This window comes from Mytilus galloprovincialis, chromosome 9 (assembly GCF_965363235.1).
Source record: "Mytilus galloprovincialis chromosome 9, xbMytGall1.hap1.1, whole genome shotgun sequence".
In the NCBI taxonomy this organism is placed as follows: Eukaryota; Metazoa; Mollusca; class Bivalvia; order Mytilida; family Mytilidae; genus Mytilus; species Mytilus galloprovincialis.
The window spans coordinates 12651388-12795566 of NC_134846.1; the positions used below are offsets into that span (position 1 = coordinate 12651388).

At 31.3% G+C, this 144179-nt stretch overlaps 6 protein-coding genes and 1 long non-coding RNA gene across 10 annotated transcripts; 5 read left to right on the forward strand and 2 right to left on the reverse strand.

Annotated features, from left to right (window-relative positions):
* Positions 1–1680: 1680 nt before the first annotated feature.
* LOC143044429 (RUN and FYVE domain-containing protein 2-like) lies at positions 1681–91593 on the reverse strand. Of its 4 annotated transcripts, none has more exons than XM_076216443.1 (17): positions 91387–91593; positions 56258–56428; positions 55428–55545; positions 54347–54451; positions 52236–52359; positions 50388–50458; positions 48553–48624; positions 45400–45571; positions 44475–44498; positions 43589–43705; positions 41856–42023; positions 25889–25986; positions 17334–17420; positions 7035–7164; positions 4717–4811; positions 2465–2591; positions 1681–1854 (listed from the first exon to the last, which is right to left on the reverse strand). In XM_076216443.1, exons 1-17 carry the CDS (start codon positions 91559–91561, stop codon positions 1711–1713), a joined length of 1998 nt encoding a protein of 665 aa, XP_076072558.1. In that variant the 5' UTR covers positions 91562–91593; the 3' UTR covers positions 1681–1710. The 4 variants fall into 4 exon arrangements, with proteins under 4 accessions (XP_076072558.1, XP_076072560.1, XP_076072559.1 ...); XM_076216445.1 differs by lacking the exon at positions 91387–91593 and adding an exon at positions 57732–57889; XM_076216444.1 differs by lacking the exon at positions 44475–44498.
* On the forward strand, positions 32070–36547 carry LOC143044434 (prepro-gonadotropin-releasing hormone-like protein). The gene is made up of 4 exons (XM_076216450.1): positions 32070–32166; positions 34662–34830; positions 35342–35410; positions 36391–36547. Exons 2-4 carry the CDS (start codon positions 34675–34677, stop codon positions 36418–36420), a joined length of 255 nt encoding a protein of 84 aa, XP_076072565.1. The 5' UTR covers positions 32070–32166; positions 34662–34674; the 3' UTR covers positions 36421–36547.
* On the forward strand, positions 61569–66845 carry LOC143044432 (uncharacterized). The gene is made up of 3 exons (XM_076216448.1): positions 61569–63876; positions 64578–64661; positions 65168–66845. Exons 1-3 carry the CDS (start codon positions 62467–62469, stop codon positions 65462–65464), a joined length of 1791 nt encoding a protein of 596 aa, XP_076072563.1. The 5' UTR covers positions 61569–62466; the 3' UTR covers positions 65465–66845.
* LOC143044430 (uncharacterized) lies at positions 71943–78402 on the forward strand. Its single transcript, XM_076216447.1, has 3 exons — positions 71943–74970; positions 75891–75974; positions 76806–78402. Exons 1-3 carry the CDS (start codon positions 73510–73512, stop codon positions 77097–77099), a joined length of 1839 nt encoding a protein of 612 aa, XP_076072562.1. The 5' UTR covers positions 71943–73509; the 3' UTR covers positions 77100–78402.
* Positions 84372–90270, forward strand: LOC143044433 (uncharacterized). Its single transcript, XM_076216449.1, has 3 exons — positions 84372–87199; positions 87803–87886; positions 89011–90270. Exons 1-3 carry the CDS (start codon positions 85838–85840, stop codon positions 89305–89307), a joined length of 1743 nt encoding a protein of 580 aa, XP_076072564.1. The 5' UTR covers positions 84372–85837; the 3' UTR covers positions 89308–90270.
* A 10829-nt stretch (positions 91594–102422) lies between the features above and the next one.
* Positions 102423–113203, forward strand: LOC143044428 (bifunctional methylenetetrahydrofolate dehydrogenase/cyclohydrolase, mitochondrial-like). Its single transcript, XM_076216442.1, has 7 exons — positions 102423–102561; positions 104343–104530; positions 105222–105497; positions 106176–106283; positions 107044–107262; positions 109034–109182; positions 109993–113203. The coding sequence occupies exons 1-6, from the start codon at positions 102461–102463 to the stop codon at positions 109150–109152; spliced, it is 1011 nt and encodes a 336-aa protein (XP_076072557.1). The 5' UTR covers positions 102423–102460; the 3' UTR covers positions 109153–109182; positions 109993–113203.
* Positions 113204–131445: 18242 nt separating this feature from the next.
* Positions 131446–136280, reverse strand: LOC143046635 (uncharacterized). The gene is made up of 3 exons (XR_012969198.1): positions 136079–136280; positions 134321–134556; positions 131446–131652 (listed from the first exon to the last, which is right to left on the reverse strand). It is a non-coding gene; the product is annotated as an uncharacterized LOC143046635 (long non-coding RNA).
* Between the last annotated feature and the right edge of the window lie 7899 nt (positions 136281–144179).

A 144179-nucleotide genomic window follows, 5' to 3' on the forward strand; every position in this document is an offset into this window, starting at 1 on the left:
CTATTGATATTTTGTTTTAATTTTTTCCTAGAAATATTAGGCTGAAAATGAGTTGTTGTTTTAAATGATTTCCAGGTACCTTTAGTAATCAGTACTTTTAAATTCATAATTCATCTTAAATGTACTGTACTATCTATCTTTTGTTTTAATTTTTTAAAGGAAATTTTAGGCTAATAATGTATTGGTATACATTTAGTTAATATTTTCTGATACCTTTAGTGATCAATACTTAATTATTAATTCATCTTAAATGTACTGTACTATCTATATTTTGTTTAAATTTTTTAAAAAGAAATATCAGGCCTATCAATAAGTTGTTATACATTTAATTTACATTTTTGTCTACCTTTAGTGATGAGTAACTAATTTTTACTACATGATTTTTAAAATAAACTTTTTGATTTTTTTGTCCACAATAGAGAGATTTCTGGAGGGATATTTTGTTTGTTTGATGGGAAGTATTACATTCAGTCAATTTTCTCAATACACAACAATACACTTAAAGTAGTCCGAGACAAGCTGGCAAAACAGCTGTTGGACGTCAAAGTAATCTCGGACTACACTTAAAGCTGGTAAAAAAAGTCAGAAGGAATTAAATTAATTGCTTAATCTTTTTCCAAGTTCACATCAAATTGAATGGAAATGCTTAAACTGTGACGTACTAATGTGTGATAAATGCAAGGACAAAATTCATGCTAATTTGAAAATTGCAAAGGACAAAAACACTTGTCTGCCATACAAAGTTATAAGCCTGGTATCTTTGATGAGTTTTTTTCTTAACTTTTGTTTCCAAAATTCATAGGGCCCTTAATATTCAAGTGACTGTCTGGCAGGTCTGAGAACCATTTACATACTGTAATTCATCCTATTGACCTAATCAGTTCTAGATTAAATATTGAAGAATTTTGTAATACAGGTGCTAGGTAAAAATGCCATGCTCAATGGATATATCTAAAATTTGTGTACACTTAAACATATCAGCATTACAAATTTTAAGACCAAATATCAAGTCATTCTATTTAACAGAAGTGTATTAATATGATACTATAATTGTGGAAGGATGGTCAGATGAATGTATTAGACCACCCAATCTATGAGTGGTGGTATACTACAGAACATTCATGCTTATCTGGATTTTGGAGTTACAATAAAACATGTGATATATGGAAACTATTTGAATTTCAGCACATTTAAAGCTTTTTACAAGCCTTGGAATTGAAAGTTTGAGCCATTTTACTTTATATTCATATAAATTGTAATATATTCTTTATAGTCTTAAACCATAAACATAGCAGAGAAGTTTTGATTTGAAAAGAATAATATTTCTATAATGTCATTTGAAGGTTACTGATTTATATAGAATTAATTTCAAAGCGTCTAGATTTCAACTGATATTGCACTTCAAGAGGACATAAGTCTGACTGCAGTTGTTCATAAAAAAAAAAAATGGAAAAAAAGTGTTGCACAATTGCCCCTTGCAACAAGATATCTTAAAGCTGAAGTAAATTCTATATGAAATAACAGTGTGGAATCATTTAACATATTTTTAAAACAACGAAATTAAAATTAATTGGTAATTAATTTCTGGCTTTGTTTGTCATGTTCTTTTTAAACCTCTTTCAACTGTGTCTCAGCTTTATATATAATGAAATACACAGCCAATTGAAGCAGTGTTTGTGAACATCATGATGACCTCTAATTTTCCAAAGGTCACTGAGCGGCAGCAGAATATCTCTGTAACAGAAATGTTTGACAGTCATCACAAACTCGTACTGGCTTGGCTGAAGAGGGAAGTGGCATTTTATTGTCTGAGCACTCATTACAGAAAATATTTCCACAATTCCGACAGTGGTGCTGAAAAAAGAAAAAAGAAAACAAAATGTAATAGCTTTTTCAAAATCAATCAATATCCAAACACATAATATAAATATATAGAGTTCACAACACCAGCATCCCATTAAAAATTCTATTTTTACAGGTAGATTCACAAAACTTCAAATTCTAACTATTGTGGATTCATTATTATTCATTGGATAACTATTTTCATAATTTTCATGGGTACAACAGGTGAACCAAGAACTTAAAGATTCAACAAATTACAAATTTTCTACCAGGTTGAATGCAAACTTTGGTAAAATCACGAAATCACATATCTATGAAAAGACAAGTTTCCACAATCAACAAAAATTGGTACCAACGGAAAAAAATGAATCCATAGTTTCAAGAGTTGATATACATTGTAGGCAGAGTGTTAAAATCTGTTTCTCTAATGATTTTATTGAAAAAACTGAGTGGGCCACATTTTTAATGTGTATGTCCCAAATCAGAAGTCTGTAGTTCAGTGTTTGTCTTTGGTTCATGTCTGTCATATTTCTTTTTGTTGGTAAATTACTTTGTTATAAAATTAGGGCTTAAATTTTCTCTATTGAACTGCTGGATATTTGACAGTTTGTAGTGTACAAACCTTCCTCCTAGATATGGAGAATTCTTTCTCACAAGTGCTACAATGTGAAGCATCCTTATCTCCTTTCCATTGTAGATCCTTTGTGGCCATCTGTGCTTCTTTCATGTCTTCTACCCGTAATTTGGATCTTTTGGAAAATACAAAATAATAGAGTACAATAAAAATAACAAACTCCAAAGTAAGTTCAAAAGGGGGGGGGGTGCATAAAACCAGACAAAATCAAACACTCAACTATAAAATAAACAACAGAACAAACAGAAATATTCCTGAATTGGTACAGGAATTTTCCATCAAATAGCAGATATAACATTAAAAATGTTACAGTGCAATTAATTATCAACAAATATAATTCAATCAATTTAAATTTTATCAATAAATCAAGCAGTCTGATTGAGATACAGATTCTTTGCCTATTCTATGCTTAGATTGGTTTATCAATTGCTTTTCTAATTTAACTGTAAAACCAATCTGTTTTCTCAAATGCATTATTTTGAGTTAAGTGCTTTCTAGTCCACTTGGCTGCGATTTAATTTTGCTATTTTCAAATTCACTTGATTTAATTAGATAAGAAAAAATCAAACTTTTATATTTTTGCAATGATTTATATTCGTGTTATTTTTCTACTCACCAAAAAAACTAGTTGGTTTACAGTATAAATACAACCATTGAATTTCTGCCTTCAAACTTTTTATCAAAATCTAAATTTTGATCATTTTTGTTGATTAGACTAAACCCAAATTTGAAAAAAATTATTCAGAATACTTATTTTTTTTTTTTATTGAATGCAAGTTCTACTTACAGGGGCGTAGCTGCCGTTAGGCACTTTAGGCACGTGCCTACACATAATTTTTTCACAAATATTTTTTTTTTCTTGTTAAAAAAAATAATAAACAACGTTATATGTAGATGAACTCCAGTGAAGTTGTCACAATTCTAATTATCGAATGTCATGTGTACACTAGTCTCTCGTCCTTAGTTAATGGAATATTGGATAGAATCGAATGTTTTTTTTTAATGTACCTTATATAGAAACTATAAACATGATAAACTAGAACTTTGGTTCAGATCATTTCAATTCTATCAACAAAAACTTAAATGAACCTAAACTTAGACTCATGAGTTTTTTAATTAGTTGTTGTTAGTTTTGAACTAGCAGCTTTCCACTTTGTCTTGACCCGACTTGCCAATGTTGGTCGTTCGTTTGGCTGTACAGGATGTATAATACGTAGTCACGTCTGGTCAGAATGGGGACATTTAATCTTATGCCTAGTTGTAGAGAGAATGCCACTCTTTGAGGAGTTCGTAGTTGGTCTACTGAAAGGCAAAGTTTCTGATCCTATCGGCAATAATCCCTCATTTTCCAATGCATGGCATTTTCAAATTTCCAGACCTTCGTCCTGTACAACACCTATTACAGGACTAAGTTCCCTGTTGTGTTTATTGTAAATAATCAGTTTTTTGGTTTTTTTTTGTTTTAAACTTGCATAAATATTTTACACTGGATGTTTAAAAATTAATCTATCAACTGGCTTCCAGTAGTTTTGAGTACTCTCAGATCTACATGTAATAATGACCACAATTATTCAAATTCCTAAGCCGGTAGGGATTTTACAGTAGAGCGGGATATAAAGAAATACGAATTTCTTGAATTTTGGTTACGTTAGTAAGAACAGAACAGAACTTTTGCATTAGACATCGACTATGTGTGTATGTGTTTGTGTGGCTAGGGTGAAGGTTTAAGAATCAAAAGATTGATGGTTGATGTCTTTCTAGCCGCAAAAGGATAGTACGTGTAATTATATAGTAATATCAGTGTTTGCGTGCACGTGCCTATTTTTTTTAATGAAGGATCGTCAATATGTACTATCAATTAAGTTAAACGTATATATCGATCATAACGGAATAGATTTGAAAATACCAAACAGGGTGTACCACTGTAAATAAATTTTTTTAACGATTTGATTTTCCAATTGTACTGCGTTATTCAATTCACCATTCAGATGTTATGGTAAATTATTCATAATCCTTCGAACTTTTCATCATGTATATTATAATTATCATGATTAAATAACCAGAAAATTTTGCAGCCCAAACGCTGAAATTCGTTTTCCGTCGGGGGGGGGGGGCTTCGCCCCCCTGAACCCCCTACCAGGACTATGCCCTGGACCTGCTGGGGGCCTTGAGCGGCCCGCAGACCCCCTGCCGATTTGTGCCTACAGTTGAATGAATACCTAGCTACGCCCCTGACTTACTCGCTTAAATGTGAACCTAATTCTGCTAATGCTCTTTCCTGTTCTTCACATGCTTTTTGTAAACTTAAATGACCTTTCTGTAATTCTGTATAATCCTACAACAGTATAAATAATTGATATAAATATTGGTAAAGAATAGTCTTTCATATAAGAAAACATATATGTCACATAACAGTACAGCTGCTGACCGAATATAAAGTCATTTTGTCAGTTAGTATTTGAGTGTGACTGACATTTTTGTAGAATAAGAATGGGAGGATGAGATCTATCATGGGGGGGGGGGGGGTCCAAGTAATCACAAATTTTGGTCAATGCAATCACATAATCATTTTTGATAAATGAGAATATCCACTTTATAAATTTAAATGACATAGATAAAATAATATATATACTCAACCCAATTTCACACATTCAGGTAAATAAGCTAGGATCCTTTTTAAAACAGTCTATTGAACTGAGGACAGGGGACTCTTAAAATATTTACTTTTATTGTGTATATTAATGATCTTGTTGTTATTTTTTATTTTCATTTTGTTATGTTGTGTCACAACTATAAATATGTAGTTTTATGACAATAAAGATTTGATTTGAATTGAATTACAGTGACTTGACTGTTAGTGTTGCTATTCACCAATTGCAACTCATTCAAAATTTTGCCCCAATTGCAATTTGTTTTATTAAATCAAATTGTTCAACTGGTCAAAAATTTGAACAAACTGTTCAGCCAAAATGTGAAAGTGCAAAGTGATAAAATAAATCATACTTACAATCCTATAAGTCTGTAACTCCACTGTATTGATGTAATTCCTAAATCAGTCTATCAATCTGTATAGTTATATTACAGCCATTACCATACTAAAGGTGAACTGTTTTATTTTGAATTGCTATAAAAATGTCAAAACTAAGCTTTTATAGAGTTTTTCTTTCGAAAAGTATTCTATATTTATAAGAATCACACATTATGTGAATAAAAAAATTTCATATTCAGTAAAATATTTGAAATTGCAATATGTTTGTAGGAAGGGGAGATAATCGCTTTTTGGTTTCAAAAAGTCTTTATTCAAAAGAATAGTATTTTAGGTTATCTCCCCAGGGAAGCATATTGTTATTTCATACATATTTTACTGAATATGAAATGTTTTTATTCACATAATGTGTGATTCTTATAAATATAGAATACTTTTCGAAAGAAAAACTCTATAAAAGCTTAGTTTTGACATTTTTATAGCAATTCAAAATAAAACAGTTCACCTTTAGTATGGTAATGGCTGTAATATAACTATTCAGATTGATAGACTGATTTAGGAATTACATCAATACAGTGGAGTTACAGACTTATAGGATTGTAAGTATGATTTACTTCATCACTTTGCACTTTCACATTTTGGCTGAACAGTTTGTTCAAATTTTTGACCAGTTGAACAATTTGATTTAATAAAACAAATTGCAATTGGGTCAAAATTTTGAATGAGTTGCAATTGGTGAATAGCAACACTAACAGTCAAGTCACTGTAATTATTTTTTTAAACAATATAATAAAATAATCAAATTTTTTTTATGAAGGTTTGACATCAATCATTATGCTACTGACAAAGTCAAATTGCTATGTTTCACTTCCACAACAAAATTTCTCAGGCAGAGAGTTGATTTGCGTGGCCTACCCTGCAATGTGATATGATATTGGTACATATTTATTGGCTATTCACCAGGTCAATGATGACTTTCCAAGATCACAAGAAACAACTTCGCCCGAGGCAACATGTGATTTCTTCAATAATACACAAAACGCTCACATTTTTCACCAGAAAATCTTTCTTTTCTTAAAAATGATGTCATTTTGAATTGTACAAAAAGCTTCAAACACATTGCCTGTTAACATCTGTCACTTGAAATATATCTATGACATTGAACTGATAAGGTACCAAAGAAGACAACTTTCTTTTTAGCACAAAGAACATTTCTACAATAAGAGAAATATGTGAAACAACTGGTTACAATTGAATGTTCTTAGATATCAAAGGCTTGTTAATTAATATATTGATTTAGTCACTCGGCTGACATTAAGCCATATCCATTCCTCACTCGTTTTGTAACTTATAATTAGAAAATTCCCTGATTGGATAAGAGTGTTTCAGTGGTAATAAGATAAATACATATCGTGATGGTTGGGAGGATATTCAATTTCTTTCTTTCCATTAAATTTGTCTTTGACTCTAAATCATTTTGTCTAGACTTAGACATGGAACTATTAATACACATTAACTACCTTCTTTTGATTGCCTTCCTATTTTAATACAATACACTTATAAATAACCTACCTTTTCTACATGTTTCAATTGCTGAAGTTCAGTTAGAATTTCTGTTGAAGCTGTTTTCTCCTGTTCTAATGTTTTCTGTAGAGTTGCTCTCCACTCTTTTTCTATTCTTAAATCTGTCTCTAAAGCAGTACTGAAAATATAAAAAAAGTTTTTTTTCATAAAATAAAGAAAAACAGTCATTAAGAGTAAGCTACAGTACCTAGCCAAAAGTATTTGTCACCTTCATTTTTTTGCTATCTATTCATATAAAAACTTATTCTTTCAAAAAATTGTTTTGAGGGCATTTATGTTTGGATTTTGATCAACAAGGCCTTAAAAGACGTAGAATTGTCTAAATTATGTTTGTTTATTTGGTTAGAGTTTTGTCTTCAGGTGTTGTTGTTTTCTCTTGATATAAACACATATACTAAATATTTATAATTTAATTTGGTTAAATATATAGAGAATTTCTGAACAGAAAAAAATATTTTGTGTTTATCTTGTGAAAAAATAACTAGAGGCTCTAAAGAGCCTGTGTCGCTCACCTTGGTCTATGTGAATATTAAACAATGGACACAGATGGATTCTTGACAAAATTGTGTTTTGGTGATGGTGATGTGTTTGTAGATCTTACTTTACTAAACATTCTTGCAGCTTACAATTACCTCTATCTATAACAGTACTTTCTGTGGAAAATGTTATTGAAAATCTTCAAATTTTAAGAAAATTGTTAAAAATTGACTATGAAGGGCAATAACTCCTTAGGGGGTCAATTGACTATTTTGGTCATACTGAATTATTTTTAGTTCTTACTTTGCTGTACATTATTGCTGTTTACAGTTTATCTCTATCTATAATAATATTCAAGATAATAACAAAAAAACAGCAAAATTTCCTCAAAATTACCAATTCAGGGGCAGCAACCTAACAACCGATTATCCGATTCATCTGAAAATTCCAGGGCAGATAGATCATGACCTGATCAACAATTTTACTTCCTGTCAGATTTGCTCTTAATGCTTTGGTTTTTGAGTTATAAGCCAAAAACTAAATTTTACCCCCATGTTCTATTTTTAGCCATGGCGGCCATTTTGGTTTGTTGGCCGAGTTACCAGACACATTTTTTTAACTAGATACCCCAATGATGATTATGGCTAAGTTTGGTTAAATTTGGCCCAGTAGTTTCAGAGGAGAAGATTTTTCTAAAAGATTACTAAGATTTACGAAAAATGGTTAAAAATTGACTATAAAGGGCAATAACTCCTAAAGTGGTCAACTGACCATTTTGGTCATGTTGACTTATTTGTAGATCTTACTTTGCTGAACATTATTGCAGTTAACAGTTTATCTCTATCTATAACAATATTTAAGATAATAACCAAAACCAGCAAAATTTCCTTAAAATTACCATTTCAGGGGCAGTAACCCAACAACGGAATGTCCGATTCATCTGAAAATTTCAGGGCAGATAGATCTTGACCTGATGAACAATTTTACCCCATGTCAGATTTGCTCTAAATGCTTTGGTTTTTGAGTTATAAGCCAAAAACTGCATTTTACCCCTATGTTCTATTTTAGCCGTGGCGGCCATCTTGGTTGGTTGACCAGGTCACGCCACACATTTTTTAAACTAGATACCCCAAAGATGAGTGTGGCCAAGTTTGGATTAATTTGGCCCAGTAGTTTCAGAGGAGAAGATTTTTGTAAAAGATTACTTTAATTTACGAAAAATGGTTAAAAATTGACTATAAAGGGCAATAACTCCTAAACGGGTCAACTGACCATTTTGGTCATGTTGACTTATTTGTAGATCTTACTTTGCTGAACACTATTGCTGTTTACAGTTTATCTCTATCTATAATAATATTCAAGATAATAACCAAAAACAGCAAAATTTCCTCAAAATTACCAATTCAGGGGCAGCAACCCAACAACCGATTGACCGATTCATCTGAAAATTTCAGGGCAGATAGATCTTGACCTGATAAACATTTTTACCCCTGTCAGATTTGCTCTAAATGCTTTGGTTTTTGAGTTATAAGCATAAAACTGCATTTTACCCCTATGTTCTATTTTTAGCCGTGGCGGCCATCTTGGTTGGTTGACCGGGTCACGCCACACATTTTTTAAACTAGGTACCCCAATGATGATTGTGGACAAGTTTGGTTTAATTTGGCCCAGCAGTTTCAGAGGAGAAGATTTTTGTAAAAGTTAACAACGACGACGGACGACGGACGACGACGGACGACGGACGACGACGGACGACGGACGCAAAGTGATGGGAAAAGCTCACTTGGCCCTTCGGGCCAGGTGAGCTAAAAATGATGCACAAAACAATATATAACCAAATAAACAAATAAACCTGTGACAATTCTGCTTTTATTGGTACCAAGTTGCTTAAAATCAGACCAAAAATGACCCAAAAATATTTTTTTGAAAAAAAGTAGTTTTATATACAATATATAGGAAAAAATCTCAAGTGACAAATACTTTTGGCCACACTCTGTATATAGTATCAATATATTTAAATCTAACCCACAGTAACTAAAATACAACTTGAACAAGGAACCTACTGACCTTAACATTTAAATACATGCCTCAAAGTGTTCCACAATCTTTTTTTCATTGTAGATTTGATTTAAAAGTCAGTCATTTGCTGCTTTGGCTTTAAAATTTGTGCTACTAACTTTAACATTTATCAAAAATTGCTCAGATTGTTACTGAGACTTCAAAAACACTTTAAGCTGTTGAAAGACAAATTTGAAACATTTTCATTTAGATGACTTGAACTTGTTTTATCTGAGTTCTGTTTCAGCTGTGTTTTTTTTCATCCTTTTTTCTTTAGTTTTGTCACATATAGTAGATGATACAGGATTTTGAAAAAAAGGGGAACATTAGGAATGGGACTACTTAAAAGTCTATACATTAATCATGTATGTAGCTACTTAATAGGGGCTAAATAGTCTGACAATAACAAACCACATGCAAAAAAAAAGAGTTAAAACAATTAGAGACAACCAACAAATGGCTTATCTCATGTTTATAAGTATCGTTAAAAGCAATTAAGAGACAAAACTGATGCTGAATGGACACAACTGAAAATTACCAAATCAATCTTAACCTCCATAAAAAAAATTTATGATAGGACAAGTATATTGTCCTACATGTATATTTAACGAAAATTAAATAAAACAAGAGTGCACACGCTGAACTGTCTCGCCTTCTTTATTAATCATTGATATTATTTTGATAGTCCTAAATATGAAGCTTTATTACAACTGTCACATAAACTCAACATTAACCAAGAAAACTAAACATTGAACCATGAAAATGAGGTCAAGGTCAGATGAACCATGCCAGGCAGACATGTACAGCTAACAATTCTTCCATACAACAATTATAGTTGACCTATTGGTTATAAATTAAGAAAAACAGACCAAAACACAAACACTTAACACTTAGCAATGAACTTTGAAAATGAGGTCAAGGTCAAATAAAACGTGCAAGACTGACATATAGATCATAAAATATTTCCATACACCAAATATAGTTGACCTAGGCTATTGCATATAGTATAAGAAAAAAAGACCAACACTCAAAAACTTAACTTTGACCACTGAACCATTAAAATGAGGTCAAGGTCAGATGACACCTGTCAGCTAGACATGTACACCTTACAATCATTCAATACACCAATTATAGTAGACCTATTGCATATAGTACAAGAAAAACAGACCAAAACACAAAAACTTAACTATAACTACTGAACCATGAAAATGAGGTCAAGCTCAGATTACACCTGCCAGTTGGACATGTACATCTTACAGTCCTTTCATACACCTAATATACCAGACCTATTGCTTATAGGATCTGAGATATGAACTTGACCACCAAAACTAAACCTTGTTCACTGATCCATAAAATGAGGTCAAGGCCAAGTGAAAAATGTCTGACGGGCATGAGGACATTGCAAGGTACGCACATACCAAATATAGTTATCCTATTACTTATAATAAGAGAGAATTTAACATGACAAAAAATCTTAACTTTTTTCCAAGTAGTCACTGAACCATGAAAATAAGGTCAAGGTAATTGGACATGTGACTGAAGGAAAGTTCGTAACATGAGGCATCTATATACAAAGTATGAACCATCCAGGTCTTACACCTTCTAAAATATAAAGCTTTTAAGAAGTAAGTTTACACTGCAGCCGCTGGATCACTATTCCTATGTTGAGCTTTCTGCAACAAAAGTTGCAGGCTGGACAAAAATGATTACAAAAGACATATAGTGGATACAATTACACAATATTTCACAAACATATGATGAAATATCTCTAGATACGGAAGTCAATTGATTGGCTGTCAGAGTTTACAGTACATTATACTCCCTTGGGAGACCTGTACTTTAAGGGAAGAGGAAGAGGAAGAAGAAGAAGAGTTAAACACATTACAGCAAAGATTAGTTCCATCACAATTATCAAAATAAAAAAGATCCATGACGGAACTATAGAAATATTTCTTCTACATAAAAATATGTTAAACTTAAAATGAATTGATAAAGCTTGAATAGTAAATAATACTAGTATGTGTGTGTCAAGTTGGTTGTTGTAAAGGGAAACAATGTTTTTGTCCCCTCAAAAATATCTGCAGGTATGAAACATCCTAATAAAAAAATATATGCTATTTTCACATTTCTTGACCATGAAGGGAAAAGGGGGGGTAAACAATTTAGTGATATGTGAACCCTCCACTGTAACTCTAGCCAATGTGGAACAAGAAAAATACACAAACACACAGCAATCCACACAGTAAAAATCAGTTTAAAAGAATTTGAGCCAATGTCAGGTATCAATGTAAGAACTAAAAAAAAGTGATATTAACTAGCTTTTTTTTTAATTCATAGTACAAATTTGTAAGTAAAAGGGGATGTGGTGCATGTGCTATTTCGAAAATAAACAACTGCGCCATGAGCGCATGATACGCCCGACGCCTTGTGTGGAAGTTTTATGCAATATATAATCATAAATAGTTTCTGAGAAAGTTTTAAGCAATAACCATATATTGTTTTTGAGATACGGCGAGACATGTGAAACCCCCCTCTTTTTTTTTACAAACAAGAGTGCACACGCTGAAATGTCTCGCCTTCTATACTAATCATTGATATTATGTTGATAGTCCTAAGTATAAAGCTTAGTTTTATTACAACTGTCTCATAAACTTAACATTAACCAAGATAACTAAACAAAGACCAATGAACCTTGAAAATGAGGTCAAGGTCAGATGAACCATGCCAGGCAGACATGTACAGCTAACAATGCTTCTATACAACATATATAGTTGACCCATTACTTATACATGTTATAGTTTAAGAAAAATAGACCAAAACACAAAAACTTAACACTGTGCAATGAACCGTGAAAATGATGTCACGGTCAAATAAAACCTGCGCGACTGACATAAAGATCATAAAATATTTCCATACACCAAATATAGTTGACCTATGGCATACAGTATTAGATAAAAAGACCAAAACTCAAAAACTTAACTTTGACCGCTGAACCATGAAAATGAGGTCAAGGTCACATGACATCTGCCCGCTAGACATGTACACCTTACCATCATTCCATACAACAAATATAGTATACCTATTGCATATAGTATGAGAAAAACAGACCAAAACACAAAAATTTAACTATAACCACTGAACCATGAAAATGAGGTCAAGGTCAGATGACACCTGCCAGCTGGACATGTACACCTTACAGTCATTCCATACACCGAATATACTAGCCCTATTGCTTATAGTATCTGAGATATGGACTTGACCACCAAAACTTAACCTTGATCACTGATCCATGAAATGAGGTCGAGGTCAAGTGAAAACTGTCTGACAGACGTGAGGACCTTGCAAGGTACTCACATACCAAATATAGTTATCCTATTACTTATAATAAGAGAGAATTCAACATTACAAAAAATTTGAACTTTTTTTTCAAGTGGTCACTGAACCATGAAAATGAGGTCAAGGACATTGGACATGTGACTGACGGAAACTTCGTAACATGAAGCATCTATATACAAAGTATGAAGCATCCAGGTCTTCCACCTTCTGAAATATAAAGCTTTTAAGAAGTGAGCTAACACCGCCGCCGTAGCCGCCGCCGCCGCCGGATCACTATCCCTATGTCGAGCTTTCTGCAACAAAAGTTGCAGGCTCGACAAAAACTAAATATCACTAAAATAAAATTATGAATCAAAACCAAAAAATATACAGATCTTTAGATTAATATAACAAAGAAGTGTGTAAAGTTTTAAGCAATATACTCATAAATCGTATTTGAGATACGAGTGACATGTAAAAAAAACCTCCCCCTTTTTTACAAAATACTCAATAACTCAAAAATAGAATATTGAATCATCACCAAAAAGTATACAGATCTTCAGATTAATATAACAAAGAAGTGTGTAAAGTTTAAAGCAATAATCAAAAATTGTTTTTGAGATAAGGCGTGACATGTAAAAAAATCTCTCCCCCTTTTTTACAAAATACTCAATAATTAAAAAATGAAATTTTGAATCATCACCAAAAAATATACAGATCTTTAGATTAATATAACAAAGAAGTGTGTAAAGTTTGAAGCAATAATCAAAAATCGTTTTTGAGATACAGTGCGACATGTGAAAAAAACACACCACTGTTTTAGTTACAAAGTGCCGTGACTCTAAAAGTTTTCATCTTATTTTCACCAAAAAGTATACAGATCATTTGACCATCATAAGAAACAACTGTATTAAGTTTCATGAAATTTGGATAAGTCGTTCTCAATTTACAGTGCAACATGTTTACACCGGACAGACAGACGGATGGACACAGGACATTCGTATACCATAATACGTCCCGTCAAAATTTTGACGGGCGTTATAAAAACAACCCAACAATATATGAACTTGTAAAAAAGCATTGACATTTGTATACTGTAAATTGAGAAATTATTGCAAGGATTTTATTAATGCTAATAATGTGTTTGCATGAATATTGCAATAATAAAAACTCATATTATGGGATCTTTATATTTAAATCATATATTTATATTCACTTTTTCTTAAAATTGAAATAATTAATCTCATATTTTTTTTCATTTTTTTTTCTCAAAAATTACAATAATAAAAGGCACGCAATAATTTCTGAATTTACAGTATTGTTGACCTTAGTCCAAATAATTATGACGTCTTGAAAGGCTATTATAATTTTTTTCTTTGACGCCTTACTTCAACTAAGCGTCAAAGAAAAAAATTATAATAGCCTTTCAAGACGTCATAATTATTTGGACTATGTTGACCTCTAAAAGTACTTTTAGTTTTTTTGTATTGTTTTGTAACTGTCTCATTGACATGTATCTACATCTCCCTTTTCATCTTCATCAAATATAAAGTCCTGACAAATAAAGTCTTGACACTCTGAGGTTATTGACCAATATTCAGCTTAACCCCAAATTAATACCAGTGGAAAGATAGAAATATATAATATGATATTTACTTGAAGAATGCCTTATAAATAAAAAAAATTAAAAAAATTAAATGAATGAAATAGTACTGCATTCAACTGTTAATTAATATTTTTGACTGACATAGCACAGGTTCCCCTGTTCCCCATTGGAACTTGTTGTTCTCATCTAATTAGGGAAAAATTGGCAACCTTTTGACTAAAATTGATGATGGTTGCGGCAGTTTGTCAAAATTGTATTGTTCACCATGTTCTTTTCTCCTTTGAGAATTTTTTCATAATTTGGCATCCAAAAATGAACAGGAAAAGCATGAATATCCAGTACTATGTAATTCATTATATATTATACTTCAAAATGAGCAAATTAAAAACAGAGGCTCCCCCTGGGAGCTTACAAAGAGTATCAGTATTCCTCAATTTGAATTCTATGGATTGCTGTCAAAAATTGAATGATTATTTTGCATCAATAATTAAATTGATGCCAACCGACATTCATCCACAAGAAATAACATCAACATGCATCCAAGATTATGACTATATTTAGAGGCAGTTGAAGTTTTCAAACATTAATCTTAAAGAGGATTATAAGCGTAACATTTATCCCAAGTTTGGTAAGAACTAACTATTTACACGTTATGTTTTAATGAATTCTTTTGTTGAATTTAACAATAAGTAAATGTTGCCGTCATGTATGTTTGCAGTTAAGTTACAGTGACTTGACTGTAAGTGTTGCTATCCACCAATTGCAACTTGTTCAAAATTCTGACCAAATTGCAATTTGTTTTATAACATCAAATTGTTCAACATATTGCAATTTTACACATATTTTACTGAATATGAAATGTTTTAATTCACATAATGTCTGATTCTTATGAATATAGAATACTTTTAGAAAGAAAAACTTTTAGAAAGAAAAACTATATGAAAGCTTAGTTTGGACATTTTTATAGCAATTCAAAATAATAACAGTCCCTTCACCATGGAAATGACTATAATATACCTATACAAACTGATAGACTTATTTTGTCACAACATCATTAAAGTGGAGTTAAAGTCTTATAGGATTGTAAGTATGTTTTATTTTATCACCTTGCACTTTCACATTTTGGCTGAACTATTTGTTTTAATAAAACAAATTGCAATTTGGTCAAAATTTTGAATGAGTTGCAATTGCTGAATAGCAACACTAACAGCCAAGTCACTGTAAAATTTTCTTAATCTTTTTGTGTATTTTTCACCCTAATTCTATTAATAATTATCTGTTTATTTTTTTCAATAAATTAGGCCGTTAGTTTTCTCGTTTGAATTGTTTTACATTGTCTTATCGGGGCCTTTTATAGCTGACTATGCGGTATGGGCTTTGCTCATTGTTGAAGGCCGTACGGTGACCTATAGTTGTTAATGTCTGTGTCATTTTGGTCTTTTGTGGATGGTTGTCTCATTGGCAATCATACCACATCTTCTTTTTTATATTATTAAATGAAAACATGTTATAAATTTTATGTGACTGAAAGCGCTTTCCTGGATTGAACTTCATCATGAACCATCAATGCCAAATATTTTTTTATTTGAAAGCCAAGGATGTATACGAACCTAAACAGTGGAAGAGCTAGAATATTACCAAAAAGACTTTAAAAAATAGCAAAATCCATCTGAGGTCAACTTTGCCTGAGAAAGTCAAACCTTAGTTTTTAATAATTTCCAAAATTTTAACGCACAATTTTTGATAGGTTTATTACAAATAAGGCTAGTACCAAAGTATTTACTAGTGAGCTGATGATATCCTCTGGAAATGATTATAGTCCACCAACAGAGGTATCAACCCAGTGCTATATAAATTGGGAACAACATGTAATGAATTTCATGTGTCTGAAACGCTTTTCTTGATTTATTTTCATCAGGAAAGCTTAAAGCTGAATATTTAGAAGCCAAGGATGTATAATAACCTAAATAGTTGACATCTTTAATTCTGCCTCATTCTTTATTAGCCTGTATAATGTCAAGAACCTATAGTACAGTAGTTGATGTTGGTCCTTTTATGTCATTTTTGTGAAAAATTTTGTTATAAGTAAAGTCGTTAGTTTTCTCCTTTGAATTATTGTTTCAAATTTTCCATATTGAGTTTTATTAGCCAACTTTAGGGCATGGGTTTTTCTCATTGTTAAAGGCAGAACAGTGGTCTATAATTGCTCACTATTTCCACATTTAACTATATATGGTTGATAGAGGTCTCATTGACAATCATTGATTGATAGTTTTAATGGTGTTTAACACCACTTTCAGCACTCTTAGCTTAATCGTAGTGGACAGTTTTCATTGGTTGAAGAATCCAGAGCCTTTAGCAGGAAAATTGGATGATTTCCAAGACTTGACATCTCACAACAGTGTTTATTTTTTAAATATAATTTTTATAACAGTCTTTATCATTATTACTGAACTAGTATATATTTGTTTAGTGGCCAGCTGAAGGATGCCTCTGGGTGCGAGAATTTCTTGCTGCATTGAAGACCTATTGGTGACCTGTTGTTTGTTCTATGGTCCAGTCGTTGTCAGTCTTTGACACATTCCCCATTTCCATTCTCAATTTTATTTAACTCTGAACATGATTAAAACACTTGCTAAAATAAAATGTAAAAAAAAAGCAAAACAATAAACCATCATTTATGTCAACAAAGAAAAAATCTATCAAAATATAATTGAAAAAAATCAACAAAAGTACCACAGAATTGAATTTTCAGTATTTCACTTATTAGAATCTTAATGGAAACAACATTTCAATCAGATGAATGCTTATGTATGTAAACAAGATCTTACCGTTTTGTATCTTTATCAGCGATTATTTGACCTAATTTCCTAGCTGTTTCTTCTGCTGCTAATTTATCAGATTCGCATTGCTTTAATCTGTTGCCATAGTAACAATGATACACACAACATGCAAAAGAAAGAAAAACAAACAAAATAAAATTACTAAAGCAAAATTATGCATAATTAAAGCAAATATTAAAACAATTTTACACTTTAAAATAACATAAACTGTTGACACAGAAATATATTTCATCTTTATGTAATTTTGATAGTTGAATTCAAAAGTTGAGATGAAAATGGCAAAACTTCAAAATGTTATCTTTGCAAATCATTTATCTAAAGTAAATGACCCATGATTGAAGGTGCAGGGCCATAGAACCTCAATTAAAATGAGTTATGCCAATAGCGTACAATAGCATACCAACTACCATTGGCTCTTCATTAGGGGTCCCTTATTGACTGAGCTAAACACCAACTTTAAAATGTAAACAGTGCAAAAGATTCAACAGAACATACTTGAGGGTATGGCACAAAATAGCAAAATGAGATGTGCCAATGCTTATTAAGCTGCATACCAAATATTATTGATCTTACCACTAGTTATTCTCCCTATCACAAGTTAAAACATTGTTCATCGTTTACTTCTACTTCTGCCTACATAATACATGCTTTTACAACTAAGTTGAGGTGAGACAATAAATATGTTTTGTAATCTAAACACAATTTCTTTCTGATATCTTCTTATTCATTACGAAATACATGAAATGTGGTAAAATAAAAATTTTGTCAAATACCATACTAATTTAATTAACATGGTAAATGTCCTCTAAGATACCACGCTTATATTTCAATATGACAGATGAATGTCTTGCCTGTATCAGACACATCAGAAAAGCTTAAATTAAAACAGTCCAAAGGTCAAATCAATAACAAAGTAACACAATCATTAACTTTGATAGTTTAATGGAAATGTTGAGATGAAAATGGCAAAACTTTATAAAAACATGTTATCTTTGCAAATCATTTATCTAAAGTCAATGACCCATGATTGAAGGTGCAGGGCTGTAGAACCTCAGTTGAGATGAGTTATGCCAACAGCATATAACAGCATACCAACTACTATTGACTTATCATTAAGTGGTTCCTCATTAACTGACATAAACACAAACTTTAAATTGTAAACTGCTAAAGCACTCATATCAGTTTTTTATCACATCTTCTTATATCTTATGTGCAAATGTTTCAACAGAACATATTTTAGGGGAAGGTGCAAAATAATCTCTATTAAAATAAGATGTGCCTGTTGAATGCTTATAAAGCTGCATACCAAATATCATTGACCTACCAGTAGTTATTCCCCTTGAACTACCCTATTATAAATTAAAAAATTTATCCTACTTCTGCCGCCAACATATAAATACTGCCAAAAAACAGAACGCAGAAGTCTTGCTTTTACAACTAATTTTAGGCGAGAAAATTAATCTGTAATCTTCTTATTCATTACAAAATACATGAAATGTGGTACATTTGTAAAAACAAAATCTTATCAAATACAATTCTAATAATTCACATGTAAAATGTCCTCAAAGATACCACGCTTATAATGCAATATGAAAGATGCAGATCTTGTCTGTATAACACACCAGTTGAACTCAAATAGAAACAGTGAAATTTCCATTGTTTATAAAGGTTGGAAACTAGGTCTGGCAATATGTTATTTTCAAGTGTTTATAACCAAGGAAAGAACTCTGAACAGACAACTCAAAGTCAAGCTTAATCGATGATTATTATATAAGAATTATAAGGAATTAATCAAGCATTTCAAGTGTGAATTAAAGTTGCTTTTTGGTATGATGAGGGCGGTTTTTGTATTAACCAACTTGACTAACCATGAGGGTATGAATGTCATATATGTAAAGCATCGATCTTTTGCTTGAAGAGAATGTTGTTTTTTTTTTTTATGTTTAAAAATCAAGCTAAAAGTTGATGAACGTACCTGTAACCAATAGTCACAAATGATAAATCACTCTTACTAATATTTATGTGCAGATGTATACTTTTTACTTATTAAGCACAAATATAATAAAATTTGCAAACAATAAAGCACAACAGGATTCAACAATAATCTATAATAAACAAAATTATGTGTGGATATACTTGTACTTCAATGAAAAAAGAACCATAAAATAATATTTAAAACAAGCTGATATCATAGAAGATGGGGCAGGACCTTTTTTGGGACGTCAGAATCGGGTGTTTTTAAACTCAGGATTTTGGGATTGATCCTTTCTGGATCCTGGATTGTTTTCAAATTTCGATTTTGGGATGTCGAGATTTAAATTTCTTTAAATTCGGGACCTCAGAATTTCATGTTTTTTTTATCCTGGGATTTCGGGATCAGGACCCCTCCGACCCCCCCCCCCCCCTCCCTCTCATAGAACTGGTTTTAGAAAATCATTTTTTTACACCACGGTGGCTTCCAGTCTTTAAATCATCTGTAACTGTGCTCATTCTAGTACAAATCTTGATTTCAAAATTTCCCATCAAAGAATAAGACTCTTTTTTCAAGTATAACGTTAATTCCCTTTACAGTTTCTCAAATGAAATAAACAATTGACACAGTGATATGTCTTTTCTGTATGCAGTCTGGTTGGATACTTATAAAAATTTTGACCTAGATAAACAAAGATTGTTAAACAGAGAAATATACAGAAGACCCCTTGTAATTTTCAGTTCATATTCCAAAGCCAAGTCCCTTTATAGTTTCTCAAATGAAATAAACAATTGACACATGTACAGTGATATGTCTATTCTGTATGTAGTTTTGTTGGAATACTAAACAATTCCAAAGATCTGTTAGAGTAAAACTAAGAATGGAAGTGGGGAATGTGTCAAAGAGACAACAACCAGATGTTTTACAAACAATGCAAGACTCTTTCATCTTGCAGTAGTACTTAAATTTTTACTTTCTTCCCTTTATACAAGTATTACCCATTATAAACTAAAATACAAATTAAGAGTTGGTCCTACTTTATTTTATAAAATGAATGACCTATGGACACAATCTCAGGTCCTCTTTTCCCTAAATGTTTCAGACCTCCCAAATAAGACTTATAACAAGATTTGTTCTGACATAAGCAACACAACTGGTGCCACATGTGGTGCAGGATCTGCTTACACCTTTTGGAGCACCTATATCATGATTCATTCCCAGTTTTTGGTGAGGTTCATTATGCTCATTCTTTAGTTTTTCTATGTTGTGTTTTGTGTACAGTTGTGTCCCTTTCTTTTTGTCAAGTTTATTTTTGATTCATGAGTTTGTCATGAATAAAATTGAGAATTGAAATGGGAAATGTATCAGAGACAACAACCAGACCAAAGGGCAGAAAACAGTCCAGCAGAAACAATCCAAGTCCACCAATTGGTCTTCAACACAGCAAGAAAATCTTGCCTTTGGTATCTTTTGCCTCTCTTTGATACTAGAACTTAAACGTCTAAACTAAAACAACACCACTGCAACATGTAAACTGAGTAAAAGTCTCAAAATTAATGAACCATAACCAAGGTTTGGGCCATAAAATCTCCATGGAAATGAGATGTACTAATGCTAATACAACTACATACCAAGTATCATTGACTTCTATTAGTAGTTCTCCTTAAACAGATCTTATCACAGCCTTTTAAAACATATAGACTATGCATAAGTTTCAAAGTCAGTAGGCCATTAAAGTGTTAGGGGGGGGGGGGGGGGGGTGGGGACAATTTATCACAATGGACATGTGTTGTAATTATGCTTATATAAATGCAACTAAATATCATCAACTCTGTTAGTGACTGTCTTTAAATAAAATTAATAAGAAACTTTGATAATTGATGAGGCTTTTGAGGCAAGACAAAAATCACGGAAGTGTTAGAAATCATTCCAAAAACGTCCTCAAGATGTTTACAAATCATTAATCTATCAACCATCAGAAATGATTTATATGTATTTTGTCTGAAATATTTGCTTTAAGCCTAAAACTTAAGCATTGAAGAAAAGCAACATTTATTACAAATAAAAGATAACTTGGATGAAAATTCTTATCATTTAAATGTTGTGTAATATCACAAACGTGGGGAAAGAATATTTTATGTATTTGGTATATATATAGCCATTAAAGGTCAAATATAATCATGAAATATTGTATTCTGTCTGGTCAGTTTATTTAAGGCATTTGTACTGACTGACTGGTCAGCTAATTTAGACAAATTACATTGAATACAATGTCATTTGTGAAAAAATAACATTTTCAGATAAAAAAGGATTTTGTTTTTATCTTAAAACTACCATCTTGTCTCTAATTTCTGGCCACTAACTTGTATCAATTGAATCATTTGTTTCAATTTACCATTTATTTTCCATTTTTTGAGACAGACATTCTCTGCTTTGTGCATTTTGTAGGGTATTTTCAAACTCACTTTTATTTTCTTTTTCTTTCTAGTTTTAACTTTTTATAAGTGCTTATTGAAACAATTTTATTTGATTGATTGAATGAATGATTTTTGCTTTCTTTATTCTAGAGCATTCATTTGAGTTACTGTTCATCTTCACAAGGCTTTTCAAAACAGATTATGTAATTTTGTATTTCTTGTGGAATAATTAGAATTATTTTTATTGTATACTGTTTGTATTTGCCTGGGCTTATAGCACCTTTTCAACCTTGCAAATTCAAAGTCCAGCAATAATAGTGTTATTCATAGCTCCTCTTCCATTTGCTGACAGACCTTTAAAGTTGGGCGGATTGACAGTGACAACACAAACTGTATGGAAATTGTCACACCATGAATAAAATAGAATAGAGAAAGAAAACAGGGAAAGTTTCAAACAGATAAAAAACCAACCAAAGAGCAGAAAATAGCCTAAGGCCACCAATGGGTCTTCAAAGTTCAAAGCAGTGAGAAAATTCTGAAGTAGTTTTTTATTTTTTTTACTGTGGGTATCCAATCACCTTTGTGGTAGTGAATTACCTATTGCCTGACCAGTTAAAAAAAATGCCAATACAATTTGTCCATTTAAATTGTACAATAGGTATTGTGAGAGCTATTATCAACAGGTCGGGACCACTACCTTATATGGAAATGCATAAATTAGCATACTTATGTTCTCGCACATGTAATTGTTTATTTACATGTGACGCAATTTATTTTTACCTAGGTTTTTGTCCAATCAACTAAATGAGTCACAATGCATGATGGACTACTACGTGTTTACAATCAACTAAGAACACGTGTTATTTACTGAACTACAATACATTTTTTAGTGCAATGCGGGATTCACAATTTCGCTTAGTTTTTCATTTTGTGTATCCTCATTTATAGTTCGTGATATAAAGTATTACTTCCATGCTCAGATTAACGAAGAGTTGTTTCTATGCGAAGAAAAAAGGGTTTGAATTACCCGATATATAGCCATTAACATGTTTGATGATGGCAGAGATTTCATGTATTTGTCCACCAGAAGCAACGACACAACAGCGAAAAAACACAATTACCCATGAGACAAACTTACTGGTGTAAAGTAAGCCGTCGATAACAGCCGGTGCTGATATTCAAGAGTACAGCAATGTTCGTATAGATAATTAAAGGCAAATGTGGGATCCTTGAAAATTGATTTCGTAAAAAAGGCGAAGAAATATTTACATACATGGCAGTGTTAACAAAATCTATAAGTATTTTTGTTGGTCACATTTCAGTATATGGGACTTCCAAACTGTTCCCTTTTTTTTTTTTTAAGGTAGTGAAGTCAGCAACTGTAGTTTCAGTTTGTTCGTTTTTTAACGGGCTCGTACATTTGCCAAACTGAATAAAATCATTACAGCTGATTTCTTAAACCTGCAAAGTAAATCTTTGGTTGGCTTGCTTGCTTTGTTTGTATAGTTGTTTATACAAGCTTTGAAAATAAGATTGACATCTTTAAACAATATATATATATATAGGCATAGTTTAACTTGTATATTTTATATTTTGTACAATATACAAACAAAGCAAGCAAGCTAACCAAAGTTTTGCTCCATATGCATTAGGAAATATGCTGTAATGATTTTATCCATATGCATGTGCGACAAGGTGGAAAATTTGATATGTTTTGTGAAAATTGCAGCGTTGGATCTATAATAAAAAGAAGATGTGGTATGATTGCCAATGAGACAGCTGTCCACAAGAGACCAAAATGACACAGAAATTAACATTGATAGATCACCGTACGGCCTTCAACAAGAAGCAAAGCCCATACCGCATAGTCAGCTATAAAAGTCCCCGATATGACAATGTAAAACAATTCAAACGAGAAAACTAACGGCCTTAATTATATTAAAAAAAATGAACGAAAAACAAATATGTAACATATAAACAAACGACAACCACTGAAATACAGGCTCCTATACAATAAATTTTTTTATGGGATAGATTTCTTGTCCTTTTATATATGCAATTGGGCCGGTTTTTTTTTTTTTTTTTTTTTTTTTTGGATTGTTTTACACAAGTAATTTTTGGGTCATTAATAGCTTATTTTTCAGCATTGGACCTATGACTGCTTACTTTACTAAATTATGTCTTTGTTGGAAAGATGTCTCATTTGGCACTTATACCTCAACTTCTTATTTCTATATACAAAGCACGTTTTAGAAAAAAAATAATAGGTAATATGGCACCCACTATGATCCAGAGACTTTTAATATTAGAGATATTTTACATATGTCAACAGGACAGCAGCCGAACGATAAAAAACCTCTAAGGTATATTTTGTGATAAAATAAGCAACAAATGGATATTATCGATGGATGAAACTATATAAAAAATGTATTGAGCTATATACCGTACCCCCTCAGTGGCGGATCGGGGGGGGGGGGGGGGGGGGGGGGGGGGGGGGGGGGGGGTTCCGGGGGATGGACCCCCTTTTTTTGGACGATCAGTGCATTTGGATGGGGACATGTAGTTGGAACCCCCTCCCCTTTTGTCCAGGGTTAGGACCCCCTTTTTAAAATGGCTGGACCCGCCCCTGCCGCTTTCATAACACTTCTTTTTAGCATACTGAATATTATGATGTTCTTACTTTTAGTTCAGGTCCTGATAAAAAAAAATACACATTCAGTACAGAAAGAAATATTTCAATGAAAGTATCGTGTTTTTCTAGGCAGAAATGATTTTGCAATGACATTTTACAGGTTTAAAAGGGCTCAAATGATTTTCTTACTGGACAGTGGTCACTTCATTGGATATTTCACTGTGTCGTGTCGTGAAATTAATGCAGGTTCAATTCATAACAATGCACAAAACCGGTTCAAATACTTTTGCAAGGCGAAAAAGAAAGTCGAATCGTGAAGCCAATAAACAATATTTTTTCAATCTGAGCATGCAAATTGAAGATTACGTTATATATTTTACATTAAATATATTTGCAGAATAAAAACTTTGGTAATGAGAGTCCCAGACAACATATTAATTGACTGTTTCCCCACTAATTCCACGTGTTTTAAGTAGTAGTTTACTCGTAGTAGCCCACAATGCATTGTAGTTCATTGAGTCGATTGGTCAGTTTTTCAAGGCCATATTGGCCTTGTGTTTTGGAAATTACTATGCAAATATATTCTGACGTCAGAAAATCTAGAGTTCTCGACCTGATCAACAGGTGGTCATTTAACTACCTGTAGATTTACCTGGTTTGTTTTTAACAGAACTAATTTAAATGAATGATAGCTAGCTTGCTTTCCTCATGTCCAATGTCCTGAATGGACTATTCTATTTAGGTATGGGACATTTTACATTTGATACACTATTTGTTCTTTCTAACAAAGATAATTATTGTAAATTTTTTTTTTGGATAACAATCACAAATAAATCATTGCTGGTAAATCCCACTTTCATAATGAAGAATAAAGCACTGAAATTTCTATTCACTAAGCCATTTGTACTTTTTTGATATATTGAAAATAAATTTTTCACAGTAATTCCGATTGAAGAAGATCCTGAATATTAAATGAAACTTAGAATTACTACTATTCCATTTCAGGAATCGTAATATAACATGAAAATATATCCCATTATAAAACACCAAGCCACACATAATTCATCTTGTAGAATTATTCACAATTAGATGGGCTATCCAAAAAAATCCATTTCACAAACACTTTAATTCCATATCAGGAATCAGAAACTTAAAATATATTTTTTTTATAAACTAAATTCACTGATTGAATTTCCATCTTCACTGTAAAGAGACACAAAAAGAAATGGCCTAAAATGCCCCATCTCTAAATAGAATAGTCTATTCAGGACATTGGTCATGATACATGAGGAAAGCAAGCTATCTATCAGTCATTTAAATTTTACCTTTTAGTGATTTTTTTTTACTGGGTAGTTAAATGACCACCTGTTGATGACCTCTCACAATACCTATCATACAATTTAAATGGACAAATTGTGTTGACAATTTTTTATACTGGTCAGGCAATAGGTATTTAAATACCACAAAGGTGATTGTGGAATGACAGTAACAGGAAACAATTGCATTGAAAATGTGTACAAACCTTTTCTCCATATCTTTCAATGTTTGGACTAGTTGATTAGTTTTCTCCTCTAGCTTAGTTACCAGTTCTGTTTTATGCTTTAATGACTGGTCACAATTCTGGAATAAAATATCAAAAAATCCAAAATACTGTAAAAAAAAAAAAAAAAGGCAGAAATATTTGCAGGCATGTATCATTGATTATCTAAGAATGGTAACTAATACTGGATTTGTTATTGTGTTTTCAGGAAATGCTGCTGACAAACAATTATATACAAATTCAAAATGCAACGTTATTTTTGCAAAATCAATCATCTGGTTGAGTTTTTGCTATTATAAAAACACTGCAAAAATTCCTGAATTAACAGTACCATTAACTCATTCCAACTGAGATTGCCTGCATGATCAAAGGGTTAGCAATAGAACACTCAGTCACAGTAAAATCAACATAGTGTATATAAAAAGTCACAAAAGTAGTTTTAGATAAAAAAAATTGTTCTATATATTTAAGTGATAACCAAAGCATTATTTTTAACAGATCAATCCCGTTCAAGAGGTAATCAATATGCAAATCATTTTGATATCATATACTGTCAAGTATTCAAAGAAATTTCTTATCCTAAAACAGGTATTTAACCATGTCAGGGGCAGATCCATCCATTTCTCGAAGGGAGGGTTCTAACCCAGGAAAAAGGGGGGGGGGGGGGGGAACTCCCAACCATATATATGTCCCCATTCAAACAACAATGGTAAATTACAAACTAATTCTAATATTAAATTAATCTTGAACAATCAGAATAAGGTATTTACAAAATCTAGCTCTTTTATGAAAAGTCCATATATTATCTTAAATAAATATAATTCGATTCAGAATGGAAGCAAAAAAAAATTGTTTCTATTGAAATTCTTGTTTTTATGAAAAAATGAAGTTTGTTTTGATCAAAGTGAATAATAATTGTTTGTTCCAAGAAAATAATCGACCTTTATAAAATTTAAAAAAATCTTTGAAGTGGAGTAACAAGGTGCTATTATTAATCCTTTTGAACAGCTTTTCTTTTAAGGAACCAATCCTATATTTTGAATTAAAAAGGATCTAACACAAGCAGAAACATACTTATAAAAAATAAACATTTTAAAAAAGATGAAAATACTTATTTCAGTTGATAATTATTTAATATCTTGAAGAACAAACAAATAAATCTGTATGACCTTTTCATTTATTTCAAACCATGTTTTATTCCAAAACAAACTATCCTATTAATTCAACAACCCTTAAAATCTTTATTTTTGTCTTTAATTTCCTGAATATTCATTAACTTTTCTAATTTTAGGATTTTGTAATTTCAAGGATGATTTATGAAAATAAAAGTCAGCACATATTCTTATCTACAATTTTAAAACACTTGACCTGACAAGTTATAATGATGATCCACTTTCAGATATAATTGTACTTTTATAAAACAATATTCAACATAAAAACTGTAATATTTATAATTTTTAGTAAGTTATTACTAAAACTATTTATTTTACTACACATATGAAAAAAATTTCAGCTAGTTTTACCTGCTTTATTTTATTTCGTCATTCTATGATTGAATAAACGAGACAATTTCAAATAGATATTAATGACAACTTTAAAAAACATCTGTCTCAATTGGTCTCTTAATTTGGAAAGAAAATCATTTGCAACTGATGGAAAAAAGTAAAATCACAAAAATACTGAACTTAGAGGAAAATCAATTTGGAAAGTCCATAATCACATGGCAATTTCAAATAACAAAACGCATCAAAAACGAATGGACAAGAACTGTCGTATTCCTGACTTGGTACAGGCATTTTCAAATGTAGAAAATGGTGGATTAAACCTGGTTTTATAGCGCTAACCCTCTCACTTTGATGACAGTCTCATCAAATTCAGTTATATTTACATTGATGCGTTAACTAAACAGACACAATAAATAAATAGTCAAAATATGGGTACATAAGTCATCATCGTATAACAATTTTAAAAGGGACATGCAATTTAACAGAACACAAAAACATCTATCTACAAACACATTCAATGATTTGTGTGTCTGACGTCAGAAAATTTTATACGTCACATAAATTTGTCGTTCAATGTGCATGCAAGCAATTTTAAAGTTTACTTAGGCAATGTTAGCATATAGGGTTAAAAAATCAAAAGTATGGAAGTGTTTAACGACCTTGACTGGCTTTTCAGCCCTCGCATGGTCTGTATCATTTGCAGACCATTTGTTCACCCAATGCAATCAGTCTTTAGATATTAAAGATGAAAATATGTCTTTGCGAACAATTAATAAAAATTTGATAATCTGTTCAAGGTTATTTGAACTTGTCGATAGACTCATTATTTTAATGCAAAAATAGATAAATTCAATTACAAAAAAAAAAAGTTTTCTATGGTAAGCTTGTTCATTGTTGTTAAGAGCAAACATTTTTTTTTAGCCTGAAAATAACATTATATATTATTTGATTAAATCAGTGTAAATTATGATTCCATTTCCAAATATATAGAGATTTTTAAAAAAAAAGTGGAGTTATTTGTATGGGAATTTCCAGAAAGCTCACAGATAGCTTTTTATAACCCATAATGTTACAATTAAGTCCCCTTATAAAATGGGCAAAGAACTTCGTATTCGTCACCTCCCTTTTTTTTGCTATATATTTCATAAAAATACTTTTTTTCAAAAAAATATTTTGAGGGCATTAAAAGAAGTAGAATTGTCTAAAGTATGTTTGTTTTTTTGGTAATAGTTTTGTCTTCAGGTGTTGTTGTTTTCTCTTGATGTGAACTCCTACAATAATTTTTTTATAATTTAATTTGGTTGAATATACAAATGTATAGCAATTTTCTAAACAGAAAATAATATTTGTTTTTATTTTGTGAAAAGATGAAAATGATCCACAAAAAAAATATAACCAAATGAACAAATAAACCTGTGACACTTCTGCTTCTATTGGTACATTAAGTTGCTTAAAATCAAACCAAAAATAACCCCAAAATATTTTTTTGAAAAAATGTAGTTCTATATACAACATATAGCGAACAATCTCAAGTGACGAATACTTAAGGCCACACTCTATCTCTTTAAAAATCAGCTGACCGTTTTAATCACATATCATTAGTGAAGAGAAATCAAACTTCTCAATGATCAAAATTCGTGTTTGTAAAACTGCTATATATCCAATGAAATTATTCCTGTAAATTGTACACCTTTGTCAAAGTCTTGGAACTTATTTATAATTTATTAGAATTTGGTGGGAGATATCATTTAGACGAATGCATACAATGAGATTATATTTATGACCTTGTAAAAATAAACAAGGTTCGAATGTCTTATGAAAATGCACAATGACGGACTCTTGTACCAAAATTAGAAAAATTACAAAATCAATTGATATTTCAACAACTAATGCTATCAAAAAAACATCTGCTGTAAAGGGACAGATGATCCATCTCATCATTTATTTCTAAGCACAAAATCAATATTATCAATCATATGTCTAAATCGAATATAGTTTGATAATGTCACATGAGTGTTATTATGGAATACAATAGGAAATGTAGTAATTATTTCTACAAAATGTACTAAGTGATGAGTTTGGCTTTACCACTAGACTCTTCTATATTATTTTTGTAATTGTGTAATGGCTTTATATGATATGGGGTATCCATTCATGACACAAAAATCAAAACATGCACAGCAAAAAAACATACAAAAGCAAAGGAACAGTGATTGTGTCATGTGTATTGCTGTTCTACTATAAGTCACAGTAAGGCCTTCAACAAGGAGAAAAACTTTCACCTAACTGCAGGTTAAAGATGACCCATAACACAGGTTTGGAGGGAATTATGATATGGGGTATCGATTCATGATACAAAATCAGAACATGAATAGCAAAAAAACACAATTATCAAAGTCACAGTGCTTGAAAGTTGTTTGACTTCTCAAAGTGACAGTGAAGACTTCAACAAGGAGCAAAACTCTTTAACTCCAGAGGTGGATTTAGGGGGGGGGGCCCCCTTTTTGGAAAAAATTTGGTTGCTTATATAGGGAATCGCGGAAGCGTGACTGGATCAGGCCCCCTCTTAGGCAGTCAGTGGGCCCCCACTTATGAAAATTTCTGGATCCACCAGTGAACTCATTGCAACTGAAAGATGACCCTAAACATGAGTTTCAGTGGAATATTTGGCAAAATGACGATCATGCCACACTTGTGAATTGAGGAACAAAATCATGGATAATATCAATAAAATAAATCTCGCAAAGAAATCAAACATTTACCCATCTATATGTCATTATTTTTTCAGTTTTTTCAGCAGTAAAACTTTTAAATGATATGACTTGTAAGTTACAATTACTGTTTCTCTTGGAGTATACTCAGTAACCAGCTTTACCAAAAGCAATAGTTATATTTATCCATTTGAAGATATTATATTTATTACAATATCTTCAAATGGATAAATATAACTGCATCAGCAATTATTAACTAATGGCTAATTAATCCAAATCAATATCACAAGCCACTAATTCACACTGGATAAAGATTAAACAATTGTATAAATAATTTATCCAAATTGAATAATCAACCATTCAAATTACAATGTATTGAGTGGTAATATGAGGCAGGCATTACCTGTGAATGGGGACGAAGTTTGTTTAAATTAATTTTTTTGTAACTTAAATATTTGTTAAAAAAAGAAACGGAAATATCGTAACGTTTCCGATTTTGGTTCTGTTGTTAGGGATTTTACTTGAGACGTTATTTAAGTTATGACATCATGTTCAATGTAAACAAAGAAACGCAATGCATCAGGTAACATTTATTCATACCAATTTGAAAGACAAAGAATGATTAAAAATGAAATATTGGTATTGTGTTCATTGAGTTCCTATATTTTACTAGACTAATCAAAGTCTCACAACAACAAGACCGGAAAAAGGAAGTAGAGTTATGTGTTCTGCGCAAATCAGGAAATTAAAAAAATTTTCCCAATTTTTTTTTTTTTTTTTTTTTTAAGTGAATTTTCTACTGTAATAGGGGACTTTGTCCCCATATAAATGAGTTACTTCAACTTTGTACTTGTTTGGCTTTATAAATATTTTGATATGAGCGTCACTGATGAGTCTTATGTAGACGAAACGCGCGTCTGGCGTACTAAATTATAATCCTGGTACCTTTGATAACTATTTCAAGCTTTATAATACATTGATACAAAAAGGTTAAGGATATTACATTAAGATGAATAAATGATAAGATTGCTGATTATATCATAAGTATCTGAAATATTCTGTACTTTTAACAAATGCAATTAAAACCAAGTTCATATATGTAATATATATTTTGTCTAACCTGCTATGATCACTATACAGCCAAATCAAATTTGTATAAAAAGTGTTTCAAATGTTAATGTATTAAAAGACTTCAAAGACTCGATCAATTTAATAAAAATTAAATATATGATCCATCATTAATTAAAACAAGAAGAAATTCAATTACTTTTTTCTGTGGTAAAAATGAAGTTCAAATATGTTCAATTACATAACTGTATACTTTTAGTAGTATAATCAACAAAATCATTGATATCATGTTTATGTTTAACATTATAAATGTGGTTTATTTTTGTATATAATTGGTATCAGAAACACAACGCATTCAATATCTCAGTATCAATTTATTTCCTGGTACTTATATCGTATACATATGAAAGATACACAATTTCATTCCATTTCATAAAAACAAAGTTTTAAACATTTTTTAAATGCCCTAAGCCTTATAAAATTTATTGTTTTAAATTGCGTACCATTGTTTTTTGGCGACAACAATCAAGTTCCTTAAAGAATAATTTTTGGCAGCCAATATCATATTTTGCCATGAGATAGGGTAATGAATCTTCAAATGTCATCAGTAACAAAATCTTGATGAATGAGAGCGTGGGAGTCTTCTTTAAGATTCTGACAGTCCTATACTTATGTCACCTTAAAGGAAAATTATTCTGTTCGTTTTCAGTCAAGCATTTCACGCCTTCAAGGTAGATCAGTCTGTAAAACGTGCCTTATTGGTTAGACCACAAAACAAAAAAAATTTCTAATTATAATTAAACAATAATAATTATAAATATTTAATTGATTTGACCGAGGGACACCAGTCTTACCGATTCTTGAATCATCTATCAATATGCTAGCAGGTGGTTTCTATGCCTACTTATAATTAATCTTATAAAATAAACATCTTTGATATGAATCTTCCTTTATTACTTGTGAATCTACACTAGGGGTAAGTCTTAAATTTCTACTCTTAACTCAGATTGATTTTTTTTATCTAATATAATTATGAAGTTTTTTTTTTCAATTTCAAACCATCGATAAATATGAAATTCAGTCATTAAGTAACAAATGTTTTGCACATTAAATAATAAAATATTATTCATATGTAAAAATAATTGATAATTTGAAATTTTTATGCATCAAAAAAGAAAATGTATGTCACCAATTTGAAAAAGTTAAAATGTCTTACTACAATTTGTTTATAACTGTAAATAAAAGTTCAGCCATCTTTTTATTTGGCAGACGGTCCAATTTCTTAATATACCTTCTTCTTATTTTTTGGTGATCATTCCAAATAACTGTGTTTTTTTGTTGTTTTATTTATGAATATGATTTATTTTTGGGGGCTATTCAAACAATTTTAGAAATATTATGTATGCCATAAAAAAAATCGAAAGTATAGGTTTGATAACAATTTTTGTTTATCATTTTAAGAAAATCAAAATAGACAATAGAATTTGCTGAGGAAGCTTCAATATCAGAAAACCTTTTAAAAGTAGATATAATATTTGCAATCAAAGAACTTGTTCTCTTGATACAAAGGCTAAGTCAATAAAAAGGTGATTGGAAACATGATTTTTTAAAGGATTTTACTTTAATGGTGAGATTATTGTAATCTCAGCAATAAAATAAAATACTTTGAATTTAAAAATGAAAATGAAAACTTCAATTAAAAAATATAGATACATTTACTTCAATAGGAAATAATGCAAATTTATAGTGAATATATAAAAAGCAATTTGAATAAATATTTCAGTAAAGTCTATCACAATATAAAAATTTTGATCTCCAAGATGGCCCAATAATTTTTGTAATGGACAGATCAGAAAAGCAACATATAATCTACTTACAAATGTACTGCAATCAAAACCATTACTGTTAAAATATGCACCTTTTTTGAGAACTGATATTAATCAATTTTCATTCAATATTTACTATTATCATTTTATTTAAAATTATTCCGTTTTTGACAAAAATGGAGCTGTTTCTCTGGTTAATATAAACCTCAACTGGCACCATACTATGCTAAATACTGACAGTATACCAGTCATAATTTTAAAGTTTAACATTTCTTAAAATGTATAGTGCACGTGTCTCGTTTCTTGTTTTTAATAGATTAGACTGTTGGTTTTCCTGTTTCAATGGTTTTACACTAGTAATTTTTGGGGCCCTTTATAGCTTGCTCTTTCAGTGCGAGCTTTCAGTGCGAACCAAGGCTCCTTGTTGAAGCTGTACTTTGACCTATAATGGTTAAATTTTATAAATTGTTACTTGGATGGAGAGTTGTCTGATTGGCACTCATACCACATCTTCCTATATCAATACATCTGTAACTGTTATAACCTATCTGGGGTGAAAAAAATATCTATGCAAAGTCTGTAACTGATATGAAAACCATACAAAAAAGACTAAAATTGTACTTGAATGTTTCAAAATTAATCAAAGTTGGACAGAGAGTTGTCTTATTGGCACTCATACAACATCTTCTTATATCTTTATTTGTATTTATATCTGCACTTGAATAGGGTCAACTTCAATCTGTCACAAGTCTGCAATACCGACACACTTTGGTTTTATATTCCTTGTCATATGTATTTAATGTTTTCTCCTGTCTGGGACATGTGCTCAATTCTATACTTTATTTTAGCCAATAGAATTTTAGCTACACTTAGACAACCAATCAGAATCAATATATGTTAAGAAATAATTTCAAAATGGCATGCAAAGTGAAGGAAATTAAAAGCTCTGCACTTGATGTGACGAAATAATACATGATGTCAGCTCAGACACCCATGACACTAAAGTTTATCATGACATATTACTTTTTATTATCGGGCATAAAGTCACTTTTGTTTATTATGACATATCACTTTGGAGATAACTGTAATTGTATAGTCTGACCTTCGTAAAAGGTGGATTTTACTGTCACATATTTAGTCTACATAGCGATGCGGAGCAGAGCTAGGTAAACAGATATTTGCGATGGAAAAACCAACTTTTACGAAAAGACAAGCTTAAAAAACAATACAGTTATCTCCATTCTAATGCCATATGTTTAACAATAAATTTCATTAAATAAATATTTTGGCTTAAAAATGCCATAAATGAAAAAGTCTGTGAAACTGATGCATCGTCTTTTGACATCCAAACAATGTGACATCATATGTATACTCTGGATGTTAAATGTCAACAATAAATGTATTTATAACTTTTGTTCACTTCAGAATGGTATCAATATTGACTGTTAGAAGATTTTGAGGCTCAATTCAGAGTTTCTTGTTTAGTTTTTGAGAAATTACATACCCTAAAAAAAATCTGAATTCAAAATGGTGGCTTTCTTAGTTACGGACTTGTAGAATGTGGAATTAACCTGTTGAACTATATTTGTCAATGTCCAATCAAAATTATTGTTACAAACAAATTGCATTATAATTTTCATTACAGGGCATAAAGTAACATGAAAGCTGCTATTGTAATAACTTTAGTTTGTTTGGTGTGTTATACAACATCACAAAGTTATCACTTCAGCAATGGATGGAACCCAGGAAAAAGATCGTCATCACAATGTAGTTTTAGTCCATATGTTAAGTCCATGATATCCAAATTGTTAGAGGTAAGATATCTTTATGGATTTTCATTAAAAAAGGGTCACATAAAAAGGGGAATGTCACATATGCCACGCAAAAAAACAAAAACCATGGTAGGTGTATTATTAAGAATACATGTAATAAGAAAAAAAATTGCAAATATTGAAAAATTTTCAACCTAACATAACAATACTGATAATTAATTATAGCTTATACAGTATCCATATTTATGAATTTATCTGTTGTTGGGTCAATGTCATGGTTTTCTATATTCTAATTCGTTGAAAATTTATTCTATAAATAATTTTGACCAAATTTAGTTTCAGCTATTTTTACAACTATTCAAAACAACTACTCAACATATCTTTCAGAAAATTAAAATAAATATGAAAAAATTCACAACACAAGACAACTGTAAATAGGCACATAAACATGAAAAGTATGTGTCCAAGACTTTATAACTTATATGTATCCACACTACTTGCCAAAGTTTGAATTGACTTTGCAACTTTCTATTATGCATAATTTTTACTTCAGAATGAAACACGCAGATTACAGAAATGTTCAAGATCAGTCATTCAAGAGCCTGTAGAATATTTTCCAATGGTGAGTTTTCCATCTATGAATTATATACATGAAAATGAAAGCTTTCCTTTCTAACAGTATTTCATTTTAATAGTATGGTACAAACATGTTCATATGAAACCCAAATAGAACTTTTATTAGCTAAGGCTATATTTTTTTATTATTAAACTTAAGGTGGTACCTAACACTACAGGGAGATAACTCTGTAAAATCAGCTGAACATTTTAATTACGTTGTGTTGGTTAGGGAATATTAAGCTTCTCAATGATCAAAATTAGTGTTAGTCAAACTGATATGTAACCAGTGTAATTTTTCTGATAAATTGGTTGGTTAAAATTTTTTGAAATTTTTATATTTCTGTCAAAAGGTCAAAGTAAATACTTTGTCAAAATTTTTTGAAAATTAAACGAGCCAAATTAATTTTAGTGAAGGTGTTGGGTACCACCTTAATATTCTTATAGATTTTGCTGTTAAAAATCAATGGACAATATTTCTTTAATGATCTGGTTCAAGCAAAACAGTGTTTCATTTGCTGCTGTTCATTTGTCCCCCCTGTTTCAGAGATTGTAAGTGAAATGTATAGTAAGAAAAGTCCTGGATCCTAGAATTATCAAATGCTGTCCAACTTCTACCCCTCCTCCCCTATAAAAATAAGATGTGGTATGATTGCCAATGAGACAACTCCCCATTAGTGACCACATGACACAGAAATTATCAATTATAGGTCACTGTACAGCCTTCAATAATGAGCAAAACCAGTACCATATGTCCTTCAACAAAGAACAAAGCCAATACTCTATGTTTAAAACTCCTCTTTAACCTTAAAACATATCCACGTTGCACCCAATAAATGGTCATGTAACATTAACCAGTGATAAAACAATCAATCAAAACAAATGACAATAAAATCTGCTTTAATTTGACAAAAATTTTGTCCTGATTATAAAATTGTCTGATTATCAGGTCATAGATGCACATTACAATTTATTTTTATTTTGCAGGATAAAGGAGATGACATACAAGTACCATGAGTCAGATAGTGCTGAAAGAATTAAGCACATCCTCATATGACAGTTAAAAACTTCATATTTTAACATTTGTTTCAATTTTATTGTGTATTTTACCATTAAACTAGAAACAATATTAGAATACATATGTTATATTTGTTTTGTTTAAATATTAAACCTTTCTGAACCTTTATACTGGACTTACACACGATTATGTTTTCCTGCTCTGATAAGATGCTATTTTTGTTAGTGTATGCAATCCATATGGAAGTATAAAGCTGATATTGGATTGCAAGATGATGAAATCAGCATATTTAATGCTTCTTGCTTGGTTTAAGTATACAAAGAAATTATTTGTTTCAGTATCTTCAGTATGAAATCTATTAGGAAGTATAAAGCTGATATTGGAGTGCAAAATGATGAAATCAGCATATTTAACGCTTCTTGCTTGGTTTAAGTAACTTACAGACATTATTTGATTCAATATCTTCATAATGAAATCTATTAGGAAGTATAAAGCTGATATTGGAGTGCATATCAGTATAATTTTCATTTATTTTATGTTATCGTGCTTTTGTATTCTGATACTGTTATGTTAATAAGAAAAGAAAATGTATTCAAATTATATTTTAATAAATCAATGTCTAAAAATATTGGCTGCTTTGGAATGAATACTTATCAAGAACAAATGATGACTGCCTAGTCATGACTAATTGTAAAGGCATTATTGGATATAGCTGTGAATTAACATAGTGACAAAACAGATTGTCTAACCTTTGATTGTTGTTGTTTAAAGCCACTTTCAGAGCTTTTGGTTATATCGTTGCTGCCAGGTTTTTGTGTGTGGAGAAATGCCTAGGAGAGCATTACACACTTAGGCAGAGAAGCAGACAATCAGAGTCAACTAAGATTGTAGTCGAATGCACCTGCCACATGCAGGGTGGCTCCTAAAGAAGAGATATGTGGATCTTGTGCTATTAGAAAGCCTGAAAATCTTCCGATATGTTTATTCAATTAACTGTTCCAAAAACAATAAATGAAATCTGAATTTTTGTTGGGTAGCCGTCAATGAGAAATGAGATGATAACAAAACATAACCAACAAATCATTTGATTCTGAAACAGTGAATTAATTATAAAAGTAGAGGAACAACATAAATACAGAATAAGGAGATGTGGTATGATTCTCCATATGACATTGGTTTTAACTACTTATAGGTTACTATACAGACTTTTTTCAATGAACAAAAGTTATACTGAATTGTCAGCTGTAATAGGCCTTAATATAACAAAACTTTTACACTTCAAGTGAAAAAAAACCTCCTGATTAATGATAAAACAATAAAAAAAAAAAATACAAAATGTGACAGCATTTATAGAAAACCTCTGAATAACAGGCTCCTGACTTGGGGCAGACACATATAGAATGTGGTGGTGCTAAACATGTTTGTCAGCGCTCAAGACTCATTCCAATCTTGTACAGTGGTGTTAATAATTGAGAATGGAAATGGGGAATGTGCCAAAGAGACAACAACCCGACCATAGAGCAAACAACAGCAGAAGGTCACCAATAAGTCTTCAATGCAGCGAGAAATTCCGGCACCCGGAGGCGTCCTTCAGCTGGCCCCTAATCAAATATATACTAGTTCAGTGATAATGAACGCCATGCTAAACTCCAAATTGTACACAAGAAACTAAAAGTTAAAATAATACAAGACTAACAAAGGCCAGAGGCTCCTGACTTGGGACAGACGCAAAAAGGCGGCGGGGTTAAACATGTTTGTGAGATCTCAACCCTCCCCCTATACCTCTAGCCAATGCAGAAAAGTAAACGCATAACAATACGCAAACAATATAACAAAACATAATTACAAACCATAATAAACAGATGTGCAAGGAATAATGTAAAGTCCTTCTTTTGTATATAGAAATCGTTGAAGAAATAACATGGAATATCTAGATGGTTTCGAATCAGAAGTCAGTGATATAGTCCTTTAGAAAGTGTTGCATGAGGAAAAGCCAAGACATATAAGTATTGCCTAAAAAATTACTGTTAAAAGTTCCATAACTCTGGAACATTCAGAATAGAAAAAAAATGTCCAAATCCAGAAGAAGCATACATTCACCTATTCTAAAAGGAATAGTTTGCATTATTTTGATCCCAGCCCATGTGAAAAATAACCTTTAATGAAAATTCCAATAGTGCTTAATTAAAAATTCATTTCCCATTAACTGAAATAATCACAAACTTAAACAATTGATACCATCTCTAAAAAAAAGCACTCCTAAGTGCTGCTAGTTCGCTTTGTTGATAGACAAAAAAACTAGTAATTTCATAGAAATCACAAAAAAAAGGCAGCCATGTCAGATATCAGCTGATTTGCCAGGATATGTTCTTGGTATTGATCATAGTTACAATAAAATTTGAACACAGAGAAATGTCCACCTTTGTAACTTTAAAATTTCAACAATTGCCAGCAGGGTTGCAGGAACATCTCAACTTAGTTTTCCTAACAATACTATTTTTGCAAGCCAGACAAAAACTAAGGTTCAAACAACTTGAGGAAAATTTTTATATATTTATTTGATTATACAGTGCCCAGGTTTTCATATAGATTTTACTTTCCTAAACTTTTGGCTCTGATCTTGCAGGAGGAATATTGTCATTCTATTGTTAGTATGTTGTGAACAGGTCCTTGATGAGCAATACATGTAAATAAGCAACACAATCCTAAAGCTTGCATACTAAATTTAGAAAAGTTCTTATTCATAATTTTTGAAAAAATTACAAGGAAAACTTCATAGAAGGCCATCATGTGAAAGAATGTAAAAGTATTTTGTAAACAGTAAGTTGATGAGCGATAACTATATAATGCATTACTTGGTAATGCATAGGAGGCTCCAACTCATAGTTCCTGAGAAAAATGCAATGAAAATTTCATGCATTCCCAAATTTTGTAAGAATAGAAAAGTAATAGGTTAAAATAAAGTTGATAAGCAATAAATGTAAGAAGTTATCAAAATGTAACTCATACTCACATTAAGCTTGCTACTAAATTTCAGGATACTCTGATATGTAATTTCTCAGACAAATGCTACTGAAATATCATGGGACAGAGTGACAGTTGGACAAAGGAAAACCTCTATCCCCCCTTTTTTCTACTGCCCTCTTCTTTCTTTTGGAGCAGGGGTATAACAAAATGAAAGTTACTTATGTTGAACTTTGATATTTTCCATAAGAGACTCATTTAGCACGTTTCCCTACAGTTTATATTTCAAACTGTTTAAACTACAGAGTTAACCAAGTGATGCTTAAACTGCACAACCTGTGGTGTGTTAGATGGACATGTTCACCTTAAAAAATCATTCTTTAAACGTAAAGAAGAAGACCAATGAGTATAGTTTCTAAGATATCTAATTAATCACAAAAATTTAACATTTAACATAAAAACTGAATCATGAAATGAGATCAAGTACAGTTGAACCCTGTCTGACAAAAATATCTAACAAACTATGCTTTTATATACCAAATATATATGTTCTAACTTTCATTATGTAAACGAACTAAAAAAATATCATGTGATAAGAAAGTTACACGGAAAAATGAAAATGAGATCAAGGACTACAGATAAATGCAAAATTTTTTGAATAAAGGCACCAGTTTACAATTGATAACCAGGCTCTTCTACCTTAAAAAATATAAAGCTTTATACAAATAGTTTACTGAATAACAACAGCAAGATTAGAATCCTGCTTCAATTTGTGTAACCATAATTGTAAAGAAGACAATAAAAATTCAATCTAGTCAAACAGAAAGCAACTGCACGATAGATCTGAAAATTACCCATTCAGTACAACAACATCATTCAGTGACAAATATTAAGTCACTCCTTCATGTACAAGTTTTGCACAAAAAGACAAGGTGATTGTAGGAAGCATCCAAATATCTTAATCAAAGAGCAGATTGCTCTGAGGGATACGATTGCCATTGTTTTCATTGACACATGTATACATGTAGCTGGATAATATTATCTTCAAAACTAATTCAACTGCACATGTAAATGTAATTTACGTCATCTGAATAGTTACAAAATAGCCAAAGCCCGGTTAAAAGTGTGTGACAATGTACTTAGGCCTATTGTGTTTTATTTTTGTACTATCAATTCCAAGTTTACTTTCCACAGCAGTAACTGAAACTCAGAGTGAGAGAAGTATTTCACTTCTTTTCTTATCACCAATTTTCCTACGTTAATTCTAGAAGGAACCCCATTCCTATCTCTTTAAATATTTAATTTCCTTTGGGTCAGTGATCATGAATCCTTTTCGTACACATTCCTCGGTTTAAATTGCAATAGTTTTCAATATAATACGACGTTTATTAACAGAACGAGTTAATGTTAATGTTTCGAATCAGAATTCACGGAAGTGACTTCCAGAAGGGAGACAACTCGAAACGATAATATGGAAGACTCAATTTCGACTGGAGGTGTTGAAAATAAACCTGAACAATGGGGACTAATTTATTTTAATTTAAATGATGCATATGATTTAAAATTATGCAACAACAATAACCCTCAATAGCAGCCATACATAGAAAGGATCCCATGAGTTATAAATTAATCAATCAAGTGGGGAATCCAGAGCAACCATTTAACCTAGTACCCCTTGAAGTCAAGAAAACTATACGCATGCGCATAATTACCTAAACAAACCCTGTAGTAAGAACGTATATTAAACTTAAATGGTTCTTTATTTTTCATGGAAGTACAATATCAAATATCAGTTTAATAACGGTGACATATAAGTAAAACTCCACTTCAGTTCTTATATGACAGAAATAGATTTATTAGAATGCAGAGAACTCTCACATTTTTATCACAACTGGGGAATTCCCTCTGACGTGTTTCTAAATTTATAAAAACACTAAATATAAATACTGCTTGATTCTGATTTTCCGTGTTGTTAAAAACACGCATATAAGGCAAGGGAAATATCAAACATGAAGATTATGAAAAGAACATTATAGGAAAGTTGTTTAAGTTCAATCCCTTTGTTTGTTTTTACCTTTTAAACCAAGACAATCATAAGAATCTGAGATGGTCCTTAATGTTTAGAATAAAACGGTTGACGTGAGGGCATTGTCCTGAGCCACTGGTATAAGTCTACAGATTGCTTGAAAGCAATCGTATCCCAAAAAGGATTAAGGCTGGTCTCATTTGTATTTTTTTTTTTACCCCTTTAAGACCATTGGCATTGTTTCAAAACAAGCCATTCCCTGGTTCTCAAAATCACAGGAAGTTTTATTTCTGCTACATTTATATCACCAAATTCTACTCGTTCTGAAAATCTCAAGCCAATATTATTCTGGGCAATAGTTGTTGTTCAAATAATTTCAAAGTTGTACACAGATCTTTAATGTCCTTTGACCTTGAATTCCCTTTTCTTTATTTATTCTTTTACCTGTAGTTTTTGGTACATTTCTAAGTTAATAGCTTTGATTTCCTCTAGCTGTTTCCGTAATGAGATCATGGTATCCTGTTTTTCATGTATATCCTTCTCTAAGATCCTCAGCGCCATTTCCATCTCTTGCTTCATGCCTATTTGTAGTTCCAATTCTTTTTCAACATCCTGTAAAATATAAAAGTCACATTTAACATCGTTTAACAATATTTTACACATACTGTGGATTCATTTATTTTCGTGGATTGAGGAACACTTACATATTCGTGGATTTTTAAATTTGCAGTTTTAATAAAGTTTGCATACATTCCTTTAGAAAATTTGTATTTGTTTGAGCATTTTTAAAAATTTGTGGTTACCCTGTTCCAATGACATCCACAAAAGTTGGTATCAATGAACCCACAGTATTCCTAATTTATACATTTTTTTAGCTAGCCAATTAAAATTTGTTTAGTTTTTAACTAAAAGTACATTTGAATCTTAAACCAGGAATGGTTATCTTACAACATCAATTTAGTAGACTCTGTGCCTTCAATTAGGTTTGTTTGGGTCTCTGGTTCAATTTTCTTTTCCCTGGATAAACCAGGTTTGGAAAAACATACTGACCAACATAAAGTCCAACCTAGTAAATCATTAGCTTAGAGATGAATAAAACATTAATTGAAGGGGAACAGATATAATCCAATATTTGATCATTTCAGTCTCATTCTAAATGGTGTCCAATGTCTAGATTTAATTTATATTTCCAAAGTCATGAAAGAGGGCCCTCATGGGGTTTTTGATTATGTGATTACTTGGCCGTTTTTTTAATGATTATTTGATTATTAAGCCAAATATTTCATGATTATTTGATTACCTAGGACTGTATTTTTAGTTTATGATTATTTGATTACTAAAGATAAGCAAATATTTAATGATTATGTGATTATATTGGCAAAAAAATGGTGATTATGTGATTACTAGGACCCCCCCATGAGGGACCTCATGAAACAAACTTCCTAGTCATTTGAAATAGTCAACTCTTCTAAACTGACATACCCAGTAGTTGATGGGAATAAAAATAATTGCAAAACATTTTTTTATTAATCAATTCAGTTATGGGTTATATTCACATCTAAATGTTGTAATGGGTCAAAAATACCATTAACAGGGGTTGAAAATGCAAGATAATTGTAGTAGTCCCTATCTTTAAAATGGTTTTTCTCATGGTGTATACTTATTTGTTATTTTTAAAATTGAAAAAGTCTAATATTTTGATAAGAATATATTCCTACTCAAATCATAGAAGAATCTGACAACAAATGAAGCTGTAATCCACACAACATTAGATTCTTGATAGACTAATACTTTACCCATGTAATGAACAAATCAGTGTGCATTTCCTCAAATTTATTGTGGGGTTAAATAAAATCTATTGAATATTCAACTATTTTGTTCTTTAATCTTTGGAGCTATTTTATGAAATATTTCTTTTTTAATACAATTGTCAAGTAAGTGAAAATGTATTCATTTTTAAAGATTTTTACTTTATGTCAAACACACAAAATATTATTGAAATCATAAATGAAAATGTACACACCAAGATTAAAATTCATAATAAAGTATGATTTAACAGTGCTCTGGTCTGAAAGGAACACACTGCTTTAATAAAGCAAAAAAAATAATGCATTAAGCTAATTAAAAGCATGGGAGGTAACTGTGTTTTTGTGAATTTGTAAGGGAGATAATCTCACCAGTCTCATTTTGGTTTCTTCCTCCAGTTTAGACTTTAAATCTCCATACATGCTGTCAAGTCCAGTACGTGATGTCTGATATGTCTCACGTTCTACTTCAATATCTTGTTTGGCAGCCTAATGACACAAAATTTATTGCAACAGAATGTTTTTTGGCAGTTTTATAGGGATTTTTTCTTTGGTAGAAAACTATTTCTGCAAGCAACAACTTTCACTTAATTTTCAAATAAAATTAAAGACATTAAATTTTTTGAATGTCTAATGTAATTGTTCATGATTTTTCTAGTACATAAAATATATTTCAACAGAAAGCACTTGCCGAAATAATTCCCCAAAATGCATTTTGGGTAAAATAAAGCAACAAAAGACAAATGGCTGCTTTTCTTATTCATTTAAATCTAAAGAGTTATCCATATATATGTATGAAACTCTGTAGCATGTTTCAAAATGAAATATTTGTATCTTTGGTGATAGTGAAAAACTACCAGCTGGTTTATTAGAAGGTTTTAAAAAAATAATTATTAAACACAAACATTTCAAGAAAAATTGACAAATGATTTTTTAAGAAATTGTACATGAATCAATAATTCACCAACCTTATAATTTCTTATTTGTAAAACTAAATCAATTTCATAATAAAATGGATAATTATTTTTGTCAATTACAATTTTTTTTTTTTTTTGCTACATTTTGGCAATACTTTCAATGTTGTATTTACAAAATTCATATTGAAGAACTATCTATAAATCGAAGATAATAAGTGACCTTTTATTATAAATTGACTTCTTCAGGAGTCCAAAAAGGAACTGATTCAGTTTAAGCAGCAATTTGTCTTTAGTAAATATGTGTGTGCATGTTACATTTTGACAACAGGTATAATACTTACACTTATATTTCTAGTTGAGGCTTGCTGGCATGTAAATAAGACACACACATGTATTCAAGCACAACTCACTATCAAAATATTTACCAACTAATCATACAAAATATTTTTACGATTAATCACAACTTTTGAACTTACAAAAAAGTGTCAATCTATAAGAAGGTATTATGATACATTGTTCATATCAAACCTTCAAAATGTTACTTGTAAGACCAAGCAGACGAATTATTGATATGAATTTTAGGATTTCTATGTGTCTGTACTTCAATGGTGTCATTGTTTAGTTTCTGTTTTTGTTGTTGTTTTTACCATAAATCAAGCAATTGGTTTTCTGTTTTGAATTGTTTTACACTTTTCATGCCTAACCTGCTCATTGTTGAAAGATTTACAGAGACCTCAAGTTGTTTTCCTTCTCGTCCTTTGTACTCTGGTGTCGCCTCATTTGACAATTGTACCACATCTCCTAAATGTACCATATATACTTGCATGTCATTTAAATTTCTTACATTTAATTCTAAAAGTATGATTTTTTTTTTATGAAAAGACACTGGGCTTTATTCATTTTTCATACCATTTTATAAATCTATTACTGTAAATTCAGAAATTAATGCGAGGTTTTTATTATTGGGAAAAATGCAACAGAGCTGTAAACGCAATAATTTAAACTCACATTTTGAAATATTTTATATGAACTTAACAGGAGTTTTCTTAAAATCGTAATTAAAATCTCATTTAAGTCTAAAATAACAAAATTGTAATAATAAATACACGCAATAATTTCTGAATTTACAGTATTCTATATATCTAACAGTATTGTTTCATTCATTCAGAGTGTTGGTTTAATGCCATGACTAGGGTTATTATGTGAATACGACTATTGGAAAACATCCCTTTTGTATGAATGGAATAACTCTATTACCTTACCTACCTCTATTTGTTTGGTATGCTCCTCTGAAATATTTTCCCTATCACTTTTCAACTGTTCATTCTCTTCTTGGATAGCTAGAAAGTTATTTTTAGACAATGCCAGGTCTTCTTTCATCAAAGCATTTGTTGTCATGGCCTCCTGCATTTTTTGTTGTAAATTTGTTACTGTAGCACTGAAATATTAAAGTTCAACATTTTTTTCAGCTTCAGACTATTTATATAGATATAAGAAGATGTGGTATGAGTGCCAATGAGACAACTCTCCATCCATGTCACAATTTGTAAAAGTAAACCATTATAGGTCTAAGTTTGGCTTCAACATGGAGCCTTGGCACACATCGACCAGCAAGCTATAAATTGCCCCAAAAATGACTTTGTGTAAAACCATTGAAACCAGAAAACTAAAGGTCTAATTATATACACACATAAACAAATGACAACCACTAGCTGAACATCAGCTTCCTGACTATGCATGGTCCCCATATCTTTGTATTATAACTTTCTGTTTCAACATTAAAAACTTTGTGAGAGATAAATCCTCATAATCTAATGGAAAATTAACAATTAAATATATGTTTGGTTCAGAAGTGAAAGATCTGTTCTGTTTGGGTAATAAATCCAATTTAGCTTTGAGTTGAAAACTGAAGAAACTGATTACATAAAATAACGCATAGCAGGTTATTTTCGCGGATAGAATACAATGGTCAAAATATATTCCACCAAATTTAAAAGTGCACATGGTAAGGTATTGATTAATGTTTTGAATCCCCCAAAATAATAACCGCCAAAATATTTTGTGTACCTTATCGAGAATTTAACACACATGAAAATAACTGGCTGTATGGTAGGTTCCCATTTATCCCTGCTCATCGGCTGATCAACTCTTTAATTTCTTCAAGTCAATAATATATCATGTCTCAGGAATCTAAATGGTCTGTTTAACGATGGCGCCCAGCCATCTTTCAAATGTCTTGCGCCATCGTCAAATGACTCGCGCCATCGTTCAAATGTCATGCGCCATCATCAAATGTCTTCTGCCATCGTTCAAAACTGTGATTGTTTTTAAAGCCTGACGCCATTTTATTTAGCAATTATAATTAAATGTATGTAATTGCATAACCCTCAGGCTTTTTTTTATAGTATAATCCAATACAGTTCTAACGCCTGAAGGATATCCGGATTAAGATCGCTAATCACTTGTACCTGAGCTTGTACAGGTAGATCAACAAACCAGACAGGAGAATATTATCTGAAGATTGACGATTCATTTGTCAAATTATTTACCTAAGTTTAACAAGTCGAACACGTGCTTTTATTTTGACTTACACAATCAGCATCCCCCTTTTTAAGAAGTACAAAATAAGATGTAAAACAGTAATTATTATTTCATCGCAAATAACTCGGGTACTGCTGTATTGTAACGATAATATAGAATTACTTTAAAAAGTTAAAAAGTAAAAAGTTTTAATATTTCCTGTAAAGAAATATCGTATCGTAATTCCGAATTCATTTCGTAGTTTACAATCGAATTGATACATCCGCGTTTCCGGTTTCTATTCAGACTCGAAAGATGCATGTTGCATAGCATCGATTTGCTAGATAAATTCATTGAAAAAATTTTCATTTGACAATGTTTGCTTTACAAATCTTTTTAACCTTTTACATAACCCATACGACTCGTTTTGTCGTTGCTGCAAACCAGCCATACCGGTAATGGGTTCATGACTTCTGAATTTGACATTGTCCGTGAAAAATAAGCTCCACATGATTTTTAACCCCCATATCAATTACCAAAAATAGCAAGAAAACTACATGGGGACCTTCGTGATAGCTATTGGTCATTCTCGACTAAGGGAAATGGAGGGGGCATGAGGGCTTGGCCTTTGAAGGGTTACAAACGGCAATTATTGAAAATACATAATACTTCTATATAGTATTTATAATGAAAATTCAAATAAATATAATTTAAATAAGCAATGAATTAGCATGTTCACCTATCCCTATGTGGAGGGATGAAATACTTTCGATCGCGCTACACTGTACGGCGTAGATACGGTTTATGATGGTGAAAGTTCCTCCATCGTTCAATTTTCATCCATGGAGATCCCTGTGTCTTACAAAAAGTATCAGAAGAAAAAACAATAGTAGTAACTCTAAAATAAAATTTTGAATCATCACCAAAAAGTATACAAATCTTAAGATAAACATAACTAAGTGTGTAAAGTCTTAAGCAATAATCATAAATTGTTTTTGAGATACAGCATGACATGTAAAAGCCCCCCCTTTTTTTTTACCAAAAACTCAATATTTATAAAATAAAATTTTGAATCAAAACCAAAAAGTATACAAATCTTAAGATTAATATAACTAATAAGTGTGTAAAGCAATAATCATAAATCATTTTTGAGATATGGTGCGACATGTTAAAAACCCAATCCCCCTTTTTTACAAAATACATGTACTCAATAACTCAAAAAAAAAAATTTAAATCAAAACCAAAAAGTATACAGATCTTAAGATTAATATAACTAAGAAGTGTGTAAAGTTTTAAGCAATTATCATAAATAGTTTTTGAGATACGGCGCAACATGTGAAAAAAACAAACTGTTTTAGTTACAAAGTCCCGTAACTCAAAAAGTTTTAATCTTATTCAGTGGCGCATCAAGAAATTTTTATAAGGGCCCACTGACTGACCTAGGAGGGGGCCCGCTCCAGTCACGCTTCAGTGATTCCCTATATAAGCAACCAATTTTTTTCCCAAAAAGGGGGGGGCCCGGGGCCCCTGATCCCCCTCCCCTAAATCCACCTCTGCTATTTTCACCAAGAAGTATACAGATCGTTTGACTATCATAAGGAACAACTGTATTAAGTTTCATGAAATTTGGATGAGTCGTTCTCAAGTTAAGGTGAGACATGTTTATGCCGACAGGCGGACGGACGGATGGACGGACTGACGCACAGACAGAGGGACGGACACCGGACATTTGTATACAATAATACGTCCCATCAAAATTTTGACGGGCACAGAAAAACACTCCTCATACATCTGTTCCAAGCAGTAATCTTCTGTTGCAATTACTTTCAGGTTAGGGTCAAATTTATGCTTGATTTACTGGACTAATATAAAAGTGAACTTGAAGAAACAAACTCTTACTTCAAATGTCTGTTTAATTCTTCTAGATAATTCTTTTGATCAAGTATGGTAGCCATCTTGGAATCCTTTTCCCTGAAACATGGTATATGAGTAATAAATCAATCAATAATGCTGAATGCTGAGAGCCAACACATTTGATTTATGATTATACATATATTAGGGAAATATTAGATAATTTGAAGTAAAGAGATCATCCATTACTGAACATACTGTCAAAAACAAATGGAAGTTTTGACCTTGACTGGCAATACAGCCCTTGCATGTTGGGTATATACTGTCGTTTAATGGATGAAAATGGTATACACTATTTAAGTTAAAACTGCTTTAAAAAGTATAATCAAATACATATATTCAATATTTGATTCTAAAAATCAGGAGAGTTAGAATTACATTTGATTTCAGGATCAGTGATTTACTCTTCTATACCCTGTTATTTTTTTTTAACTTTTAACTACTAATTTCAACTTATAACATCGCACAGAAAATAATAGCAAAGTTTCGTCTTTATTTTTTTAGTTGGATCAGAATACATCTTAAAAAACATTAAAAACTTAGATCTGCCAGTATCCAAAATATTCTCTTTTGCCAGTGGCAGTCCAAATTTCCTACCATTTATACTGGTCAAGCACATTCTAAAACTTTCCAGTTCTAACTTTGACAAATGCATTTAATTTGGTTTTTGTTTTGATTATTCATAAAATATTTTCTACTGGATGTTAGGCAAACAATAGTCCATCAAAAAAGATGTGGTCCATAGAAATGCATGCAACAACAGCAATATTTAAAACACTTTAAAAGTTTAACAAACCTTAATCTCTGGTATACAAATCAATGTTAACATTCTTACCTATCATTGTCTGGTGAGGAATCCTGTAGCCAATCAATATTAACGTTCTTACATATCATTGTCTGGTGAGGAATCCTGTAGCCAATCAATGTTAACGTTCTTACCTATCATTGTCTGGTGAGGAATCCTGTAGCCAATCAATGTTAACGTTCTTACCTATCATTGTCTGGTGAGGAATCCTGTAGCCAATCAATGTTAACGATCTTACCTATCATTGTCTGGTGAGGAATCCTGTAGCCAATCAATGTTAACGTTCTTACCTATCATTGTCTGGTGAGGAATCCTGTAGCCAATCAATGTTAACGATCTTACCTATCATTGTCTGGTGAGGAATCCTGTAGCCAATCAATGTTAACGTTCTTACCTATCATTGTCTGGTGAGGAATCCTGTAGCCAATCAATGTTAACGTTCTTACCTATCATTGTCTGGTGAGGAATCCTGTAGCCAATCAATGTTAACGTTCTTACCTATCATTGTCTGGTGAGGAATCCTGTAGCCAATCAATGTTAACGATCTTACCTATCATTGTCTGGTGAGGAATCCTGTAGCCAATCCATGTTAACGTTCTTACCTATCATTGTCTGGTGAGGAATCCTGTAGCCAATCAATGTTAACGTTCTTACCTATCATTGTCTGGTGAGGAATCCTGTAGCCAATCAATGTTAACGTTCTTACCTATCATTGTCTGGTGAGGAATCCTGTAGCCAATCAATGTTAACGTTCTTACCTATCATTGTCTGGTGAGGAATCCTGTAGCCAATCAATGTTAACGATCTTACCTATCATTGTCTGGTGAGGAATCCTGTAGCCAATCCATGTTAACGTTCTTACCTATCATTGTCTGGTGAGGAATCCTGTAGCCAATCAATGTTAACGTTCTTACCTATCATTGTCTGGTGAGGAATCCTGTAGCCAATCCATGTTAACGTTCTTACCTATCATTGTCTGGTGAGGAATCCTGTAGCCAATCAATGTTAACGTTCTTACCTATCATTGTCTGGTGAGGAATCCTGTAGCCTACTGTCTTTTAAATATAAACTAAAATCTATCACTCCTATCTGTAAATAGAGCAAACATAAAATCATTAACATTTTTTAAAGCAGTTAAACATGGGCCTATGATTGTTGATACAATGTACTTTTTCTTTTGGATACAGTTTTTATCTTTTGATTATAAGATTGTCTGCATTTAATATAGTATTGTTCTCTAAATATCTCATTATGATGTGTTAGGCAAGCTAACCTTCAATTGTTGGTTTGTTTTTCACTCTAAATATTGTGATATTGCCTCATGCCTATCTTTTCTATATTTTTGAATTTTTACTCATGAAAATCCTGAGAAATTTCAAGTATGAAATGAGCTTTGAATTACATTAGTTTGGATAAGATACAGTATAACTTATCTTTCATATTTCTTAAACTTGGCTCTGATCAAATATTTTAGAAAACTCAAGTTTATTTTGTTTACTTAGAACAGACTTGGTGGAATTCATTAGATTTCAATTTTTTCTAAATATCTATCTAAAATGCAGTTTGGTGTCTTAGGCTTTGTACTAACAATTCACATTAATGTTATCAAAAAGTTAGATAAATAATTTTACCCTGTACTTGGTTTGAAAACTCAATTCTTTGAAAATTGCAATATTTTAATTATCACAAGAGTGCACACGCTGAAATGTCTCGCCTTCTATACTAATCATTGATATTATGTTGATAGTCCTAAGTATAAAGCTAAGCTTTATTACAACTGTCACATAAACTTAACATTAACCAAGATAACTAAACAAAGACCAATGAACCTTGAAAATGAGGTCAAGGTCAGAGAACCATGCCAGGCAGACATGTACAGCTAACAATGCTTCTTTACAACATATATAGTTGACTCATTACTTATAGTTAAAGAAAAATAGACCAAAAAACAAAAACTTAACACTGTGCAATGGACCGTGAAAATGAGGTCACGGTCAAATAAAACCTGCGCGACTGACATAAAGACCATAAAATATTTCCATACACCAAATATAGTTGACCTATGGCATATAGTATTAGATAAAAAGACCAAAACTCAAAAACTTAACTTTGACCACTGAACCATAAAAATGAGGTCAAGGTCACATGACATCTGCCCGCTAGACATGTACACCTTACAATCATTCCATACAACAAATATAGTAGACCTATTGCATATAGTATGAGAAAAACAGACCAAAACACAAAAATTTAACTATAACCACTGAACCATGAAAATGAGGTCAAGGTCAGATGACACCTGCCAGTTGGACATGTACACCTTACAGTCCTTCCATACACCGAATATACTAGCCCTATTGCTTATAGTATCTGAGATATGGACTTGACAACCAAAACTTAACCTTGTTCACTGATCCATGAAATGAGGTCGAGGTCAAGTGAAAACTGTCTGACAGACATGAGGACCTTGCAAGGTACGCACATATCAAATATAGTTATCCTTTTACTTATAATATGAGAGAATTCAACATTACAAAAAATTTGAACTTTTTTTTCAAGCGGTCACTGAACCATGAAAATGAGGTCAAGGACATTGGACATGTGACTGACGGAAACTTCGTAACATGAAGCATCTATATACAAAGTATGAAGCATCCAGGTCTTCCACCTTCTAAAATATAAAGCTTTTAAGAAGTGAGCTAACGCCGCCGCCGCCATAGCCGCCACCAGATCATTATCCCTATGTCGAGCTTTCTGCAACAAAAGTTGCAGGCTCGACAAAAAATGAATTGGCATCATGCACTTCTAAAGGACAGATATTTGTTGCTGAGACACCTGGTGGTCAAAGGTAGTATCTCCCACTTACTGGTTGATCCAAGTCCTCTTCTTTAATACACATGTTACAGTCAATCACATTCAAACCCACTAACAGTCCAGGGATCACCATACCTTCATCTTCTATCAACATAGCACCAGGTTCATAAAAGTCACTGTATAAAATATATTAAAATATAAATAAATTGAAAGGTTTGATATAGAAATGTGTTTGTCTAGTTCTCTTTTTTTTTAGTTTTTGTAAGTTATCCTTAGCAATGTTCTGTTTTAGAATTCAGACACAAGCATTTGTACATACATTCTATACAACTGCCGTCTGAAAAAACAACAGCCTTTGGAACAATGCTTTATTTCATATCTCCTAAGGATGCTTTGAATAGTGATTGGAAGATATAGATGAGGAAGATGGTTGGGAAAAATGAGGGTAAATAAGCCCTTCTACGTCAGGAGTTGGCTACCATAAGGGTCAAATTGGTTAAAATTTTACTGTGATTCATCAAAGTATCCTTATTATAATTCGTCAAAGGTCTCAAATTATTACCATAAGCATTATTTCTTTCTTTAGATAATGATTTGTCAAAATTTGTCTATTTTCTATTGTCTAAAAGAAAGTGACCATTTTATTAGTGAACATTTTATTATCATGCACCAAAAATAACCGTTCACGTCATTTGGCAAGAAATTTTACCATTATTCTTCATGAAGGTACACCCATTACGACCCTCAATAATGGGATACTTGTTTCCAACATGGTTAAAATGTCTGCTATACTCATCACAATATCGTTTATACCCAGTTGGGGGTAGTATCACAAGGTCACATTGAAAATAGCTTCTTTTAAAACAAATTAAACAAATAAAACATTTTTTTTTTTATTTACTGTGGATTCATTTTTATTCGTGGTATACCAATTTTCGTGGGTTTCGTGGGTCACAGCGAACCACGAATTTAAGAATTCAACGAAGAGTAATCCCGAGAAATGTGTATGGAGTCGGTTGTTTATTTCCGGTTATGTTATGCAGTTCTAGTATAGTGTTGACCAGCGATAAACATTGTAACATAACACGTGTTCTTTATTGAAAGAAGATACAAGTATTTTGATTAAATCTATAATAAATATATCGAATATCAGTGATAATTTACTTTTTAAAATTGATTAAAACTGTTCATGGAAAATAACTGCAAGTTGTTAATTACCGTGTCATAGTTTGGTTTACCAGTGATTGAAAATCAATAGGATTAAGTACGGGGATATTGCCTGTAGGTAATATTGTTTATGACAGGAACATTTATTTTCACACCTTATACTTATATCACTGTTTATTATATCGTGATTAGGGAAATGAGCTTTCAATCATAAAGTTTTGAATGCCTTATAGAATTCAGACAAGAATTTATAAATTGTAAAACAACAAATAATTAGTTGTCTCTGTCCATTATTGTAATCGAAGTTATCAATGAACACTTTAACCTAGAATGACCAAGCGAGGATTTTGACAATTCACAACTTTTTCAATGAATTCCTTCTTTTTTGTTTTGTTTTATTATTGATCAAACCAAGGAGGTTATATGATCTCCTAAATCAAAAAGAAATCCAAGAATTACGTATCTATTTTTTTTTGTTTTTTGTTGTTGTAATCAGCGATCCACGAATTTACGTATACCACGAAACGTCTTTTTTTCTCTATCCACGAAAATTGATACCCACGAAAATAAATGAATCCACAGTATAGGACCTTGTTGGAGTCACAGACATAGAATATCTAGCTATTTCAAGTTATGAAATATCAAGTTTTATACAAACAATTTACAATATTCCTTTCACTCATCCAAATAAGCTTTGTAATGATTACTTTGGACTATAATGGTTTACGTCTACAATGTCACATATTTAAACTGACAGTGCAGCTGCAGCATAGATTAAATCTATTGTTGGATGGAGAAAGTCGATGTGACTATTTTTTATACATTCTCAATTGAAATTGGTTATGTGTAAGATGGATAAAACAGCTATTATATTGTGAACCAAGAAAAAGAGACAGAAAAGCCTAGCCAACTATCCACGTCTACCTCTTTCTTATACAATTAGTTTAAATTAATCAATATTATAAGACAATGTACAGATATTGTTCATATACCAACCTTAAGACTTCATCTTTCTTCTCTATGAGAACTTTGAAATAGTCTGCTAATGTCTTCTGCATCAAGGCAAGTCTCAGCCAGGCTCTAGCTCTACCTAAAGGGGTTCTGTTGATGGACAAAAGATGATTACATGTACATTTAATATGATTTCTTTTATATCACTAGTTAGGTACATACAAGTGCTACCAGTATACTTTTGGGGTATGTATACATCCCATAAAAAAGAGTTCAAAAGGGCAAATAAAGTATAAAGTTGAAGAGCATCGAGGACTTAAAATCAGTTCTGGTCTTTGGGGAGGGAAGAATTCTGGCAAAAACCTTAATTCTGGGATATAATGTGATAGTTATAAATAAATGCTGTTTCATGACAACTTATTCATAATAAAGTTACATTTTTGCTTTAAGGTGGCTCCTGGGTACAAAATTTAAACAAAAAATTAAACCTTTATTTTTTCATTACAAGTTTTATTTATTACACTATTAGTTATTACTTTATGATATGGTACAAAAATCAACCCAAAAATTGATTCGGTTTGGCCCCAGATGACTTTTTAAATGTTTATATCAAGCTCCAAATTATCTCCCTTTGGTGCAAAAATGACATTTTTGGCATTAAATTCGAAATATCTTTTTTAACTCATCGGTGACCTATATTTTTTATTATTGTTTTCAAATAAGCTGTACATAAACTAAATAATTGTAAAATTTAAGCAATTTCTGTAATTCCATTATTTTTTTATTTCGATATTACATCTATTTCTACTATTAGTTCAACAGAAAAAAAGGACATTAACAAAAATGTATGCTTCTTCCAGAGGCAGATTGTGAGCTTAAATGAACGGTGACCCCTTCTTTTTATTTCATTTTTTCTTTTAAGTATATGATAAAGTTTATTTATGAAAAAATATAGCGAAATCCTATAGTAGAAAAAAAATTTGATTTATACCCAGGAGCCCCTTAAATCAGCTTTGCTATTCTCAGGGGACAGTAACAATTAATAAAAGCTCAGTTAGGGCAATGTTTAAATTTAAAATGCATATTGTTTATTAATCAATTGTATTTATTTCTATTGTGTACATACTTGATGTGAGGCATTTCTCGAACACTTGTGGTAATCTCCCCTGCTTCAGGCACTAGTTTCTCTATGGACTCTAGTACAGACCAGAAATCCTTCCTGTCACGTAAAATTCCTTTTTTGGCTGAAAAAAAAACTTCAAAATTAATTCATGTTTTTTGGGGTTGAGATATTTTTCTTAATATATGAGCAACTACAAAAAAAAAAAGTAAAAAAAATACTAATTTCTTAAATTGTGTTCAAATGACATAAAGAACTCTTTCAATGGTATTTTATTATTGAACAGCATATGACCATGAGGAATGGAAGGCAGAATTTGTTTCAATTAGACCAGATGTGTTTCAGTACAATGAAGAACTGCATGTTGTAATCATGAGAGTTCATAATCTAGCATAAAACTGTATTACAAAGGGAGACAATTACTTATATTTCAAAATATGTCTAAGGATGTGTTAAGTTAAAAATGTTGATAGTTTCTATGAACTAACGAATAGAAATGATAAATTCACTCTTGTTGGATTGTCTAAATTTGGCTTTATAATTTTTTTGATATGAGCATCACTGATGAGTCATAAGTAGACGTAACGCGTGTGTGGCGTACTAAATTATAATCCTGGTACCTTTGATAACTATTCTGTAAAATTGTAATCTCAATATTTAAGTGATATTTACCTTCCTGAATAATTGTGTACATGATTTTTATATATGTTTAATTTTGTCCATGCATTATATTTGTTATATTGTATTGTTTGTACTATAATGCCTCATGTGAGGCCTTTCATTTCAAGTTTCAAGTGTTCAAACTGGATTACATAACAAGGAAGATAATTACTTACGTTTCAACCCATGTCTAAGGACATGTTCCAGTACCACAAAGAACTGTTGTAATGGAATGTGATCATCGTCTAACATACGTCCATGTGACAGTGAGGAATCTATTAATTCTTTGATGATAAGTTTGCAGATATTCAGTAGGTTTGCTCTTTCTATTGTCTTTGGGTCTCTTCCTGTAAAATAGAAAAGATAAATTTTACATTAAATTTATTCACAACTTGTTAAAGGCAAATGTAATTGATTCATTGTTTCTTGGTTAAATTTCAGTGGAAAATATATCAAGCATATTTCATAGACGAACATTAGCTTGACATATAGTTTAGTCACAAATTATTTTTTGTATAGCATTGTTGGATTGTTTTTTCTCTCTAATATTTTAAGCTCTGCTTTGATTCCTTTTGCTGATACATGTATATATGCAAACATGAATTTATCAATTGTTAATGTGAAATAGTTATTGAAATACATGTATTTCATCTTCTTTTACAAGTTTTGTTGAAAGAAACAGAAACAGACAAAAAAGTTCTAATCAAATCCATTTCTATAATATTGATATAAAATGTTCTTTCATATGTTAGAAAGTGATGCTATTCAACAAAGCATTGTTTTAATATCCATTAAATTAAACCATTTATTGTGATCCTTCCTGGCTCTATTACTAAACAGTGTAAACCAGAATTTCCAGCTGACATTCAGACTATGTCATTACCCACTCCAAATAAGAATATAAAATGATGGTATATTTCAACAATCTTTCCAAAAGTTAACAAAGGGTGACATCATTATCAGGGTGAAGATGATCTTAAGAGAAACCTGAAGGATCCTGCACTGAAAACAATCATTTAGCATCATGAGAGGATAGACGTATGGAAAAGCAACATAATTTAATGTAATGACTTAATGATTATTCAAATTAAAATTACAGACATGACCTATAGATGCTAACGCTTAAGTCATTTCGTCTCTAGTGGAGAGTTGGCAATCATACCATATCTATCTGTTTTTATAATTATGTATAAATAAAAGTAAATTAGATTAAAAATTCATATTATAAATGAATCAATACATTAACACTGTTATCATATATTTATAATACCAAAAAAAAAAAACTCTATGATAACAGTACCACTTCACATAGATTAGAATTACATAATCTTTTGAAGTATATTGGAACAATTAATACAGACATTTGATTGATTGATGATATTTGACATTTTTTACAGCTCAGTCTTGCAAGCAGATGTTATAGAATTCCTCTCTATATATATCTCAAGAATAATTAGCTAAAAGACACAGATAAATCTAGCATAATCTTCAAAAATAGATGACAATAAACTTAAATGAGTTTAGTCCGTTATTTTATTTTGACTCCCAAATTGTTGACATTCCTCCAGACATAACATTACATAATTAAACAGCAAAACATAAACATATTTCAATCAGTTACCCCTCCCCCTACAGCCCCTGCCCCCTTACCATCATCAGCCTCTGGGGACAGTAAGCATCCCTCATCTACCTCTAATTGCATATCACTTAATTCCTTCAAGCATAGCCAGTCCCCATCAACACTAACTCGGAAATTACATAGATAGATTGTCTCTTCGGCCATGTTTGATTTCTCTCTTGGAGGAAAATCAATAGTTGCTGTAACAGTGCTATATCAATGGCGTTTTTCCAATATTCACTTAACAAGATTTAAACATGAAATAAATCAACAATTGATTTCCAATAAATCTTAAATGTTTGACAATTAAGAAAACAAATTAAGTCTCATAAAACCTTCTCATTAATGTTAGTGTCAAATATTTTAACATATAAAAATGTTGTAATAAACAATTGTTGCATTAATGAATTTTTATTCAAAATAATTCAAAAATAAATTAAATGGACACTATAATTCTTCTCATAAAAAAAAATTGAAAAATTTATTATTATTTTTTTATTTCAATTTTCAAAGAAAATTTGTAAATATACAAATTAGTAATAAAAAGAAAACATCTATTTTAATATTATCTAAAGTTCTACAGAGAATTTTATGATTTTTTCATAGAAGTAGTGTCAGATGAAGGTCATTATTTAATAATGAGACACACAGAGACTATGAATAGTTAAAGCATTAATTTTCCCTATGTAGGTGCTATATATGAAAATGATTAGTTTAGTGCCTAATATCTATTTTTTTTGTATTGTCAATGTCAAATTGCCACACAATTTTTAACTTATTAACATAAAAAGAAACTTTATTCAAATCAGCACATATTTGTGATAAATATCAAATAGTAACACTATTTTTTTCTGACAATTGCTCAAATATTAATGAAACGATCTTAAAATGAGTCAATTTTTCCATTTCCCCCCTATTTTATCAATTCAAGGAGTTTGAAAGTGAAAAGGAAATTTACATGTCTATGTTAGTTATCCTTTTTTTCTGGATGATAACTTAAACTAAAGCCTGTAGTCATAGTAGTTATGGATCATGTTTTACAGTCTACTGTTCAAGAAAATGTCAGAATATATATTTCATAAACAAAAATAATAAAAAATAAAATTCTAATTGGTAGAGATCACTTTAACTACAACAAATGAAAATCAGATAAATATTGTTATATGTACTCTGACAATAATAAAGATAATAAAATGTAAACAAAATCCTTTTGAGGCCATAGCAAATTAATTATCTACATTTTCATTTGGTTTGTAAAATAGTTTTAAAAACCTCAGAGTGCCCTATTTTAAGGAATGGCTGGAATAATGTAACCTCAAACGGCAAATATAACATAATATTAAAGACAGGAACAATTTATGTCTATATAATAACGTACCTTGCCTTGTATAACTACCAGACACTTAGAAGAATTTTTACACAAGTTCGGAAAAAGCAACAAATACTAATTTACAAGTTTCAAGGAAGGATGGGCTTCAGTGGCGGATCCAGAACATTTCCTAAAGGGGGGCCCGCTGACGGACCTAAGGGGGGCCCACTCCAGTCATGCTTCAGTGATTCCCTATATAATCAACCAAACTTTTCCCACGAAAGGGCCCCCCCCCCCCCCCCCCCCCTGGATCCGCCTATGGGCTTATCTTTTCAATATGCCTTTGAATTTCTTTTAAAAGGATTATACCAAAATCTATAAATTTCCTGTTTACTAAACTGTTACTTTAGTTCATTTTTTGTTTCAGTCATTTTGACATATCTACCATTGTTTGGGGTCTTTTCATAATGATCATAGCATCTTTTTGGAAAATTTAATTAGATATTAGCATTTTTAAAAATAAAAAGTTAAGACATATATGTCAAGATAACATTTAATTTAGTTTAAACAGTATTTTATTAAAATAAAATGAATTGGATAAACATTTAGTAACATATTTTTATTTCATAAATATGTAACTTTCATGATGGAATTACTCTTTAATCATATTCAATAAAGGTTGATAAACTGATTGAGACATGACATGACATTGACAAAATTTATCACTCTAATTTTGAATATCAAAATTAAAATAATTGAAATAATATTGAACATGATGTATCTCTTGATGAAGAGCTGTGGATTGAAATAAAGTTTCCCAAGCAACCTGTTTTGACAACTTAATTAAATCTTAGAAATTTTGAGTTGTTTCCTTAATGGTCCTTAATAAGCTACTTTAAAGGGAAAACATGTAAAAAGTTTTTATTTTTCTCATTAAGCTAATCAAAGTATATGAATTCGAAAATAAACTGCTCAATTTATGGAATACGAGACAAAATAAATGTGGCTCCACCATGATCAAAACCAACCTGTGACCTTGGGAAGTTTTGCTGGCAACCTAGCCACCCGACCTCTCATTTAAAAGGACCTCACAGTGACCGTTAAAAATTTAAGAATGAGAATTAGATTAGTTTGAAACTGTATAGTTTTATAGTTCCCTTAAAAGCAATCTGGTGATCTGAGGCAATTTTTTAATGTGACCTTGACCTATAAAATTGGGTATCCTAATAGAGTTCAATAAATCCATACTTTATTTTTTATAACTCCTATTGAAATCAAATTTGAGCCAGTTGCATGACAGTATGTATATTAAAGTTGTATTAGTTTTAACTTTCGATATGTTGGATAAAAATACTATAGTACACATGTAGTTCCTATTAAACTGACTTAACATAAAACTTGACAATTTTTGACACCTCTGCAGCCAGAAAAGCAACACTTATGTCTTGCTTTCTGTGATTTTTGAAAAATCACAACAAAAGTATCCTTGTGTTTCACTCAAATTTTTATATTTTGAAAATTATACAATTTAAAAATTGAATTATTTAAATGCTTTGGCCTTTATATGGTTAACTCAGCAAGGTTATTTGATATCTATACTTTCATAAAATCAACTTTATCCAAATCTATTTTTACAATTATTGGTTAACACATTAGGTGCACAAGAGGTAAAAAATTCAGATAATAATTCTCACAGAAATTGTGAATGTTTATTATGCTTCTATTTGAACGAAACTCTCTTTTGAAAATAATTATCAGAAAAGACAAAGGATTTTTTAAAAGTTTTAAACATCAAGATTATACTACATGTATAATAGCAAATTGCATAACCCTTATGACACAAATTTTCACTCTTTTGTCCTGGCAACTCACCAAGAAAACATATACTTAAAGCAACAATATTTATTATTTTCCAGTCATTTGGAAGACAGTCTTCAATAAGGCTCACTGATTTCAAATACATGTAAAAGTAACGGTAAGTGGTTTAAAATGTTTCTATGCTAGCAAAATTTGTTAATACTATATATGCAATTTATTTCATAGCTTTAGATTTCTTTTTGTTTCTAAATTGTTTCACAAATGAAAACTGTTATAGTTTCCAAATGTAACATTTGTAAAATATGTCAATCAGCTTTAATTGAAAAAAAAACCCAAGAGTCCATCATCACACAGAGAGGGACATGGAGCTGATATCTTTTTTCTAGCAAGTGTGATTTTATATTTACATTATTGGGGAAATTGTATTCAACTTAAAGTAAATGTCCAGTTCACTAAAAAGGGCATTTTAACTAAAATGTTAATTCTAAATACTGTCAATTCATTTATTTCAAAGGGTGCCAATTTTTGCAGATATCTACACAATGTAAGTAAGACCAAAGTTTCAAGGTAGGTTGTGTTTTTGCTGTAAGAAAATGTATATCATAATTGAATTTCCTTTATAACATCTTTTAAAAAATGAAGTACGGCAAAATTTGCATATTTCCTGTTTACTGCACTATTACCTAGTTTTTTCTTTATTTCATTTATTGCAATGTCTCTAATTTCTTAACTCCGCCATGGCCGGTCCCAAGCCCGGCTGAGAAAGGAGGAGGGATGGCTAAGTATTCACTAAGGTTTACCAACATTACATTAATTTTACAAAGAATTACATCCACAACATTTCAATTTAAAAAAATAAAGAAAAAAGACAACTTTGTGCAGTTTTACTATTTTTTTAACAAAAGCATACCAAACATTTGAAAAATATCTCCTTTTTTCTTGACTGGTATGTAACATGCAAAACCCCATGTTTTCAAATAAAGAAATTATGCAAATAAAGTTATAAAAACAAAAAATACTGTTCAAGCAATATCTATATTTCTTTTGTAAAAACCCATATAGAAGGCAATATTTTTATCGATATTCAATGTCAAATATCACACCTTTATCTGTATACTTAGCCAGTTATGAGACATCGTAACATACCAGAGGCTGGGCTTTGTCTTGTTAGTCTCAGTTTTTGCTGGGTTGCTTCAATAAAATGGATGCACACATATTAAAGTTTTCTAACAAACAATGAACTTTCTAAAAATGATATTGTCAGATTTTTTTCTTACTTATCACAAAAGTCCCTTTTCTTTGAACAAAAATTGATATCTCTAGTATATTGAACTGGATAAAATTGTCATAAAATTTAAAAAAAGATGGAATTTTTCTCAATATTATTATTAGCATTCTGTTTAACTAATATGCTGAAAAATATAGTACTATACATCTTAACAAAGATTCTTAAAATTTTTAATTTGAAAATGGCTGCTCATTGATTTAGCGGCTTTGAGTAAAGACTGTCGTAACTGTTAAATATTTAAGCATTCATCACATTAAGCAATTCCAGCAGCTGAGTTCCGAAGAAAATTGCGGGGACGCACATAATTTTTATATATATCCATGGACCTATTGTTTATATTAATATTTTACAAATGATGAAAAAAACACACATTCTGAAACCAATGACAAGTAACCCTTGTCACCTTACTTTGAGAACCTGGATGCAAAATATAGCATCTAGCATTCTAAAACAATATACTGGACAGGAAACACATTCGAAATCAAAAACAATGTGGAAAGAAAAACCTGAGCACTGGCCCCTTAATAAACCATTTTATGACACAAAAAACAAATCACAAGACAATCACGGAAAAACGATATCTGATGAAGACCTCTTGAAATGTTTGCTTGATTGCTGCAAGCACAAAAATGTACAAATCAACTTTCTATACCAGAAAGAAGTAGCTGCTTGGCAAGAAAACAGACGTGAACTACTTTATAAATTATATATATTTCGTATGAATATGGAGAAAATCAAAATATCCGTTAAAAACATGATTTCCTATATGGATTCTGAGGAAATAAAAACAGGTCTGCAAAATATCAATGTCAGTCTTTCGTCAGAAACAGACATAACAAGTAGCCGCTGTAAAGGCCAGTCTGAAATAATAACTGAAATTACTCGAAATCTTGCAACCATACTGTGTAAAATTATCAAAGGAAAAGATCCGGAAGCAAAATGTGATGGTATTTGGAAGTCTCCTCCTGAAAACTGGCCACCAGCAGTTCCGTTTTACAGTCCACACAACAGAGGAAAAGGAAAACAGACAGGTTCAGATCAGAAGCTTGTTTTGACTCTGATTCAAAATCCAAAAGCCGTTATTCCTCAGAAATATCAGTCTCTAGTTGCAACTTTTCAACAGGCTGTAAATGCAAATAATGCTAAGGAAGCTAAAAAGCACAAAGAAACATTGTGTAGAATTTATACCATACAGAATAATATTTTAATCATTGACAATGCACTAAAGAATATGCATGAACATGGACTATTTACACTGAATATACACAGCATTTTAAACCAATGGTGGACAACACAAACTCTTGATAGTCAAAGTGATGAAATCTTGAAGAATTCTGCAATAATTTCGAACAATAGACTTCAGGCTGTTCAAATACATATAACAGAGACATCTTTCAAAATTGGCTTCAAAGCAAATGATCTGGAGGAGAATACAAAGTCACATATATTTTACAACATTACCTCCCCAACACAAAAATCTTGTCCACAAACAATCTGCAGCAGTTCATCTACAAGTTCAGCAACCAATGAACATAATCTGGAAACACTTAATAATGACAGTGAATTTCCAAGCTGCTCAAAACACAGTGATTTTGAACATTGTAAAGATCAGGCAATTTTAACAAAAGAACAATCTAAAAATAGTCAAACACAAGAATCCAGACAACATCTAAGTGAAAACTTTGAAAGCAGCAAACAAGAGCCAGTCATAACTATAGAAAATGATGATATATCTCTAAATTCAAAGCAGACAAGGGGAAAAGTAAGTATTGGATCTAAACACATGGACATGCACATGAAACATAAAATAAAAATAATAAAATTGATAGGATTCCCATTGAAATATGGGAGAAACACCTATCTTGTTCTATAATTATGGGGCAAAAACATTGCAAAAATTTCTGAATTTACATAAGCCATGTTAGCATGATTAACACTTTGCAAGATTATTTGCCTACATGAACAAGATGAAGAAATATGCAATCAACTGAACACTTGTAAATATAAATTGATCTACCGGAATTAATAAGGTCTTTGAATTTCCATAGGCGGATCCAGGGGGGGGGGGGGGGGCCTGAGGGGCCTGGGCCCCCCTTTCATGGGAAAAATTTGGTTGATTATATAGGGAATCATTGAAGCATGACTGGAGCGGGCCCCCCCTTGGGAAAAGTTCTGGATCCGCCACTGATTTCCTATATACTGCATGTATAGCAGTTATTTTTGCAGTTGTAAAATTTCATGATTTTTATTGGAATAAGGTATACAAAATATTTAGGTGGATTCAAAACTTGTAGCAATACCTTTGCATGTGCACTTTAAAATGGCGGAATTTAATTTGGTGATTTTAATCTATCTGCAAAAATAAGCGAATATTTATACAACGCTGGAAATCACCCGCTATAAGGTATATGGATTGGTTTCCCAGCCATGAATAGTTTAATAAAAAATAAACTTCTATTACAGAAAAGAAAACATCCAAAAGATGAAGAGCTACAGTCTGAAATAAAAAGACCAACATTATCAACTGACAATGATTGCAACACACAGGTACAATTTGTGGAATTTCTTAACATGTAATTTACACATTCAACATAAGATCACTTGACCATCAACAATTAACATAAATGAATATACCTACTATATTTTACAGTAGGATCTTGTCTACTTTATAAACTATCTTCCACTACTGAATTTTCCAGGAAAAAATTGAAATCACAAAACAAATATTTACTCACATTGTCGTTTGACATGATTTTCTATGAAGGATCTAAGGTCAACTTGGGAAGTACCTTCATAAATAGGGAAGTTGAAAACTCATCAATTGTTCCTTAGTGTAAAAAGGTGTCATTATTATGTTATGAAATTCCACAAAATGAAAAAAGAAAAAAAACAGACAAACAAATTCCTCAGGAAAAGAAAGGAAAAAAAAGGACATCTTCAAGGATTAACAATTTTCATGATTATAATTTTTCTTTGTGGACAATAAGGACACCAGACAATTGTTAATTCCCATAGAAGTAGCCACATGTTTTTCAAGTTCTACTCTTTTACAGACTGACGAAATTAGTGAAATGCAGCAATCAGAGCAACCATCCATTAGACAAGACAACATTGAATTACAAGACAGTGAAAAGTGGCTGTTCACAAATTTAGGCATTACCGATGCTGATTTATCAACAAGTATATCAACTTTTTCGCAAGAGGTCAACTTAAACATTTTGTCTGGTGCTGACTATTGTAATTTAAGTGATCAGCTAGAAGTATTACTGACAGACATGGTTGGTTATGAATCAGGCAAAAACTCAAATACGGAAGAACTTTTATCAAGAGGTCATGACAAGAGTGAATAATAACACTAACAACAGATTATTTTTGCAATTTTCAGTAATTTCGGGTTTTAAATAGAGAATTTAAATCTTATCATCTCAAATAAGAAAATTATCCTGCACATATTTTATTATTAAAGACATTATGTATCAAAACTATTACCAGTATTAGCTACATAAACACTAGAGTGAACTCAGTTGTTCCAGAAAGGTAATCAGTTACTGTTCAACTACAGCAAACTGTTGTGTTGCCATTGGAAAGAAAAATACCATTGAGTTTATTCTGAAGCTAGTTGTATTGTATGATAAGAAAACAAATGTTGCCAAAGAATAATGCTTTTTGTGCTTAGAGTGAATATATGACTTGAAAAATAACATTTCAATGAATTCTAAACCTCGCACAGATAGCTTTATTTTTTGTGCAAAATCATTTGCATTATGTTTCTTTTACAAAACAATTCTGAAAGTGTGGAAACATGACACAAGTAAATTCTCTATTTATAACCTCTACCAGTGCTCTTATTTCTGTTCCATCCAGTATAATTGGCCATTCAAAAAAAAAATCTTAGTTTCTTTTGAAACACTCAAAATTTTACAACAGAAATAAATGATAATGTAAAACATTAAAGAGATTTTCTTTTTCTCTTCAACTTTTAATATGATATAACTTTGTATTTGTATACAGGGCATTCTCAATTTTATATATACATACAGAAATAATAATATTCATTTAAACTACAAGTTTTTATCTGATGCAAACTATATTGGTTTCAAACAAAGTTATAATATCCTCTATTTCTTTTCAGAGCAATTGAAAATCATAAAATGAACTGCAAAAGCATTCAAAAGAAAATTCAAATTCAAAATGCCTTAGAAACGTTTTTCTTTTTTGAATGGCCTTATTGAGACATGCACTTGGCTACTGGATCTTCCTTTATATTTTCTTTTTTTATCAAAAGCTAATTTTGACATTTTGAGAATAAATCTTGGAGTGATTTAAGTTATTCACTAACTTTTCACTCTAAGATTTATTCTCAAAATGTCAAAATGACATCTTCATAGAAACTGCCTTCACACTTAACTTTTGAGTCCACAAACAAAAAGCTTAATTTTTTGAAAATTTCAGTTGGATTCTGTTGGCTTGTAGAGCAGAATTTAACAAGTCCAAAAGCAATTTTACAGGCCAATACCGCAGGATTTGTGGTTAAGCGTGAAGACTGTTAAGAAAGACAATTACACAGTCAACAGAAAAGGTTTAACATTTTATCATGAAGCTTTGATAATATAAGAAAACAAACTGATAGTCCAGTAGTGAAATGCATGTATCTTAATACTTTGCACATTGTGCAAGTATTCATATATATATTAATGCATTTATGTATTGTAATAAATGATATTTAAATGTTGAGTGTATTTACTGTTTTCCACTAATACACCAAAATATTTGTCGAAAGGAAGTTGATATAAAGATTACATCACAGGATGGAAGAAGTCTGACAAGAGGCATTATCTTGTACTTGTAATTATGAAAATAGTTAATTTCTTAAAGAGTGCACAGGCTGAAATGTCTCGCCTTCTTTACTAATCATTGATATTATGTTGATAGTCCTGAATATAAAGCTTTATTACCACTGTCACATAAACTTAACATTAACCAAGAAAACTAAACATTGACCAATGAACCATGAAAATGAAGTCAAGGTCAGATTGTCACAGAATAAAAGTTCCTTCATAATATAAGTTCCAAATGGAAACAATATTCTGGAATATTATTTCCACTGGAATAAATATTACAGTAGATGTTCCAAACGGAATAAATGGTATAGAATATTTGTTCCATCAGGAACAGATATTATGACATTGTTATAACAAAGTTTCCATTGGAACTTCTGTTAGGTGTAACAAATATACGTTGACAAGATGAACGATGCCAGGCTGCGTGAGGCATGTACAGCAAACAATTCTTCTATACAACAAATATGCTTGATCTATTGCCTATAGTTTAAGAAAAACAAACCAAAACACAAAAACTTAACACTGAGCAACGAACCGTGAAAATAAGGTCAAGGTCATATAAAACCTGCAGGACTGACATAGATCATAAAATATTTCCTCACACCAAATATAGTTGACCTATAGCATATAGTATTAGACAAAAGACCAAAACTGAAAAACTTAACTTTGACCACTCAACCATAACAATGAGGTCAAGGTCAAATGACACCTGCCAGCTAGACATATACACCTTACAATCATTCCATACACTAAATATAGTAGACCTATTCATACAGTATAGAAAAACAGACTAAAACTTAACTTTCAAGGTCAGATGACACCTGCCAGTTGAACATGTACACCTCACAGTCCTTCAACACTGAATATACTAGACCTATTGCTTATAGTATCTGAGATATGGACTTGACCACCAAAACTTAACCTTGTTCACTGATCCATGAAATGAGGTTGAGGTAAAGTGAAAGCTGTCTGACGGGCATTGTGTATGTAACAATGTTTTAGATTTTAACGAGAGAAATTTATGTATTACTGAAAAATTATTACACCGGGGTTTTCGATATCACAAACTAGTCAAAACATTTACTAAATTTTATCATCGGTATAAGTACATCATTCTTATACCTTCAGGTATTTCACATCCAATTTTTTATGGAAATATTCTTTATAAAGCACAAAGGTGTCAGTATTCACCTCAAAAACTAACAAAACCTTTGAATAGACTTATTAAGAAGGGATATAGTTACGATACTGTTGTCAGGTCATTAAAGATTGCATGTTTTGGCGTTAATATTGATTCACTTATAGGGTCTTTACATCAAAAAGCAGTTGTTGGCATGACACGGGTTATGTTCTTCTCATATATGTTATGATGGTATGATACTAAACCCCTAACGGGAAGGATTGTGCCTGATGTTCATATGATGAAATCATAATCTTTCAGTCAGTTTAATTGAAGTCTGGAGCTGGCATGTCAGTTAACTGCTAGTAGTCTGTTGTTATTTATGTATTATTGTCATTTTGTTTATTTTCTTTTGTGACATCTTCTGACATCAGACTCGGACTTCTCTTGAACTGAATTTAAATGTGCGTATTGTTATGCGTTTACTTTTCTACATTGGCTAGAGGTATAGGGGGGAGGGGGGAGATCTCAGGAGCCTCTGGCCTTTGTTAGTCTTGTATTATTCTAATTTTAGTTTCTTGTGTACAATTTGGAAATTAGTATGGCGTTCATTATCACTGAACTAGTATATATTTGTTTAGGGGCCAGTTGAAGGACGCCTCCGGTTGTGAGAATTTCTCGCTACATTGAAGACCTGTTGGTGACCTTCTGCTGTTGTTTTTTTCTATGGTCGGGTTGTTGTCTCTTTGGCACATTCCCCATTTCCATTCTCAATTTTATGAGGATCTTGCAAGGTACACACATATAGTTATCCTATTAATAATATTAAAAGAGAATTTAACATTACAAAAAATCTTTAACTTTTTTTCAAGTAGTCACTGAACCATGAAAATGAGGTCAAGGTCATTGGACATGTGACTGACAGAAACTTCTTAACATGAGGCATCGATATACAAGGTATGAAGCATCCAGGTCTTTCACCTTCTAAACTATAAAGCTTTTATGAAGTTAGCTAACGCCACCGCCGTAGCCGCCGCTGGATCACTATCCCTATGATAAGCTTTCTGCGACAAAAGTTGCAGGCTCGACAAAAATGTTGCATATGTTTTTTTTTATAACCAAATGGAGTATGGAGGGATACAGATTGAGTTTTCTACTAAGATCAGTGTATGATGTTTTACCAAGCCCATCAAACCTCTATACCTGGGGGTTGATAGAAGACCCAACGTGCACCTTATGCAAAGACAAACCAGCATCTCTACAGCATGTGTTGTCAGCATGTCCAGTCGCATTGAAAGATGGAAGATATACATGGAGGCATGACAGTGTATTGAAAACAATAGCAGCAAAGTTGGATACCACCAGGAGAAAGAAGAGAAAGATGCAGAAGAACATCACATTTGTAAATTTTGTGAGGGCTGGAGAAAAGAAAGACAACCAGGCAGAAGGTTTAGGGATACTTGGAACAGCATCAGACTGGCAGATGACAGCAGACATACATCAACGCATGAGTTTCCCAGCAGAAATAGCAGCAACATCGCTAAGACCAGATATAGTCATTTGGTCACAGGGAACTAGGCAGGCGGTCTTGCTGGAACTGACAGTCCCATGGGAAGACAGAATAGAGGAAGCTTATGAAAGAAAGATGGCAAAATACCAGCAGCTAGTAGAGGATTGCAAACAGCGGGGATGGAGGACGTGGTGTTTGGCAATAGAAGTCGGATGCAGGGGCTTTGCAGGACAGTCAATGTGGCGGGCACTTAGGACCTTGGGAGTAGTAGGAGCAGAGGAAGAAACTGATTACAGAAGTGTGTAGAGAAGCAGAAGTGGCATCACAGTGGATTTGGAGGAAAAGAGACGAAGTGTGGAAAAGTACAAAGTGTTAGAACAATGAACATTTATTGTGTAGATAATGGACAGATTTAGATATACAGAACAGCATTCAGTTACAGAAGAACAGCAATGACATCAGCTGAGACATCGGAGCCGTGTAGGCCATCCAGTTCCAGGTTCAGATTGATCACCTGAGCCGGCGCACCTCAGCCTACTGGAGGTTGTTGTGGAATAGCGCCGAAACAGCCAAGGAAGGAGGACCCCACCTGATGATGGAATTGGATTAGCATTCCTTTGATGTTTACAAGGTAAGCATTATGAAACTTTTGTACATATACATTTTTCTGAAGAAAATTCTTTAACTTGTCCACATTTAGAAGAAGTTTACTTTTTTTTAATTGCTTGCTTCCAGGAAGCAATTCGTCAACATATATTCTGTATGCAAAGTGACCTAAGCGTGACCCCTCTCGTAAAAATCTGGTGATCGCAATTAGCATGGATCTGTCATTAAAATAAACAATTATCTGATTGTACATGTTAAACATGTGCTCAATATCCATGCTTCTTTGTTGACTGTTTACAATAAGGTGGCAATCGGTAATCTACTGCTTCAAAACACAACAATTAAGCTGCTGCCATTTTTTACAGACAAAGAGAAAAAAAAATTATGATTATACAATATATTTGTGAAAAAAATGATAAAATTGTGCACAGAATACTAAGTTTGTGATATATACATGCAATGGTTCAAGAATTTGATAAACATTATTTTTCACCAGTCACTTGTTTTATATGAATTTAACTGCTTAAAATTTCTTTGTTTTTTCCGTCCTTAAAAGCATCTCTTGCGTTTGACACCTTCCTTTGAAGAATATAATATTTATAGAACTTAGATAAATCGTACGTCAGTTGATTAGTAATCACGTTGATTCTGTTAAACTGACTGTTTTATATACTTTGAATGTTAGAAAAGATGGAATGGTCTCTTCTGATACTCAAATAAGTTGAAGATAACCCATGCTTTGCAAATTTTAGGGGGAGGCATCCCCGCAACGCCCCTGCCTAAATCCTCCCCTGGTATTCATACATTTTGTAAACCGTTATTTCTGCATCTCGAATGTAAATCTTTATACCAATACTTTAAAAGGTCAGTCAGGTCCCATTGTATTAACATCATTATGTCCCTTACTCTGGAGTATTCACCATGCAGTTCATAAATTGCCATTAAAGTATATTCATATTTATATCAGTGAATTGTACAAATAATGTAATTGCTTTGGCCTTAATATGGTTAACTTAACAAGGAAGCTGAAATTATAGTTTAACTGGATTTCCAAATCTATTTTTAAACTATTTTAATCAAGGTAAAGGTACAGCACAGGTTTCTCATGAAATAAAAACAAAGATAATGTATCCAATTAAGATAAGTGGTAAATGTTAATAATGTTTATATTGAAACTAAATTCTCACACCAAGTTTTTAGACAAAAGTTACCAAAGAAGTTTAATGTTGCACTAATAACATTTATATACCCCTTCAGAGCTGAATTTCATCTTACATTACTGGCAAACCACCAGAAGAATGCATATTTATAGCTACAATTTACAATATTTTTCATTTGTTGAATTGGCTGTCCTTCAAGGCACACTGAATTGAAATACAGGTAAAGGTAAGTAATTCTTAAATCTAATTGTCAAGAGGTGTTTATTTCTAAAAAGAAACTTGCTTTTGGTCTTTAGATCACATTGTGTTTCAGAATTTTTTTCAAATCAAAACAATTATCATTTTTATCATTTTTATAGATATAAGCCTTTAATCTAAGTATTTTATTTCTAAACACATCTGTTGTTTTGCAGAAGGGGCATTTAGTTTTTATACTAAACTTAAAGTGAGAATATTTTTTTTTTTTTAAAGTGACAAGGGAGAAATTATTTGATCTTTTCATCAGCAATCATGGTTAATTTTTCATTTGCTATGTCACCACTCTTATTACCATATAGCTTGCATCTAAACTTAGTTCAACTCCGCCAAGGCCGGTCCCAAGCCCGGCTGAAAAAGGAGGAGGGTTAGGAATAAGATGTGATCTTATCTTGTAAAATGAAATTTCCTTGCTTGATTGCTTAAATACGATTTGTAGGCCAATTAAAGTTCTTGACACTAAACTTTTGTAAATTGTAATCATTTTTTTTTTATTTACAACTTCGTAATCAATTTTTCACTGAATTTCTTTTTTTTGCAACATATTCAATAAATGTAAATTTGTGTCCCAAAATAATATTTTCAACTCAAAAATTTTCAAGACATTTAGGTTCAAAACCAAATAAAAATTTTCATTTTCTTTTCCCCTTGTCATAAGTTGTATTGTTCTTATTCTTTTCTGACAATACAACTACTGAATTGTCACGGAATACTGATTATTTGAAAAATCTTTTAGACACTACATCTTGATAAATAAAAAGTTATTATGGTTTAAAAAAATAAACAAGTCTCAAACATTGTGAACCTTTGCACTTGTTCTGGAATTAAATGGCTAAAATACTGTTGTCTGCTGATTATGTCTAAATATATTAATAATATGCCTTCGGGCAGCCCCATTTTTGGAAATTTGGTTAATTTAATAGGAAATCACTGAAGCATGACTTGAACGGGCCCCTTCTTAGAGAAGTCAGTGGAACCCCAAACACCTTATGATAATTTCAGGATCCGCCACTGTAATCAAGAGACTTAAATAGGTAACTGTCATATTAACTTTTGAGCTTTGAATCAATGAAATGTATGAATTCCAAAGGAGCTTTAATTTTGAGAACTCCATTTTAAAGTAGAAGCCAATGGTTTAAAGACATGAGAAGCTTTGAAGTAAATAAAGAATATGTATTAGCATTCAAATTAAGCAATCACAGCAGCTAAGTCTACCAAATCAATCATAACTAAGTGTCAGTTGGAAATAGAGATATTAAAGTTGATGCCCTGTGTAGGGTGAGTGCCACATTCTCTGTACAGTAAAAAGCCTCTCTGAGGGGTCTGTAGGTGGCCTGATGCAATTCAAAATTTCTGATCTTACCAAAAAAACTTTAATTTTACAGTGAAATTCAATTTCCTGCCCTCAAACCAAGTTAACCAACCTAAGTTGAACCTAAACTATCAGATAAATTGTAAATATACATGTTCTCAACCTGTATATATGCTGGAAATAGAGATATAACTAGAAATTAAGTAAGCAAATTATTCAATTAATCAATCCATTAACCAATCAAGCAAGCAAACTATTCAATTAATCAATAGATTAATCAATCAAGCAAGCAAATTATTCAATTAATCGATTAATCAATCAAGCAAGCAAATTATTCAATTAATCAATCGATTAATCAATCAAGCAAGCAAACTATTTAATTAGTCAATCGATTAATCAATCAATCAAGCAAATTATTCAATTAATCAATCAAGCAAGCAAATTATTCAATTAATCAATTGATTAATCAATCAAACAAGCAAATGATTCAATTAGTCAATCGATTAATCAATCAAGCAAGCAAATTATTCAATTAATCAATCGATTAATCAATCAAGCAAGCAATCAATAATAATTCGCATTTTGGTAAATATGATATCTTTCTGTTTATCAATCTACTTTAAAAAAATATATAATCCTCATTTTAAAAAAACACTTATGATGGCACACCTTAATCTGACCAAAGTATTGTATTGTGACATTTCGTGGATGCACAATATTATGTCTAATATTTTACTCCATTATACTGGACGGGAAACACATTCAAAACCCAAAAGGATGTGGAAAGATAAACCTGAGCACTGGCCACTAAATAAACCATTTTATGACCCAAAAAACAAATCACAAGATGGACAAGGAAAGTCTATATCAAATGAAGACCTCTTGAAAAGTTTGCTTGATTGCTGCAAGCACAAAAATATACAAATCAACTACCTATACCAGAAAGAGGTAGATGCATGGCAAGAAAAAAGACGTGAACTGCTTTACAAGTTGTATATATTTCGAAGGAACAAAGAGAAGATCCAATTAGCCATTCAAAACATGCTGTTTTGTAAAGATTTTGGAGAAATAAAAGCAGCTTTGAAAAATATTAATGTTAGTCTCACTATGGATAAAACAGAAACAGACTTTATCAAGATTCGGTGCAAAGGGCAATCTGAAGTCATTACTGAAATTACACGCAATCTTGCCACCATTCTGTGTAAAATTATTAAAGGAAAAGATCCAGAAGCAAAATGTGATGGTATTTGGAAGTCTCCTCCTGAAAACTGGCCTTCAGCAGTTCCGTTTTATAGTCCACACAACAGAGGAAAATGTAAACAGACTGGCTCAGATAAGGAGCTTGTTATGACTCTGATTCAAAATCCAAAAGCCATAATTCCTCAGAAATTTCAGTCTCTAGTTGCAACTTTTCAAAAAGTTGTAAATTCAAATGATTCTAGGGAAGCAAAAAAGCATAAAGAAACATTGTGTACAATTTATAATATTCAGAATAATATATCAATCATTGACAATGCACTGATGACTATGCATGAACATGGACTATTTACACTGAATATACACAGCATTTTAAACCAATGGTGGACAACACAAACTCTTGATAGTCAAAGTGATGAAATCTTGAAGAATTCTGCAATAATTTCAGACAATAGACAGGCTATTCAAATACAAATTACAGAGACATCTTACAAAATTGGCTTCAAAGCAAATGATCTGGAGGAGTCAAAGTCACATGTATTTTACAACATTTCCTCCCAAACACAAAAATCTAGTCCACAAACAATCGGCAGCAGTTCATCAACAAGTTCTGCAACCAATGAACATAATCTGGAAACACTTAATAATCACAGTGTGTTTCCAAGCTGCTCAAAATACAGTGATTTTGAACATTGTAAAAATCAGGCAATTTTAACAAAAGAACAATCTAAAAACGGTCAAACACAAGAATCCAGACAACATCTAAGTGAAAACTTTGGAAGCAGCAAAGATGAGCCAGTCATTTCTATAGAAAATGATATTACATCTCTAAATTCAAAGCAGACAAGGGGAAAAGTAAGTATAGACCTTAACAGACATGGCCATGGATATGAAACATACAATAAGAATAAGGAAAATTGTTAGGATTTCCATTGAGACAACTATCAACAGACCAAAAGAGAAAGATCTGAACAAGAGGTTTTGTACAGCTTTCAACAATGAGTAAAACCAATTTATACCTTATACAATGTTATAATGAGCTATAGAAGTTGTGAAAAATTGAAAAACAATTTCAAACATGAAAACAAAATGAAAAACAGACTAAGCAATTTTAGGTTATAATTATATTTACATTTCAAATTCCAAATAATTTTAACTTTTGTAAGATATATTGAGATAGCATTAATAACAAAAGCTATCTATATTTTAAACTTTTGTATATTAAAATACAGGTTTACATTTTAAACATTAACTTCTATTATTCTTTTTTTGTTCTTGAACTAATTACGAAACAATAGTATTTTAAAAATAGAATACAGAACATCTGTAAAAATGCAATTGTTAAATTACTGGACACAAATGCAACATAAGTTATTGTGATTTCAAGAAATATGGGAGCAACACCTATCTCAAGTGTTCCAATTTATGCAATGAATAAAAACATTGCAAACATTTCTCAATTCACTTTTAGTACTTTGCAATATTATTTGCCTACATGATTATAGATATGCAATCAACTGAACACTTGTAATTATAAATTAAAATATCAATAAGTTCTTCTATTTCCTATAAATATATCAAGATTCTTTATTTCTCAAACACCATATAGATACAATGGCACAAAGAAGTTCATCTAAAGTTATAACATAACATATAAGCATAAACAGACATGACAAGATGAGATGATAAAAATAATAATAAAATAAATGTATGGATCTGCTTCCAAGTCATGAATACTATATATAATTACAAAATTTAAACTTTATCTTTTACAGAAAAGAAAGCATTCACAAGACGAAGAGCTACTGTTTGGAATAAAAATACCAACTTTATCGACTGACCAAAATTATAACACAAAGGTACCATGAATATGTAAACAAAGCTCTCAAAACCATTAGTGGATTTTTTTATCATGTAATTTATACATTCAACAAATAACATAAATGAATGTACCTACTATATTTTACAGCTGGATCTTTCTACTTTATAAACTATCTTCCAGTAGTGAATTTTCTAGGAAAAATTGCAATCACTAAACAAATCTTTACTCACATTGTAGTTTGACATGTTTTTTCCAGAAAAGACCAAAGGTCAACAGGGAAAGTTCATTCACTAAAAAGGAAATCTAAAACTCATCTACTGTTCCTAATTACATGAATTAGTACATGTAAATAAGTGTCATCATTGTGGAATTCAACAAAAATAAAAAAACGAAACAAATTCCCAATATTCAAGAGAATAGAAAAGGGACAAAAAATTACATCTTCAAAAATTCAAATTTTTCATGATTAGGCAGCAACCGTTTGATTTTCTAGGGGGGGGGGGCTATGGATTTTTTTGGAAAAAAAAGTTTGTTTCCAGTTTTTGGAGAGAAAAAATAATTTGTTTTTGACCCTGAGAAAAAAAAATTGTTTGTTTCACCCTCAGCTGCCACTATATGTAATGCTAAAATTGAAAGAAAAAATTGTTTTCGACTTGTCGCCAAAAAAATAGATAGTCTTTCGCTGAAGGCGGGAAAAAAAGTTTATCCAGAAAAAAAAATCCATAGCCCCCCAGAAAATCAAATGGTTGATGCCATAATTATATTTTTTCTTTGTTGACAATAAGGGCCAGTTTAAGGGAAATCATACCAATCTATTGACCACAAATTCGACATTATTATCTTTTTTCAATTTATAATCTATTTTCAGACTGATGAAATTAGTGAAAAGCAGCAATCAGAGCAACTACCAATCAGAAGTCAAGACAACATTGAATTACAAGACGGCGAAAAGTGGCTGTTTACAAATTTAGGCTTTACCGATGCTGATTTATCAACAAGTATAGCCACCTTATTGCAGGAGGTCAACTTAAACATTTTGTCTAGTGATGACAAATGTTTTAGTGATCAGCTAGAAGTTTCATCAACAGACATAGTTAGTTATGAATCGGGCAAAAACTCAAATACAGAAGAACTTTTATCAAGAGGTCATGACAAAGAGTGAATAATAACACTTAAGCTTACAACAGATTATTTTTGCAATTTTCAATAATTTTAGGTTTTAAATAGAGAATTTTAATCTTATCATCTAAAATAAGAAAATACCCTGCATATTTTTCATTGTTAAAGACATAAGGGGTATTCAAAAATCCAAAAGATGAAAAAGAAACAACACAACCATAGCAAAATCGAAAAAAAAACAAAAAAACAAAAAAGGTTAGATAAACACTGCAACAATATGTAAAATCTACAAAATAACATATACAGAAAACTATTGCCAGTTTTGGCTGCATATTTAAAGATCTTTAAAGCACTGAACTGAACTCAGTTGTTCCGGAAAGGTGATCAGTGACTGTTCAACTAAAACCAACTGTTGTGTTGCTATTGAAAAGCAAAATTACCATTGGGTTTATTGTGAATCTACATATTGCATGATAGGAAAACAACTGTTGCCAAAGAATAATGCTGTGTGTGCTTAGAGTGAACACATGACTTGAAAAATTACATTTCAACGAATTATAAACCTCGCACAGAAAGCTTTAATTTTAGTGCAAAATTGTTTGTAGTCTGTTTTCCTTACGAAAAAATCTGACAAGGTGGAAACATGACACAAGTAAATTCTCTATTTATAACCTCTACCAGTGCTCTTATTTCTGTTCCATCCAGTATATGATATCATCGGTCAATTATAGGCTATTCCAAAAAAAATCTTGTTTCTTTTCTAGCACTCAAAATGTTACAACAGAAAATAATATTTGTAAAGCAATTTTTTTTCAATTTTGAATATCATGAACTTTTTTTAATCTGTGCACAGAGCATCTTTATAAAGTGATATTTTTTTTTTTTATTTCGGCTACTAGTATATATGTTTTATCTAATGCAATTCATATGTGTTTCAAAAAAAATTACAATAACCTCTATTTCTTTTCAAAACAATCAATGAAATGTTTACAAAACTCCACCAACAATTATCATCAAATGAAAGTTAAAATCCAAAAAGATTTATTTTGAATGGCCTTATTGATCCATCATGCGTTTGGCTACTGGATCTTCCTTTTAAGTTTTGTTTTTTTTAACTGATTTTGGAATGAACATGATGAATTTGGTAGTTCAGGATAACTATCTTAGAGGAATAAGTGGCTCACTATAATCTTCATGACATCTATGTAGTCGACAGGGAACATTTCTAAATGAAAATGGAAGAAAACTGACGGAAAATCCAGTAGTCTAATGCATGAACTTTTGTGTTTTAATACTAAGCACATTGTGCAAGTATTCATATATTTTAATAAATGATATTATAATTTTGGGTGTGTTTATCGTTTTCCACTTACAAGAGAAGATTTTAAAAGGAAGTTAATGTTAAGATTACATCATATTATGGACGAGATTATATATTACATAAGAGATATAAGCTTGTTCCTGAAAGTTTATAATTAGAAAAATTCTTGAAACCTTTAACAAGAATGTACATGCTGAAATATGTAGTCTTCTTTACAGTACAACTTTCAAATTCATTATCATGAATCCAAGAAAATGAGGTCAAGGTCAGATAAACCAAACTGGAAATACATGTTCACCTTACAATCATTCCATATACAAATATGCTTTAAATTTAGTTCACCTATTGCACATCTTAGAAGCAAACTTAACAATGAAAACTTAACATTGATCAATGAACCATTAAAATAAGACCAAGGTACTCAACATTGACAAAGAACTGTTAAAATGAGGTCATGGTCAAATAATACATGCCGGAATGATATGACTACCAGGTACCTTGTAAAATATTTTAATTCACCAAATATTGTTGACATATTGTATACAGTATAAGAAAAACAGACCAAAACACAAAAACTAAACTTTAACAATCGAACCATTAAAATTAGTTTAAGGTCAGATGACACCTGGGGTTGCCAGTAGGACATGTGCACCTAACAATCATTCCATACAACAAATATAGTAGATCTATTGCTTACAGAATCTGAGATGTACTTGACCACAAAGAGTTAACCTTGTTCACTAATCCATGAAATGAGATTGAGGTCAAACGAAAACTGTCTGACCGCAATAGGACTATGCATGGTTTGCACATAACAAATATATTTATCCTGTTATAAATAATAAGAGTTAAATTCAAATACATAAAACTCTTAAAGTTATTCTAGTAGTCTGCACTGAATCATAAAAATGAAGTCACAGACAATGTACATATAATAGACAAAAACTTCATAACATTAATATGCATCTATATATACAAAGTATGAAAGATTCAGGTCTTCTAGCTTCTGAAATTGAAATACATTGTACTAAGCTTTTAAAAAGTTTGTTAAAGCCACCAAGGCCAGATCTCATTACAATGCAGAGCTTTTTGCAACAGAATTCTGAGGCTCAACAAAAATTACAAATCAAATTTCTTGATAAATTAATACAATTTTTCTTAGTTGCAGACAAATCAGTTGTGATGTGATGAAAACAAATCTAAAGACATATTTAATCTAAAACAGTCAATTTTTACACAATTTTTGGCTGATAAAATTAAATAACCATAAATCACCTTTCAACAACATAATAATTCAGTACATGCCTATTACATCTCACAGCAAATCTTGGTCTATACACTATAAATTTATTTGATCTGTATATATATTATGATATCTGACAAAAGCATGAACACATAAAGCTGACTATATTGATTAATATTAGGGCCAGCTGATGCCTGCCTACAGATGCAGTTTTTTCTGGTCATTTTGAAGACCCATTGGTGGTCCTGGGCAGTCTTCTGCTCTTTGGTCAGGTTCTTGTCTATTTGACACATTCACGTTTCCATTCTCTAGTCCTATTTGACACATTCTCCATTACCATTATCAATTATATTTTGTACCATGAAAATGAGGTCAAGGTCAGACAATCATGCTAGACAGACATTTACACCATACAATCGTTTCATTACCCCAATATTTTACCTATGGCTTATTGTTCCTGAGAAAAAGACCTTGGCATAAACACTTGACATTGACCAATTAACCATAAAATGTGATCAAAGTTAAATGAACTCTGCCAGACAGACATGTACATTTCAATCATTCCATACACCAAATATAGTTTTTTAATAAAATTGTACACAGCACATAAGAAAGGACAGAAATTTGATTGGTAACATACATGTATCACATCCTTAAACAAGGTACATGTATGAGCATACAAGGTATGAGCATCTCAACATCTTTTACCCTCAGAAATATAAAGCTTTACAGAGGGTGGTAAAGGGGGGTACTGAACACGGAAACACGTTAAATAAAAAATCGCAAAAACGTAGCACGAAAAATAAAAATCGAGAAAAACGAAGCACGATAAACATTATAAATGAGATCGTAAATATTAAGGAAACAAGTACCAGAAGTTATATCCACTCGTTCTTGTAGGCAGCCATTAGTAATGAACATGAAGACCTTGCGGTCACCTTTTAGCGTCCGCTACTTGCATCTTACTTGATAAAAAATTGAATTCATAGGCTAACAATTTGATGGATTTCCGATTAATACCATACATATTGCAAAAGCAAAAGTAGAATGGTAACAATATATACATCAATTTCTATAAGTTTACACAAGTTTCAGAAGGTATTATAACACACTGACTTTTTAATCAAATTCGGGACCTGCACGAGAAATTAAGAGCACTGACACGAAACACGGAAAATAAATAAGGGGAAACACGAAGCACGCAAATCGAGCCAAACACGAGAAAACGAGAAATAAAACGTTTAAACACGAAAATACGTGAAATAAAAGGCCGAAAACGTTGCACGAAAATAACCCTTTACCACCCTCTTTACACAATTAGTTTTTTGCACTAGTCACCACCGCTGGATTGTATTGTCATCTCTTTAATCTGTTGCATTCTGGGATTTGTTGAAGGTGAGATAAAATATTTTGTAAAACTTTCCATAGTACATGTACTTTATATCAGGCCTGATATTGATGCTAACAGTATATTAAGTGTAATATCCCCCCCCCCCCCCAATCAAAAAAAAAGGACAAAGGATAATGCTCTAATGTGACTTGTAGCTAATCTTTTAAACAAGGATTCATTATGAAATAAGGAAATTGTGGTTTGATGGCCATTGAGACAACCATCCACCAGCTGCGACAAAATAATGCAGATGTTAGCAACTAAAGGTCATTGTACAGCCTTCAACAATGATTAAACCCCATACTGTTTAGTAAGCTATAAAAGGGACCTGAAATGATTAAATTTAAAGTTGATTGATTGATTTGAATTTAATACTACTTAAACACTATAATACATGTGCTATTTCGTGGTGGACAGTGTTTATTGTTGGAGTAAGCCAGGCCAGAGTGCTCAGATAGACATGATAGAACGACTTATGATCCTAGTCAACTAAGATTTGAGTTAAATGCACCTTCCTGATTCTAACTAACAACCTTAGTGCTGAAAGGCTAGTGATACAATAGTATTACTATTCGGAACGATCAGTCACCAAATGAATATGGAAACAGGGAATGGAATGTGTCAAAGAGACAGCAACACAATCAAAGAGCAAAAATTATCTGGATGTATTTGGTTGAAATCCAGCTGATTTTTGTCAAATTTCACCAAAATCTATTATTTAATCTATTTGGGATGAGATAATCAACACATTAAAATAAAACTTCCACACAAATACATGTAGTTCTATTTAAACTTTCTCACATGCCTTTAAGTCAACTTAAAACATCTTTATCTTGTCACATTGAACTTTTTAATTAACGTGTTGTTTTCAATTTTTTACAAAACATTTGGTCGATACCTCTGCTGTTGGACTATCAGTCCCCGAGGGTTAATGTATCATCAGCTCAGTAGTCAATACTTCTGTACTGACATGATTATCTTTTCTAAAATTGTCTGTTTATAAATTTTGAAGTTATAAAGAAACTATAAGGTTTCAACTACCTCAGGCAAAGTTCACTTTTGATGAATTTGGCTATTTATTCTAGGTATTTTTGTCATATAGCTCTTCAACGGATCCGGTACTTATACATCCCTTGGATTTCAAATGTTTGGCTTTGAGCGTTCCTGATATAGGTAAATCCAGAAAAGCGCTTTGGACGCATGAAATTATTGTTTTAAATTTTTTGGCAAGAGTTTTTAATGTTATTTGTCATGGAGGTACCCCAATAACCACCCTTATTTATCCTATTTGATTAGCATCTATATGTCCCTCATTCTGGAGCATTCACCACAGGCAAGACAAAAAACAATACAAAAATATGTTCATATTTGACTCAAACTTTATATCTGAAAATAGTACAAATAATTTAAATTGTTTGGCCTTTAAATGGTTAACCTAACAAGGAAGCTGAAATCATATATGTTCACTTGGATTTCCAGATCTATTTTAAACTATTTTAATTAACATAATTAAGGTAAAGGTACAGCACAGGTATAATAATAAAATCAAAATAAAGATTATCAATGATTCCTATTTAAGGAGGTAGACCTAGGTTAAGGGAAATAACTCTTTAAATCATCAGTACGTTTGTGTCAACCATTTTCAAAAATATATTCTAAGCTTCTAGGTTACATAGATTATTTTCAATCTGTTTCAGGTAAATGCTTAAAATACATTGATGAACTTGACTTTTACAAACGCTTAACTGATTTAAAGAGTTATCTCCCTGAACCAAGGTCTACCACCTTAAATAAGTTGTAAATGTTTATAAAGTTTTATTAAAACTAAATTCTCATACAAATGAGTCTTTTAATAAAAGCTTACAAAAGTATTCCATTTGAACCCATGACAAATACCCCTTAATGACCTCAGTTGCATCCTCAGTTACTGGCAAATCACCAAAATAATGCATATTTAAAGCAAAAACTTATATCATTTTGCATTCATTTAATTGTCAGCCTTTCAAGTCAAACTTAATACAAATACAAGTAAAGGTAAGTGAATTAAAATATAATAGTTAAAAGGTGTTTTGATTTTTAAAAAAGAGTAAATTTAAAAGTAACTTTCGTTTGGTCAATATATCACGTTACAGTGTTTGAGAATTTTTTTACAAATGAAAACTATTTCAAATTGAAAATCATTTCTTAACATGTAAGATAACAGGACTGTTTTTTTTTTGCTGCGGGGGCATTGAGTTTTATTTTAGCAAGACCTTTTCTAATCAAGTGCAAAAAGTCATTGACCTATTGAACAGCTGTCACAGTAGCTTTTTATTCTATTTATAATTATTAAAAAAATCAAATAAAAGGCAAATCGATGTAAACAAAATATTCTGATGCAATTTGTATGTAACATTTTTTTTCATCGGCTAAAAGTTGCGGTCAAATCCACAGTTGACCAGGCGTTACTAAGGAGGGACAACCATTTTGAAATGATTGAATCAACAAATGTTCGATTACTACAATATAATCCAAAATAAAACAACACCTACCTCGAATTCGCCGTTTTAAAGTTATTTTATCCGAATTTGAAGCGTACAGGTAACTTAATAACCTCCAGTTTGTAAGTTTTTATTTGTATGGCGTCACGTTTACCCATGACGACTTTGTGCCAAAATCATTCATGAAGTTTTGCGGATTTTTTGTTGTTGTCAAATTCAGACATTTTTCCAAGTTTTATCGTATTGTTTTTTTTTTAAATGCATTAGAATCGGAATAACAGTACTGTAGTTGAAGAGTTGCCACCCTCAATTCTGATTTGACGGACGCAAATCTCTGTTTTACTGTCTCCGCTACGCGTCTCCAGTAAAACTGCATTTTCTACCGTCAAATCTACAATTGACGGTGGCAACTCTTCAACTCCAGTACTGTTATTCCTTAATTTATCTAACTTTTGACCGAAAAGAACTTAAACTTAGATCAGCAACCCTTTTTAGTTGAACAAACTAAGCCCCTCAAATTATATAAAAGCTTAATATATACCTTTAAATTTCTTCTTTTCCAAACTCACTGCATTTTAAAGCCCTAGAGAAAAATGTTCAGCTTAGAGTCAGAACAGTTGGTCAAACAGGGTGAGTTTCAAAACTCTTTCACATGCAAAATACTTAAGTGACATGTGGTAAAACAAAAATTACACACAAAAAAATAATTTGCTAGAAGAAGAAAAAAAGAAATCAGGTCAAAATCAATAGCTCTTTGAAAAAAATTCACTTGAGACCCTGCATAACTTTTGAGTTGTTAGGTCAAGAACACTTTCAAGTATTCAGTTAATTGAATATGCCTGATTGTAACCACTTTAACTACCATACAGCCTGCATTTCAACTCTGCCAAGGCCGGTCCCAAGCCCGGCTGAAAAAGGAGGAGGGTTAAGATTAAGAATGTAGTCTTATCTTGTAAAATATGCTTTGCTGGATTGCTTAAAAAACTAATAAATATTCAATATAGGTCAATTCAAGTTCTCCAACAGACACTTAACTTTTTTAAATTAAATTGTTATAATTTTTTATATATATAATTTTTATTGAATTACCATTTTTGCAACATACAAATAGACACAAACTAAGTATACTCAAACACAATATATTCAACTCAATAAAAATTCAAGAAAGGAATGAAATGAGATCTAGCATGTTATCAATTGTAAACTAAAATATTGTTTAAATTTTTTTTTTCAATTCTTCTATTGAACATGTGTCATCTGAGTGACAAAATGACTATTACTGGCCTTTCCAAAGATGCCCTCCATACAGTATAAATTTTAAAGAACTATTCACATGATTCATTCTCTATGGCAATAAACATTTCCAGGCCCCACTTTTGTTGAAAAATTTAGTTAATTATTAAGGGGAATTATTTAAGCATGACTGAAGCCGGCTCGTCTAAGGCAGTAAGTGGGCCCCCTTTTATGATTCTTTTTTCAATCCGCCACGCATTAGGCAGCCCATTGTTTGAGGGCCTTGTAATTTTATAAATAAGGAAAATTTAACAATTCAAATTAAGCAATCACAGCACTGAGCTTACCAACTCAGTCATAATTTACTGAGTGCCAGGTGTGAATAGGGATATTAAATCTGATGCCCTGTGTAGGGTGATTGCCAAGCTCTCTGTACTTTAAAGAACCCTTGCAACAACTCTTGGAGGGGTCTGTAGGTGGCCTGTTGCAAGGCAAAATTCCTGATCCTATCCAACCTATCTTAATTTTCCAGTGGCAGTCAAAATTCATGCCATTTATCTGGTGGATCTACCTTTAGCTGAATATGACTATCATACAAAAAATTACAGTTATTAGTTGTAAAGGAGTAGGGCCGGTAAGACCCCTTTTTGGCCTAAATATATAGCGTTTTTAAAAAGTTGTTAAATTGTTAACTTTTAGTGATTCTTTAAAAAGTAACATGCTTTTTTTAATAATACAATAGACATGCATCTGGTACTAGCATCATAATTTTAGACCTAAACCAGCCCTTACTGGACCTTCTCCTTTGTTCTCATCCTTAATATGCATTTAGTATTAATCACAAAACTTCAAGTAAGTAATAATCAACCAATCAACTAATCATTATGGTAATTTTTTTTTTAAATGTTTATCAACCTACCTACATTTAAAACTGATTGATCAAAACTTAAAAAATGACAACAAAAAAGAAATACTCATGTAATATTTTATGGATGCACAATATTAGTCGTAATGCTAATATTCAGCTCCTTTATACTGGACGGGAAACACATTCAAAATCCAAAAGGATGTGGAAAGATAAACCGGACCACTGGCTTAAAGACATACAATATATATGTATAATCCTCATTTTAAAAAAACACTTACCATGGTACACGTTAATCTGACAAAAACTAGTGACATTTCATGGATGCACAATATTATGTCTAATATTCTACTCCATTATACTGGACGGGAAACACATTCAAAACCCAAAAGGATGTGGAAAGAAAAACCTGAGCACTGGCCCCTTAATAAACCGTTTTATGACACTAAAAACAAATCACAAGATGAACATGGCCAGTCTATATCAAATGAAGACCTCTTGAAATGTTTGCTTGATTGCTGCAAGCACAAAAATGTACAAATCAACTTTCTATACCAGAAAGAGGTAGATAGTTGGCGAGAACAAAAACATGAACTGCTGAACAAGTTGTATATATTCCGTAGGAATACAGAGAAAATCAAATTAGCCATACAAAATATGTTGTTTTGTAAGGATTTTGGAGAAATAAGAGCAGCTTTGAAAAATATTAATGTTTGTCTGACTACGGATAAAACAGAAACAGACTTTCTCAAGATTCGGTGTAAAGGCCAGTCTGAACTAGTAACTGAAATTACACGCAAGCTTGCCACCATTCTGTGTAAAATTATTAAAGGAAAAGATCCAGAAGCAAAGTGTGATGGTATTTGGACGTCTCCTCCTGAAAACTGGCCACCAGCAGTTCCGTTTTATAGTCCACACAACAGAGGAAAATGTAAACAGACTGGCTCAGATAAGGAACTTGTTTTGACTCTGATCCAAAATCCAAAAGCCATAATTCCTCAGAAATTTCAGTCTCTAGTTGCAGCTTTTCAACAGGTTGTAAATGCAAATAATTCAAATGAATTAAAAAAGCACAAAGAAACATTGCGTAGAATTTATACGATTCAGAATAATATTTCAATCATCGACAATGCCCTAAAGAATATGCATGAACATGAACTATTTACATTGAATGTGCACAGCATATTAAACCAATGGTGGACAACACAAACTCTTGATAGTCAAAGTGATGAAATCTTGAAGAATTCTGCAATGATTTCTGACAATAGAAAGGCTATTCAAATACATATTTCAAAGACTTTTTTCAAAATTGGTTTCAAAGCAAATGATCTCGAAGATACTTCAAAGTCACATGTATTTTACAACATTACCTCCCCAACACAAAAATCCAGTTCACAAACCATCTGCAGTAGTTCATCAAAAAGTACCTTGATCAAAGATCAGGAAAAGGTCAATAATGATAAAGATCAGGAAACTTTGTCCAAAGAACAATCTAAAAACTGTCAAACAGTAGAACCCAAAACTCATCTAAGCAAAAACAAGGGGAGCAGCAAGGATGAACCAGTCACTGCTATTGATAATAAAATTGCTCCATCTGAGACAACAGGAAAAGTAAGTTTTATCTCAAGCTTCTAAACACACATAGAAAAGGTATAAACAAATATTAGCTTACTGCAAGTCACACACTACACACCCTGTACGGTGTCAAACATTTATTGGGGAATATGAGCAGTGTAGTGTTAAGTTACAATTACCGGTAGTTTGATTAAAAGGTGGTCAACTAAGATCCTTATGCAACCACCAACAATGAGCAAAACCCATACCTCATTGAAGCATGAAGCATTCAAACGAGAGAACAAAATACCAATAAAAAAATATGATACACATTAACAATCAAAAACAACTTAATTACAGGTTCCTGACTTGGGAGCTGCATGAGGCTTTTAAGTTACATATTATATAGAGTAGGTATACTGTAAAGATATAATAACTATGATAGATATAGTTTAAACATGTTTATAATTTCATCTATAAAATCTAAGTAAATATAGTTTATACTAGCTCAGGTTTTATTTCTATAAACATCCTTGAAATATTATTGGCGGTGGGCCCCCAAGCCTATAGAAAAACATGTATAGAAATTATAAGCAATTAAATTTATACCAGTCCACTTGACATTGTAAAATAACAAAATATAAAATTTATTTCTTACAGAAAAGAAAACATCCACAAGATGAAGAGCTGCAGTCTGGTATAAAAAGACCAACATTAACAACTGACACAAATTACAACACAAAGGTACATTAATGTTAATACTATGTATATATTGGGTTGATGTTTAGACGAGTTGTATATACATTATGTACACAGCCATGTATCACCATCATTGATGGCGATCCGATGGATACATCTGTTGTAGAGTTGTCACTGACTCAGACGTACTTATAAATATAATTATTTTCTGTGACTGTATATTACATTTATTTGTAGGATCCTTTACTATAGATAATTTAGCTGATCTGTAACAATAACATCTTCGTGCTTTATATATCATGTACTGTAGTACGCCGCTAGATTAAAACTGACGAGGAAAGGTAACACACGGCCAGCGAAAGCTCTTTTATTTGAGAGTCCAGGTGGTCGTGTGGTCTAGCGGGACGGCTGCAGTGCAGGCGATTTGGTGTCACGATATCACAGTAGCATGGGTTCGAATCCCGGCGAGGGAAGAACCAAAAATTTGCGAAAGCAAATTTACAGATCTAACATTGTTGGGTTGATGTTTAGACGAGTTATATATATATGTAAACAAAACAAAATTTGTCCATCCCCCGTATTTTTCCCTACCATCAAATGTAATACAGTATGGTGTAAAAATTTAAAGAAATAAATCGATCAAAAGGACTGAATAAAGTTTATTATAAATGAATTAACATTTTTGGTCCAACATAGACTTAAGCTTGAGTTCTTCCAAATATACCTCTTTACAAAGGTTACACTGGTTAAAAGTATCAACAAAATAACTAAGACGTAAACAATTAAACTAACAATTTTCGAACAAAAATAATGTTACTAAAGCGGGAGGCATTTATGTATATCTATAGATACAATTTTTGAAATAAATAGATGAAGTCAATCACTGTTATACTCAATAATATATAAATTCAGGAATTTTGGGATGTTTTTATTATTGTGAAAATTGCAAAAAGATAGTAATTTGATTTTGCAAAAATTAAAACTCTATCAGCTGATCATTGTGTTTATTAAATTTAAAATTTTAAAATAATGATTTATATGCAGTATTTACAGAAATTGCAAATAAGTGACCATTCTTTGACATTCTCTTTAAACAAATGCATGCAAAAATACTTGAATAAATATAGTTCTTCCTAATGGCGATTTTTCAATTTTAACTTTATTTTCAGACTGACGAAATTATAGAAACACAGCAATTAGAGCAACCATTGGTAGGAAAACATTTACACGATAATGACAATTCACTCGACACTAATTTAGGCATTACAGACACTGAATTACACAGTTTATTAACTAGTATATCAAATTTTTCGTCAAAGACCAACCTCGACACATTGTCTAATGAAGATGAGTGTTTTAGTGATCATCAGCTAGAATTAATACTAACAGACTTGGTTGATCATGTTGAATCAGGCAAGAACTCAAATACTGAAGAACTTTTATCAAAAGGTCATGACATCGAGTGATTTGTACATACATGTATTATGATATATATTTATTTATAATTTTTTTTCATAGGTTTTGAATAGAGAATTTTACTCTTAACACCTAAAATTACCAAATTATCCTGCGGATTAATCAATTGTTAAAATTTATTTTGAATTTTGGATGATCAAATTCATAAGATTAACTTTATGTGTTTCCTTGACAGATTTATTTTGCTCTCCTCAGTTACGGTGCTCTATCAAAAATGTTCATGGCTTGGACGGAGAGTTGTCTTATTGGCACTTATACCACATTTTCTTATTTATAATTACAGTAATCTACGATTTTATTTTAGAAATTGAAACATCAAATTGATCCAGAAAGAATTCGTTCTTTGTATATCCATTGCAGGAAAACAAATGTTGCCAAAGAATAATGCCATCTGTGCTTAGAGAGAACACATGACTTGAAAAATTACATTTCAACGAATTTTAAACCTCGCACAGATAGCTTATTCTAGTGCAAATAATTTGTAGTGTGTTTCCCCTAAAAAAATACTTGACAGGGCAGAAACTTGACAATAATAAATTCTCTATTCAAAACCAGCGCCAGTGCTCAAATTGTTATTTCTGTTCCCTCCAGTATCATCAATTATAGACCATACATGCACTTGGCTACTGGATCTTCCTTTAAGTTTTCTTTTTTTATCCAAGCTGACTTTGGCATGCAAATAAATAATTACACCTGCATGAAAATGTATCTACATATGTAACTAGCATGCTTGCCTAGATGACTTAGCCACAAAGTCCACACATCACTTTTAAAAGTGTCTTCTTAGTTTTACACATTCTGGAGCAGTAGAGGCTGAGTATTTTTTCATGAAGCTTTAATAATATAAGAAAACTGACGGAGGGTCCAGTAGTCAAATGCATGTATCTGAATACTTTGCACATTGTGCAAGTATTAATATATTTATATATTGTAATAAATGATATTTAAATGTTGAGTGTGTTTATCCTTTTCCACTTATATCACAGGGAAAATATTGTTTTTGAAAGTTTTTAAGTCAAGGTTATATAATATGATGGGGAAGAAATATTCTATCACACAAGATAGAGTACACAGATCTGTATCCTTGATAATTTTCAATCAATACAATGTAAACTTAACGTTAGCATTACAGCCTCTAATGGTCTGCACAAATTTGCACTTTAATAATTCATATGTATATTAATGGAACTATTGCAAAATCAAAGGAAATATTAACTCATACGTCAGGCAGGGCTCCAACTTTAACTTTTATGTGTAAGGCACAGACAAAAAAAAATTTGATTGCAAATATTTGGCAATACATTTCATCTTCAATTTTATCCGGTTTAGAACCAGTCTACAGTTGACAAAGGGAAGTAATTTGTATAAAAAGTGTGTACTAAGAGAATCTAATAGGTAATTGGCAAATGGACTATATAGCATAAAGATTTTTTTTTTCATTTTTGAGGCTTATTTCATATTTTCTAGAAAAGATATATTGAAAAGCACTCTGTGCAGTGTGATACGAGAAATGTATCTATTCATGCAAAGGAATGGACAACAGGCCTGTGACAACCATAAGATAATAAACATTGTGCAGATAGACAACAATAACAAAAAAAAATAAAATCAGGGCAAAAGAACCCTGATCGAACAGGTATCAGGGAAAACAGGTACTAAAGTGAACCTTAAACAAGGTGAACAGATCAGGCTTCGGGTATTTAGAGTGATCACTACATGAAGGATTCTTTGGCTTTGGGTAATAATGTCAAGATCAATTGCCATTCTGAGAGGTCAATGAGAGCAATAAGCAAACCTGGCAGATCTAAGTTATTGACAATGATTGAAAAGGGGGTGTCATTTTTACAATATCTATAGGAGATTTGAGCATTTGCTGTAAAAGTAAAACACTTAGCCATCTCTTGACAATGTTGCGTGTTGTTGGGCATACATTCCTACCACATTTGACATTACTTTTGTTAACAAGGCAACGCCAATTACACATGACATACATCATGTACATAGATAATTTATACATTTTCGAATCTACACCGGTTTGCATGTAATCAGTAACAATATTATAATCTTACGTTGTCTAAATTTTAAAGTCACTGGTTTTGAAGTTGAAATAACAGATTTGACAGCTGAAATAGATGCTAGAATAGGCTGTGGCCATTCAGAATTTGTTGACCCCGACTTAGATCTTCGGTCTGCAGCAGCTAACTCATCTTGCAAAGAAGTTTGTTTTGGTTTTGTTTCCGCCATGTTTGTAGGAGGAGCTCCTGTTTGTTGAAGTGAAGTGTTGATTCAAGTATAAATATACAACCAAGTTGTGACGGCATTTTCAATGTTTCCAAAAGAAATTAATCTTCTTAACTACATGCAAGATAATTTGAGGGTTATAAAAGAAGAATATGTGTTGTTAGTTCTATCTCTTTCATTGCAAGGGGAGATAAATCATGTAAATAATCTTAATTTAAAGGGGCACTAGCTACAAGATACGAAAATACATAATGTGAGTTTGTTTGGTTCAATCATTAGTAAAAGTGAATTATCAAAGAAAATAAAACACGTTAAGCAGCCAATTTGGTCCAGTTTTCTCTAAATTAGCAAAAAAACATTCCTGGTGAATTATTGACTTGCAAGTCGGAATAATCATCGACTTTATTGAATCCGTATTCATGTGACCTTACTTTTCTACATTGGCTAGAGGTATAGGGGAGGGTTGAGATCTCACAAACATGTTTAACCCCGCCGCATTTTTGCGCCTGTCCCAAGTCAGGAGCCTCTGGCCTTTGTTAGTCTTGTATTATTTTAATTTTAGTTTCTTGTGTACAATTTGGAAATTAGTATGGCGTTCATTATCACTGAACTAGTACATATTTGTTTAGGGGCCAGTTGAAGGACGCCTCCGGGTGCGGGAATTTCTCCCTACATTGAAGACCTGTTGGTGACCTTCTGCTGTTGTTTTTTTCTATGGTCGGCGGTTGTTGTCTCTTTGGCACATTCCCCATTTCCATTCTCAATTTTATTATTCCGGCAATTTAACCAATAAGCAATAGATTGTTATGCATGAATGAGTCGTTTTAGTCGTTTAAATGAAAATAATAATAACATTTAAAATGAAACAAAGGTGAACCATTTCAATAACTGACTCGATCCAAAAAAAAAACATTCCAGGCCTTTACAGATTAAAAACGATAATTATCTTTTGTTTTTAACCTATATAACATCAGAAGTCCATTACTAGTAATGAACTCTAATAACATGAAATCAAACAGACCTAGAAAAAATCTAATTGCACGAGGTTGACGATCTATTTATGTTTATGTTTATATCAGGTTAAGTGACCATCGGCAGAGTACGGATGTCATCTCGATAGTTAATTAGATGGCGTCGACACTGATATACACACGAACTTCTAATATATAATATCAAGCACATGCATTGTTAATTGTTAATTTCAGGCTAATGTAATTTGGAAAAACGTTTAAGAATATTATTAATGAAATATGAGAATTTGAGTCAAATGGGTGATCTTGAATTTGACTGCTAGTGCCCTTTTAAAAAGGGAATATAAAGTAAGAAAATCTACACATTTTGTTTGTTCAAGGAGTTGTATAGTTAATTTGTTTCTGTTGAAATTCGTGCTCTTGTATTTAGGAAAAAATTAGTTTGTGACCCAAAGTCAGTTTGCATTTTATTTTCTGAATGCATGGTAAAAGAGCTATCTTTTCCTATTTAATTTCAAAATGCTATCGTTAATTTTACATACGCTGAGTGGATTTTCAATGCATGTTTAGTCCATACAAAATTTTACTAACAGTAGAAAAAACTCTGAGACCGTATTAAAACTGACTTCATGAATTTACTGAGGAATGCTATGCGAGGGAATCGTAATGAACTAGTTGTAAGAGGGGGGCAAGGGGGGTCCCAATAACAGCAAAACAGCAAATTGATTTGGCTTATAACAGATAACAAGGAATTAAAATGGACAAAAACAGATAACAGTAAATGAAATATTAAAATAAGTCGGGACCTTGACAAATCCAGTATTTCTTATTACGGGTATAATCCTTTGTAATGAATTCCATTTTCTATGAACATGTTTTTAAAATTATGTATCTAGTATGTGTTTACTACTCAATATATTTTATACGCTTATCATGGGATACTGTTGTCCGTCTGTCGTCAACATGTCGAATATTAACTCCAACACACTTTAACCAATTTGCATAAAACTTCTGGAAATTGTATATATCTATTGACGTGAGCTCCCCTTCGTATTTTATAAATTTCAGATTTTAAGTTTCTGAGTAATGGGGTTTTATTCGATTAAAATGGTGTTTTTTCAGTTTTCTGATAATATCTCAAAAATCCTTCCACAATTTTGCAAGGAATTTTGGTGAATTGTTACTATCTATTGACATGAGCTCCCTTTCAATTTTCATAAATTTTAGATTTTATGTTTCCGAGTTAAGGGGTTTTGTTAATTAAAAAGGGGGGATTTTCCAGTTTTAGGACATTAACACAAAAACGTTTTCAGCAGTTCTGATGAAACTTTGCTGAATTGTTTATAGCTATTGTTGTAAGCGCCCTTTCTATTTTCGTTAATTTTAGATTTTATGTTATTGAGTTAAGGGGTTTTATTCATTAAAAAAGGTGGTATTTTCCAGTTTTCGGTCAATAACTCAAAAAAAAATCAGCAGATCGCATGAAACTTTGGTGTATTGTTTATATATATTGACTGAAGCTCCCTTTTAATTTTTATAAATGTCTGATATGACATAAAGAAGTTATCGAATATTTCAAGGACGACGAGCGTATCATGCGCTCATGGCATAGCTGTTTATTTGTTATAGAATACTTATTTTTTCAGCATATATTTTTATACAGTTATAGAAACTCACACATGCTTGTAATTTAAATAGTGTGTAATAAAATAGAATGGAAATGAGGAATATGTCAAAGAGACGAAAATGATATCTAGTAAAAATTCAAGCACTGTTATGGTATTCAATTCACATAGTTCTTGTGTTTGTTACTACTAAAAAATGACCTAAAAGAGTTTGAATATATATATTCGCATTCTGACTTTTTCTAAATGCCCACTTAATGAGGTGTGTGAATTTTTCTTAATAAGACTATGAGGCAAAGTGGTCAGTATATAGGGTAGAAAAATCAAAAGCACCGGCCAATTAAAAAAGCATGTAATTTATCAAGTACCTCGAACCAATTTTGACACTCCAAAAGTAACTTATTATTTTCAAAGGCTAAATTTTTTATCAGGCTATTGATTGGACCAAGTGTACTAGTAAGTAGAATACATAGTTTAGTAGGGGAACAATGGCTTAAAGACGAAATAAATTTTTGTTTGTAATGAGCTATGTGCTGCTTCGGGACCCAGGACATGGCTGGAACTTTCATTGTACAATGTGTTTAGTTCTGCTTTGAAAAGAATCACAGAGCTGAGTCAATGTACCATATTATATAAAAGGTTAACTGGTAGGAAAGACCTACTCCTTAATTGAGATGCTTGTCAGATAATCCTGGCCATATGTTTCCTTTTTGTCATAATAATAATTGTTCTGCTTTAATATGTTGGTACGGGAAACAAGGAACATTATCCTCATACAAAAAAATAAGATAATTCTAAATACATGTTCCAAATAAAATGGAATTTATTACAAAGGATAATCATAAGATATACTGGAATTGTCCTGGACCTCACTTCTGTAATGGGTATATGTTAATGGAATCCTTCTCCGAATACGGGACCAACATATTACTAGTGGTAGACCCCAATGTCCAATGATCTTCAATTTCTACCGAATATTGGCTGTCAAAAAAATGCTAACATTCCAATTTTCAATAACAGTTAACAGCAAATCCATTATCACAATAACAGATAACAAAAAAAAAAACAAAAAGCCCAATAACAACTAACAATGAATAAGACAATAACAGCTAACAGCAAAGATATTTTCAGAATAACAGATAACAAAGAATTAAATTGCCCCATAACAGCATAACAGTTAAACCCCTTGCCCCCTCTTGTCACGGTAAAGTTGGCCGGTTATTCTATTAGTCTGTAATTTATATTTTGTATGTCATACTGAATCGGTCGATTAATGAGTTTTTGTAACCACGTGATCACCTGCTGAGTTTTGTACATGTATATTTCAGTCGAATTTTTATTCCCTTTTTAATATTATAATGACCAAAAAGAGCATATTCAAAGCACGATACACAAAATCATAAGGAAGCAGGTAGCTATATGGATTTTGTTACACTATATATATTTCGCATGCAACTAAAGCATGAAGAACTGTTTATTGCATCAAAACAATAAAATATATATAACTTTTATACTTTCTGAGATATAGACAATCCATTGTAGTACAAATCAGAGACGATTTTTCTTTAAAACATGATATAAACCTTTAGTTTGTGCTTAATGCAATGTAATGATAAGGGGGTCAATGATACATATCGTGCTTCCTCGTTTCTTTTATTTTGTGTAACACATTCATTAAACAATGTTAAACTTGGATGGTGTTCATCATTTTTTTTCATGTTTGAATGGTAATATGTTTTGCAAACAAACAAAAACATTTTTAATTTCTCAAAAACTTGAAATATTGAATACGTTTGAAACTAGACATATCGGCCATGTACCGTTCTAAATGATTGTCTGTTTCATTAGTTCATTTGACAAAAAAAAATTAATGGTAAAATAAAATTTTGCTGAATCTAATCATATATATACAGCTATTTTTTATTGTGCTCTACTCTATATTTCAGGTATTGCAATGTCCGTGTTTAATTTATAAGACACAACAGTCATCAAAATTATGAATCTATCATTAGCATTGTATTATTTTCATTAATATAAAAAAGAAGATGTGGTATGATTGCCAATGAGAAAACTGTCCACAAGAGACCAAAATGACACAGACATTAAAACAACTATTATAGGTCACCGTACGGCCTTCAACAATGAACAAAGCCCATACAGCATAGTCAGCTATAAAAGGCCCCGATAAGACAATGTAAAACAATTCAAACGAGAAAACTAACGCCCTTATTTATATAAGAAAAATGAACGAAAAACAAATAACACATAAACAAACGACAACCGCTGAATTACAGGTTCCTGACTTGGGACAGGCACATACATAAATACATTAAATCTCATTTCCTAACTTTGTAGGGAAATGAGTTGTTTTCATCAATGTTTTCCATGCTTAATTATCACCAGACATATGTTTATTTTCCACGAGCACCGACACGACAGGTGTAACAAGAGGAGCAGGACATGCTTATCTCCCATGAGCTTCAATGTGAGTTTACCGTCCTGACAGGAGTTTGTGTTCTAGAATGATCGATCAAAATTTGTACTATTTTTTTTTTACAATTTTTGTTTAGTTGTGTATTATATTATCACATGCCGTCATGATAAGGCAAAATGTCCGCTATGCAAATTAGCAAATTACCCCAAATTTTGCGATATGTGTAATTAAACTGATAACTTATCAATGTTTAGTCATACTAATTCACCATGACCTTTTTTTTTATTAAAATATTTATAAAGGTCTGAAAGCTGTAGCAAGGGTTTGTTTAGTTTATTTGTAGAACGGATTTTTAATTCTTTCTTTTGAACACGTTGAAACCACGCCGTGGGACAATTATTTTTTTCTAGAAATTCTTTGCAGGATAAATAAAAAAAAAAGCCAACAACAAAACAGATTTTTTTTTATTATAAACTCAGAGACATATAATGTCTTTGATTAAATGCAAATCTATTTCTATTCGTTTATATGTCCCTACCGATGACACTGATACAGCAGTGTTATAGTAGACTAGTCTCAGGATGACACTAGAGAATCATCAATAAAGTTAATGTGAAAAAAGCAACTGGAGCAGATGGGATACCAGCAAAAATAGTTAAAGCAAGTAAATCTGTCGTTGCACCTCAGTTGACCAGTCTTATACATTTGACTGTAGACACGGGCATATTTCCAGACAAACTTAAAGAAGCCTAGTTACAACCTTACATAAAAAGAGCGATCTACTACTGAAATCAAATTACAGACCAGTCAGTGTATTACCTATTTTTTCAAAATTTTATGAACAGATATTTGAAATACAGTTATACTATTTCTTTGATTCCATTTTTAATCCTTATCTATGTGCTTTCCGTAGAGGACATAGATGTCAGACCACGTTGCTTAGATAACTGGAAGACTGGCGTAAAGCCTTATACAAAAACTTTTATATAGCTGCAGTTCTTATGGATTTATCAAAAGCTTTTGACTGCTTACCCTCAAGAAATTTTACTATATAAATTACTAGCATAATGGTGTTTCTCCACATTCGGTATCTTTATTAAAATCATATCTTTCTGATAGAAAACATCAAATTAAAGTAAACGGTGTTCTGAGTAGCTAGGCTGACATCCAAAAGGGGATACCCCAAGGTTCTATATTGGGGCCCCTTTTATTTAATGTCTTCATAAATGATATTTTTTATTTTGTTAAAAATAGTCCATTAAACATTATGCGGACGACAATACTCTTTTATTAGTCCGGATTATGGCCATCTCATATCCGTATTAGAATGTGAGTCTCAAGTGCTGATTGCTTGGTTTACAGAAAATAAGATGCGGGCAAATCCTGATAAATTTCAAGTTATTGCTGTAGGGAAAAGAACCTTTGCAAAAAATCCATCTATTCAAATTCAGCAAAATATTTTATCATGTGAAGAAACAGTAAAGTTACTTGGAATTGATATTGATTACCAACTATAAAATTTGATGTAATATAATTAACTTGTATGGCAAGCCGTTTTAATATTTATTCTAACTTCCAGATATCTAATAAACTTTATAAGATATCTCATATAGTTTATAAGATATCTTATATAGTTTATAAGATATCTTATATACTTTATAAGATATCTCTTTATAAGATATCTCATATAATTTTCTTTATAAGATATCTTATAAAGTATATAAGATATCTCATAAAGTATATAAGATATATTATAAACAAGATGACATATCTTATAAAGTATATAAGATATCTTATAAAGTTTATAAAGTTTATAAGATATCTTATATACTTTATAAGATATCTCATATGATTTTCTTTATATCTTATAAAGAAAATTATATGAGATATCTTATAAACTTTAGAAGATATCTTATAAAATCTATAAGATATCTTATAAACTTTAAGATATCTTATAAAAACTGGATTATATAAGATATCTTATATATTATATGATATATCTTGAAGTTAGAATAAATAGTAAAACGGCTTCCCATAAACTTGGATAGAAACGCATCGAAACAGCTGAATGTTCTCAAGAGAAGTGGATCATTTTTAAACAGATTTAAATAAACTTACAATTTTTCATACTTTAATTTTGAGTAATTTTAATTTTTGCCCTTTGACTTGGCTTCTGCCAGGTAATGCTTCTGCCAGGTAATAGCCACAATCAACGGACTGATTATACTGCCTTGTTTTGTTGCGCATATTCGACCACCCCTCCCCAAAATTGGGAAATTTAATTCAGCTTTATCATCGTGGCTTTAAAGGCCTCGGCTGACGGTGCTGATACGACCCCAGGAGGAAGAGCGTTCCGATCTCGGATGGTTCTTGGAAAGAATGAGTGTTTTCGGTAATCACAGGATGCCTGATGGTACTTGGAAGGATTTATCATGCATGTTTCGTGTCATTCTTTTCGGTGGTATTAGACGACCTTCCTTTGACATGGCTACTTTGTTGTTTTCTATTTTGTATAGCATTGTGAGTCTCGCTTCTTTCCTTTTTTGTTCTATAGGGATGTCCATTTCAGATGTTGTAGCATCAAGTTAACGCTTGAACGTAATTAAAGGAGACATATTTGTAAAAGCAAATTGCTTGTTTCTGAATCCTTTATATTATTTCAATGTATATTATCGTTAATGTTGATTTATCTGAATAAGTATTGTTTAAACTAAGTTAACGCTGGAGTGATTATGATGTTTGTTAGATACGTAGCGAGCTCCTCTTCTTTGTACGATCTCAAGTCTGTCAGTCTCAGCTGTCTTAAGGTTACGGGATCCCATACTGGACTGGCATATTCTACAATTGGACGTACCAATGTTTTATAGGCATTCTCCTTCACTGTAGTCAGGGCCGTAACTAGCCTCTTTTAATAGTGAGGCAAAATATATTCGCCGAGCGTAGCGAGGCCAAAAAAGCTCTGAGAAAAATAACGCAAAATCTTTCTTGCATTGAAACGGCTTAATTAATTTTTAGATATTTTTTTCGACAATCAGGTCCCAAAGATTCATTGTAATTTAAGACTTTTATGATTAGAGACAACATTAAAAGACCGATATGTAGGATAAAGCAAAAATCGTAATTCTCATAATTATTAATACCGTATCTGTCTGTCTGTTCTTGTCTTATATTTTGACTTAGACTTTGGTGATTTTTTTATGACTAGATTTAAATATAGTGACATTTCAGTATTATACTTTAAGTACTAGTACTGCTCAAGTCCACACTAGGGACCATCTTCACGATGTTTTACGATCTTTTACGGTAAAAATGATTCTTTAAAAGTATTGTTGAAGACCATCCGGCAACTACCAAGATGAAGAGCAGGAACACAAACTTTGATCATTGATCATTTGTATTTTTTCTATGCATTGACTTTGTATGCGATTATGTCCCCATACTTCTTTATTATATGTTAAAGGGTCTCAACACGACTTAATGCAAGTTTAACCTTTCAATGTAAAAGGTCATATATGGCAATACCTTTTTTTTCTTCAAATTATTTGATACCGGGAAATATGTGACCTTACTTTAATTCAAACCATGTCAGCTATCTAGTTTTATTTCAATAAAACAAACTGTTTTGCATTCTTTGATATCAATTTCTGTTATCCATGCAGAAAGGACATTTTTTTGTGTCCACTGAGTAGCATCGCATGTTCTTAAAATATATTTCTCGCACAATTCTGGACATCGGTGGACATGCAACATATTGCAAAACCACGTTTACAAATGAAAATCAACAATCAGACTATAGTCATAAAGTAGGACAATAAATGAACAAAAGACAAACCCGGAACACAGAAGTACAAACAATAGACCATCAACTCTGAAAACTAAAAGGAAAATAGAAACATGGATAACGAAAAACATCCAGGGGACACACCAGAGAGTGAAGAGAACTTGCTTCTTACAAGACACTTTCCGTGAAAACAATTTGACATGAAAACAACCTTTTGTTTCATTTTTTTTTTTTTTTTTACATGAGGCATTTGCCTCATTTGCCTCAATGTAGTTATACAGCCCTGGTAGTTGATCCTATATTTAAATTTCTTTTTAGGAAACCAATTGTTCGATTAACCTGATTGCATATGTTATTTATATATACGTGGTCATTCCATCTGAGTTCAGACGTAAATGTACAGCCTAGATATATTGCACTGCTGACCGACTCAAGAATTTGACCATGTAGACTGTATGAAGTTGCAATTGTCTTGTTTTTCCTGCTGATGGTGAGAACATTGCATTTGTCAGGGTGGAATGACATTTTCCATTTTGATTCCCATATTCCAAGTTTGTCCAGATCTAGTTGTAAAAGTCTGGGATTTTTGTACAGAGAAAAATTCGAAAAAACTTGAAAAAATAAAAGGAGAGAGCATTAAGATTTGTATATGACGACTACTTATCATCCTCTGAAACTCTTCTTGAGAACGCAAAGGTTCCAACCCTACAAGAAACTTAAAGACGCATCAGGACAATGGCACTTGAGACTTAAAAATAATTTGGCTCCTGTATGTTTACAAAATTTACTCCAAATTAAACACACTAAATATTCTTTAGATACAGTAATATTTGGGAAATACCACAGGTTAGAACTATATCATATGGAAAATAATCTTTTAGTCAAGGTTTGCTGCTGCTTCTTAATGGAATAGCTTACCTGACCATTTCAGGACTGTTAACAGCTTCTCACATTTTAAAAGTCTTGTTCAGTCTTAGAGTGGAACAGATTGTTTTTGCTCTGTCTGTAGATAATTTGTGTTACAATATTTATGCTTTTTGTGCCGCTGCATTAACAGCTTGCATTGCAACTGAAAATTAGTTTTTACATTTTAAAATTTGAAAGATTTGAAATTTTTACTTTATAAATCATAAATTATTTAAAAAAAAATTTTTTTCTATTAAACTGCAAATTAATAAAAAAAAATCTAGTGCTTCATATATATGTTTTGGTATTTTGCAAAATACATAAAATTGAGAATGGAAACGGGGAATGTGCCAAAGAGACAACAACCCGACCATAGAAAAAAACAACAGCAGAAGGTCACCAACAGGTCTTCAATGTAGCGAGAAATTCCCGCACCCGGAGGCGTCCTTCAGCTGGCCCCTAAACAAATATATACTAGTTCAGTGATAATGAACGCCATACTAATTTCCAAATTGTACACAAGAAACTAAAATTAAAATAATACAAGACTAACAAAGGCCAGAGGCTCCTGACTTGGGACAGACGCAAAAATGCGGCGGGGTTAAACATGTTTGTGAGATCTCAACCCTCCCCCTATACCTCTAGCCAATGTAGAAAAGTAAACGCATAACAATACGCACATTAAAATTCAGTTCAAGAGAAGTCCGAGTCTGATGTCAGAAGATGTAACCAAAGAAAATAAACAAAATGACAATAATACATAAATAACAACAGACTACTAGCAGTTAACTGACATGCCAGCTCCAGACTTCAATCAAACTGACTGAAAGATTATGATTTCATCATATGAACATCAGGCACAATGCTATACATGCTATAATTGCTTAGAGTTAATTTTTGGTGCTGCTTTTTATTATTTATTTTGCATGCTGCATGCCTTGTTATATTTGTTATTGCATATGTTTTTAGATTCGGTGAAAAGCTCATTAGAGCTTATGTTTGTACTGTTTGTCAATATGCCGAATCCATAACGTTTTACTTTCTTACTTACTTAGTTGACTTGTAGTGGTGTAATCAACACTTCAACATAATTTTCCGTAATAGTTCCGTTATGTTTCTATTATTAGTGTGTGTTCAGTGACCCGAGATAACCTTTTGAAGTCTGCTACAATATACAAAATCAGCATGTCTGGAAAATCTTTGTCGTTTTCCTTTAAATTATATAAAAGTCTGACTAAAAGCAGTAAACCTTTCTTGACAAAACGATTGTTCCAAACTTGCAACAGGTAAATATGTTCCCGTTTTGATAAAATGCTTATTTTTAAGAGATGAACTTGGAAAAATTTCCATGGATTTTTACCGCAACATATGATAAACGTAACTTGACCTGCATATGGAACCAATATTTGGAAACTTGAATACTGTTGGTCAAATTTCTGATTGGTTTTCTCTATGTATTCAATTTATCCAGTAGTAATAAAGTGAAATATAGACGTATTCTCTTGTTGATACCTATTATATCAATACCCCTTATTTAAAGGACATAAAAAGGGGGACTTAATGCCTCAGACTGCTTTCTCCCTTGAGAACCCCTAAACATCTAAATTATAAGATTTGAGTCTTAAATATATTTACTAGAAGGTAAATTTTTTCTGTCTTCTCTACTTTCACTTTTACCAAATCACTATTTTAAATCAACATGACAACAATCCATTTTTCAACATGTTTATGAAGTTTATCTTACTGTAAACCCAACTTATTTTTGCTGATACTTTATATCGCGTTTTACCCTTTCTTAACCTCTTCGCAGATATTGAGTTTCGTGATTTTTTGTTTTACATGATGGAGTGAAAGAAGGATAAAGATCCAAGTTTTACATATTCGCGTTATTTTTCTACTCGTCAAAATCGGGAAAATAAATAGCTCACGAAAATAAGTTGGTTTACAGTATGTAATTAACTTTCTTAAAGAAAACAGCTGAATGAATTCTCACGAAAAAAAAACACATGTACAGGGATCTGCATGACCTGTTCTATGATGGCACACTACAGTACATTTTACCATCATCAAATGATCGCCACCATCATTAAATTATCTTTAACCATCATCAAATGATCCCTTAACCATTGTAAAATTATCTAGTCTTCATCAAATGATCCCCACTACATGTATCGTTATTAAATTATCTTCTCCCATTGTCAAATAATATACCCCATCGATAAATAACTGTGATATGATTGAAAGGTGTAGTCAAAATTTGTTTTAAACTTTTTATTTATTAGCTGCCATCTCTTTGGTAGCAATTATATTGATAATCAAAGGTTCTGCTGATTTCTTTTTAGTAATAACAGAATTCATTTAGTACATGTCGTAGTTTACAATCAAATTATTACAAGTCACTTTTTGCTGAAGCGGTTTAATTTACATTCAGAATTAAAAGACCCATTTTGCAATGCCTATTACATATAAACTACATGTATATACATGTATAAGGCATTTGAAATTTAAGGTCATCAAAAGTTATTTTAATTATAAAAAAAATGCCCAGGCCCCTCTACAAATCTTTATATAATTGTTGATCAAGGTTTGTGACTTCTGAATTTGACAGTGAGGGAAATAACCTTTGTTTTGAGTCTAAGCAATTTAAAATAATTTCTTTAATTTCTTAGCATCAGACTTTTGTACGACACATTTCAACATAGTAATCAAAAATGAAAATATTAACCATTTACAAAATTGCAGCTCAAATTAGTTTGTATCAAACACACAAAAATGTATCTATTAAACAACAAGAAGTTGGTGTCATTTTGAATGATTTCATCATTTGTAAATGGTTTACATGTACATAGAAACTTTCATGTCATCTAAATTTTTGAAAAGTCAGGATAGTTATCATACACATTTTGTAAGAATATCTGTCTTCAGAATCTGCTTTTTGCAAAGAAATCACTTACTTTCATAATATACTATTTTTGTATATTTATATTTTACTTTTGATCCTGTAAACATAAACTGACCCAAATTGAAATGACTCGTACTATAATAGTATTTTCAAATTTGTTTTCAGACTTTCTGCAGCTAAAATTATAAACGGTGTAGCGCTTGCCAAGGAAATAAAAGATGAAGTGAAGAAAGAAATTGATGAAGTTGTAGCAATCGGTAAAAGAAGACCAAAATTAATTGTTATAAGAGTTGGGGAAGATCCAGCCAGTAAAACTTATGTCAAAAATAAAATTAAGGCATGTGAATATACAGGTAATAAATTGTGCAGTTGTCTAACGATTTTAATGGAAATCAAATCTATAAAGGATGCTTACTACAAAGTTATATTCACAATGATACAAATACTTTTTAATAGTAAGCTTCATAATTAAGAAACAAGGAATAGGGGATGGTAAAATTTTTAGAGTATTGTTTTTCTATGTTGCTACCTCATGACCTTACATCTGCACTACCATATTGTTTTATTACTTAAATCAGGCTTATTATTTTAACTTTTAGTTTCTTGTGTACAATTTGGAGTTTAGTATGGCGTTCATTATCACTGAACTAGTATATATTTGTTTAGGGACCAGCTGAAGGACGCCTCTGGGTACGGGAATTTCTCCTTGCATTGACGACCTGTTGGTGACCTTCTGCTGTTGTCTGCTCTATGGTCGGGTTGTTGTCTCTTTGACACATTCCCCATTTCCATTCTCAATTTTATCTGTTTTTTTCTTTTCAAATTGTTCACATTTATTCTTCCCAGGCCTTTTGATAACTAAATATATACATTATTAGTTTTGCTCATTGTTGAAGGTAGAGCAGTAACTTGCAGTTCACTGTTTTACTCTTGTCTTTGGTGTGGATGTTGTGTTGTCACTCATACTGCATCTCCATAATTTATAGTAACAATGAAAATCATACATTGTGTAAACCTATCTTCAAATAATTTGTTATTTTACAGGTATCGAAAGTGAAAGTATAACCTTACCTACGACAGTTAGTGAAGATGAACTATTGAACCTTATAAATAAACAAAACAATGATGATAGTGTAGATGGCATTCTTGTCCAACTTCCTGTACCGGAGCACATTACAGAAAGAAAAGTGTGTAATGCCGTCACACCCAGTAAAGATGTGGATGGTTTTAATGTGATAAATGTTGGACGATTATGTTCGGATCAGATGACCTTTATTCCAGCCACACCAGCAGGTGTAATGGAAGTTATACGAAGAACAGGTAAACATTCAAAATAAGGAATTTTACAAAATTAATATACATTTTAATCAACTCTTTAATCTTCGGTAATTTCAGAAACTTTTGCCTGCATTTATTATTTATTCCTAAATTGGATACACATATTAGAGATGTACAATGTATTATGTTGATTTTGGGATATACTTCATACAAATAATGTAATTAAAATTTAAAATGTGAGTCTTCAATTTGAAAGAAACATATTCAATTACAAATTTAATAAGCTTATTAGACTCTTATTCAGTTTGTGTGTATAAGCTTAGTTAACAGGTTAATCATTTCTAGAAATAATGTGTTATATTCTTGTTTATCTCAATCAAACATTTGTCCTTTAAATTTTACTGTTCATATCTCATGATTATATCCTAATTGCTTTGACACAGTTTTGACACAGGTTAAAAAAACCCTTGTTCTATTATGTATTGACTATAGAAGACATGAATTCAAACAGAGCAACTGCATTCAAGTATTTCTAGATATGCAAATCATATAAGAATTATGAACATATAAACCCCAATTATGGTTTATTTGAAACATACATTTCAACTGTTTATTTTTGTCATTAATTGTCGTCCAATTCTGGTGTTTTTTTGTTGTTGTTTGATTTGCATATCATTGATGTGTACTCATCATCTTTTTTCATTCCTATTTTTAATGTAGGTATAGAAACCTTTGGGAAGAATGCTGTTGTTTGTGGGAGATCTAAGAATGTTGGTATGCCATGTGCCATGTTGTTACATGCTGATGGCAAATATGAAACTCAAGCAGGTATGTACTGGGAAAAATGAGCATTTATTACAAATCATCTATGTTTTAAGAGGGTAGTAATGGGGATATCTTCATGACGAATAAGGGTAAAATTTCTTGCCAAATGACGTTAAAGGTAATTTTTGGTGCATCACAATAAAATGTATACTTTCTTTTAGACAATATAAAAATCAACTGATTTTGACGCATCACTTAAATTTTGTCCAAAAATGACACTAACAATATTTATTTGAGACCTCTGCATATCACAAGTAGGATATTTGGACAATTGAATTCATGGTAAAATTTTAACCTATTTGAAGCTATTGGTAGCCAAAAATGACTGTTTGACGCCTGACAGTAAAGGGCGTTACTACCCTCATTTAGAGGTACATCATTAATGTCTGTACCAGTCACCAGAAAAATACAGATTGTGTGTTTGTTTGAAGTGAAGTTCCTACCTAATATAAGTCTTATGTAGATGAAATGTGTGTAGGTGTACCAAATTATATGATTAAGAGTACATATGTTCTATCCAATACAGTGATTGTCAAATTTCTATGGCAGAATCAGGTGGACCAAATATTTATTTATTAATAACATAAACTGGTATATGGTCAGTTAAGTTTCTAATCTGTTAAGGTCAATGGCTACTGACTGCTTGTGCAGAAAAACTATCTGATAACAGCTGTTACTCACCTATTTCTTTGTTACCTTTGTATTGTATCTAATACATGTTTGATTAATGAGAACATACATTAAATTTTTTTTGTCCTTTTAGGTGATGCCACAGTGACTTTGTGCCACAGATATACCCCTCCAGAACAGTTACCTGTATTTACCAAGACAGCTGATATTTTGGTGGTGGCCTGTGGAATACCTAAGCTGATAACTGCTGATATGGTTAAAGAAGGGGCAACTGTGATAGATATTGGTATAAATAGAATTGTCGATGAAAAAACAGGAAAAACTAAGCTAGTAGGAGATGTTGATTTTGAAGGTAAAAATGATATTTTATAGTAGATAGAAGTTAACAGGATCTGTAAATTGTTTTGTGTATTTATTTTGATAATACTGGTAGATATTGGTTTGCTATATCTGTTTAGAGGTAAAGGGAGACTATTCGGTGCTGTAAATCTTACTATATAAGATAAACATGTTGTTATTCCTGCTTCGTTATTATAGACTTCAACAAGAGAGTCCCGTTAATTTGTCCTATTATTCTTTTTAGCTCACCTGGCCTAAAAGGCCATGTGAGCTTTTCTCATCACTTGGCGTCCGTCGTCGTCGTCGTCATCGTCGTCGTCTGTCGTCGTTAACAATTTTTCAAACATCTTCTCCTCTGAAACTACTGAATGGATTTGAATGAAACTTAGCATGATTGTTCCTTAGATTATCCTGCACAAAGTGTGTGCTTCGATTTTTGATCCGTCAAAAAACATGGCCGCCGTTACTTAAAATAGAACAGGGGTCAAATGCAGTTTTTGGCTTATATCTCAAAAACGAAAGCATTTAGAGCAAATCTGACATGGGGTAAAAATGTTCATTAGGTCAAGATCTATCTGCCCTGAAATTTTCAGATGAATCAAACAATCCATGGTTGGGTTGCTGCCACTTAATTGGTAATTTTAAGGAAATTTTGCAGTTTTTGGTCATTATCTTGAATATTATTATAGATAAAGATAAACTGTAAACAGCAAAAATGATCAGCAAAGTAAGATCTACAAATAAGTTAATATGACCAAAATTGTCAATTGACCCCTTAAGGGGTTATTGTCCTTTAATGACAATTTTTCACAATTTGTTCATCATATTTGCTAACTTTAAAAAATCTTCTCCTCTAAAACTACTAAACCAAATTCAACCAAACTTCAACTGAATGATCAGTAGGGTGTATAAAATAAAGTTTGTGCTTTATTTTTTATTTCGTCAAAAAACATGGCCGTCATGGCTAAAAATAAAACACAGGGTAAAATGCAGTTTTTGGCTTATATCTCAAAAACTCCAGCATTTAGAGCAAATAAGACAAGGAAGTTAAAGTATTTATTAGGTCAAGGTCTACCTGTCCTGAAATTTTCAGCCGAATTGGGTAACTGGTTTTTCAGGTATAATGCCCCTGAATTGATGATTTTAAAGAAATTTTGCAGTTTTTGGTTATTATCTTGAATATTATTATAGATACAGATAAACTGTTTATAGCAAAAATGTTAAGCAAAGTAAGATCTACAAATAAGTCAATTTGACCAAAATTGTCAATTGACCCCTTAAGGAGTTATTGCCCTTTAAAGACTTTTTTCACAATTTGTTCATCATGTTGACTTACTTTAAAAAATCTTCTCCTTTGAAACTGCTGTATCAATTTCAGCCAAACTTAGGCTAAATGAGTTTCAGAGTATCTAGTATAAATTTTATATTTCATTTCCTTGTATGTCAGAAACATAGCTCCTATGGCTAAAATAGAACATAAGAGAAAATGATTTTTTTTTGTTTTTGAAGAAAATAAGACGATTCAAAGAACATTTAAATAAATTGAAATTTGAAAAGCCAAAATAATCATTGATGAGAGATTTAACCAAAAAAATTAAGGTGAGCGATTCAGGCTCTTGAGAGCCTCTTGTTTTGAACACATGATAATTTTTTATTTTTATTTATTTTTCCAAATGATAAAAAGTACAGAAAATATGGAATTGTACAAAAGGAAGAAATGCAGTTCATATAATATTACAATTAATATGCATTATAAAACATAAATATTTGCTCTTGATTTACAGAAGTGGCAAAGAAGGCCGGTTACATAACACCAGTGCCAGGGGGTATGGGACCAATGACAGTAGCTATGTTGATGAAGAATACCATGATGGCCTACAAGAAAGAGATTAACTTTGATTGATGATGGCTCAAACCTAGATGCTTTCTATAGGTAAGATTTATTATCACTATTTTAAGAAATTTTTATTTGATCTTGCTGACTGATAATTTTCTTTCTCAGCAGAGTTGAATGATATATAAAATTATTGCTAAAAACTAAGGATGCAGGTGCCCATTGTCAATGAAATGAACAACATCGTCATAGGTAAAATAGAGATAAACAGATTATCATTGATCATATCAACTCAATTGCTTTTCTCACATTTGCTGTACCTACTGAAGCGGGAAAATCAGTCTCATTAAGTTGATCAACGAAAATCTACAATTATTTAGTTTGTTATTATTCAATTTCTGTACAAACTAAAAAGAGAAGCTATGGGTTTGTGCAATCTAATTAAAAACCGATCTCTCATCGCTCCTGTTTCTGATATGTCGCGTGGGAGATCTAACGAAACCTGCTTTGGGGTCACATGTGAGTGACCTCATAGGTGTGTCTTTTTTGACCAATGAAATTGAGTCTTCAAGGATCTTGAAAGTTTAACGTATACGTAAGGTAAAGGGATGTAACTCATTTTATTTACAACGAAATCGTCAGTGAAATAATTATCTTCAACATTAGAAAAGTATCAATATTTTTTTCTTCTGTAAAACTAATATTAAAATTTCATGAACCTAAGTGCCGAAATAGAAAACTAGTTATAGTAATGTATTATTATGTTTGTTTTTACTATTTATTCTGTTACAGTTAAGATCTCGTAATCACAATTGACTTATTTAATATTATAAAAGTTGCCTATATCTCTTATGGAACATTTTCCTTGGAAATTTTATTTTATGGAAAAATGTATACTTTTCATTTCAGATTAATGGCAGCTGGAAAGAAGAGTCTCCTCGTATGAAATTACTGGCCACATCATACTTGAATCATTTACATATTAAGAATTGTTTAAGACTTTGATTTTTAAGTTTTTGTTATGGTATATTTTGTTAGCATTGTAAAATACCATTTTACTTTATCATTATAAGCTTTTATAATTTTGAACTGTTTATTAAATATTTTACTTTGGGTAAGAGGTAGCTTTTCTTGTGATGTATTTGAAATCACACTTTTGAAAAAAAAAAATTTTTGAAAATATATCTTATTTTTTCTGGTGCTAGATTTTGAGATAAATGGATTTTTATATAATTTGATTTCTTAAAAAGTATACTTACAGATATACATTTTCTGGGAAAAGTTTAATGAATCCCCTTGCTACATAAACTTTCTTATTCCCGATTATCAATTTAATTATATGAAATTATATGAAATTGTTTGAACAGTTTAGCTATTTTTATATCACACACTCAGCATTTTGCTAGCATTTTATTTCATTTAAGAAAAAACAGTTGCCTATAAACATGATAAATAGGAAAACATAAAACCACACTTTTAAGGCCCATGTTAAGTATAGTAAATTGTTCATATAATTAGATAACAGATATCAAAAATGAATATAACTTTTCTTTTGGTGAAAATTAAGTTATTTGTGTGAAATTTGTCCTGAAAATCACTTTTTACAACACTATATACACTTTTTATAATGTAATATTTTATAGCCTGAAGCCAGAGCTACAACTTGGTTGTTTTATTTGTACACGTACATACACAATAATACTGAATATAACATAATAATGTGCCAAGATAAATGTGTATACATTTTTTGTTGTTAGTAGAAAATTATTTAAAGGTCTGTGATGTAATATTAGTCATGATAGAAATAGTCAAAGAGATATCCTTTTTTAATTGCATACTCTAAATTCAGACATTATTGCATTTATTTATAATTGCGATTTTGTTATTTTAGACTAAAATGCGATTTTATTGTTTGCGTTTTTGAGAATAATCCTGTTTTACTCCTATAAATTTTCAAAAAGCGAGTTTAAATTATTGCGATTAAAACCCTCCTGAATTTTCGCAATAATAAAAACATCGAAAAAATTTCTGAATTTACAGTAGTATGACAGATGTTTAATCATACATTGATAATTTAATTGTTTTTACCAGATATTTTATGTTTGTTTGATCATGGTTTTACAGTGGTTTGAAAATGTGTGATAATTTGATTTCAAGTTTTCATTCTTCAAAATATCTTGAAAAAAATTGTTTTAATTTGTTTATTTCTCAAAATAGAGGCTTGTTTATTTTAATAGAAAACAGACAGTTCTTCACGAGGATAAACACTGAAATGAATAAACTCTGATATATAGAATGCAAAACATTGATCCTTTTACAAATTTTTTAGTGTACATGAATGTACTCATGTTTAGAATTGAAGAAAGTATTCATTGAAATTTTTTCTTAAAACTAGATTTTACACTAAAATAAGATACTTTATGTCTTTGAAACTAGTTAAGTAAGTAAGAAAAGTTATACAAAGTTAACATGTTCGTAAAATTTAAATATTAAAGTTCTTTCTTAGAGATTTGAATATTTGAAAATTCTATAATTAAGGGGGGGAAAATGTTTTATTCCTAGAAATGTTCTCATGATTTTTATAAATGTAGTCAAATATTGACAACTTAATACTTGAAATTTGTATTTTTTTTGTATGTGACAGAGACATGCACTGTTTTTCTTCAATGCATGCTATTAAAACACATGTTATTTAAAATGAAAGACCCATGTTATGTGAATGGATGATAGTATTCAGAACAACTTACTTCAAGTGGATTTATTAACAAGTTATTAATGTGCCATTAATGTATAATCAGTAGGATTATACTGATTATACTAAGTAGAAAACATTTAATACATTTACATCTGAGTAAGATGTGTTTACGGTTTTCCACAGCAGCTTAACGACGTAAATTTGGATGGTTTTGAACATTGATACTCAGGTTTTTAGAATAGAACAAAATTATACATACCTTTTTGTAAATTATTAATCAGATGTTAGTAAACAGGATCTGTAAGATGTTTTTGTATTTATTTTGATGTATTTTTTTTGTCCTTGGTCAATTTCAGTCTTTCATTGTCAGCCAAAACTGTACATATCATGTGTAATGTTGGAGAACAAATGATTATTAGTGTGGCACAGCTGAAGCAATTGAAGTCATGTGTTTCTTTTTTTTCTCTCATGTTTTTATTTGTACGACTGTACAGTTGATTTGTTTCTCATGTATATAAATTATAAGTACAATATCTTTGATTAGTTTTCACAAATGTTGTTTTAGTTTCGGTGGATTCATTATTCGTTGTTGGATACATATTTTCTTTTCATGGGTATGGGTAAAACACAGAGTTTTAGAAATGTTCAACAAAGTACTATTTTCTGTAGGCTTGTATGCAGGCTTTGTCAAAACCACAAAATCCAATATACAATTAAGGTGGTACCTAACACAACAGGGAGATCACTCTGTAAAATCATCTAAACGTTTTAATTATGTTGTCTTGTTAAGGGAATATTAAGCTTCTCAATGATCAAAATAAGTGTTTGTCAAACTGCTATATAACCAGTGTAATTTTTCTGACAAAACGATTGGTTCAAAATTTTTGAAATTTTTATATTTTTGTTAAAGGGTCAAAGTTAATACGTTGTCAAAATTTTAAGAAAATTAAACGAGCCAAATTAATTTTAGTTAAAATGTTGGGTAACACCTTAAGGACAAGTTTTACTCAACCTAAGAAAACTGGTATCCACAAATTGAATTAATCCATAGATTTCATTTTTGTAAATATGATTATTAAGAGAAGGAAATGATTTTCCGTATTCAACAGGACATATTTTGTTGGATAAAAAGTTTAGCTCATATATGTATTATTCTAAATTCAAAGTCAAATTCAAAATTTTCTTAATTTGATACATTCTGTTGAATGTAATACAAATATTGACTCTAGAATCATGGATTCTTCCCCCTCCCCAAATTACCTTATTGTCAAAATTTTGATGCTTGATATATGGTGGTCTTAATAACTAAAGAAAATATGCCAGTTTAGATGTAGATAAATAGTCTGTAGTGTTATTAGACCTGGTGCTGAATATTTATTGCCTTATGTTCCTGCCTTGTCATTTTGATATCATTTTCAATGAAAACATTTATTTCACAGTATTGGTATTAACAGAGTGACATATTGATTGATGTGCAACATTTCTAGGTATTATAAGGTTGTTGTTTGTTAAAGACTTAAATCTGGTGATTTTTTATTTCAATAGATTATAGTTGCAGAGACTTTTTATTTCGTAGAAAACTGTGGATACATTATCATTTGTTGTGTACCAATTTTGATGGATTTCTTGGTATAGGTGACTTACACTTTTAAGTGATCACCAAATTTCAAGTTTCTGATAGCCTTGTTTGCAAACTGTGGTAAAACAGCAAATCAGGTATCCAGGAAAAGACAATCCATCCTTAATCCACGAAAATTGGTACACTTAAAAATAATTGGATTCAAAGTTTTGAATTTTTACCTATTTTTAATCAGATATTTTACTTTCTTGTATTGTACTCAGCAGAGAATCTCATTAACCAGTAGAAATTTACCATTAAACTGTCATTTGTATTGTATTTATAAATGAGCTATTTTATTTAAGACCTTGCCTTATATATTGTTTTTTTGTGATGCAACTCGCTTGTTTATTAAAAGCTTTTCATTGGGAAGGGATTTTTAACTTATAATTTTTTTAAATTGAACAAGTTTTTTTCACGCCTAGGTAATGGTAATTTTGAACTTATTATATTGATACCAGTGATATAAATATTGCATAATCAGTAAATTGTAAACAAATATATTCCTGTTAATAACATTTCAAATTGTTGTTCAATTCTGGAATTTTAAATGAATTTTCTCTGTTTAAAAGGAATAATGCAAAAAAATATATCCTATTAATGCCATTGAAAAACAGAGGTAGAAAAATTTTGCTGCCTTGGTTTCCATTGTCAATATAAGATCAAAACAATTAAATGTTACTGACAGGTTCTAAAAAAAAACCTGCTCTAAAGGGAAATAACTCTTTAGTGATTATAAGAATCTACATGACATTTTGTATTGCTAGTCATCAATAATTTTATGAAAGCTGCAGACACAACAAAAGCTCTTAGTGAACATTTATTACCTGATTATACTACCTCTATTTTATAGAACAAGTTATGATTTATTATGTATGTAATTCAATGACCTTTAATTTTAAGAGGATATTTTATGATGACTTTTGTAACTTAAATTCAAAGTTTGCGTGAAACTAAGAAATTTAGAAAATATATAGATACCTGTTCGATTCTAGTAATGCAACAATTATTTTTGAATATGTTAACAGTGTAATCAAAAGTTTTTGTATATTAATTGTTAATGAACATTTTTTAAATTATTGATTTAAATTTTAATTTAATAAATCTGTAATACATCAATAAGATAAATGTAACCTTTATGGCATGAAAGAAACATGCATACTGGCTAAAAAAAAAATCTTTTAAATTTTGTTTTTAGTGCAAACTTTTTATTCAACATTTACTTTCATATCAATTATTTATCACAAAAAGAAGAAGATTTTCAGGTGAATTAATCAAAATACAACAGTATTAGAATCTATAGAATTATGAATGACTTGAAATGGCACTCTTTGAAAGACTGTAAATACTTTGTTAAAACTAATGTATAGAATTGTTATCCTAAAGGTAGATTTAGGACTTGAGTGCATGTACATTGATAAACACTCTTATGGAGACTCCAATAGGTTCAGTTGTTGTAGCCATATGTTGGCTTATTGTGACTGAAATTTTAAATAATCAGTTAAATTAAAGATCTCAAAACTTATTTCTATATATGGAAACAGTATTCAGCATATAAATTTCTAAAATACAAGATTTTGGTCAAACAGTGAATTTTACATCCATATATTTTAACATATGGTTTATTCTTAAACAAGTTAATTATGAATTAAAAAAGAATAGTTAATAGGCTATACCTAGAATGCAACAAAAGTTTGCCATTTTTTTTTATCTAGAGCCAATAAAGATGCTTTATATAATGTATATATGTTAAGTATTTGTTTCATGCACATGTCAGATTTTGGTCATTTTACTTGGAACATGTGAAGACAGAATTTATTTGATCTGTACCTACTTATTGAGTATACAACCATATCACAACAAATAAAGACAATGATATTGGTTTGTTTTAGAATTATTGTTAAAAATTTCTTTGTTATGTTTTGCAGCCAATTTTTAATATCTAGTCTTGTTTAAAATTGTGGGCATATTTTGTACTTTGTGATGTCTGTTATTGTAAATTTTAAAGCATGATTAGGTAATGAGAAAAAAACTATTGTTATGAACATGTTAAGAGTATTCAGCGGTATATAATTAAATGAAATGAAGAAAACATTATGAAGGTTTAGGGTCATATTTTGCCACATTTAATGCGAAAAAGTGACAGCCATTTCATTGACCTAAATTCTATAAGTTTTCAGTCTATAAAATAATGATAAGACAACTGATTAATTTTATCATATCTAATCAGTTAGTCTTTCTAAAATAAGTTTATCTCCAGAAATTGATTTGAGAATCAATGAAAATAAGCATATAGATAGGTTAGCTTCATAATCTTATTTAACTCTTGACAAGGATGATAGCTACCAACTTCTCTTCATTCATTTATGATTTTTAATAATCTGCTAGTAATAAAAATTTCAAGATATCACCTCATATATATTTGTGTCTTATTTATAAAATAAAAATGCATAGCATTACTGATATATGAACTTTCTAGAAACCTATTTAGGTATTTTTGTATTTGACATAATAATTATAATTTTTTTGTGAATTATAATTTTCTTGTAATGTTAAATACATGTTTTCAGATGGTTGATTAAGTCAAATATTATAGAAAGATAAAAAGAATTTCCTGGTCATCATTTTTCAATTGAATTGTAATATTATGCTTCACCAAAGTAAGTGAGATTGTTTTTAAAAGTGTTTTATAAAATGTTTTATTTTGGAGTGCTTTATTGAGTAATAAATATATTTTAATCATGTATTGCTTTTTAACTTTATTATCAAAAGATTCTGCAACAGAACAGATTAAGTCACAAAACCATAAACTTTCATCCCCAATCATGATGTATCCCCATTGCAAAACATTGATACACCTCATGCTTATTAAAACTATTTACTTTTGTAGGATTTAAGTTGTCCTTGTACAGAATTTGTTTCAAAAAATGTTTTATTTTGTACTGAGCAAATTAAGATTGATGTGTCCCTTTTTAGTCAATTGGAATGGAAAAAAATGATGTTATTTTATAAATGATCACAAATACAGTACATTATTCCAGCCAATGTCAGTTTACACTCGCTAGGTTAAAGTTTCTGAAATTTTATTTAATGCCAATTATAACCACAAAGGAGGGGGGCATACAAGTTATATTAATTGTCTATGTCAGTCATGATTTAGCCAAATTTGTATACCATTTTTCTTTAAATGTCATACAGAGATATAAAATCAAAAGCATAATTCAGCATAACAATGTAAGTTTGAAGAAATGAATGAGAACGAGATTCTGTAAGCTATCCAATAACAACCAAATAAGGAATAATACTATAGGGTCTCCAAATGTTCACTCATAAGAAGTTTAAGAAAATTTGGCTTTGCTTGTAATTTTTTTTTATTAAAAAATCGACCTATTAAAATCAAGAAATCCATGTAGCTGTCATTTTTTTAACATGATTAGAATAAGTTGACATTTTTCATTTCTCATTTTTTATATTTGCTGAATATGGGACGTGGTTTTAAAATTCGGTGGCCACACCTGAAACTATTTGTAAAAAGCTTTATAATTCAGGGTATAAGACATGGTTGCTTTAAGACTAGTAATGCATCCATTTTCCTTGACCTTATTTTCATGGTTATTGGGTTTTGTGAATTTTTCACTTATGACCTGAACCTCATTCAGTTGTTCATTCGGCAATGATATGTTTCATGGTTTAGCCCGTTTTACAGACAGTATAACCTTTAGGTCAAATATAGTTGATGTTTTGAAAGATTGAAAGGTGTACATATCCGACTGTCAAAGTAATTGACCATAAACTTATTTTCATGGTTTATTGTTCATGATAGGATCCGCATCTCATGTTCTATACCATAAGGTCGACTATATTTCTTGAATGAAATGATTGTATTGTGTTTATATATCTGTCTGGAAAAGTTCGTCCGAACTGAACTTCATTTTGGATGACTCATTGACCAAATTTTGGTTATCTTGGTTTGGTCTGTTTGTCAGAAACTATAAGCAATAAGTTTACTATAGTGCTTGGGTTGTTTGTAATGCAAACATCTGAGTTTAACAGTGCTCGTCTAACCATAACTTCATATAAATCATTGATCATGTTAATTGTATGTCTTCCTTGTTGTATAAAGCTTTTCGTTAAGACAGAGACATATATAATTATATGTCTCTGGTTAAGACTGGACATACATTCTACCATGTTCAGTAAAGCACAAAAGGTATTTTCGTCAGACGCACGCTTATTTCAACGAACAGATTCCATAGTGGTTCGTGACTGTTTTGAATCCAACTGCAAAAAGAAAATGCAATGACTGTAAATATGTGTATGCGAATTAAACGGAAAATGATTTATAAGACATTGATTTATTACGGTTAATAAATGAGGAAAATAAAAATGGTTCAATTGTTGATTTATTTTTATTTTTGAGATTATTATTCTTGTTCTTAATTCAGTTTGGAATAAAGCAACAACACATGCTCATATGTGAGATACCTATACTTTGCTCCTGATTATCTGTGGAAACAAGGTGTGTAATTGTAGTAAGGAGATGTTTTTTGTCGAGCCTTCAACTTTAGTCGAAAAAGCAAGACATAGCGATCATATATTCCGTCGTCGGCGACCCCAAATATTCACTCTGTGGTTTTAATAATTTTCTTAAACTGTCTTGGTTTTCTACCAAACTTGGACGGAAGCTTGTTTATGATCATAAGATAGTATCCAGAAATAAATTTTGTAAAAATAAAATTCCGTTTTTCCGTATTTTATTTATAACTAGACTTAGTTTTTTTCTGCTTGGAATCACTCTGGTTGAAGATTTTTTTTTATAATTTTAACAACTTTCTTAAACTATCCTGGATTTGTACCAAGCTTGTTTATGATCAGAAGAAAAAATCATTTTCCTTATTTTGCTTATAAATGGACTTAGTTTTTTTTTCTGCCAGGAAACAATACACTAACACCTAAGGTTAAAGTTTTTAAAATTTTAATAGCTTTCTTATACTATCCTGGATTTGTACCAAACTTGGACAAAAACTTGTTTATGATCAAGAAATAGTATCTAGAACGAAATTTTGTTATAATTTTATACATGTTTATCTGTATTTTACTTATTTTCTTCTAGTTAACATTACATACAGTCGGCAGTTAACGTTTTTAAAATTTTAAAATTTTTCTTAAACTTTCCTGGATTTATACCTAACTTGGACAGGAGCTTCTTACAATCAAAAAATAGTATCAAGAGCAATTTTCCTCATTTTTGTTACGTCTGCGACTAACAGCAAAAGTAGGCGAGACACTGAGTTCCGCGGAACCTTTACAAATTTCTGTTGTTTATACATTGTACCTTTGAAGAAGTTTGCTTTTTGACTCTCCACCCTCCTAAAGTCGAGATGCTAGTGTCTGACATGGTTCTAAAATGATTTCTAATCAAAGCAAATTACAACCATTCACTGAGAATCTTCATGGAGTAGTACGTACATTAAGTTTTCGATGTATATTTATAACCTATCTTTATAGGATATGGTATGTTCATATATTTCAAGTCATTTAGAGCTAAACGACGATCATAGCCTTGTGTTCTGTCTCGATCATTGTTTGTTATTTTCGATCTTTCAACATATAAAGCAAGGCTGATTCAGAAAAACGTTTAATCAAACTATTATTAAATCTGTTTTAAGAGACGATCATTGCAGGAGTAATGCAATTTGAATACCTTATAGCACTAGATACAGAACTATTTCACATGTTCAAGATTATCAAGGAAAGATTTATCATAGAGATTAAGTTTTGTAATGTGTTAGTACATACTGTAGATGCAATGACTCCGTGTGTTCGAAAGGTTCATTCGAGAATCAAATTTCTTATCATGATACTAGGCCCTTTCATACGAATCTTTTCTGCTGTCCCCTTTTAACATTTTCTAATAAACGTATACATCTGCATATTCAAAGGCTACCTCCTAGTTTAAAGGCATTTCATTGCTGAGTGTTATGTCCATGTAATGTAATATTGGATAAAACATATTTTTTCTGATCATTTTACTACTTACGGATTTCCTGTGTGTCCCCTATTGATAATATATACATTTTCCAAATGCACATCTGGAGCTTCACCCTAAAATCATTATCATTCTATTTTGTATTTTGTATGATGTAATGATATTTAAGGTTATTTGATGCACACAATGTCAAATAATAACTGATGAAATGAGGTGAGTTACCAGGTATCAATTAGAACTGGAACAAAAACATCATCAAGATAACAGTTTTCTAAAATAGAATGCTAGACGCCCGTTTCTTCTACACAAGATTTATCAGTTGAGATTTATTCCTAATATTTGAAAGGTTAAATAAACTAAGAAATTGAAGGGAATTAAAACTTATTGCATGTCACTGGCAAATATATTCTACATAAGTCAAAGTACAGGCATGTTCTGGGATTGATTTAGATTTTGAGAAGGACAGTATTCACGAAATGTTTTTAAATGTTTGACATGTTATTGGTTATGATGCCAGCCAGTATTGAAATCCTCCGCTAAACAAAATAGTTTATCAGGCATTGGCAACCCATTTCTATCTATATGACTGCATGGTCTTATCTGCAATTTATTATTATGAAAATAAAGATCTAAAATGCAGTATTCTTTACATGTAGCTCAAACATAATTGTTACTCAAAAGGACTATTTAGTACTGAACATGCAGCCTAACCCTATCAAATGCTGTTGAACATGTCGAAAGTCCACACCATGACACTGGTTGTCTACCATAGTAGTGTTATCTGCTATTATTTCAAAGACGTTTGTGTTGATAACATATTTAAGAAATTCTGAATGTATATCTTAAGGTTCATCATAAGAATAATTAAAACAACCGTTATATAAACTTCATGCGTCCGAAGCGCTTTCTGGATTTACCTTCATCAAGAAATATCACAGAAATTTCTGAAAACCAAGGATTTTTAAGAAACGAAATAATTGAAGAACTAAAAATGACCATGAAAAATAACCTTATAAAATAGCCGAAGCCATCTAATGACATCTTTGCCTGAGGGAGTTGCAACCATAGTTCCTTTATAATTTGAAAAATTTATAAACGGACAATTTTAGAAAGGATTTTTATAAATCATGTCTGTATTGAAGTACTGCGGGACTACTGAGCTGATTAATACTCTCGGGATTGATAGTTCACAAGCAGAGGTGATGTAGAAAATGAAAATAACCCCTTATATAAATGCGTCCGAAGAGCTTTTCTGGATTTATCTTCACCAGGAACGCTCAAAACCAAATAAAGGAATGGACAAATGTGGTCGTATTAAAACACCAAAAGGTACAGCACACATATGCCTTTTGACTTTGGTCTTTACGGCATGACATGACCTAGATATATAATATTTCATATGTGTTTCAGATTTATTTTTATTCTAATATTACTTTTTCATGCTACCAGAATAAGTAAATAAAAAACAAACTTACTTTTATTTGATACGATTGATATGATTCACATAGTTTAAATCACCTATTGTTATGTATATATCTTTTGTTCCTGTTTTGTTTATGTTCATCAAAACAATTCAATACGATAAAACACGAAGGGATCATCTCAAATATTTTCTGAACATTAGTAAATGTTGGTATCTTCTGTGAAAACGAAAACAAATCCAACATTACATGCATTTAAATGTAACTTTTACGGGTACGGTTATGGCATTAACACGTTTCCGGGAGCACTAAATATTGTGGTGAAAACATGGCCATATTTTCAACGACCTTAACTCGACCATTAATAAGTTATATTTACTTCTGTATTTGTTTATCTATTTACTTTTAATTTGTGAAAAATCGTATTTATCTTGGTAAACATAATAAGACTGTTATTGATACACTGTCGTCAATGCTTTGATCTGTTTCAGTGTTGTATTTATTCTAAATATGTACAATAGACATACATATTTATTAATACTATAGCATATTATCGTTCTTGAATCATATCATCATTAAAGAATATATGGTTTTAATTGTTCTTTACCATGCTTACGAAAAGGAAAAAACACCAAAAAAGAAAAAAAAAGGCTATTGAAAGCAGGTGTCTTTTTCAAAAACTGTTTTTTTTTAGATTTATGCGCGATTTAATCATTTTGTGCTAATTCAGTAAACAAATATGCAAATATAAACAACCTTTTTGTTTTACCTATGTTAAATGTGTCTATTTAAATAGCATAACAACTTAATGATTACTGGAGATTCTATCTCACTGGGGCCACTCTTACAACTAAGTCGTTTCTCAAGCTGATACCAGCAAAGATTTATATATTTACAAACTAAAGCGAAATTTTAGTTTCTAATGGCCCAAAGTAAAAGCATAAGTCCCTAGTGTGAGCTTATCTCTATTTTTTTACGGTTGCAATATTTATGTAAGAGAAAACTATAATATCTATAGAATTGAGAATCGCAACGGGGAATGTGTCAAAGAGATAACAACCCGACCAAAGATCACATAACAGCCCTAGGCCTATGTACACTAAAAGAAAACCGAAAAATCAGAACAATATTATTTCATCTATTGTATGACCGACATATAAAATATGCGACAATTACAAATATCGTTCTCAGTTGAAGATAAAGATATTTAAGTTGTTGAAAGCTGTATTCTCCTTTTTGTATGAATAATATAATAACACGATACTAGTAAAGTACACCTATTTTTTTTTGGGCCTTATATTAATTAGTCGGGTTGGAAAAAAAATCTGGTGACTGCAAGTATCAATTGATCAACAGTCATAACGCGAAATAATCAACATTAACGGTACCGAATATATTGCAACAGATGATACGTATCAATTATCGGGTTTTCATATTTGTTAATGCTTTGTCTTTATGCCCTGTTGTGTTTCTTTTATATATAATGATTTGGCTCTTTTTTGATAGAAGAAATACACAATTGGGCTATAGACAAGCGGCAAGAAGGAATTTCAAAAGGACCTAAAAATGCATATGGGGCAATATGCGCAATTGTTTCTACATAGGCGGTAATGGTAACGTTTTCTTCTGTTGCTCAGCCCATATCATAAACTTGTATATGTATGATGCCTTGTTTCGAAGCTGAGACATTTTTACATATGCGGTTAAATTTTCGGGGTACGAAGTGTGATTCATTTTTCCGTAAATTAGCAAACCCCGAGTATCCTTTTGCGATGTGGCTCCTTATGGTAAAAAATCCCATTTTTGACACAATAAGTTCTTTAAAAATTTAATACTTTGAACACATTTAATGGCTCCATAGTTTTTACACATTTATTCTGTGTTCCCTTACTTTCTAAATTAACACAAATGGTTCAGCTCAGTCATTTGTTTATCATAGAAATGTGACAAATATCACTACACAGAGATTTTTTGTTTACACGTGACTTTTGAGTTCTCATTTCAAGGTGCATTAGGGATATTGTGCCATATTGAAATCCATAGTTCTGATTTTTCCAAATATTTTTGGTGATCTTCATCGGTATGACATTCTGAATAAATCTGTGTATTTTTGTCCATTTCTGAAAAAAAATAAAGTCGTTTCAGCACTATATGGCAATGACACTTTTATCGCTATATTCATTTATTTTTAATACAATGTGTATGTATAATTAATTTCTTCCAGTATACCTTCACTATTCAAAACAAGGACAAAACTTCTGATGATAACCTTAAATTACAATACACAGACCCTGTTAAAGCATTCCATAACATTTTCTTGTGTCTAAAAGAGCATTTTGACAGAGAAATTATGCAAAAATGTAGATTTTATAAAAAAAAACCCACCAAAATAATTATTCTTACTACTGGACATCTGGTATCTAATACTGTGGAAACCACTCGAAACTACTGAGAAATGCATTCTTATCATGTAATTAGAGTGCAATGAAGTGCAAATTTTCAAAACTTGTCCTTTCACATAATTCTATTTGAGAAAAAAAGGCTTTTTACATGTATTTCAGTGAAAACTTTTATCAGTGAGAAATCCACATGAGGTATTAAGGAAACATTGTGACATCACATGTATTATGGCGTCATTAAATAACGACAGATTAAAATAGTGCTAAATATAGTTTGTGAATGCATATTATGCAAATTAGGACCAATGGATTTAGTTTTGTTTTAGATGTTGGAAAGACCGCACTGGGTGGTTTTAGATCCAAAGTGATAATTTCAAGTAGATTTCCTGCATCTAATACCCGAAATATTGAGTCTGGTCACTCATTGGGTCAAGCAAGGTATATTTTGGGAAAACATTGAAACAGTAGGAATAACTGTGGTCTTAGATATTTTATAAATAATGGTTCATACAATAGCAAATCTCAGAAAATATCATTCAACATTTAACTAAAAAAATTGAAAACAACACGTTTAATAACTTATTGCGTCCGAAGCGGATTTACCTTCATCCGGAACGCTCAGCGCCAAACATTTGAAATCCGAAGATGTATAAGTACCGAAACCGTTGAAGAAATATATGTCAAAAATACCTAAAATAAATAGACAAATTCATCTGAAGCCAACTTTGCCTGAGGGAATTGAAACATTAGTTTCTGAATAATTTATAAATTTATAAACGGACAATTTTAGTAAAAGTTTGTTAAATCATGTCAGTACCGAAATACTGACTACTGAGCTGATGATACCCTCGGGGACTGATAGTCCACCAGCAGAGGTATCGACCCAGTGATGTAAAAAACTGAAAACAACACGTTTAATAATTTATTGCGTCCGATGCACTTTTATGGATTTACCTTCATCAGGAACGTTCAGAGCCAAACATTTGAAATCCGAAGATGTATAAGTACCGAAACCGTTGAAGAGCTATATGTCAAAAATACCTAAAATAAATAGCCAAATTCATCTAAAGCCAACTTTGCCTGAGGGAGTTGAAACCTTAGTTTCTGAATAATTTGTAAATTTATAAACGGACAATTTTAGTAGAGTTTGTTAAATCATGTCAGTATCGATATACTGAATACTGAGCTGATGATTATACCCTCGGTGAAAGACAGTATTGAAAATGTATCATATATTGTAAATTGATTTGAATAGATTGTTACGGTATCGATAACACTTAAGTGTACTGCATTGTCTGTTCTTTATGGAAAGAAAAGAAAAACTGAATTAAGGTGGTACCTACTACTACTGTAAAATCAGCTAAACGTTTTAATTACGCTGTGTTGTTTAGGGGATATTAAACTTCTCAATGATCAAAATTCGTGTTTGTCAAACTGCTATATAACCAGAGTAATTTTTCTGATAAAATGGTTGGTTAAAACTTTTTGAAATTTTTATTTTTTTGTCTAAAGGTCAAAGTATCAATATTGCAAAACAGATCGTCCGACTTAGATAATTCAGTTTCTGAGTTTAAAACCCTTGCTCTTAGCTAATTCCATTTCACTGTGGGCAAGACATTGAAATGAGAGTATTATTACTCTTTCAAGGGCAAAAGTGGGGACCATATCTCTGTTTTATTGTTTAAGCTTATAATCTTTATAACGAGTGAAATAACGAAATGAGGAGCAAATTTTCAACTTTATAGCTAGACAGAAAGTACATTATGTTAAGTATTAATGTTCAAGAAAGCTGGTCTTTAAACGCGCTTATATAACTGAGTTCATCAATTGAAATATTTGTTTTTGATAATTAATAAGGTATTCAAATGTATGACATGTTATTATAGTTATGATGCCGGTTATCAATGAAATCCTCCCCTAAAGCAAATAGTTTGTCAAGCATTGGCAACACATTTCTATCTGTATGACTGATGTTATCTTAAATTTATTATTAGGTAAATACATATCCAAAAGACAGTTTTGTTTTTAAATGAAGCTCAACCAAAAACCCCTTTGAAAGCATTTGAACCTGTCAAATATCGAAACATTGACACTTTTTGTCTATGACTGTATCGATGTCTGTTCTTTTAAAAGCTATTGTGTTGATATCATATTTCTGAATGAATATGTTGAGGTTTGAACATCGGCATACTAGCTACTGTTGTCTTTATTTGAGGTTCACCAGAAGGAAATGACAAATGTGGTCGTCTAAACACTACAAAAGTTCAAACAAATATACCATTTGAAGATATGACAGGAAATTAATTAAAATTGATTAAAGAAAAACTTATATAGTATTAGAGTCTGCCATTTGATAAGTGAGTTTCCGTTTTGAATATTCCTCGGAATTCGGTCTTTTAGTAGTTTTATTTTATTGTGTTTCAGAGAAATTAGAATATTTTTTGGGGTTTTGGGATTCCCTTTTTAACCTTGCAGATGATTGAAGACCCAACAACTGATAGGTACTCCTTAGTTACACAGTTTAAATTATTTATCGTAACGTGAAATATATTTTCCTTCTGTTGTTTATGTCAATCAAAACGAATCACTACAATACATGCGCAAAAGGAACTAAAACTACTTTTTATCAACTTAGTTTATGCGAACACCTTCTGTGAAAAAGACAACAAATCTGTTAATTCAGCATAAGATAAATTTCTAATTATATTGGTACTGTAATGTTTAAAACACGTTTCCTGGGCAACAGGTTTTGATAGTTTGTTATTTTGATCTGTTAACATAACAATATTTTTATACTCTGTCTTATGACCTGTAATTAAATTATAAATAATGAATTATCTATTTGGTCACTCAGCTATTTACTATTTATTTAGAATATGTTAAAATCGTGCTTATCTTTGTGTCCATTATAATAATCCGATGGACACAGTGTCGTGACACTCTGATTTGTTAAAGTGTTATATTTAATAAAATATAGATTCTAAATATAGATATTTAAGAATATAATGGAGTATAGCCGTCCTTGGATCATATAATTATCAAACAAATAAAAAAAAAAAATTCTTCTTCCTGATTATGAAAACCAAAAAGGCAAGGTTTTGGCTTTTGACATCACCCTTCTTTTCCAAAAATCTCTTTCTAAATTTATTCTCGATTTAATTATGTTCGTGCAAATTTTTTCATAATTATGCAAATTTAAAAAAAACTTTTGTTTAAACTACGTGAAATGCGTCTATTTAAATAGAACAACAACCTAATTGTTTACTGGAGATATTATTTCACTGGGGTAACTCTTACAATCAAGCCATTTGTACTAGCACAAAACTAAACTCAAAGCGAAATATATAATGACCCAAAGTTTGAGCCTAATTCCCCAGTGGAATCTTTATCTCTTGTTATATTATGTTCAAATAATAATTCGCATGAATAATGAAAACAAGAAAAATTTCCAAGGATCTATTTATGACCGAAATATAATATATAATTTTCATCGCCAAAAATATTTAAAAAAAACTCACTCTAAGTTACATTTAATCAATAAAACAAAGTTAGTTACTGCAAGTATCAATTTATTATCTGATAAGAATGTATTAAATTGAAACATCTTCTGTAGTAACTCAATTTTATCTTATTGACTTGTCTCAGAAGTGATAATCCTCCTTTCAACATTAGTTTCGTGAAAAACGTATTGTTCATAAACTAAGGTTAACAAATCGCCTTTACTGAAGGTCACCAAAAGTATACCGTTTATAGATCCATGTATAATATGAAATTTTTTTTTCTTTTTTTGAATAGGTTTTTAGCAAACGTTGGGCATTTTTCAAGTGCATTCGATTCCTGGAAGAATAATATATAGCAGATCACAAAATAAATATAACTATTATCTTTGATTATATTTATTATTCAGCTCGTACAGTAGTTCAGCTCATAAAAGTAATATCATACGACTCTCATACAAATGAGAGGTTTAGCTAGCTTTATTACGAGGTACAATCCACCATTTACTGCGTTAGGAAATGCCTGTACCATGACAGTTGTTTTCCATTCGTTAAATAAGTTTGAGCTTTTGATTTTGCCATTTGATGAGGGACATAATGTTTGGAAATTTCACAAGGAATGAGTTTTTTAATTTGATAGATGCTTTTTTTTTTTTGTAAATGTTTGTTTGTCTTGAGATTGTAACACAGGGATGACCGCTGTAACCATATTTTTACTATTATACCGATTATGTCTGTTTTGTTCACGCATCGTTATCAAAATACCGAAATTTGTTGCGACTGTCATAAAAGTGAGAGGTTTAGCGCTATAAAACCAGGTTCAATCTTCCATTTTCTACATTGAAAATACCCGTACCAAGTCAGGAATATGACATTTGTTGTCCATTCGTTTGATGTGTTTTATCCTTTGATTTTGCCATTTGATTAGGGACTTTCCATTTTCAATTTTCCTAGGAGTTCAGTATTTTTGTGATTTTACTTTTTCCTTAGAGTTTGGTACTTTTGTTATTGTAATTTTTTATCTTATAAAGGTCAAAAATACTTTTGCTGTAAAAACAACTTCAAATAAAGAAAATGAGTAAAAATTATGTATTTCATTCTTTTATTTCAGAGTACTTAACAAATCCTGCTTATCTAAGACACCAAGATAATAATGTGATCGACACAGTATTCACGGTTATTTTATTTGTTGCAGTGTCATATATGGTAACAGTAGAGACAAGATAAATGCATGTAAAGTTGTGTTAAAGTTAGCTTCCTGCATTTCGTTGTAATTTATTTTATTTTTATTAACAAAAATGAAGAATTAAAAAAGACAAATTTTTAATTTAGAAGTTTTCTTAATCAAAAAGATTTTTTTTTGTATTTTCAATTCATGAATTCATCTTATTTGTGCACGTTGTGTGAAACAATATGCAACAATAAACAAACCTTTTATATAACCAACGTAAAAAGTTATCAAAGGTACCAGGATTATAATTTAGTACGACAGACGCGCGTTTCGTCTACATAAGACTCATCAGTGACGCTCATATCAAAATATTTATAAAGCCAAATAAGTACAAAGTTGAAGAGCATTGAGGATCCAAAATTCCAAAAAGTTATGCCAAATACGGCTAAGGTAATCTATGCCTGGGATAAGAAAATCCTTAGTATTTTGAAAAATTCAAAATTTTGTAAACAGGAAATTTATAAAAATGACCACATTATTGATATTCATGTCAACACCGAAGTGTTGACTACTGGGCTGGTGATACCCTCGGGGACGAAACGTCCACCAGCAGTGGCATCGACCCAGTGGTGTAAAAAGTTATCAAAGGTACCCAGATTATAATTTAGTACGCCAGACGCGCGTTTCGTCTACATAAGACTCATCAGTGACGCTCATATCAAAATATTTATAAAGCCAAACAAGTACAAAGTTGAAGAGCATTGAGGATCCAAAATTCCAAAAAGTTATGCCAAATACGGCTAAGGTTATCTATGGAGATTCTATTTCACTTACAACTAAGCCATTCATAAAGCTAATACTAGCAATGATTTAAATACTTACATTGATACCAAAGCGACGATTATACTTTATAATGGCCCAAAGTATGGGCCTAAGTCCCCAGTGGGAAATTTATCTCCGTTTCTTTTTTATGCAAAAAATCTGAATGTAAGCGAAGGAAAAATTGAAAATTCAAGACAATATTTTGTGTTATGTATTGTATTAGGATGATGTACATACAGTTTGTAAAAAATCATATTCTCATTTCATTAAATAAACAAACTCATAGCGACATTTCAGTGGTACATAGTTGTATTTGCCTTTTGTAATAAAGAACATCATAAACATGATAACGAACAAATATTTTGTTACTATTGATATATTTGTTGGTGAATTGAAAAAAAAGAATGACTGCAATGGTTATTTGATTAATTTACATGAATGAATGAAGTTCCATACACAATATTTAACGGTACATATTTTATAGCACAAGATGATGCTGATTTCGACAACTCGTCACGTGATGCTCGAGGCCGAAATACTTTCAAGTCTAAAACCAATTACACACGTTGAAAATCTGAAAAAAAAAACATTCTAAAGACCCCAAAATAAATGCATACCCGAATTTTGGTTTGCATAATATTTTAAAAATGTAGACGTTCTGTTAGTTTTTAGCTTTTGAATTTTGTAAAGGTCACTCAAAATCCAATACATGTATGACGTATTCGCTAACTTGATGTAGCTAACATCACTATACATGTTGTTTTACTTAATAAGTCAATATTGGTGAATGCGACATATTGGATTTTTGAATATAAAGATAAGTCATTTGCAAGGAGTATATGCAAAAATACATAATACTAGTAACGAAGAGGTACTAGTATATTGTTTTGTTTTATTTAGGTTAGAGTTCAGGTTTTGTGGATATACTGCTTGCCAAAAGTCCCGCATGCTTTATCAATTGGCGGTATGAATAAGAAAACAGCATACAAACATCGGATACGAATAACCATCGTGGAATCCTTATAAAGGAAACTAGAGGCTCTAAAGAGCCTGTGTCGCTCACCTTGGTCTATGTGAATATTAAACAATGGACATAGATGGATTCATGACAAAATTGTGTTTTGGTGATGGTGATGTGTTTGTAGATCTTACTTTACTAAACATTCTTGCTGCTTACAATTATCTCTATCTATAACAGTACTTTCTGTGGAAAATGTTATTGAAAATCTTCAAATTTTAAGAAAATTGTTAAAAATTGACCATGAAGGGCAATAACTCCTTAGGGGGGTCAATTGACTATTTTGGTCATACTGACTTATTTTTAGTTCTTACTTTGCTGCACATTATTGCTGTTTATAGTTTATCTCTATCTATAATAATATTCAAGATAATAACAAAAAACAGCAAAATTTCCTCAAAATTACCAATTCAGGGGCAGCAACCTAACAACCGATTCTCCGATTCATCTGAAAATTCCAGGGCAGATAGATCGTGACCTGATCAACAATTTTACTTCCTGTCAGATTTGTTCTTAATGCTTTGGTTTTTGAGTTATAAGCCAAAAACTGCATTTTACCCCTATGTTCTATTTTTAACCATGGCGGCCATCTTGGTTGGTTGGCCGGGTCACCGGACACATTTTCAAACAAGATACCCCAATGATGATTATGGCTAAGTTTGGTTAAATTTGGCCCAGTAGTTTCAGAGGAGAAGATTTTTCTAAAAGATTAGTAAGATTTATGAAAAATGGTTAAAATTGACTATAAAGGGCAATAACTCCTAAAGTGGTCAACTGACCATTTTGGTCATGTTGACTTATTTGTAGATCTTACTTTGCTGAACATTATTGCTGTTCACCGTTTATCTCTATCTATAATAATATTCAAGATAATAACCAAATACAGCAAAATTTCCTTAAAATTACCATTTCAGGGGCAGCAACCCAACAACGAAATGTCTGATTCATCTGAAAATTTCAGGGCAGATAGATCTTGACCTGATGAACAATTTTACCCCGTCAGATTTGCTTTGGTTTTTGAGTTATAAGCCAAAAACTGCATTTTACCCCTATGTTCTATTTTTAGCCATGGCGGCCATCTTGGTTGGTTGGCCAAATCACCGGACACTTTTTTTAAACTAAATACCCCAATGATGATTGTGGCCAAGTTTGGTTAAATTTGGCCCAGTAGTTTCAGAGGAGAAGATTTTTGTAAAAGTTAACGACGACGGACGACGACGACGACGGACGCCGGACGCCAAATGATGAGAAAAGCTCACTTGGCCTTTCGGCCAGGTGAGCTAAAAAGGAGAAACAATACTGAATTAGTCCAACATTCACCGTTCTTTTGGTAAAATACAGATGAGAGAGTTTCGTAGTAGCGTACTTGCCTCGAATACGCGGTGTCGTGAGTGATCTATCATTAATCCAACAAAAATGTATGTTTGGGAATGATGGGTAAATTGAAGAAAAGTAATAGTATTATGTGGTCTTAAAAATTGTGTACGTGAAAAAAGTCAGACAAGTCCATTTTTTTCTTCTTTTTTCATAGTTTACTTTTTTCAGACTTATCCACAATTGGATCATGTATGCGCAGAGAACTAGAGATAAACAGTTAAGTCTGCCTCATATCTTGACTGTCATCTTTTTTGTCTATTCTAAAATGCATTCCTTGTTATACATAATTCTTAAATGAAATGATGTCTTTTATTGAATAAAATCTATACACTTTTCATATAATGATAGCATGTCACTGGAACAGATCTTTTAGATAAGGCAAAGGATAAACAGTCTGTATTCTGGAATGCATCTAGTCTTTGGGAAAGACAGTTTTCAAGAAAGGTTTTTAAGTGCTGTACATGTGTTTTATTATGGTGCCAGTTGGTATGGAAGTCCTCCACTAAATGAAATAATTTATCAGGTATAGGCAACACACTTTTATCTATATAGCTCGTCCTTTCTGAAAAATATTAAGAGCAGAATATCAATTCAAATGGAAGTATTATTTATTATTTATCCATGAAGCTCAAACCTGATAAACAAATTCAGATTTAAAAGCCTTTCGAACGTTTTTACATGTTAAGGTCCGGTATCAGTAGTATTCGTTGTTGTTTTCACTGTTATAAAACGACATATGCATCTTTTGCCTACCTTTGACATGTTTTTGGAAGTCCTTTAAAAATCTATCCGATTGTCTTACCTCCTGGCGATTTAAACCTTTACCATTTTGTTGAAGATATTATATTGATCTTTTTTTTGTAGTATATGTTGTAAGGTTATTATATCGACGTAAACACTAAATTAGTCAAATTCATTACTAAGGTAACATCAGAATAGTGTTTTTGAAGAGAGGTAAAATATAACAAGAGGACATAATTCAAACTCACAAGTCGGAAACAAACTGACCATGCAAAAACAAAAGGAAAAGAAAAACGACCAATCGACAAACAACTGCTTACAAAACATCTTAAAAAACAAAATATTGTGCCAAAAAGAGATCGTTAAACATTTCTGCCTTTCACATTTTCTTATGTTTCCTTTAGGAAATCTTATCCTTTTCGAATGGTGAACGTGGTATCTTTTGCGAAACATGGACAACAATTATGGCCCAGAAAATGATTCGTTCCTATATTAAGAAAAAAGGCTTATGCCATCAGACCAGCTCTCTAATAATCCGTTAGAGCAGTTCTAGTTGTCGACAGAGTCAAACGCAGCAAACTTAAACCCCATCTATCAAAATCGTATGTTGTAACAATAATAAGATTATATTCGTCAAAGATAAAGCCGTATTTGAACGCTTATAAAGTCAATGATTGCAATGGGTTAAACACTTACTGATACAATGTACCTCAAGCTTTCTCGATGGTTAGTCAAAGACCATAAAAGATTATTAGAAATGTTTTGGAGTAGAGCTTTAGATCTCATAATTGCCTGCATAGAATCGCATAATTAAACTCAATTTAACAGATGTGTATTGGCACTTTATAATCTCTTTTTAAAATGAGTTCGATCCACGAACGTCAAACCAAATTCTTCAAAACTGTTGATTCCAGAACAAGCAGATGGTACTTCGGAGAAACTGATATGGTTACATACTCTTTATTAAGTTGAAAATATCTGGGCTGTTTATTGTCACTATCAGAACTTTACAAAACCAAATAAGTAAGTCTAGTAAAAAAATAGGAAAACAAATAATACATTCTGTATGTTTCAAGAATCTTCATTAAGAACTACAAGTTGATTACAAAAAAGTAAGTTTTATATAAGGTTTGAAGAAATGGTAACAAAATTCGGAGAAGTGGAAAAAATCATTCCATTATGACATGTAGACAATTACAACATGAATGCAATTCTTTTGTGAAGTATCAGTCCACAGGGTTAGTATATATAAACTACACAATTTCTTCGTACTTTTATCTGTTGTGTCATATTTGATAAAATATAGATTATTAATGTGAAAAGATAAAAATGAATAGGTTAAGCGTCCTTGAATAATAATTATTAGTAAAATTTAATATTCTTGTAGGTATACCTAATGATTTTTAATTTTTTTTTTATAACATTTAGTCTGTAGAAGCAGCCTTCTTTGTCCAAAGTAGTGTTTACTACTTATTAATCTTGGTATATAAGTGCAAGTTCTGTAAAATTGTATGCAAATGTAAACATTTTTTTATCAGATCAATGTACAATGATTTGGTTTAAATAAGGTTGCAACAACATTGGAAATGGAGATTCATTTCCACTGGGGTCATCTTGCAACCTTACCTGCATTGAATGACGTTAATAAATATATATATATATATATATATATATATATATATATATGTACCATTTGAATATCACATATAACAGGCTGTACGGCCTAAGACTGCAGTGGAAAAGTAATCTCTGTTATATTTTTATGTATATGTATGAAATCAGAGAAATATAACAACGATTTTTTTTCTCAGGTCGATTTCTGTACATCGCCAGAATTGTCTCTCTGTAAAAGTGGTGTGAACGTTGTGGCCAATTTCTCTTTTTATATTGTCATTTTGTTTTAAAACATACCATTACAACTGTTTTGATTACTCATTAAAAAGGTATTTCAATTTACTCATGAATATATTATATGTTGTAGTGATGTGAATTTTGAACATCATTATATTAACTCGAAAGAGCCGGTATCGATCACCTTACATTTATGTATACAACTGATATACAACAATAAAATTTATGTTGAATACAAATCATGTCTATCTTTCCCTTTTTGCTAGACAGAGATTTTGACTATCAGTGATAGTTTACAGGGTACAAGATTAAAGCTAGTATTAAACAGTTACAATTTTGATTTCGGGCCTCATCTCTGCTAAGCATAATATTGACTTTAATAGAATTGCCTCATTTTAATTTATTGTGTTTTTTACTCAACAACTATATTCGCGACCAAAAGGATGAAGTTTGTTAGTTTTTATTTTGTTTATGTTGTTTTTTGTAATCGGTTTATCTTTTCGTTGTTATCGCCATGAAGTTGTCTGTAATTGATTTCTGAGTTTGAATATCCCTTTGCTATTTTGCTACATCTCCAACATACATTTTGGAAAATATATAATAAAGAAGTAATACTAAATGATAGCTTCATGACTTACTTGGAGGGACGTGGTAGAAGTATAAAACCGGATGTAAAAAGTTTGATAGATGTGCATATCTCGGTTCTGTAGCTGCTCTGTCCTCTCTGAATATATCCTCTGACGGACCATGGTAATCCTCTCCATATTCCAGTCCCAAAACTATCATGCTCTTATTTGATATCGATTCTCCAGTTATTTGACCAAATTCTCGAATTAAATTAATAGGAAATTCCTCAAGATATTCAAATGAAATACTGTAAGATAATGAAGATGTTCAAATTTTATAAAAATGACAAAGTAGCTGCAAAAATGTCATTTTAAATAACTACTATTTTGCTAATTTTCCCATAACAATTTTGAAATATATTTGTAGGACTCTAAAGTGCGATAGGGACGCTAAAGTACGATGGTCACGCTAAAGTGCGATGGTCTACGCTAAAGTACGATGCCAACACAAGCTAAAGTGCGATGGTCCGCGAAAGTATAGACGTAATAAACGTACTATGGATTATGACGTGAACAGTCTTTTATACAAACAAAAAATGAACATGCCGAAAGATAAATGTAGAATATTTGATTAACAACTTTAAAGTAAATGTCCATGACTTACTCAATTTAAACATGATAACGGTGTTTTGTCGGCTGAAGCAAATGTGGGTTTTTTCGGTGCTAGGAGAAGGACTTTTGTCCTGCAGTCGACCATCTTACTATACAGATACAAAAGTATACACATAAGTATCCTTTATCCTGTTTCTATTTGAAGCTAACGGATACATTGAAATCATGGTTTATTTAGCAGTTTTCTTTGTCGTCCCCGTTCAAATATTGTTGATTTTAATGAAAAGTAAAGTCGGTAAAATAAAGGTACGTCATGTTTTCATGCGTAAATCATAAATTGTCTGCTAAAAAAATAGAACGAATTTTGTATTTGTAATTTACAATGACGACTTTGAGAGGAGATGTTCACATTAGTGATAGACTGTGTGAACGGCAAGCTACACCAATTATCCAAATATGTGATACCGGTCTGAATTAAAAAAAAACATATGCAGGATATGTAAAATTTTGTCACACCTTAATTACCATTTTAGCAACTATTACGTGGTCGTTCAACTTAATTTCAAACAATGATCACTTAAGCCTACCGGTAATTATAAAGCCTATCAAATATGTCATAAAACCTTGTACTAGCTTTCGCAAGAAGGCTATTTTTTAAATCCGTGTTCTTTAATACTTTAAGCCCTTTAACATTACCCTTTTATTCCATCGCACTTTAGCGGGATACACCATCGTACTTTAACGAACAAACAGCCATCGCACTTTAGTGTGATACACCATCGTATGTCAGCGTAGACCATCGCACTTTAGCGTGACCATCGCACTTTAGCGTGACCATCGCACTTTAGAGTACCATCGCACTTTAGAGTCCTACATATTTAAATTGGAAATACAAAGCTAGAATTAAACTTTTAAGGGAATTTCATAAGTTGATTGCACTCTTGTTATTAAACGAACATTGCAGATTAAAAAGTACTACTTAAAACAAATTGTCAAAGGAAACAAATATATTTAATGATCAAATTCCGATCAAAAAACATCGTAATGTGCAGCATCTTGTAGAATATATGTGAACCAAAATTCCCGACATGCATTGCGTTTGGTGACCATTAAATTTAGAGAATATTTTAAAGAACTTTATTAAAAAAAATGGGTTCTAAACAAGAAAGTTATAATGATAGCTAAAATTTAGAGTTACATTTCTAAATAAAACCTAACCTGTTTATCAATATAACATCTACCAGCTGTCCAAACATTTGGTATATTCCAGAAGCTCCATTCATCCTTTTCACTGAAACCGGAAGCAAGTTAGAAATACTGTATGCTTGTTTTGGTCACGTTTCACCATGATGTCGCCATGATAAGATTTTGTTTAAAGCACGAGCTGAAAGAAAATAAAAGCTCAAACAAAATTTAATCATTTTTTTAGCAGAAACACGAAAGATCTTACTAAGTGGTAAACAATAGAACTATCAAATTGAATTCATTTTTCAGCCTGTTGTTTGATTCTACATATTATTTTATTGAAATCTTTAATATATGTATAAAAATATTAAATATTACTAGAATATGTATACGGCCGTATCGGATGTTCATATTGGTGTCGCCACCAGACAGGAACAAATCAAACAGTGTCTAAGAACTTTTTTCACAGAAACATTCACAGAGGGTGCAATAACTTTTAAAAAAGTTTGTTTAAATAAGCCTAGTCAACATATATGTAATCCGTAATTTCAATCTGCATGTGTGTATCTGTTTTTTCAAATGGATAGCAATTATTCTACATATTGCATTTTGTAAGAGAGAGAAAACATGAAGTCACCTGAATACCGGAATCCGTGTATGAATCCTCGAGCCGATTTTCTGTGATCAAGTAAATGAGTAGCAGTGCCAACAATATAGATTACCGGTATTTCTGTAGACTGGTAATCAGGGGTAATTAATGGATACTTTCTTTTATAGCCACCAAATAGCTGACTTGTTTAAGGGAAGAATCCAAAATTACATTATTAGAGTTCAAAGATTAAACAATCTATATAAGGTTAATTACCAAAAAAGACATAAAGCAAGGGACAGTGATAAATATATCTTAATGAAATCTTCTTATAATAAATAAAAAAAAAAAGACAAACTTATAATGATTAGGAAAATTATGTAATATTTCCCCCAATTCAAACCCCACTGTTATATGATATCAAATTAAATGCGATACAAGTGGAATTGGCGGTTTTGATTTTTGTTCTTCTTAAGACATTTTCTGTAAATACTTACTTTGAAAATATAGAAGTATCAAACCGGAAGCCGAGACAACGAATAATTTGATCGTATGGCTTTTGTAATGGATCATTTTCAAACTGTCCCCATATTTTTGCTGCTTCTTCGTCAGCATCAGTCAAATATAGACCATCTTTCTTTCTGACTATCATATAATCTTCTATATTTCCACATTCTAAAAACCCATCTAAATATTTCAGTTGGTAAGTATCTAGAATTTCATTATTGATTGCCCTGAAAGAATACAATATTTCATTTAATAGCAAGACAAATAATGTGCTGTATTTAAAACGTCTACGTTAAATGGCAAGCTACATTTGTATAAATAAACAAAAGTTCTGAAAAGCAGTGAATACATTTAATAAAATCTAGCAAGTCCAAATATGAAATACACCAATAACAAAGTCCTCTACTGGAATTATTGCAAAGCAAGACACAGATAGAAAGGACTTATCAAACTGGATACATTAAGTTCTTCTCAAGATTGTTACGTATGCAACACAAAACGATCAGATTGAACAACCTATTGTGGCATTCCTTTTCATACATGGTCTTTTTTCGTGTTCTGAATATGAAATTGATAAGCCAAATAATCTAGTTTGGGATATTCCTGCTTCGACTCAATGCACGGCTTGTTTTGTCTTCTTGAAATAAATCCTAAATACGAAAGTTTTTCTACTCCAGGATAAGGTACTTTCAGTCAAATCTGTCACAATTTTCTTTATTTTTTAAGCTATAGTAACTTCGTCATTCGTCCCTGTTTTGATTCTAACACCACACGCGAGTCTAATAAACGTTATTCTCATGATGGTAGCTTTAATTTGAATCTATTGTTTCTTTCTAACTGAACAATTAATGCTGAATAAAATAGTTTCATAAATAAAAATCCCGAATCGAAAAACAATGTTCCACTTTGTGTTGGCTTGGAGTAAAAGCATAAGTCCCCAGTAAAAGATTATCTCTGTTTAATTTTTACACCTAGGTTTATGTACACGAAAGGAAGACTAAAACATTATGTCCACAAAGGAAAAACTGAAATATCAAAACATCATTTGTCTCTATCATCTTTTGTAAGACCGAAATATAAAATATGTATTCGAGCGTCACTGATGAGTCTTTTGTAGACGAAACGCGCGTCTTGCTTATATACAAAACTTAGTCCTGATATCTACGATGAGTTTATTTACAATTACAACAACTCTCAGTTGAATATAAAACATTCTCATAGCGACATTTCAGTGATACAAAACTGTATTTGATTTTGTTACGAAGAACCTTATGAACATGATAAAATATTTTTATCATTATGTATTTGTTGGGAGTCGAAAAAACCATATAGTGATTGCGAGCATCAATTAATGACGAGTCACATAAAAATGAAAAACGTTGTATAAATAAGATTATCAATACCAAATTTATTGCGTCACATGATGCACATTTTCAAAAATTGATGTCTCTTCAGTGATGTATTAAGTCAAAATATTTGAAAATCAAATACAAAATTTATAGTACAGAAAAAATAAGGAAGGACCAAAATAAATCAAGAGCCGTACTTTTGCTTGCATTCCTGGTTTCAAAATCAAATAAAGGCAACAGTAGTATACCGCTGTTTAAAATTCACAAATCGATAGAGAAAAAACAAATCCGGGTAACAAAGTAAAACTGAGGGAAAAGTATCAAATATAAGAGAACTACGACACAAAAGAGACACAACGCCGAAACGTAACACACACAGAAACATACTATAATGTAACAATGTTCATTTTCCTGACTTGGTACAGGGCATTTTATGAAAAAATGGTGTGTTGAACCTGGTTTTGTGGCATGCCAAACCTCCCGCTTTAATGGTAGTGTTATTTATAACATTAATTTGACAACATTACACGACAGGGTTACAATAAATAAACAGATAAATGGGAGAAAATTTAGGACCGAGAAACAAACGAATAATAGCCATCAAAAGGTAACAGGTTAAAAAATATTTTTATACGCCAGACGCGCGCTACGTCCACACAAAACAATGCTCAGAACATTTTCAGAGGTAACAGTTTTTGTATTTAGTTGATAATTAACCTGGTATGAAATGAGACTTTCCTCGTGCAAACGCAAAATTCATTCGTTTCAAGATTAAGATTTTAGAACGCATCGTATGCAGATTAGAACTTACGAAATTAGTTTTGCTTTAGAGACTCAGAAAAGTATTAAGGGACGACATCAAAAGAACGATGTAGGATAAAAAAAAACTTAAATCAAATAGTTGGGGTTGGAAAGGGGAGGAGGCAACATAGCTGCACGTTTTGTTAATCCAAAATCGATTTTACATATATCCATATAGGTAAATCAATTTTTCCCAAATTAAGTTAAGAGGGGATGGGGGGTCAGTGAAAAAACTACATGAACTAAGTTTTTTTATCCTACATTTAACTTTTGATGTCGTCCCTAAACATGTAGCAAAAATGATTTATCAATTTAGAGGATTTTAACAGGACAATCCATAACTGTTGATATACATGTTCTTTGGTTTTGTGAGTCTTTATTTATTCCTTGGTTTTTATTGTTATTGTCTTAAGCATACGACGATGTCAAATTTGATAGAACATAAATGCATTAAAGAGGAACGAGAGATACCAGAGGGAAATTCAGACCCTATAATATTTCCTTTGTTATACTGCTCAGGGATAAGTCATAGGCAAGGCCAATTTTCAGAAACAGTTTGTCGATAGTACTATATTCCAAAAAACATCGGATAAAAATCTTTAAAAGGAAGAGAAAAGAAAAGTACATAAGTTCTAAATGCACTGAATAGTTATAAAACGAATTATATATGTTTATGACAATGTACATATATTAAAATTGAGGAAGGAAATGGGGAATATGTCAAAGCGACAACAACCCGACCATAGAGCGGCCACCAATGGGTCTTCAATGTAGCGAGAAACTACCGCGCCCGTAGGCGTCCTTTAGCTTAAAAATATGTATACATATATATTGAATATTTATCTTTTCTATTTATCTGCAAGATAATATTCAGCTGATTGCTTCATAGATAAGGTTAATACATCGCTCCTATTATAGGTCACAAAAAATTAAGCCTTTTATATTATATATATATATATAAAAAAAATCTAATTTAATTTAATGCTTTGTAAACAATTTATAGTTAATAATGTGATCGAAAAGTTAGTATTCTCTATATCTTTATATGTTGCAGTGTCATATACGATAACATTAAAAATACACGGTTGAATTGTTATACAAAAGTAATCGTTCTTTAATTCGTTATAATTTGAAAACAAAACATTTGTAGTTGTTTTAAATTTATATTTAATGCGTTTCCCTCGGTTTTAGTTTGTTACCCCGATTTTGTTTTTTGTCCATGTCCGCTGAGTTTTGAACAGCGGTATACTACTGTTGCCTTTATTTTAAAGAAAAGGAAAAAAAAACAATAAGGACAACATTATAACTTCTAGAAGGAGTTTATTTTGTCAAAAGATTTTTTTTATTCATACATCATTTAATTCTATTTGTTCACGATGTTTTGAAAATTTTGCAAATATATTTTTTTTGGGTATAAAACTAACGTGATATATATTAATTTAAATTGAAACACGACTGTATTGGATAATGGAGATTTTATTTCACTGGGGCCACCACTTTTACAATTTTCAATTATAACCATGTTTAAATACTTACCTTAAAGAATATTTATGTTAATACCCTAAGCGTTCTATTTCTTTATAATGGCCTTAAGTATTGGCCTCAGTCTTCAGTGGGACATGTATCTCCGTTTTGTATGCCTAAATTATTTATTTACACGAAGGAAAAACTGGAGAATCAAAACTTGTTAATTTTGCTATTATGTATTGAATGACCGACATATAAAGCATACATATGTTTTATGTACAATATTTTCTGCGTTTAAATAACAACACTCAAAGCGACTTCCAAATTGTATAAATAACATTCACAATACCATTTATAAATTACATTGCAAAATACCCATTCCTATAACTTATGTCTCTTTCGTTATCCTCGAGGCAAAAATATTAAAAAGTTCATAATCGATGAACAACGTTGATTCTGAGGAAGGCGGCAAAATATAAAAGGTAAAAAAGTACAGCCAAAAACGGACCTTTACTAACATTCATCATTTCAAAAAACAAACATCCTCTCAGGCTATACGTATTTTAATAACATATTTTATTAACTAGAAAATGTAATAAAAGTGAAAAGATTGAAATATAGGTCTGTTCACATTCTATTCAGAAACCGATGTATGTATTTTTTTTTACAATTTTATACCTTTTGATTCATGCAACAATTTATGCGGGAGTCATTATAAACTCAATATATTTAAACGTTGTATATGTTGCAGGCATTTAGAAAATGTTCTTAATTTAGTCATTTTGTAAAATTTTGAAACAAAATTCCACAATTGAACTGTCCAGTTTCAGGCAATTTGTAGAAGATTAATATCATTGAGATGTATATGACAAAAGTAGAAAAAACACAATATCTTGCAAAGCAAATAACTAATGGTTCGGTAGAATTAATTTATTTTCCAAAAAATCATCTGGGAAGGTTTGTATGTCATATGATGAGATTTTTTAAACTGTGAATCTACGTAAAGTATGTACTCACTCAGGATTTCAGATAGTGAAATTATAATTATTTAGTCAAAATGACAGGAGGACAAATTGTTCTTTCATTAGAACAAACTATCTAACGATATTTTAGAAAGTCCAGAATCAATACAGTGAAGTGAAACATATGAAACAGACAAATGGAGGTTTGTTTATAATTGATTGTTTGCTTATTTCATACATTCTTAAGATGAGAATGATTTGGTTATAATTTATATGAGTATGTTCTGCAGTGGAAAGTAAAATCACAAAAATACTGAACTCAAAGGAAAATTCAAAAAGGAAAGTCCCCAATCAAATGACAAAATCAAAAGTTCAAACACATCAAACGAATGGATAACAACTGTCATATTCCTGACTTGGTACAGACAAGTGTCTAATGTAGAAAATGGTGGACTGAACCTGGTTTTATAGCTAGCTAAACCTCTCACTTGCAGTGGATTATTCTGAATAAAGGACAGGAATTACCAGTGCCGCTTTCCCATTTATACAATGGGTTTCACGATACGAAGCGGCTTATGATTGTGGTGCCAATATATGAGTATCTTATATTCACTGTGTCCAGTTATCGATGAATCACACGCAATGGGCACATCTGATTCACTGAGTTCTGTCCGTTAAAAGCTATTAGCTAAAAGATACAATTCAAACTAATCATGATAATGTACTTTGAATCTTCTGGGAACATATAAAAAAAAATTAAAGAAACATGCATATGTGACGTTTGTGTTCATTGCGAAATCCAATGTTGTTGAATGTTAAGTGTTTCTCGGAAATGGTAATGGAAGTGCATAATTAGTGATAATCCAGGTTTCTTCAAATGTGGTAGAAGTGCGGCAATCAGACAAATCAGGACAAATATTGTGATCAGTTGTATCATCCAAATATTTTGAGAAATTACAAATAACTGTCGAGTTCTGTACTTGTGTTAATTTGGAATTATTAAGTAAAATTTATTCTTGATTATTTAAAATCTTCTTTCTTATTTCAGTATTTATCATAAATAGAACTGCTCCGGTGTTCAGCGCTTTCAATTGTTTTTTATTTTATTTTACATATTACTCTATAAACTAATTTCAGGCATTTTACAAAATGCCTAAATTTAGAAATGCCTGTAACATATACACAGTAATAAGCTAAATTTCCGTAATCAATAGGAATGCACTAGTAAGAACTGGATAATTTATGAATTGTATTGTTTTTCGTATCAATTATAGTTTCTGTGCATGAAAGGTCGCGTTAGGGGAGCATTTCATTAAAATTGAGAGATCAGTTTATAAACATTACGATAAAAGTAACTGTGCATGTGATTTAGAAACAAATTCTACCGTTATGGTTGTCAAGATGGATGGAAACACCAACAGATAAATATTATTGAGTAACGTTTGCAAAAAATCAATTAAAAGCAACAGTAGTAAATCAATTAAAAGCAACAGCAGTATATAGCTGTTCGAAAGTCATAAATCGAATGAGAGAAAGCAAATCTTGGTTTCAAACTAAAAACCAAAACACTAAAAAACTATAGGAGAAAAAAAAAAACAAAAAAAAAACAAAACTACAGAAACACTGAAGTGCAACAAAAAACAAACGACAATGCAACACACAAGGAAACGAACTATAAGGTAACAACTGCCCTTTTCCTGACTTAATTACATGACAGGAATACAACACAAATAAATGCAAGAACTCTGAGGACAGAAAAAAACACAAATAGACAATTCAATAGTAACATTTAGACATGTTAACCATAGAATAAATACGAACACGTAATAAAACAACCTATGTAGGACAGCACAACAGAACCAGAAGTATTTGGGTAATTTGGGTATCACAGGAAAGCTTTTTGGATCACTTTAGAACACTTGAATAATAAAGAGGTATATACAATTTTGATAGGAGGGCAGAATCTGTTTAAATAAGAAGAACCTGTTTTTTTTGTATTATCGAACTTCTGGGAACCCGTACTCTCTTATATGAAATTAAAGGTACAGGTATGTTGAATTTTTCAAAACAAGCCATAATAAGGTACTAGTACAGTTTAGACATTATATAACTGTCCCTATATATGAACTTAAGACAAAGACGCCATTTATGCTTGAAATTGCAGAATTGAAAATAGAAAGCAATAGGGCTATTCATTAGTGTTTTTTTTTAACATAAGTGGTTTTCTGTTTTGAATTTTCGGTATTTTTGATTTTACATTTTTTGTAACGAAAGCATAATGTTTATGAAGTCGATGTCTGTGAATGTACTGAAGAAATATGAGACATTAATGATTTTTCTGATCTAATGATAGACATCTTTGCAAGGCAAGTGTTAAGATCAAGTCTCAACCTCTCTGTGGATTAAATTGGGTTGTTACCATTGGCGGGCAAAGATGAGGAGTTAATTGCTTATCCACA

Bases quoted from the DNA above. Each gene is read 5' to 3' on its own strand.
- LOC143044432 (XM_076216448.1), top strand. From the start codon at position 62,467: ATGATGAAAAAAACACACATTCTGAAACCAATGACAAGTAACCCTTGT. The intron at 63,877-64,577 runs GTAAGTATTGGA...CTTCTATTACAG, and splicing joins CAAAGCAGACAAGGGGAAAA to AAAAGAAAACATCCAAAAGA. The intron at 64,662-65,167 runs GTACAATTTGTG...ACTCTTTTACAG, and splicing joins ACAATGATTGCAACACACAG to ACTGACGAAATTAGTGAAAT.
- LOC143044428 (XM_076216442.1), top strand. From the start codon at position 102,461: ATGTCTGGAAAATCTTTGTCGTTTTCCTTTAAATTATATAAAAGTCTG. The intron at 105,498-106,175 runs GTAAACATTCAA...TTTTTAATGTAG, and splicing joins GGAAGTTATACGAAGAACAG to GTATAGAAACCTTTGGGAAG. The intron at 107,263-109,033 runs GTAAAAATGATA...CTTGATTTACAG, and splicing joins AGGAGATGTTGATTTTGAAG to AAGTGGCAAAGAAGGCCGGT.
- LOC143044433 (XM_076216449.1), top strand. From the start codon at position 85,838: ATGTATAATCCTCATTTTAAAAAAACACTTACCATGGTACACGTTAAT. The intron at 87,200-87,802 runs GTAAGTTTTATC...TATTTCTTACAG, and splicing joins CATCTGAGACAACAGGAAAA to AAAAGAAAACATCCACAAGA. The intron at 87,887-89,010 runs GTACATTAATGT...CTTTATTTTCAG, and splicing joins ACACAAATTACAACACAAAG to ACTGACGAAATTATAGAAAC.
- LOC143044429 (XM_076216443.1), bottom strand. From the start codon at position 91,561: ATGGCGGAAACAAAACCAAAACAAACTTCTTTGCAAGATGAGTTAGCT. The intron at 50,459-52,235 runs GTAAGTGGGAGA...CTCTATTTACAG, and splicing joins AAGAGGACTTGGATCAACCA to ATAGGAGTGATAGATTTTAG. The intron at 42,024-43,588 runs GTGAGATTATCT...TATATTTTACAG, and splicing joins AAGAAACCAAAATGAGACTG to GATGTTGAAAAAGAATTGGA.
- LOC143044430 (XM_076216447.1), top strand. From the start codon at position 73,510: ATGATATCTTTCTGTTTATCAATCTACTTTAAAAAAATATATAATCCT. The intron at 74,971-75,890 runs GTAAGTATAGAC...TATCTTTTACAG, and splicing joins CAAAGCAGACAAGGGGAAAA to AAAAGAAAGCATTCACAAGA. The intron at 75,975-76,805 runs GTACCATGAATA...ATCTATTTTCAG, and splicing joins ACCAAAATTATAACACAAAG to ACTGATGAAATTAGTGAAAA.
- LOC143044434 (XM_076216450.1), top strand. From the start codon at position 34,675: ATGAAAGCTGCTATTGTAATAACTTTAGTTTGTTTGGTGTGTTATACA. The intron at 34,831-35,341 runs GTAAGATATCTT...TTTTTACTTCAG, and splicing joins TGATATCCAAATTGTTAGAG to AATGAAACACGCAGATTACA. The intron at 35,411-36,390 runs GTGAGTTTTCCA...TTTATTTTGCAG, and splicing joins CTGTAGAATATTTTCCAATG to GATAAAGGAGATGACATACA.